The 142,629-nt window shown below is 35.7% G+C and overlaps 1 long non-coding RNA gene and 1 pseudogene across 1 annotated transcript; one reads left to right on the top strand and one right to left on the bottom strand.

The window, feature by feature from the left end:
• Positions 1 to 50,764: 50,764 nt before the first annotated feature.
• On the bottom strand, positions 50,765 to 135,027 carry LOC103563654 (sodium/hydrogen exchanger 2-like; annotated as a pseudogene).
• On the top strand, positions 124,068 to 127,538 carry LOC139081048 (uncharacterized). Its single transcript, XR_011535996.1, has 2 exons — positions 124,068 to 124,288; positions 127,383 to 127,538. It is a non-coding gene; the product is annotated as an uncharacterized lncRNA (long non-coding RNA).
• Positions 135,028 to 142,629: the final 7,602 nt, after the last annotated feature.

The raw sequence follows: 142,629 nt of genomic DNA, 5'->3' as shown, positions 1-142,629 counted from the left end.
TACAGGAAAAGATGCTCAACTTCACCAATCATCATGGAAATGCAAATAAAACCACCATAAGTTATCATCTCACACCTGTTAGAATGGCTATTATCAAAATGACAAGAGACTACAAGTGTTGGTGCAGATGTGGAGAAAAAGGAACCCTTGTGCACTGTTGGTAGGAATGTAAATTGGTATAGCCCTATGGAAAACAGTATGAAGATTCCTCACAAAATTAAAAATGTAACTACCATATGACCCAGATACCCTGCCTCTGTGTATATTACTAAAAGAAACAAAATCACTGTCTCAAAAAGATATCTACACTCCCATGTTCATTGCAGCATCATTCACAATAGCCAAAACACAGAAACAACCTAAGTGTCCATCAATGGATGAATGAAAAAAGACAATGGAATATTATTCAGCCATAAAAAAGAAAATCCTGCCAATTGTGACCTTGAAGGTATTATGCCAAGTAAAATTAGTCAGAGCAAGACAAATTCTGTATGATTACTCTTATATGTGGGATCTAAAAAACCCAAACACATACAAATAGAGAGTAGAAGGGTGGATGCCGGGGGCTGGGTGATGAGGGAAATGTTATGTTGTAAAATTGTACAAACTTCTAGTTATAAGATAAATAAGTTCTTGAGATCTAATGTACAGCATTGTGACTACAGTTAACAATACTGTACTATATACTTGAAAGTTGCTGAGAGTAAATCTTAAATGATCTTACCACAATAAATGGTAATTATGTGAAGTCATAGAGGTGATAAATAACCCTATTGTTGTAATCACTTTGCAATATATATGTGTACCAAATCCCCATGTTATACACCTTAAACATACAGAATGTTGTATGCCAATTATATCTCAATAAAATTGGGGGCAAAAAGAAATAAAGAAGGATATCTGTTAGTACCAATTCTCTAGAACTCTGTATTAGAGTTCATATCAAGTGAAATAAGGCAGGAAAAAGAAACTAAGAAAAAAGGATTAAAAATTAAAACATAAAATTTCATTATTCACAGATAAGTTTGTATACTTTAAAAATTCAAAATGTTCTGTGAACTATTAAAATTAATATGTCAATTTAGCCTGGTTGTTGGATACAAGGTCAATTTATAAAACCAGTTGTATTTTCATGAATATTATAATTAGTCAATTAACATCTTATCTGATTCTTTGGTAAATTTTGTCACACCTTCCTCATTATGGTATGTCTTGTACCTTTCCTGTAGTATTTGATCATAGATATCTTTTAAGTATATTTTTATTATTTATTCATTAATCAAGTGAGATCTATCAAGACTTGATGATTGTCCAAAAATAGAGCATATTGATTTTTTCTGGTTCCTTTCTGTCATATGGGTCATGGTTTAATTCTCTTTTTAAAGCTACAAGTGGAGGGCAGGTGTATGCACAAAACTCCCAGCTCATTTTCTAGTTTTTAGCTTTGCAAATCGCCTCTATTAAGGTCTTAATTTCTCCTACCCCAACAACCTGGTTTTCTGATACTATGAAATGATGGTGCATATCAAAAGCACAATTCCTTGAAATCACCACTAAAAAAAATATCTCAGGCTTTACCCTGGGCTAGAACACTTATCTTGTGAGTACTGTATTTTTAAAGGTACAATACGAATATCAATATACCACACACACACACACACACACTAGCACACTTTTGGTCCAGTTTTTGTTATTTTTTTTATGGCAGTAAAATTAGATTATAACATTATATAGCTTTCAGATGTACATCATAATATATTTCCAATTCTATGTAGATTACATCATGTTCACCACCCAAAAACTAATTATAGTCCATCACCACACATGTGAGCCTAATCACCCCTTTTGTCCTCCGCCCTCCCCCTTTCCCCTATGGTAAGGACAAATACAATCTCTGTTGCTATGTGTTTGCTTGTCGTTGTTTTTATCTTCTAATTATGAGTGAAATCATGTGGTATTTGACTTTCTCCCTCTGACTTATTTCACTTAGCATACTACCCTCAAGGTCCATCCATTTTGTCACAAGTGGCTGCATTTCATCATTTATTATGGCTGAGTAGTTTCCATTGTGTATATATACCACATCTTCTTTATCCATTCGTCCCTTGATGGGCACTGAAGTTGCTTCCAAGTCTTGGCTATTGTCAATAATGCTGCAATGAACATAGAGGTGCATGTATCTTTATGCATTTGTGTTTTCAAATTCTTTGGAAAAATATCCAGCAGTGGAATAGCTGGATCATATAGTAGATCTATTCTTAATTTTCTGAGGGTACTTCCTACTGCTTTCCAGAGTGGCTGCAGCAGTTTGCACTCCCACTAGCAGTGTACAAGAGTTCCCTTCTTTCCACATCCTGTCCAACATTTGTTGTTTCCTGTCTTGTTAATTATAGCCATTCTGACTGGGTGAAGTGATACCTCACTGTAGTTTTGATTTGCATTTCCCTGATAGCTAATGATGTTGAACATCTTTTCATATGCCTCTTGGCCCTCCATATATCTTCTTTGGAGAGATCTCTGTTCAGATCTTTTGCCCATTTTTTAATTGGGTTGTTGGTTTTTCTGTGGTTGACATGTGTGTGTTCTTTGTATATTTTGGTTATTAACCCCTTATCTGATATATGGTTTGCAAATATCTTCTCCCAATTGTTAGGTTGTCTTTTCATTTTGTTGAAGATTTCCTTTCCTGTGCAGAAGCTTTTTAGTTTGATGTAGTCCCATTTGTTCATTTTTTCTTTTTGTTTCCCTTGCCCGGTCAGACAGGGGACTTGAAAATATACTGCTCAGACTGATGTCAAAAAGCATACTGCCTATGATTTTTTCTAGAAGTTTCATGGTTTTGGGTCTTACATTCAAGTCTTGAATCCATTTTGAGTTGATTTTTGTGCATAGTGTAAGGCAATGGTCTACTTTCATTCTTTTGCATGTGGCTGTCCAGTTTTTCCAACACCATTTATTGAAGAGACTCTCCTTTCTCCATGGTATGCTCTTGGCTCACTTGTTGAATATTAGCTGTCCATAAATGTGTGTGTTTATTTACGGGCTCTCGATTCTGTTCCATTGATCTGTGTGTCTGTTTTTGTGCCAGTACCATACTGTTTTGGTTACTATGGCTTTGCAGTATAATTTGAAATCAGGGAGTGTGATACCTCCAGGTTTGTTCTTTTCTCTCAGGAATCCTTTTGGCTGGCTGAGAAACTCCACTGCTCCTGAAAGTGGCTTCTTTTTCTCTCCAGAAGGAATTTCTGCCTCTTCCACCTTAGTCAGGACTGTCTCTCGTTGTGGGGGTTCTTTTTATCCAGTTTTGGGTTTTCTATCCAGGGTAATTTTTCCAAAAATAGTTGTAACTTGGTTGTGTTCATGGGAGGAGCTGAGTTCAGAGTCTGCCTACACCATCATCTCCTTCTCTACTCTTTCTGGGATTTTTTGTCTTTTAATAGATGTAGAAATGTGATGGAGGAAGGTAAAGGTGAATAGTAGTCATGTCTCTTTAAACATCTGACTCAACATGCTCTGTGTTGAAATCACTGGAAAGACAGTAGGAGAGGTTCAGTTTTTCTTCCTTACTATTATTTCGGAAGCCTATATTTTATGATCCTAATCTTATATATGTCATGAGGTAACATATTGTTTCATCCTTATCTTATCCACATTCTGATATTATTTGTCAGTGTTAATTTTTGGTGATGTTGTGAACTTTTATTGTATCCTATTAGTAATTCATTGGGAAATTTTGAGAGGATGCATTAAAGAAGCTAGACAGCTGCCATTTTCAATCAAAAGTGACTTCTCCAGTGCTTAAAATAAGATTTTTAAAGCAATGAAGTGATACTACTTTCCCCATACAAGCGTCCATATCCTTCATTCCATCTTCAGGCTTAACCGAGTCAAATAAATTGACAACTAATGGTATTCTTACATAACCTTGATTCTTATCCCTGGTTAAAGCAAATTAAGTACCTTTGGTGCTAATTTGAGTCATCCTATCATCAAATTATTTCATCATGAAAAGAAAACTTTGGTCCACCTTGTCTCTTCCCTCTTCCCATAGAAATTTAATAAATCCAAAGGAAATTAAGCTCTATCTTTTTCCTCTGTAAGTGAGAAGTGTTAGATTCAGAGTTTAATGGCAATAGTATGATTAGTTTTTCTAAAACTTGAAGGACAATAAATGACTTAAATGTATTCTCTGGAAATCTTCCTTAACTACATTGCCCTCTATGACAGTCAAATAAATATGAATAACAGTCAGGTAGATTCCATCAGCATGGCATATTTTATAAACCTAAAAGTCAAAATGAACCCTATTTTTCTTTTGATGAGGTAACTGTACATCAAAAGAGAAAAGTCACTCATACATATAAGCCTGATAAAGCTCGTGTACTGACTGGCACTGGTGATTCTGGTATTTCATTGAAGGTTTTTAATTAAAGGAGCATGAAATGAATAAATAATACTATGCTAAATTGGGATCATGAAGCATTTTTATAATTTTAGTATTTTTTAACCATCATCAAAGTGTCATTTCTATATCATTTTTCACAGTTTTCCACTTCCCCTGATCATTCTGCTTTCTTTCCCCCAATTCCTGCATTCAAATACATTGTTGCTCAAACACCCTCCACATTTTCCTCCCACCATATCTTTGTTTGTATTGTTCTCCAGGGAGAGCTAAACACTTCTCAGTGCACTTAAAATTGCATTTACTATTTACCTTTTGTAATTATGTTTACATTTCTACCTCTCTTACTCAAATGTGAACTCATCAAATGATTTTAATTTTGACAAAGGGAAGAAAGTTGAGTCTTTGTTGAGAATTAAATGAATCTACACCAATTTGCTGATTAACAAGCAATGTGCAAGCTAGTCTATGTTAAGCAGGGGGAAATGCAATATTTTATTGACTTGAATCCTAAAGCCAATGGTTAGACAAATTCCTGGAGGCTGTTTTCTTAAATAAGCACACACACTGTTCAATTATAATGCAATCAGTTTCTCAACCAAATTGTCAATGATTTACTTCCTACTGTAACTAAGATAAGTACTTTTCTTTTTAGTTATTAGGCAAACATTCCATGCAGGTAATAATTCACTAAATACTCCCCCACACCACCCTGACCCAAAGCCCCTTCCAAACTATTGAATATTTTCATGGAGTAAAATGTACACTGGGGGAATCTAGTATAATTCACATGTGGAATATAGTACCGCAGCTGTTGAAAACTTCACTCAATTTCTCAGCTGTTCATTCTTCTCCAGAATTACATGAGGGCATGGTGTCCCCCTCCTGGAATTCACATGGCCTTACATCCCAGGAATTTTTGGTTTTGTAAATAAAATGACCCTTCCAATGAAGATCGCTAAAGAGACAAAACAGAAAAAGATATTCAAAATAATTTCTTCCCTGAAAAAGGACTGCTGGAAAAAATGTTTTTATTTAAATTCTCCAACGGTAACATTTTTTATTTTGAATTCTCCAACCATAACTTCTCCTATTGCTCAGGTTTTTCTTTCATTCAGTTTTTTATGTTTTTGTGTTCTCACTCCTCCTCCTTGCAAATTCTAATTGCTATATCTTCCAATTACTGCTAATACATCAACATTAAAGGGGCATCTAATGGAAGAAAAGTGTTAGGACTACTGAATTTGCAAATTTACATGAATTCAACTGGGTAAAAAGTTTCCCTTCATTTTACTGGGTCCCTTATCATAAGCAATGACTTTTGAATTCCTTGTAGTGGGAACTGTATCAGAATCTTGCCAGAAGTTTTTAGGTCTTTACAATTCACAACCGAAACTCCTCCTCTCCTAAGATTGGATTTGTCTTGGTAGAAGGATGCTTAAATATGCAAAAGAAAAAGAAAGAAGTCAAGCGAGAAAAAGAGCAAGAAGAGAAAGAGAAAGAAGAAAAGGGAGAAAAGTTGAAAAGAAACAAAGAGTGAAAGAAAAGAAGAGGAAAAAACCTCTTTAGGGTATTTGTTTGAACTGTTTATTAGAATAAAACTATTAAAATATATTTCCATGAAAACTTGCAGTGTACGATGACAGCATAAAACAACATTTTAAGCAGTTTTAAAAAACTAAACCTCTGCGAAGAATTCATTATCCACGCTAAAACTCAAGTATTTAACAGTTTTCCACTCAGCCATAGAGTTTCAATGGCACCAACAATGGGTTCTATAAAAATAAACAAGGAAATATAGTTGAAATTGCTATTTAGAATTGTTTTAGAGCCATAGAGCAAGTAGAAAATACTTCATGAAGTTGCTGGCTTGGCTGAAGTACTTTGCAAAAAAAAATTATTTCTTTGTTTTTCTATCAAACATAACTTTTGGAAGATTAATTTTAGGGCCAAATGAAGCATTGGGAAACTATGTCCAGAAAAATATCTGTTTTGCGGATTCAGGCAACACTAATATCTTTGAAATAGTCTGAATACAATATTCTGTGTATATGTGTGTGCAATAGGTAACAAATTTATAAAAAACAATGACATATTTTGATAAAAAAAGAGTAGGAAAATTTGATAGATCCATTAATATATTCAAAACCTAAAAATTTGGCAAAATAATACCAAAGTCCAATGTAAGGAAAGATTATAAGCCTTAGTTAATGGTCCACTTATTTTATATTATATTCAATAAAATTCTGGGAAAATGAAGTCGTCTAAGCCATTCCTTGGAGTTCATTTTATTGAGATTTAACTCAGTTTAAATTCTGGAAGAGTTCCTCAATGTTCTACAGTATAACGTATAAATTTTATATTATATGAATGTGTGCGTTTTGTTTTAGATTTTACAATGTATTTTCATTTATTGTCTGATGTTCTTTTCAAATTCTTGGGAGATAAACAGGTAAAAATCGTGGCTTAGTAAGATAAAATGACTTAGCCAATGTTAGAAAAGCAAAGCTTAAACTACGATCCAGCTCTCTTGACTTCTAGTTCAATGTTCTTTCTATTGTTCCTCTGCTTCCTCTAATGAATATGAGGAAATAGAGCACTGGTGACTCTCACCTAAGTAAATTTTTTATGCAATAATTTATATTTAAGTCAATATTACCCACTCACATGAGAACTATATGGCAAATGCCATGCACAAGGATTTAAATTGGCAGCTGCTTATTTGAGTATAGAAAACAATCATTAAGTAATACACCAAAGGAAACATTCACATACACACCATCCAATTCAAGTTTGCTTCTTTGCATCTCCATGAGCCAGAAGTTGGACTTGTTCCCCTCCTTTGAGCCCCTGTTTAAGTCACACGCCTCCCCCCGCCAAAATCAAATGAACTACTTTCTGCCACATTATATTCATTCCCTTAAAGTAAGTCATTATTTATGGCAAGATTTTTTTACCCCAGTCATTTCTCAGACCTCTGGCACTGCACCCATATCACTTTTATGTATTCATATTTTACATTGGATTAGAGTTATTTGCATATATACATTTCTCTCAATAGACTGTATGCTTTGGGGCCGGCCTGGTGGTGCAGCGATTAAGTTTGCACATTCCGCTTCTCAGCAGCCCGGGGTTCGCCTGTCCGGATCCCGGGTGCGGACATGGCACCCCTTGGCACGCCATGCTGTGGTAGGGGTCCCACATATGAAGTAGAGGAAGATGGGCACGGATGTTAGCTCAGAGCCAGGCTTCCTCAGAAAAAAGAGGAAGACTGGCAGTAGTTAGCTCAGGGCTAATCTTCCTCAAAAAAAAAAAAAAATAGACTGTATGCTAAATGATAGTTCATTAATCATTCAGATAAACCCCAGCAATCAGTACAGCCCTTGCATATAATATAATAAAATAATAAGTATTTCTTTTCTAAAAATCTCAGACTTATTAGCCTCAAAGATCATTTTAAAATATTTATTTTAAATATTTTATCATTAGATGAATATCCTTCTTCTTGGCCTTACAAGTCTTTTGAGAAAAGAAGACATTTACCTTCTACCATATATCTCCATAACATACAGAAGCCATCCATGGGAACTCAGAAAATACACTTGGCAACTATTGTGGGCCATGAGATGTACTGCACGGTAAGATCGAGTTTTTTATCTTGCAATTTTTTTCTGTGATTTTCTTATAAATGGAGTATAAATTTGCATGACTGAAGTGTTATTTTCACTTGGCTATTGATCAACCTCTTTCTACTCAATCAGTCAGATTTTCTTTTTCTTCAACACATTTCTTCACAAGTGGAAACATTTCAAAGTTAGCTATTAGTGTATGAGATGGGAAACAATTCATTCCAATGGGGGAAAAAAAGGATGTCTCAAAATCTTAAAAACACAGTAAGCCCCTGGATAGAAGTATCTACAGATACAGAAAATTTTAATTCTCAATTATCAGTATTATATAGCCAAGTACATAGAAAAACTCACCAATGGGGCCGGCACTCTGGCCGAGTGGCGAAGTTCCCATGCTCCGCTTTGCTGGCATGGAGTTCATATGTTCAGATCCTGAGCACGGACCTTCATAATCTTTGATTTTGGTCTGTTTCATCTTCATTTACCCATTCCACACTACTAGTCTTCAGAGAAGTAATAGAGCATTCTGACTTGGAACGACTGTATTTCACACCAGTATGAGCTGCGGAATCACCTGCTGGAAAGGAGAGAAAAGTGAAGAATAGTCAAGATTATCAGAATTATGCAAAGACTGTAATGAAAAGAAAATAATGGAGGAAAAGTTGTGAGTTATATACAGTTACCCAATAACCTAGTGTCATCTCATTTTCTCCATATACACATAAATCAGGTCAGGGAGATAAAAAATGGGGAAATAAGTCTAGGTAAAAATTCAAATTCTGAATTCAAAGAAAAGCCTATATCAACCCTGTACGTCAAGAAAGCCTATATGTTTATCCCCTCCATTCAGAGTTGCACCTCTCAAACTTCCACCTACTCCTCTTCCCTCCTTCTAGAATGGTACTGGTATAGCTAATGAAGTAATGTTTAGAATGAAATTTGAGTTCCAAGACAACAATCACATTTGAAATGAAATGAAATTCCAAATAATTTTCAAAGAAGCTTTTTAAATAGCCAGGCAATAACAATCCAGAAAAAGAAAACTGGTTATCTGGGCTTTTTAATGCCAGTGCTATTTGTAAAAACTGAAATACATTATTCTTCAGGAAGTGGTAATTGTTTTGCTTATATTCCCTGGCAACCAATGAAGACTGCATATTAGAAAACCATCATCCACCATACCATGGACAGTCATTGATTCTTTCTCTGACAACATAATGTGATGTAGATAATAAGCTATTACATAGAGGAGGTACTGACTGCCTGAATAAAATTATAACTTCTCCCGTTTAAATGAAATAAAAGGAACAAAGAATACTCCCTTGATCTGCCACCCATTGCATCTTCATTGATTTCTCCAGGGACTATATATTATTTACAGCCCAGAAACTCAATTGGAAATCTTGTCATTCTATACACAAAACTTCCAAAAATTGTCTTTCAAATGTTGGAAATGGAGGGCTCCTGAAAAGTATTAGAACATTTTGCTCCATATTTTTGGCACTAATGGATGTCCTTTCCAATCTTAGTCATCAGAAGAGAATCCCCTTCAGATAATATGCCAAGAGGCAGAAATAAAAAACAATCAGCTGACGAAGAAGTAGAATTTTCTGAGTCTCTTCATATAGGGGGTGAGGAGAACAAGTTTATGGGCCACGATTTCCTTTTTGTTCCCTCTTGTTTAACGGATGGTTTGAAGAGAAAAAGAATAGCAAATATCATAAGCCATTTATTTTCAATTCACCAGGATTTCTGAGATTTCTAATATTAGAGGAACAGATTTCAACTCTTTAAGTGACCAGATAGCAAGAAATAATTCTTTTTCTCAGTGAAGGTTATATAAAATTGATCAGACTAACATTTTTATATCTTGTTTTTCTTTTTTCCCATCATTATCCATTCCCAAAGAAAAATAATTCGGCAATTGAAGAAAAATAAAATGACAAAAAATTGCCGAATTTTGCAATTGAGAACTACTCATGAGTCAAAATTTGCCTTTATTTGCTAGATTTAACTCTTCTCAGAAGGAGTTTATCTGGAAAAAAATTTAAGACCCCTTATTTTGCCTCACAAAGAGCAGAAAGACCCCAATGTGAGCATATAGCTAAACTCACTTAAAATAGATTCAGAATGCACATTGAATTTCATTTTTAAATATTTATATGCTCTTCCTCTGAAAAAATCATACCATTTTATTTAATGATATCACATGAAGTTTACTGTATCCGCATTCCCAGCATAACAAAAGACTTAATGTATTCCATCATTTCAGCGTTTGGGAGGTACTTCTTTAATCAGCTCACCCATATGATAAAGTACTTAGATTACTTCAGTCAACTAATACATGCTAAATCTATCAAATCACTATACTTCAAAACTATCATAGGCCAAGTCAAATTTATATTACTGGAAGCATCCTGGGCCCCATTCTTTGAGGCACTTTTGCTTGTATAATTCTTTCTGAAAGAAATCAACAATAGGATTTGGACAACTGAAAAAAAATTCATATATTACAAAAATTCTCTAACCTTCTTACAGTTTTATGAACTTTAGCAGACTCTATTGTGCCTCCCTCTACATTTTGTGCAATAATTCATAATTACTTTTTAAAAATGTTGTGGTAAAATACATATAACATAAAATATACCATCTTTACCATTTTTAATTGTGCAGTTCAGTAGTGTTAAGTATATTCACATCACTGTGCAACTAATCTCCAAAACTTTTTTATCTTGCAAAACTGGCACTCTATACACCATAAACAAAAACTTCCAATTACCCCCTCTTCCCAGACCAACAACTACCATTCTAGTCTCTGTTTCTATGAATTTGACTACTCTAAGTATCTCTTAAAAGTAGAGTATACAGCATTTGTCTTTTGTGACTAGCTTATTTCACCTAGCATGTCCTCAAGTTGTCATTCCTGTAGTAACGTGTCATAATTTCCTTCTTTTATAAGCCTGATATTCCACGATGTGTATATACCATATTTTGTTTATCCATTCATCCATTGATGGAGACCGGGGATGCTTCTACCTTTTAGCTATTATGAATAATGCTACTATGAACATAATTGTGCAAATATCTCTTTGAGACCTTACTTTCAATTCTTTTTGATGTATACCCAGAATTGGAATTGCTGGATCATATAGTGATTTTATTTTCAATTTTTGATGAATAACTGTACTGTTTTCCATACTGGATGCACCATTTTACATCCCTACCAACAGTTCACAAGATTTCCAATTTATGTATATCCTTGCAAAACACTTATCATTTTCTTGTTTTTTTTCTTGGTGGTAACCATCCTAATGGATGTGAGGTGGTATCTCATTGTGGTTTTGATTTGCATTTACTGAATGATTAGTGCAATTGAGCATCTTTTCATGATTGTTAGTCATTTGTATATCTTCTTTGGAGAAATGTTTATTCAAGTCCTTTGCCCATTTATTTAATTGGGTTATGTTTTTGTTGTTGTTAAGTTGTAAGAGTTCTTTATATATTCTGGATATTAACCCCCTACCAGATATATGATATACAAATATTTTCTCCCATTTCATAGGTTGCTTTTACACTCTGTTGATTACATCCTTTAATGCACAAAATTTTTAATTTTGATTCAATCTGATTTATCTATTTTTACTTTTTTTGCCTGTGCCTTTGGTGTCATGTCCAAGAAGTCATTGCCAAATCCAATATCATGAAGCTTTTCCCCTGTGTTTTATTCCAAGAGTTTTACAGTTTTAGCTCTTACATTTAGGTTCTTAATTCATTTTGAGTTAATTTTTGTATATGGTGTAAAGTAAGGGTCCATCTTCTTTCTTTTGCATGTAGATATCCAGTTTTCACATCACCATTTGTTGAAGAGACTGTCCTTTCCCCCACTGAATGGTCTTGGCATCCTTGTCAAAAATCATTAAACCATATATATGTAAGGGTTTATTTATGGGCTTTCCATTTTATTCATAATTACTTTCTTATTACCCCACAGTTTGCTTGCTAAACAGCATCATGTTCCACATCTTGTCTTTCTGCATTCCTAACCCAAAATCTATCACTTGTGCTATAGAATGAATGCATGTGTTCCTCCATCATTCATATGTTGAAACACTAATCCCCAGTGGAATGGTATTTGGAGACAGGGGCTTCAGGAGGTAATTAGGTCATAAGGGTGGATCCTTCACAAAGGGATCAATGCCCTTATAAAAAGAGACATGAGAGAGCTAGCTTCCTCTCTCTCTCTGCTTTCTGCCATGTGAGGATATAGCAAGAAGATGGCAATCTGTAAACCAGGAAAAGGGCCTTCACCAAGGACTCGGCCATACTGACACCCTGATCTTGGATTTTCAGCTTCCAGAACTATGAGAAATAAAGGATTGCTGTTTATGACACCCAGTCTATGATATTCTGTTATGGTAGCCTGAACTGAGTAAGACAACTTGCCATAGGTCCCCTGATTCCTTGAGATTATTCTAAATTGTGCTGTAGCTGCCCTTTAATTTCAATGTTTCTCCTAAAATTTATATACATCATAAAAATTATTCCTCATGTATTATGATCAGAAAGCACATTTACATCAAATTTTACTATTTTTTTTCCTATGGACAGGCCAAATGTGGGTTTTGTATTAATTCACAGAATAAGAAAGTAGATCTCAGGCCATTAAAGTTACTTACCCAAGATCACATAGTAATTAAACAAACTAAGACTGGACCCATAATTTCTTATTTCTGGTTTTGTGTTCTCACTACTATATTGCCTTCTGGCCACATAGAATATTTTTTGTTGTTTGACTGATTGTTTAAACTTGAATTTTTACTCAAAAAAGTACCCTATGAATCCAATAATCCCTGAAAAATAATTGCCTATGAGATTCTCCATAACTCTCAGTTGATATTCATAAACCATTAATTTACTCTACCCATTACAGGTTAACTCAAACTTAGGCTTGATACAGGTGAACAGGAACTTCTTTAAACACAATAGAAGAATTCCAATATAGTGATAAGGAACAAATTGCACACACCATAACTAAATGCACAAAAATAAATATTTTCTTAGGATTTGCAAGCAAATATTTTTTTAATTAGAAAAAAATGAAGAAGGAAGGAAAGGAGAGAAGGAGAAAAAATGAGAAGGGATGAGGGAGGGAGGAAAAAGTAAAGAAAAAGAAAGAGAGAGATGGAGAGTGAGAAGAAGAGAGAGTGAAATGAACCCATATGGAGAATTTTGCACAATCCTCAAAAGAATGTGCAACATAAAATTGCAATAGATAGTTCTGTTTCCTGTGAAAATATTGTTCAAAATAATCATATATGATCTACTAAGAGCAAAGTGTGTATGCCTTATGCTTATCTTGACTAGTTATTTAAAAATGGCAACCCATTTGGAACTTCAGAATCTGAAATAATTAACATTCTCTCACTACCAAGACAGCTGCATGGTAAGTCATTTCTGTTAGGTCTTCTCTCTGTAACCAATGAAACCACCCAGTCATGGATACTCAAACCGGTAGTTAGAAAGAAGATATTAAAATTATTACTGCATCTCTAAGACGTAACAGAGGTTAAAAGCAGGGCTCACTACATATGCTGCAACCATCAGCATTGCAATTTTTTCTTCACACAAATGGTCTTTATTAAATCTAATTAAGAAGAGTAGAGATGTAGATGCAGGGTGTGCAGGGAGGAGGAAAATAATAGATTACGAGCATGAAGGTAATGTTGATGGAACTTCTAGTATGCTTCACTACAATATCTAGGTTAGATAATTAGAGTAGCACATTAAAGAATGCAGCTGTGATGATAGAGCAAAGTAGAAGATTAGTGTAACTGTGTAGTTAGTTGTAACGCTTACTAGTATGTGGCTCCCCTGGATAAAAGGGCTGAAATCAGTGCTCACCTGAGTTTTGGATAAATAAGTAGCTTAAGAAGATAAGAAATGTAGGAATCTAAAATCAGACTCTGCCCAGAGAGATGTCAATATAAAAACTAATAAATAAAAGTGTATTCATTGTTATAGATCTAAAACTGGTGAAAGAAAACACTTGAAAACAAAATATCAATATCTTTAAGCTAATTTTTGAAGTAACCAGGAAAGAGAAAGCTAATTGTAAAAGAATTAGTATTTTATACTCACTTGCGTAAGTATGCGATCCCCTTTCCCCCTTCTGATCACTTAGTTCAGACAGTTAGTTATTTCCTCTTTCCTCTCCGACATCCAGCTGGTGTTGGCTTTTCCCCAGCAGTGTCAGAGAAGAGGTTGCAAACATTAGGTCAGGAACAATTTCTGAGCCAAAGAAATGTTGGCTCAGAGATTGTTCCCAGACTAGTGGGAATCTGATGTATTAAAGATAGCCAAAATTCGGGCCAGCCCCGTGGCACAGCGGTTAAGTTCGCACATTCCGCTTTGGCGGCCCAGGGTTTGCCGGTTCAGATCCCGGGTGCAGACATGGCACTGCCTGGCATGTCATGCTGTGGTAGGCTTCCCACATATAAAGTAGAGGAAGATGGGCATGGATGTTAGCTCAGGGCCAGTCTTCCTCAGCAAAAAGAAGAGGATTGGCAGCAGTTAACTCAGGGTTAATCTCCCTCAAAAAAAGTAAATAAATAAAATAAAAAAGATAGCCAAAATTCTATTACTATAGTGAAATAAACATTTCATGCATGCATGTGTGTGTGTGTGTGCACGCATGGGTATATTATTATTGCGGACTGTATATGTAACATTATTGAGACCTGAACATAAAACTATGTTTAGGATCATGATCTGAAAGCTTGGAATTTAAAGCTTCATTTGCAAATAAAGGTTTTAAGTTTTCAGGATATTGCTTTATCTTACAGTTGTGGATTGTTTGATTACTAGAAAAGTTTGCTCAATATTTCATTATAAAAATATTTTTGATATAACAACAATCAGGGAAAAATAATGCCTATGCATAGAAATAAAAAAGGCTGATAGGAACTATATCAAATTATTAAAAGCAGTGATATTCAGTTGGTGAAATTTGGATGACTGCTTCTTCCTACTTTGTCTATATTTTCTAAAGTTTCTCTAGTATGCTTTATTTTTCTGATAAGAAAACACATTTTAAAGGTCAGTATGTAAAGGAAGTGTTTCTTTTGTGTCTATTATGACATAGGGAGCAAAGGGAGAAAGGAAAATAGTGAAGGACATGTTGGGTATGCATAGGAGCACAATGATGACATTTGTGGACAATAATAAAATGGAAGGTCAACATGCAAGATGCTGGAAAGAACTTTGGGCCTTATATGTGTATGTTGGTATAGAGAGGAGTCTCCTCTATTTGGGGTTCTTAAGCCATTATGACTTAACCTGAAAAATCTTACCCCTCTCAGCTCATCAAAGCAAGCCCTAACACTCATAGCTAGTAGTCTCAGTAGTCATGTGAGGCTCTCGCATTCCAGGTCTATGCCCAACTCACATGAAATATCACCTTGATCTTCGACTCTTAGCTATTTTTCAGATTCATTAATTCATTGAGTATCTAGTATGAGTTAGGCACTGTATAAATAAATGAAGATGATAAACTGGACAGACACAAACACAATCTCCACTTTCATATTGCTTTCAATTAGAAAAGCCAGATATAAAACAAACATTTCTACAATTATTGAATCACAAATCTGGTAAGTACTGCAAAAGAGAACTATAGGATAATTTAGCACATAATAGAGGGATCTAACTTAGTCCAGGGAGTAAGAAAAGGTTTCGTTACATATTCTAAGTAGTAGGTATTGGAAGAATGAAATAATTGATTGACCTAAAATAAGGGGAAGAAGTTGCAAGGACAGGGGAATGGTAGGTTCAAAGGGTTTGAGATATGGCAAAACAAAGTACAAAGCAAAGTACCTCTGAAAAACTGAGAACAGGCCAATGTTTGAGGTCCAGTGGCTGGACTTTAGCAAGAGAAAAGTTGATGTATGGTAAGGTAGGGGTCAGACCATGCTGATCTTGGTTAAAGATTTTTGGCTTTTATCCTCAACACAATGGGAAGCCATTAAAGAGTTTTAACAGTCAGGTATTTTTAAAAGTCCACGCTGGCTGTTGTATGGAGAACACATTACAATAGGCTATTGCCATAGTCCAGGTGACACACAATGGTGACTTAGTAGAAACAGAGACAGAGAGAAATCGAGTAATTCCAGAGATTTGTAGGCAAAGGGTGAGAGAGAGGGAAGGTTTAAATGTGTCTAAGTTTCTGGTTTGCTTAACCAGTTGAATATATATGTGATAGGGGACACGAGGAGAAGAATTAATTCAGAGGGAAAATTAAAGCATGAATTCCATCTTGGACAATTTTATTTGAGGTGCTTGTGAGGCATTTAAGTGAAGATATCAGACAAACAGTTGTATATAAGGTTACAAAATCACAGGCAGGATCTTGTCAGGGAATGTAAATTTGGGATTCATCGGCACACAGAGAGAAGTTTAAGCCATTTAAATTTCAATATCTGTCTCTGGTTCTCCTGTTTCTTGGACCTTAGCATTCATACTATTTAACTTTTCTCACTTTTTTGTGCGCTTCAGATAACTTCTCAAATCTGAAATCACACCCACAGGCTAACTCTTGGCCTCTAGGAGAAAGGTGAGGAGGAAGATTTGGACACTTTTCCTAGAATCTACCATATTCCCATCATCCACTTGGGTATGTAATCAATGAAATCACAATCACTTCTCACTGGAGATTTTGGGAAATGTATACTACTAAGGACAACATTCTAGGGTGCTACCTGACCCAACCTTGCTTTTCCCCTTATGAGAGATTAAGAAAATCTTAACAACATATTAGACTTTGTCCTGTTATTAGAGCTATATCTAGATATATGGAAACCTGGTTTGTTTGGAGGCTTTTACTAATATCTTACTTTCTGTATCAATTTCACAAGCCAATTTTAATAAGGCTGAATCTCTGAGATGCATACCACTTTGTCTGAATCATAAAAGAGGACAGAGGAAAGCCAGAGTTACAAACGTACTTCGTAAACTGAATATAGATTGATGTTATTTGTTATCTGCAATACTCCCACTGTCTTCCAATGGCTCATGAACAAGATCTTGTACAGCTTTCAAGACTGTAATACAATCATTTGCTTGCATAATTCCGCTTTTATTCACTGAAGTTGGAATCCCACAAACCCCTAGCCTTGGGAAGTTTCACAAATAACAGCCACATCACCTCTGCACCGATCCTGAGAAATATGCATTGCAGAGTCTTGCAGTGGAGTTCCTAGACCACATCCTAGCTGACCAAGACATTGATATGACACTAAATGAAGCATCCATGAACTTGGATTGAGAGACCCTTAATTAATAGGTCTTAATAGTTCCAAGAGTTCACAATGTAGTACCAATACCTCATCTCTCATTTCTCTACTGGCTCCAATAACTAACCTTTTCAAAAAAGGGAGTCCTATCCACACCATACCTATAGCATTCCAGGAGTTTAAAAATTATTCATTTTTATCTTAATTCTGGTCTATCAAGAGAAATCCAACTTTCAATGTAACAGAAGCCTCCATAAACTATGATTGGGCCAACTTGTCACAAATGACCCCTGCATGAGCAATTTCTACCCTCTGTGCTATTTGTTAAGAATGTGGCTACTGAGCGATGTGACCTATGGTTTGCAGGACATGTTACTATTGGGGTCATAGTCATCTTTGAAATATGAGGGCAAGACATGAAAAAGGGCAAAGACCCAGTGATGATACAGTCTAATTATTACAGCCTAGAGAAAATGAGACACATGCTGAACTTCAGTGCTAGGTAAAGGCAAGTTTCTTTGAATGCTTTGACTTTTCATTTCTCGTTTTACTTGTAACAATTTTTGCCAATGCTCTTTCTTGAAATACTCTCTTCACTTCTGTGATATTACTTCCACATGGCTTGCTTTCTATATTTCTAGTGTCTCATTCTCATTCCCTTGTGCTGGCTCCTCTTCTACTTGACTTCTAAATATTAGTTTCATTTAGGTCTCAGTCTTAAACCCTCTTTCACCTCTTTCTACACTCTCACTCTAGGTAATCTCATCCAAACATTTAAATTTCATCAATATGCCGATGATTCCCAATATATACATACAACTTTAATTTCTTCCTCAAACTCTGAACTTATGTAGTTAACTATCTGCTTGCTATCTCCACTTGAATGTCACATGGGCATCTCAATACATCTAAAACAATCTTTATTCCCACCCTTACCTTACAAAGACACATGAAACTTGCTCCCCTGCCCCAAATCAATAAATGAAACACTGCATTACAGCCAATGGAACCACAATACACTCATTACCTCTCCCCCAACCTTCCCATAACAGATTCATCATAAATCTTATTTGGTCTACCACCAAAATAAATATTTAGTCAATTCATTTCTCTCTATCCTTTTCACCACCAACCAAGCCAAAACCCTCTTTCCTGGATTGTGGCAATGACCTCTTTCTGTTGAGTTGTTTTTGTTGTTTGTAGGTATATGCAATTGTATTTTAATATAAACTTTATAATTGCATTTTTATTAGTCTAAACAGTACATAAGGATATTAAATGAAAAGCAACTATCTCCATCCCTTCATCTGCCTCTTCCCCATTCCAGCACCCAAAGGCAATCATTGTCAAGAATTTTTGCGCTTCCATTTAGAAAAAAATGTGTACTTCAGGAGTAACCACTCTCACTGGTGTCACTTTTGCTTCCCTACAGTCTTAAAAAATATTAAAATAATCTTTTAAAAGCTGATATATGACCATGTCACCACCCTGCTTAAAGCCCTCAATCACTTACCGTTGCCCTGGAAATAGAATTTAAACTTACAAATCCTACATGATCTTGCCTAAGACTGCTTCTCCTAACTCATTTCACACCACTCTCCACTTTACTGCCAGCTACATCAGCCTTTATTTAAGTTCTTCAAGAGAAGTTCTGAACCTACTCAGGGTGTTGAAAATGCTCTTCCCTCTGTTAGGCGTCTCTTACACAACTCTTGTGTAGCTATCTCCTTATCCTCCTTCAGGTCTCGGTTTATTGCTACCTATTCAGACAAGCCATCACTGACCACTAGATTTAAAATAAGTCATCTCATTCCATGCTATTATCTGTTCTTCATTCTTTTCCTCTCATTCATAGTAGTTACCCCAATTTGTAATATTATGCTTTTGTTTACTTGTTGATTTTTTGCCTCCTGCGCTAGTCATGTGATGACAACTTTTACAATCTCCTCTCTTAGCAACTTTCAAACGTACAATACAATATTATTAACTATAGTCACCATGCTGTACATTACATCCCCATGACTTATTTACTTTATAATAGGAAGTTTGCACATTTGAGCCTTTTCACCCATTTTGCCCATCTCCCACCCTCTACTTCTGGCAACCATCAATCTGTCCTTTGTATCTGTGAATTTTGGATTTTTTAAATTCCAAATATAAGTGAGATTATACAGTATTTGTTTTTCTCTGTCTGATTTAATTTACTTAGTATAACATCTTCAAGGTCCATCCATGTTGTTGCAAACGACAAGATTTCCTTCTTTTTTATGGCTGAACAATACTCCATTGTGTATATATATACCACATTTTCTTTATCCACTCATTCATTGGTGGACACATAGATTGTTTCCACATCTTAGTTATTGTAAATAATACTGCAATGAACATGGGGCCGCATATATCCTATCAAGTTAGTGTTTTCATTTCCTTTGGATAATAAATATCCAGAAGTGGAATTGCTGGATCATATAGTAATTCTATTTTAAAATTTTTAAGGAACCTCCATACTGTTTGCCCACAATGGGTCCACCAATTTACATTCCCACCAACAGTGCAAAAACGTTCCCTTTTCTCCACCTCTTTTCCCATTATTTCTTATCTTTTGATAATAGGCATTCTAACAGGTGTGAGGTGACATCTCATTGTGGTGTTGATCTGCATTTACCTCATGAATAGTGTTGTTGAGCGTCGTTCCATGTACCTGTTGGCCATCTATATGTCTTCTTTGGAAAAATGTCTATTTGGGCCCTTTGTCCATTTTTTAATTAGGTTGCTTGTTTTTTGCTATTGAGTTCTATGAGTTCTTTACGTATTTTAGATATTACCCTTTAGCAGGTCTATGATTTGAAAATATTTTCTTTCATTTGGTAGGTTGCTTTCTACTTTGTTGCCGGTTTCCTTTGCTGTGTAAAAGCTTTATAATTTGATGTAGCTCCACTTTTTAATTTTTACTTTTGTTGCCTTAGCTTTGGTGTCAAATTCAAAAAACCATTACCAAGACCAATCTCTAGGAGCTTACCACCTGTTTTCACCTAGGAGTTTCATAGTTTCAGGGCTTACATTCAAGTTTTTAATCCATTTTGAGTTAATTTTTGTGTATGGTGTAAGATAATGGTCCAGTTTCATTCTTTTGCATGTGGCTGTCCAGTTTTCCCAGCACCATTATTGAAGATATTATTACATACTCTTGGCTCCTTTGTTGTAAATTAATTGCCCATAAAAATGAGGGTTTATTTTTAGGTTCTTAATTCTGTTCTGTTGTCCTATATGTCTGTTTTTGTGCCAATACCATACAGTTTTGATTTCTATAGTTTCACAATACAGTTTGAAATCAGGAAGTGTGATGCCTCCTGCTATGTTCTTCTTTGTCAGGATTGCTTTGGCTATTTGGGGTCTTTTGTGGTTCCATATCAATATTAGGATTGTTTGTCCTAGTTCTGTGAAAAATGCCCTTGAACTTTTGATAGGAATTGCATTGAATCCATAGATCGCTTTGGGTAGTAAGGACAATTTACCAATATTAATTCTTCCAATCCATGAGCATGGCATATCTTTCTATTTATTTGTGTCTTCTTCAATTCCTTTCATTGTCTTATACTTTTCAGTGTACAGGTCATTCACCTCCTTGGTTAATTTTATTCCTAGGTAGTTTGTTCTTTTTGATGCTATTGGAAATGGAATTGCTTTCTTAGTTTATCTTTCTGATATGTTGTTATTAGTGTATAAAAACACAATATATTTTTTTGTATTGATTTTGTATTCTGCAACTTTCCTGAATTCATTTATTAATTCTAAAGGTGTTTTGCTGGAGTCTTCAGGGTTTTCTATATGTAATATCGTGTCATCTGCAAATGGTGACAATTTTACTTCTTCTTTTCTGATTTGGATTCCTTTTATTTATTTTTCTTGCCTAATGGCTCTGGCTAGTAATTCAAATATATATTGATTAACAGTGATGAGAGTGGGCATTCTTGTCTTGTTCCTGATCTTATAGGAAAAGTTTTCAGCTTTTCACCATTGAGTATGATGTTAGCTATGAGCTCACCATGTATGGCCTTTATTATGTTAAGGTATGCTCCCTTTATACCCACTTTGTTGAGAGCTTTTATCATAAATTGATGTTGAATTTTGTCAAATGCTTTTTCTGCATCTATTGAGATGATCTTAGGATTTTTATCCTTCATTTTGTTAATGCAGTGTATTACATCAATCGATTTGCAGATGCTGAACCATCCCTCCATCTTTAGAATAAATCCCATTTGGTCATGGTGTATGATCCTTTTAATGTATCCTTGAAGTGAGTTTCCTAATATTTTGTTGAGGATTTTTGCATCTATGTTCATCAGGGATATTGGCCTGTAATTTTCTTTTTTTGTGGTATTCTTGTCTGGTTTTGGTATCAGGGTAATGCTGGCTTCATAAAATGAGTTTGGAAATGTTCTGTCCTGTTCTATTTTGGGAAAATCTTGAAGGCTTGATATTCACTCTTTAAATGTATGGTAGACTTTACCAGTGAAGCCATCTGGTTCTGGAATTTTGTTTTTTGTTATGTCATTTTTATTACTGATTCAATCTGTTTACTAGTACTAGTTGATTTTTGTTTATGATGAAGAGTCCAATTTCATTATTTTGTATGTGGATATCCAGTTTTACCCGCACCATTGGTTGAAGCACCATCCTGTATTCTCAGCACCCTAATGAAAGATCAGTTGACCATAAATATATGGATTTATTTTTGGGCTGTCTATTGTATTCCATAAATCTATATATCTGTCTTTATACCAGGACTATACAGTTTTAATTAATGTGGGTTTATAATATATTTTGAAATCAGGAAGTGTGATGCATTAAGCTTTGTTCTTCTTGCTCAAAATTGCTCTCGTGATTCCATACAAATTATATATTTTAATGTTTTTCTGCATACAATTCAGTGGCATTAAGTTCTTTAACAACATTGTGCAACTGTCACCACTATCTGCTTCCAAAACTTTTTCATCATCCCAAACAGAAACTTTTAACCATTAAGCAATAACTCTCCCCTCACCCTCAACCCCTGGTAACTACTAAGCAACTTTCTGTCTATATGAATTTGCTTATTCTAGATATTTTCCCTTCATTTCCTCAGTAAGATGTTGCTCATTTGTTAAGAGTGCTGTTAGCAACTTGAGAGGACTGGCCACAGGTAAACCAAGGAGTAGAAAATTATCTATACTAGCCAGAATAGTAATGAAAAGCAGTTCAGTGACTCAGATATTATTCAATAGATATTTCTGAGCACTGTGAAAATCTAGAGTTAAAACATTCTATCTAAAGGTTGCAGTGACTTCTCAACTCCAGCCAATTGCTGCCATTAAGTAATTAGAAATCCAGTGCTGTCAGATATTCTCTTTTTAAAGAGAACTTGGGCATTTGGACTGTCAGGCAAAATCTCCCAAATTTAAAAAGTCTGTACACTAAATCTGGCCTTCACATCACTAGCTTATGGACTTTATTATAAACACAATTCTTATATTATGGCAGGAAAATCCCACCATATGTTAAATGACGTGCATTTTTAATGGACCAAAGATGGAAGCTTTGTGACTTTTTCCTCCAACTTTGAGGAACTCAGGTATAGAAGTGGAAAGTGAGCATTATCCAAGGATGAGGAATAGAAAGGGGGAATTAGCAGGTCAAGGAGTCAATGGATTATAGGGTGGTAAGTTAATTCTTTGTGCTTTTTAAAAATATCACCTTGCAATTGATAAACAATAAATATTTGTCTCATGAATTTGTTTGATGAAGTAACATAAAAAAGGAGAAAATACCAATTAGTATAATATTATTGGACCGTTAGATTTAATAGTGCCTTCATTAAAGTCATAAAAAGGATTTTAACTTCCCAAACATTTGGAAGAGGCAGCTTTTAAGCTTTCCTGAATTCTCCTAATAAAATTGTTGATAAATCACTGGGTTCTATTTTGTGAGCAAGTTTTAAGGCTTTTCTCTTTTAGCTATCAGGATAATCAAATGTAAAATAAAAAACACGACTACAAAGATCCCTCTTGTGAGACTGGCAATAAGTGAGTCCTAATTTTTGAAACATAGTCAATATTTACTTTAACCACTTTATATAGAATCACATTAATCTCTTGTAAAAGTATATTCCCTGAAAAACATTTATGCTCTTGCTTTGGGGCAAGGAGTATAGACCTAAAATGTGGAAAGTATGAGCCCTTTTTTTCTGTTCCAAGCAATGCATAATTTCTCATTCAATATTTGTTTGAATAGAATTGAAAATTGTATCAATTCTCACAGCCTTGGCTTTAAGTTATTTTATTGTTCTTGTTCTTTATGATTTGAATTCTGATGGTTCCATCTTGTGGTGAAAATTAGAATATGTTCTGCGTAGTTGTGTTTTTGTTTTGTTTTGTCTGTAAAAAGTCTGAATAAAATCTCCTATAAAAATCAAAATTTAGAAACTTACTTATTTCAGAAGTGTTTGAATATATCTTCTTTGCCCTCAAGAAGTTCATAGTCTAGTAGAAAAGAAAGTCTCATAGGAAGATATTTCAGTATAGTATGATTGTTACTAAAAGAGAGATTTGCACAAGGGTCAGTAGTGGCACAAGGAAGTGTCTGGTTCTTTTCACCTCTTGGGAAGGTCAGGTAGAAAATAGCCCTGTTTGGTTGATCCTTCAGGGCTTATGTCAGGACGTTAAACTATGGTTAAATGAGAAGAGAAGCCAAATGTCAATTCTTTTGGGGGCAGAATGACAAGCCCTTAAAACTGAGGTCAGAGGCAGGGGACAGAGACAAATACCAGGTATCAAAATTGAGATCTAAATAAGGATCAGATATCCAGAGATGATGCTAGAGAGGAGTAATAGGTAGAGACAGGCAAAAAAGGAAGTGGTGTGGAAATTTTCTAAAGATAATAAGGAGCTGGTGTAATAGGAGTGTGAAGGCAGAGCAGAGGCCTTAGACTTCTAATTAACATGACATTTTAAGTTAATTCTTTGAAAGACCATTTTAGACCAAACATATAATAATGTTAGGTAATATATAAATAGTGAAAATCAATGACACACTCAGGCCAAAAAAAAGAAAACATGCTATATGATTCCTAAATTTAAATAAAGATACAGCAATGGGTAAGCTAAAGTCACAATCTGCTCCTCTCTGAGCCTAAAATCAGCCATTGGATCTAGAAATGAGTCTCCCAAAGAGTCCTGGGAGTTTAAAGTGCTTCATGTCACAAATGGCTGGATTTCATAATTTCTTATGGCTGAGTAGTATTCCACCATGTATAAATACCACATCTTCTTTATCAATTCATCCCTAGATGGGCACCTAGGCTGCTTCCAACTCTTGGCTATTGTGTAAAATGCTGCAATGAACATAGGGGTGCAAGTATCTTTATGCCTTTGCGTTTTCATGGATAGACCTTGAGGGTATCATGCTGAGTGAAATAGGTCACAGGGAGAAAGTCAAATACTGTATGATCTCACTCATAAGTAGAAGATAAAAACAATGACAAACAAACACATAGCATTTGAGATTGGATTGGTGGTTACCATAGGGGAAGGGGGGAGGGGGGAGCAAAAGGGGTGATTAGGCTCACATGTGAGGGGATGGTCTATAATTAGTTTTAGGGTGGTGAACATGATGTAATCTACACATAATTCGAAAGATATTATGATGTACATCCTAACGAAAAACTTAGAAAAAGAAAATACAGAAAAAAATATTATTTTAAACAATAAAAAAAATAAAGTGCTTCATGTAAGTTTGACAACTAGGATTAGGCTTACTGATTAAAACCCAGATTTGGAATTGAATCCTCCCACTCATGAAAGAAGGTTGAAATAAGCTGCTAACAATCTCTGCTTAAGGCAGCTTATGTGAAGCAACACACTTTGAGAGGCTCAAGAACATAAGCCACAGAATCATGAACAGAAACTGAATAAAGCTCCTGTAGGCTGAGTGACTGACTCTGAAATTTGTCCAACATGACTGTGAGACAGCAATCCTGAACCATCAATATATCCTATATACTAGACACTATCAGTGCCCCACACTAATCTGACTTCCAAATGCAAAACCTGTATTTCCTTTCCTGCAGGTTTTCTCGAGCACTTAAAACCCCCATTTGTCACCCATGCAACAAACCAGAAGTGCCAAGGAATTAATGTCTCCCAGAGTAGCCCTAAACCAACGCTTGATGAAAAGTGATGGCTAAATACACTAGCCCACTCATTCCTTCAGGAGGATAAGTCTGAGGTAGCTATTTTACGCTAGACCCCATCACTCCCCAGAAGAATAAAGCTTCATTTATCCACAGTGGCAATTTCCATAATAACAAACCCTTTTGGGTATCTTCCCTTTCCATCTCAATTCTTCGTTACCTTTACAGTAATTCTTTGAATCAACTCTAAAGTAAATTAGTTAAACTGGAATCATCATTTCAGATTCTGATTCTGGGGTAACCCAAACTAAGACATACTAATTTTTTCTTTTTTAGGAAGATTGTTGCTGAGCTAACATCTGTCGCCAACCTTCCTCGTTTTGCTGAGGAAGATTGTTGCTGTGCTAATATCTGTGCCAATCTTCCTCTATTTTAAGTGGATGCCTCCACAGTGTGGCTTGATGAGTGGTGCTAGGTCTGTGCCTGGGATCCGAACATGTGAACCCCGGGCTGCTGAAGCAGAGCGCACAAACTTAACCACTACACCACGGGCCAGCTCAAAGACATACTAATTTTGGACTGAAGATATAAGGGGACTGGGTAGAGGTAAGAGCAAAACTGCTAGAAAGGCAGAGGTTAAGAGAAATTGAAGGAGAGAAAGCATCTCTATTTCAAAAAGCAAATGATAATAATAATACAACAGTCTTAAAAGACTTTAAAATAAGTGTCTTTAGGATACTCATAGAGATAAATAAATAAATAAAATTTATAATAATAACAAAAGAAAAACAGACAGAAAAAAATAAGATGGGATATGAATACTAATCTACTAGAAACTTATAAAGAAACATTTTAGTAGTTGAAATAAAAGTATTAATGGATAGTATAAACTTTTGACTAGACTTTGAAGAATGAGAAAATGAGAACTGAGGAATTCACCCACAATGCAGCACAGAGAAAAAAGTTATAAGATACATGAAAAGGTGGTTTGAAAAAGATAATAGACTGAAGGTTGCCAGTACACATTTAATAGTAATTCCAGAATAAGAAAATATTGGAATGATGAAAAAGTGATATTTGAAAGGGTAAGAGTTAAATTGTTTGAGAATTAAAGAAACCTGAATTATCAGAGTTAGATCAGACTCTATATACTAAGCAACGTAAAGATAAATCTACATGCAGATGCATCAGATACATGACAGCTGAGGAAACAATCTTAAAAGCTAATAGAATAGACAAAGTAGAACGTAACGCAAATTAGCAATAATAATGATAGTGCATAACAATTAAAGGAAAATCTATGAAGAAGTCAAATCAACCAATAATTTTTATACAACTAATAATAGAGCCTCAAAATATAAAAAGATAAAACTAATCGAATAAAAATTTGAAATTGACATCTCTATGACCACGGTGGAATATTTTTAAGTACCTCCACCAAAAATCAATAGGTCAAGAAGACCAAAAATTAACTAGGATGTAAAAGATTTGAATGTAAAAAATAACAAACCGGATTCAATGAAGGATCATCTTCTTGGAAAAGCCTCAGACTCCAGAACATTGAGAGAAAATTTTGACCAGATAAAGGTCGTGTACTTGACTTAAATTTGCCTGTTATATGGATCTTGCATTGCATTCTTGATCAAGAGTGGATTTTCATTAGTCCCTCACCTTTCTCCATCACTGGCTAGGAGTAGCCCAAAGAAAACATGCCTTCAGCATTCATGCAGATGGCATAAACATTTCATGTATCTTCTAAAAGATTGTATGTTCTCTACTTGTTAGATGCAGATATTTTCAGACACAGAAATACTAAGCAAATTCATCACCAGGCAACAAAAAACCCTAATAAAAATAAGTGGTACCTGTTCATCTAATTTATGTGGAAGCAGAAGTGACCCAAAGTAAGAATATATACATATTTCTAAGCAATGGCCAATAACCTACCCAGCTAGACTGAAAAGAAAAGGACTGGAAGATGGAAGACAAGTAAGTCTGAAGTAGAGGCATATGGATGGGTGGATGGGAGTAAGCACTAAGTGGAAAGATTTTGGGATCATATGTCAATGCATAGCAGAAAGCATCCACGTGGAAGATAGACCAAACAAACATAGACAAAATAACTTGGGCAGTTGGCATTAGTCAGACTTAGCTTTTCGGCCACCCCAAACCTAGCAGTATGGGCACATTTATAGAATGGTAAGGTAGCAGAGACAGAGACTATGTGTGGGCCCAACAGCATAGACTCCACTGTATTGAGATCCATTTTGCTACTGCTGCCTTTCAATATCCAACCTGCTGGAAACAAAATCAATGCTCAGTATCCAATAATATGCTATTATTCAAAGAGACCAATCTGCCACTTGGTAGTAAGTTGACTATATTGAACCCCTTCTGTCTTGGAAGTGTCAGTTATTCATCCTCACAAGGAGAGATGCCTATTCTTGGTATTGGTTTACCTTTTCCCACCCACAGGGCCTCAGCCAGCAACACTATTTGAGGGCTTAAAGAATATCTGATGTGAGGTATGGGAGTGGGTCCATGACCATGGGAGCCACTGGTCACATCACACATTACACAATCTAGAATCAGCCGGTACTGCAGAATATTAGAATGACCAACTTAAGGTACAGGTAAAGTGACAGTTTGAAGGCAATGCTCCACAAAGATAAGATTCTATACTTCAGGATGAAGTATAAGCATTACGCCAGAGACCTCTATTTGGTACAATGTCCCCAGTAGGAATGAAACATGGTTCTAGGAACAAAGGACTGGAAGCAAAAGTGGCCCCACTTGCCGTCACTCCAAGTCACCCACTAGAGGACTTTGTATTTATGTTCCCACAACTCTGGGATCTGCAGGATTAGATGTCCTTGTCCCTAATGAATTTTTCCTGGGATTATAGAAATGGTCCTGCTGAACTAGAAGATACAATTGCCACCTGGATTCTTTGGGCTCCTTGAATCCAAGCACCAGCAGATGAGAAGTCAACAGTGTGGCGAGGGTTATTGACCTTGATCAGCAGGAGGAGATTGGGCTCTTTTTACACAATGGTGGCAGACAATAAAATGTATGGAACTTAGGTGATACATTTGATCATCTTTTTATAGTTCCATGCCCGATTAGACACCTGCAGCAGTGACAGCCTGAGGAGAGAATTAAGGGCTCAGTCACCTTAAGAATAAAGTTTCAGGTCACATGACCAAGCAAGCTATCAAGACCTACTGAGATTATATCTGAGGTGGGAGATGAGTACCAGTTGTGACCTGACACCAAATACAGTGATAAAAGCAGTAGTTTGTCCTACTAATTTCCCTCTTCTAAGTTCCTCCACAGGAACTAAGGCCCACAGGAACCTTGGGGGAGATGCTTCATGAACATATGTGTAAAAACAGAAATGTGCAGCACATGAGGTATAATATGGTGGAGATGTGCTACTCAGATTGCTTTCAAAAGACCCTGAAGCAAAGATCATAGTTTCCACTGCTTACCCCATGAATTCTAAGACCACATTTACCCACAGCTGCTCCCAGTCAATGAAGAAGTACCGTGGGGGTACCTGTGTTGTCCCATTCCTTCCCTTGGGACCTTCATATAGCCCTGCTAAAACTTTATTGGAACTTCTCTGTGATCTGAAGATCTTCTTACCTAATCCTTTCTTCCCTCTCTTCTTTTACAGGTTCGTAAGACTTAAATCACAGTTGAAACTCTCTCTGCTTACTCATGCTCCCTCCCCATTATTCGTAGATGTTTCACAAATAAGTTTCTTGCATAGCTAATACTTTCTTGACATCTGCTCCTCAGAAGATGAGAACTGACATACAGGCCATGAAAATTACTCTTCTATCTATGGAGAATAAATTTCTATCAGATTAACCCTTCTGCTAAGAAATAGAAAGGACTAATACTGTTTAAAAATTTTATAGAAAGGAATCAAAGACCTATCAGGAATATGATCCTGGACATAAGGTAAACACTGATAGGTAAGCCTCCCATTCACACTACTTGACATCTCAAGACATTTTTCAACTCATAAGTGATGGCTAAGAGTTTGAGAAGCTGAAAAGAGATTTCAGATATCTCAAGGAACTGGTGAAGCAAAAACTACAGCTTGGAGCCAAGTAATGTGGAGAGTAATGCCCTAGGTTTGAATTGGGTGCTCCATATGAATAGACCCAAGGTTAGGAACAAAAAGTAGTACTAAACAAGCCTTTAAAAAGATTAAAAGCCAGACATCATTCAACACAATCACTGATTGGATTAAGATGGTAGGCTTCCACTAGGAGAAGCAAAAGCTAATCCACTCCAAAGAAGATATAATAATCAACAGCCTCAGATTATCTCCACAACTTTTTTTTAGGAAGATTAGCCCTGAGCTAACTACTGCCAGCCCTCCTCTTTTTTTTTTTTTTTAAAGATTTTTTAATTTTTTTCCTTTTTCTCCCCAAAGCCCCGGTACATAGTTGTATATTCTTCGTTGTGGGTTCTTCTAGTTGTGGTATGTGGGACGCTGCCTCAGCGTGGTCTGATGAGCAGTGCCATGTCCGCACCCAGGATTCGAACCAACGAAACACTGGGCCGCCTGCAGCGGAGCGCATGAACTTAACCACTCGGCCACGGGGCCAGCCCCCCAGCCCTCCTCTTTTTTGCTGAGGAAGCCTGGCCCTGAGCTAACATCCATGCCCATCTTCCTCTACTTTATATGTGGGATGCCTACCACAGCATGACGTGCCAAGCAGTGCCATGTCCGCACCCAGGATCCGAACCAGTGAACCCCGGGCCACTGAGATGCGGAATGTGCGAACTTAACCACTGTGCCACGGGGCCGGCCCCTCTCCACAACTTTTCAAATACAATATATAGGATTCAAAAACACAAATTGTAAGATATAACGGATTTTTTCAATGATCAAAAGGTAAGAGAAAAATATTTGGAAGGAACAGATCCACATGAGTTCCAGATAATGGAGTTATCAGAAAGAAACTTTAAAATAACTATGAATAATGTGTATATAACTACAGCAGAGAACTAGAATCAATAGAAAAGAATCAAATGCAAATTTTAGAACTGAGGAAGAATTAAGAATTAGGAATTTAGTGGATGTGTTTACCAGTAGTGAGTGAAAAAGATGACTAGTGAAATGGAAGGGAAGTCACAGAAAATATACAGACCAAAGCAAAGGAGGAAAAAAGATAAAAAATACAAACAAAGAGAAAGAGAGAATAGGAGATATATAGGATATCATGAAAAGATATATTTTTAATTGATGTCCTAAATGGAAAAGAGAGAGTGGGGCAGAAGCAATATTTTAAGAGATAATGCAAGAGATAACAGACTATAATTTCCCTAAAATGAGGAAAAATGTCATGCCACAGATTCAAGATCTATTAAGGATTTCAAACAGGGTGCATACAAGTAAAACCACATCTAGGTATGTTCATGGTAAAGTGCTGAAAATAAAATTCAAAGACAAAAATTTAAAAATTGTCAGAGAAAAAATACATTACCTTTGAAGGGAATCAAGGGAAGCCAGAAGATGATAACATAAAGTTTTCAAAACACTGAAAGGAAATAACTGACCAAAATTTCAGCAATCAATGAATTTATTCTTTTTAAATGAAAGCAAAATAAAGACATTTCAGGCAAAGAAAACCTGAGAGAACTCATCGCCAGCCAACACAAGAACCTAACCAATAGAAATAATAAATGAATTTCTTCAGGCAGAAGACAAATATGTCAGACGGAAACTAAAGAACAAAACAAAGAGGGAAATCATATGAGTAAACCTAAATGAATATTGACTTTACAAGTAATTATGATAATGTCTTTTGAGGCTTAAAATATTTGAAGAATTAAAGTACAGATAGGAATGGAACAAAAGGCTGGAGAAAATAAAGATAGTTTTCCAGGGTTCTTGGATTATATGTATATTAGAAACACATTAATTTACACAACATTTTACTCATTTGAGAATTTGCATTGTCATCTCTAGGATAAAAGAAATAAAACAGATATTCTACGTCAAGATGGCAATTGTTGACGAAAATAATCCATAATCAATCTATAAATGAAAATTTGGGTGAGTTTATTCTGAGCTGAAATCTGAGGACCATGGCCTGGGGCCTTTCTTCCCGAGGGAAGAAAGGGCACCAAAGAGGTGACATATACAGAGTGGTTATATACCCCCAAACAGGAAGTTTCACATATGATTGAAATGTCCCTCCCACAATAGTCACAAGATTGCCCTGTCGGCACAGCACTTGATGGACACAGCAGGTAGTGGGTCTGCTATCTCAGAGGGCATAGCAGGAGGCAAGTCTATTGTCTGGAGCTGGGTGGTCACAGGTGAGTGCAGTAATCAGTTCCTATCCTAAGGAAAGATGCTTAATCCTTAAGGGAATGCCAACGTTGGGAGGGGGAAGGAAGTTGCACCTTTATCTCAAGGGCCTTTGTTCTTGCCATAGGGAATATCTAAAGCAGATATACAATGCAGGCTCAACGGCCGTGGTCAGTCCCTTTTGGAAAGACAAGCTCAGGCCGAATTAGGTTTACACAAAATGGCTTCCTCATATACTCCAATATATCCTATTACTTGCCATTTTTATTTGTCACAATATAGGAAGATCCTGAGTTCACCTTCTCCCACAGACACATTGAATGTACAGCTACATATGGAAAAATTTTCTCTGGGGAAAAAGGCCCCAATATTAGCTGGACAACTCCTACACATTAGGTAAATAAGAAAAAACTCACATCAAAGCAAGCAGAAGAAGCACAGATGTGAAACACAACCTCACCACAAACCCCGCTCTTAGAGCAGTGATCCACAGTCAAGAAGGAGGTCAAAATCCCGAGCTTCTCCCTGAGGAGTAAAGTCTTTAAACCCCACATAGGGCACTCCAACTTTTAAGACTTGTACATGAGAGATGAGCCTCTAAAACATGTAACTTTGAATGCCAATGGGGATTGTATCCATGTGACCCACAAGGCAATAGCAAAATGAGAAACATTCTTAATGGACTCATGCAGACTCACCTGCCCCAGGGCCCAATACAGAGGCAGCTGACTGAGAAGGGCCCAGACTTTCTGTGAAAGGTTTATTTGCTTATCTTAAAGCATTGGCCTGAGGGGCAGGCATCTAAATTAATACACTTCTAGTGGCCTTCTCCAGGGATAGAGGTCCAGCTGGTGCCATCTTTGCACTCTTCCTCTGTCTCATCCCTGCTCCCTGATATCTCCCAGAAAGGAGCTTGTGCCTTTATCCAGCATCCTGATTTTTGCACCTGCCACCCAGGGAACACCTCTAGATCACCTCGTTCTGGTGGTCAGTGGGGCATATGCTCCCAGGTCCCAGGGGACTACAACAAAAGGAAAAGTGTTCTTAACCAGCTACTGCCCCCAGAACAAAGCAGAGAGGCAACAGTCTGAGGTGTTCAGTCTTTCTGTGAAAAAGGCCTATTAGCTTATCTTCATAGCTGCATCCTGAGAGGCTGGTGTCTAATTAAACACTCATCTAAGGACCAAATATAATCCTCTCCAGAGACTTAGGAGGGTGATGTTATCTTCAAGCTTTCCCTCTACTGCACAGTATCTCCTGGAGGAGAGCTCGTGTAAGTGTCTGGTGCATCCGTTTTTAAGTCTAGTACCCCAGGTTTGTGGCTGCTGCCCAAGGGGCACCCCTTGATTGCCTGGCTCTGATGGCCACTGGGGCTTGCATTTCTGGGTCCCATGGGACTGTAACAATTGGAGAGATGGTTCTTGACTGGTTACCACCACCAGGGCATTACACAGACAGCAGACTGAACCCACTTCCAGTCTTTCTGTGAAAGAGACTTATTTATTTGTCCTGGAGCTTTGGGCCAAGGAGCAGGCTTCTAATATGGCACACATCTAGGGTCCTACTTAGGTGCTCTCAGGGGATGGAGTGCAGTGGATGTCGTCTTTGCATTCTCCTTCTGCCTTGCTTCAGCTCACTGGAATGAAAATGTGTTCCTCCAGAAAGGAGTTTGTACCCTTGTCTAGAGCCCTGATTTTTGCGGCTGCCAGCCAGAGGACACTTCTACATCACCTGGCTCTGGTGGCCAATGGGGCTTACATTTGTAGGTCCCACAGGACTGTATGTATTTGCATACTTTAAAGGCTGCTGCCTGAGGATCTGGCTCCCAATCAGCCTGAATCTGGGTGATGACTGAGATCCTTACCTTTGGGATACTGACAGGTCTAGGCACATCCTCAACTATTGAGACCTATTAAAAATAAAATAGGCTACTTGGACAATCATAAAGGTTTGAAAGATAGCCAAGAGTTAGGGTAGGGTTGAGTGATAAGTCTCATCTCTTACATGAGGCCACTCCTTTAAGTCTGAGAGAGGTGGCTGTTTCATCTGTTGCATAGAAATCAACACAGAGTGTCAAGAAAAATGAAGAAACAAAGGAATATGTTCCAAACAAAAGAAAAAAATAAAACCTCAGAAAATGACCTTAACGAAACAGAGATAAATAATTGACCTGATAAAGAGTTCAAAGTAATGGTCATAAAGATGCTCACCAAGTTTAGGAGAAAAATGGATGAACAAAGTGAGATCTTCAACCGAAAGAGAGAAAATATAAGAAAGTACCAAGTTATAAGTCATAGAGCTGAAGAATACTATAAATTGAAAAATACACTAGAGGGGTTAAACAGCAGACTACATGAAGCAGAAGAAAGGATCAGTCAACTTGAAGACAAGGCAGTGGAACTCACCCAATTGGAGAAGCAAAAAGGAAAAAGAATGAAAAAAAATGAAGTTAGCTTAAGGGACTTATGGGGCCACATCAAGCAGACTAACACATTGTAGGAGGTCTAGAAGGAAAACAGAGAGAGAAAAGGGCAGAAAACTTATTTGAAGAAATAATGTTTAAAACTCATTCCTGATAAGAGTTATTAGCAAACTAGGAATAGAAGAAAGCTTTTCTTACTCTTATAAAGAGTGTCTAAAAAATTCCTCTAGCCAACATCATATTCACCAGTGTATTCAAAGCATTCTCCTTGAGAGTGGGAATAAGGCAAGGATACACCTGATCAAAATTTTTATTCAACACGATGCTGGAGGTTTTAAAATAAAATAAAGAATAGAAATAAACAATAAAAGGATTAGAAGACAAGAAACAAAACTGTTATTATGAAGAGACACCATGATTGTGTATATAGAAAAGCAAAAGGAATCTGCAGGTAAACAATTAGAATTATTAACTGAATTTAGCAAGTTCACTGGATAAAAGTAACAATTAGAAAATAATGTTTTATATGATCCAGCTATTCCACTGCTGGGTATTTATCCAAAGAACTTGAAAACACAAAGGTATAAAGATACTTGCACCCCTATGTTCATTGCGGCATTATACACAATAGCCAAGACTTGGAAGCAACCTAGGTGCCCATCAAGGGATGAATGGATAAAGAAGATGTGGTATTTATACACGATGGACTACTACTCAGCCATAAGAAATTACGAAATCCGGACATTTGTGACAACATGGATGGACCTTGAGGGTATTATGCTGAGTGAAATAAGTCAGAGGGAGAAAGTCAAATACCATATGATCTCAGTCATAAGTAGAAGATAAAAACGACAAAAAAAAAACCACATAGCATTGGAGATTGGACTGGTGGTTACCATTGGGGAAGGGGGAAGGGGGGAGGGCAAAACGGGTGATTAGGGTCACATGTGAGGGGATGCACTATAATTAGTGTTCGGGTGGTGAACATGCAGAATTCGAAATATGATGTACATCCAAAAAAAATAAAAATTAAAAAAAAAGAAAATAATGTTTTAGATTTTAAACACAGCACCTTTTGCAAAACATTGAATAACTAAGAACAAACAACAAAAGATATACAAGACTTATGCATAGAAAACTACAAAATGTTACTGAAAGAAATTAACGAGGACATAAATAAATGGAAACATACAGTATGTTCATGGAAAAAGACTCATATTATAAAAAATTCAATCAGATTACTAGTTTCAAGGGAATCTCAATTAAAATCCCAGAAGTTTTCTTTCCTGGAAATTGAGTAAGTGATTCTAAAAATTATTTGGAAATTCAAAGAGCCAGGAAAGACCAAGGCAACATTGAAAAATAAGAACAAAATTGGGAGACTCATACTACCAGAATACCAGACTTACTATAAGGCTCAACCAAATAAAATAGTTTGGCTGTAATACAAGTAAGGAAAAATAGTCCAATAGAATAGTGAGTTCAGAAAGACACCCATACACACATAGTTCACTGATTTACCATAAAGGTGCCCTACACTACACCACTGATGGTTCCCTATTTTCTTTCCCTTTTTGTTTTGATAATTATGACTAAAAGCTGATCATGTTTTTGGAATTTCATTTTTAAAAAGTCTTTGTACCTGGAATGAAAATGTGTTGCTCTTGAGAGGATTTACATTTTCTTCTCACAGTTGAGTGGGGGAAATTATCCATCTGGGATAACTTTAAATTAAATTCTCCACTTGAATTTATAATGCAGTGGGGGAAATGTCTCTTTACAATAAATGGTGCTGTAACAAATAGAAATTCCTATGGAAAATTGAATATTGTCACTAGGTAGAAAAAGTAGTTTGAAATGAATCATAGACCTAAATTTGAAAGGCAAATGATAGAGTTTTTAAAAGATACAAAAGAATGTCTTCATAGTCTTTGAGAGAGGAAAAAATATTCTTCAATTGGACACAAAAAGTACTAACTATAAAGGAAAAGATTGATAAATTAGACTTCATTAAAATTAAAACCCTTATTCATCAAATGACTCTATTAAGAGATCAAAAAGAAAGTCACAGAGCTAGAGGATATATTTTCAATACATATATATGACAAGGACTCCATATTCAGAATAAAGAATTCTTACAAGTAAATAAAAAAAGACAGACGGCTCAAAGAAAAATGAGCAAGAGATTTGAACAAATATTTCAGAAAAGAGGATATCAACATAGCCATTAAGCATACAAAAAAGTAATCAAGTTCATTAGTCATCAGGGAGATGTAAATTAAAACTACGATGAAATACTACAACAAACCCACCAGAAATACTAAAATTCAAATGATTGGTGATACTAGGTGTTGTCGAGAATACTGAGAGACAAGTAATCTTCACTCGTGTACAATTCATAAATTAGCTTAAGCCTTTGTTTAAATAACTCCACATTTACGATATTGTGTAGAGAATGTACAGAATTTTGTACATTTGTGTACCAAAAGATACATACAAGAATGTTTATAATGGCATTTTTCATAATAACCAAATATTGGGAGCCATTCAAATAGATTAATACATTGTGAAATCTTTATAAAAAGAAATACTTTACAGAAGTAAAAATTAAGAACTAAAGCTATTTCCAAAATGTGGATGAATCTTGCAAACATAATATTAAGCAAAAGAAAGCATATACAAAAGAGTACATCCAAAAAAGTATGATGCTAGAAATCAGGAAAGTGGTTTTCTTTGATGAAGAGGGAGATTAGTAATGGGGAAGCGCAAGAGGAAAACTGCTAGGGTGTCAAAAGCGTTTTATTTCTTGATGTGGATGGTTGTCATATGGGAGTATTTACTTTGTGAAAATTTATTAAACTAAACAATTATGGCTTTGGCACATTTTCTGTAAGCATGTTATACTTCAATAAAACAAATATTTTCAAACATATCATAAATTAAGTCAAGATAGTAGTTGTCTTGTTGCAAAATAGAATAGTGTTTCTGAGGTGCTTTGTAGTCTTCTATTTCCTAATTTAGGCACTTGTTACATAGGCATGTTCAGTTTGTGGAAATTTATTGTGTTTTAAACATTAAAAAGAGTTACAAATATGCTGTATCATACAGATAATATTCTCTAACTATAGTAAATATCAATTATGAAGCAAAAATTAATTTCCTTAGGATACTAAAAAACTTCGTTCCTAAGTAATTCAGATTGAAGATAATATCATAATGGAAATTATAAAATATTTATAACCAAAAATAATTGTCTTTGACAATTCATAAATATAACAATACCTCACATGTGTTTCTGGTACAAATTTACAATACCTTTCTGGTCAGAAAAATCCCAAGTGTAGAATTTAATTCAAAGTTGTCTCAGATTTGTAGCCCCCATCCACCAGTCAGAACAAAACGCAAATCTTTCAGGAATAACACATTTTCAGTCAAGCCCAGATGAAATTTCCAAAAATGAAATTCCAAGGAAAAGGTGCAGCTAATATTTTAAAATATCAAAACAAACAAATAAATGAGGCACCATAAGCTTTTTCAGCTGAGAGCCAGCTGAAAAAAATAATAAACTTAGAACAAAAATGATTTTAGATTTTGGATCAATTAGATCAGAATATAAAAAACTATGATTACTAACTTTAAATAGATGAAAGGAAAGCTTGAAGATATAAACAATGAATGACCAAGAGAAGTTGAAAAGGAACAAAATAAAATATGTAGACATAGAAAGTATAAACGGTGAAATTTAAAATTCAGTCAGTGGGTTAAACAGTAAGTTATGCACATCTACAGGATAATTAGTGAACTGTAAAATAGTTCCTAAGAAATTATCTCAAATATAATCCACAGATACAAAGAAGTGGAAAATATAAAAGAGAGGTGAAAAGACGTGAAGAATAGAGTGAGTCTAATTTATATCTAATCTGAATTCTAGGAGACTGAAGTAAGAATCAGGAAAGTGAAATATATAAAAAGATAATGGCTGAGAACTTTTCAAAATTGTTCAAGATAACAAGTCCTTAGATCAAAGTAGCCCAAGAAATCCCAATAAAAGTAAACAAATATTATAAGCAATTTTATGCCTAAAATTTTTAAAAACCTAGATGGTAGAAAAATAAAACCTTCTAAAAATGACTCAAGAGGAAATACCTAAATAATCCTATAACCATGAAAAGCTTGAATCAGGTATTTAAAGTCTGCCTGTAATAAAAATAGTACTTCCAGGTGGATTTACAGGTGCTATATTCATTAAATGGAATATTATACTGCAGTAAAAAATAAATGAACTAGAGTTATGTGCAACAATATAGATGAATTTTACAAACATCATGTTAAATAAATGAAGCAAGATGGAAAAATATGTATGATATCATTCCCTTTACATGAAGTTCAAAAGCAGGCAAAACTGGGGCCAGCCCCATGGTTGAGTGGTTAAGTTCCTGCACTCTGCTTTAGCATCCCAGGGTTCATGGGTTCAGATCCTGGGCGCAGACCTACACACCACTCATCAAGCCATGCTGTGGTGGCATCCCACATAGAAGAACTAGAATGACTTACAACTAGGACATACAACTGCTTACTGGGGTTTTGGGAAGGAAAAAAAAAAGAGGAAGATTGGCAACAGATGTTAGCTCAAGGCCAATCTTCCTCACCAAAAAAAAAAAAAAAGCAGGCAAAACTAAACAATGTATTGTTCAAGGAAATTGAGGCTATAGCTGTATAGAGAAGCAGGAGAGAAATATCAACACAAAATTAAGAGTGCTTATTCTATCTAGGAGGGAATGAAGCAGTTTTAATTAGATAGAAGCCTATGAGAGACTATTAGAAACTGTTAATATTCCATTTCTTAAATAGATAGTAGGTAAATATTGTTTCTTTTATTATGATTCTTTATCTTTTGTGTTTAAAAAGTATTTCACAATATTTTTAAAAGAACAAAAATATATTAAGTATACCTAATATTCTTAAATATATATTTAAGTATATTTTAAGTATATGTTAAGTACATTAAAGTATGTATAAGTATATTTTATATATAAGTATATATATATAAAGTATATGTAAGTATAATTTAAGTATATATTAAGTATATTAAAACCATACACTCATCATGGCCAACACCAGGCTTCACTCTTAGATTAAGAATGTAAAAGGGTCCTTTATTGTTTATCGGATCAAGTTGATAAATCTTTACCCTGGTATTCAATGCCCTCAGTAAATTTTTTCTACTTTCCTATCATCTTTCCCTCTCTCTTTCCCTTTCCTCCCTCTCTCTTTCCCTCCCTCTACTTATACGCTTCTCGCTCCTATTGTGTGAGAAAAGTCCTGTGGCCAAATCACATCAGACTTCTTGCTACCCCACACGCATGCCACATCTTTCTCGTCTCTATGTCTTTGTTCAGGCCATTTCTCTCATAATCCTGCTCTAACATGCCCAGCATTCTGCTTTTCTTTACCACAAATCCAAATCCTACCTTTACAAGAAAAACCAGCCCAAACATCACAGCATACTGTGAAGAAACATGGCAAGCTACCTCAACTTGTCTAATGAAACAGAAAAAAACAACTCTATGAAGAGATACAAACTGAATCAAGTACAAAGGTGTTTTACCAGCTTCTGTTTGGATATTTCTTTTAGGCTGGCTTAGTCTACAGACTGTAAATTCTGTCTCATTTTGGAAGTAAAATTATACGAATGGGTGGGGTGACAAGGATGGGGGTAAAAAATTGTTATTGCACTGTCACTAGTATTTAGCCTCTAGTGACTAGTTTGGGTTTTATCTCCTGAAAGTGATTAACGTACAAAAGGAGATTACTCCATGGGCACAACAGCTATCCGTTCGATCTATCCTGATCCTCTAATTTTACCTGTGAGCTTTGTTCACGTTTTTGATTTGGACCTCACAAATTGGTGTCACCCACAACTCCTATGTTCTAAATCAATTGGCTAGCACCTGACCAACCTCTTTGTTAGCAGTTTTATAAGTGGTTGTTTCACCAGAGTGTTGGGCACACCAGCATGAGACACCCATTTAAATTACCCACATACACAAGCTTAGGGTTGGGTCAAGACAGCAGCTGAGCTTACTGGATCAGGAGTTGGTTTAAAAAGATGCCTGATTCTTCCACATATTCCATGGCCAGACCCAAACACGGGCATCTGCTGCCATTAGTTTTATGCAGTCATATACCACCTTCACTCGTGCTCTTCCCCCTCCATTTGGAACTAAGTTATAATTGAGCTTGGTGTTTACTGTTTATACCTGCTCATGGCTGAGAATCTCAAAGTGACCACACCACCAACGGTGGTAGTTCTCTCTGTAGGACAGGCCACATTAGTTGCTCCATCTAGGCAACATTATCCCTACTGCTCTAAAACCACCTGATCTGTTAATAAAAGAAAATCTGGATAAATATCTCCTGTACTCTCATTGCACCCTAGGCTTCAACTTCATGGCAAAAGGAACAATTGACCTTTGTCTCCAGGGTGATAAGTCCATATCATGGTATATTCAGGGATATCAGGTAGTTTTATAAATCAAGTCTAGCTTCAGGATGCCCAGTGGCTCATGTTACTCACTCCAATGCTGGTATAGAATGTAACTTTGTAAATCACTCCATTCATTCACACATTCATGTTTTCATCATACAATTTTTCAGCACCTACACTAAATGTATTTGAATTCTGATTCTTGAGGCTAGTTATTTAATTTTCCTTATTCCTTAGTTTCTTCATCCATAAAATGGGCATAATAATAGCTACATCAAAGAGAATTGTGAGGATTACATGAGAAAATGTGAAATGTTTAAAATGGTTACTGAATAGATTGTAAAAATTCAATAAATGTTACTTATTATTATAGCACCATCATTGTTATTCATTACTATGTGCTAGGCACTATTGCCAGGTGCTGAAGATAGAGTGGTAAACAAGACAATCATAGTCCACTACTTTATCGAATTTAAAACCTAGTCCACATATACTACACATTGAAGCCAATCACAAACTGCCTAACTTTTCCCCTGATACTCACCTTCTACTAGCAGCCTGATCTTTACTTAGAAAACGCAAACCTTGAAATTTACCTCCATGTTTTTCCACTAGCATTGCCTGAGAGACATTCAGTCTCCCTCTCTACCTATCCTCCTCCTCTATGCCCATCCTAAATCAATATGGTAAATGTGGTAGCTAACAGATAGTGGTTTTAGATGAGGAGAGAGAAAATATAGCCCTATACCAAGAGTACTAATGAGTTATCTATTAGGTATCCAGATCCCAAGGCCCTGCTATATGGTAATATTTAATCCTAATGTTTGAAATTGAGGTCTTCCAGAGGTATATCAATAACAATTTGTGACAAGTGTCAATCAGACCTTCCATTTTGCCTGTTAAGGCATACCTACTAAGAAGCTGTTAAAAAAAATTCAGGCAATCCTATTTGCATTTCACCAGAGCTCTATTTCCAATACAAGGGAGGGAAGTTGCCAAATAAAAGCTAATTACAACAGAACAACCAGAAAAAAGAAGAAACAATTTTAACCAAAAATATACCTTCCTTTGAAACTGATCAGAGTCACTTCAAGAAAGACTCAATCACAGGCTGAGAGCAACATAAAAGTGATTTATCACAGACAAGGGGATCACGGTAAGAGTGTATATGTTTTTCTCAGCAGAAATCTTGCAAACCAGGAGAGAGTGGGATGAAAGGAAAAAGTAATGAAAGGAAAAAACTTCCAAATAAGAACACTATAACTGGCAAAACTGTTCTCCAAGTAAAGGGGAAGAGATAGATAAAGACCTTTCCAAAATAAACAAAAATTGAGAGAGTTTGTCACTATCAGACCTGCTCTACAAGAAGTGCTAAAGGGAATTCTTCAAGTTGAAATGAACAGACACTAAATAGCTAAATGAAAGCATATGAAAGTACAAATCTCACTGGTAAAGGTAAATGCATAGACAAGCACAGGATACCATAACACTGCCATGGTGGTGTGTAAATCACTTTCAATACTACTATAACATTAAAATGCAAAAGTATCAGGAATAACTACAACTACAAAAATTTGCTAATGGATACACCATATAAAAAGAAGTAAACTCTAACATCAATAATATAAAGTGCGGAGGGGAGAGTAAAACTTAGAGCTTTTTATGAGTCTGAAGTTGAGTTTCTATCAGCTTAAATTAGATAATTATAACTATAAGATATCTAATATAAGCTTTATGGTAATAACAAAGAAAAATCTATATTAGATACACAAAAAATAAAAAGAATCAAAGCATATCCCTATAAAAAATTGTCAAACCATAAAGACAGCAGAAGAAGAAGAGAGAAACAAGAGAACTACAAAGCAGATTGGAAGATAATCAACAAAATGGCAATAGTAAGTCCTTACCTATCAATAATTATTTTAAATGTAAATGGGTTAAAGTCACAAATCAAAAGACTGAATGCATTAAGAAAACAAGACCCAAACATGTTGTCTACAAGAGATTCACCTTAGATTTAAGGACACACATAGGCTGGAAGTGAAGGAGTGGAAAAATATATCCCATGCAAATAATAACAAAAGGAGATATGAGGTTGCTTTACATATATCAGACAACATAAACTTTAAGTCAAAAACTGTCACAGACACAAAGAAGCCCACTACATAATGACAAAAGGGTCAATTCAACAGGAAGATATAACAATTATAAATTTATAAGTACTCAACATCAAAACACCTATATATAGCAAATATTGACAAATCTGAAGAAATAGTAATACAACAACAGTAGAAACCTGCAGTTCACTACTTACAATAATGGATAGATCATCCAGACAGAAAATCAATAAGGAAACAGCAGACTTAAACAACACTGTAGACCAAATGGAACCTAATAGACATATGCAGATCATTTCACACAACAACAGCAAAATGCAAATTCTTTTCAAGCACACATGAAGCATTCTCTAGGATAGACATGGTAGGTCAAAAAACATGCCTTAACAAATTTAAGAACATGAAATTCATTTCAAGTGTCATTTCTGACAACAATGGAGTAAAACTAGAAAACTGTAACAAAAGAAAATTGGAAAAACTCAAAATGCATGGAAATTAAACAACACTCTATTAAACAACCATTGTGTAAAAAAAAGAAATCAAAAGAGAAAGTATAAAATATGTTAAGACAAATGAAAACCAAAACATGACATGCTTAAATTTACAGCAGATAGCAAAAGTAGTAATAAGAAAGCAGGTTATAGTGGAGAAGGCCTACATTAAAAAAGAAAGATCTCAAAAATAAATGACCTAACTAGACTTCAGAGAACTAGAAAAAGAACAACAACAAAGCCCACAATTAGCAGGAGGAAGAAAATGAAAAAAATAGAACAAAAATAAATGAGCTAGAGAATATAAAAAAAACCAGAAAACATCAACAAAGCTGAAATTTGGGTTTTTTTTTAAAAGACAGACAAAATTGACAATACTAGCTAGGTGAAGACAAAAAGAGAGAACACTCAAATAAAATCAGAAATGAAAGAGGAAACATTGCAACCAATGCCACAGAAATGAAAAAAGTTCATAAGAGACTATTATGAACAATTATATGTCAACAAACTGGACATCCAAGAAGAAATGGATAAATTCCTGAAATTATACAAACTATCAAGACTGAATCAAGAAGCAATAGAAATTCTGAACAAATCAAATCAAAAACAATTAAAGAGCCATATATGGAAAAGTCCACAGCTAACCTCATACTCAATGGTGAAACCTGAAAGCTTTTCCTCTAAGATCTGGAACAAGGCAAGGATGCATATTCTTACCATTTCTACTCAACAGAGTACTAAAATTCTGAACCAGAACTATTAGGCAAGAAAAAGAAATAAAAGCCATCCAAACTGGAAAGGAAGAAGTAAAATGATCTCTGTTTGCAGATAACATGAAGTTATATAGAAAATCCTAGCAAATCCACCAAACAACTGTTACAACTAAGAAGCAAATTGAGTAACATTTCAGGATAAAAATTGATCTACAAAAATTAGTTGTTTTTCTGCATACCAACAATGAACTATCCAAAAATGAAATAAAGAAAACAACTCCATTTACAATAGCACCAAAAAGAATAAAATTCCTAGTTATAAACCTAACCAAGTAGGTGAAAGACTTGTATGCCGAAGCCTATAAGTCACTGATGAAAGAAATTATAGCATACACAAATAAATGGAAATAAACCTGTGTTCATAAGTTGGAAGAATTAATATTTTTTAATGTCCATACTACTCCAAGTGATCTACAGATTCAAGTAATTCCTATCAAAATTCCAAAGACAATTTTTTACAGAAATGGAAAAAAATTTCTAAAATGCATATGGAACCACAGAAGATCCCGAAGACTCAAAGAAATTTTGAGCAAGAAAAACAAAGCTGGAGGCATCATACCTCTTGATTTCAAAACATATTATAATAGTGCAGTAAATAAAACAGTACAGTGCTGGCTTAAAAATAGACATATATCCAGCCATAAGAAATGATGAAATCCAGCCATTTGTGACAACATGGATGGACCTTGAGGGTATTATGCCAGTGAAACCAGTCAAAGGGAGAAAGTCAAATACCGTATGATCTCACTCATAAGTGGAAGATAAAAACAGCGACACACAAACACATAGAAACAGAGATCGGATTGGCGGTTACCAGAGGGGAATGGGGGTTAAGGCACGTGTGTGGAGATAGATTGTAATTAGGCTTTTGGTGGTGAACATGATGTAATCTACACAGAAATAAAAAAATATAACAATGTACACCTGAAATTTATATAGTGCTATAAACCAATGTTATCACAGTAAAAAATCAAATAAATAAATTGTTAAAAAAATTTAAAAATAAACATATACACCAACAGAGCAGAACAGAGAGGCCGAAAATGACTCCATGAATATATATTCAACTGATCTTCAACAAACATACCAAGAACACACAATGAGGAAAGAATAGTCTCTTCTACAAATGGTGTTAGGAAAACAGGTTATGAACTTGCAAAAGAATGAAAGTGGAACCTTATCTTCCAGTATATACACAAACCAACTCACAATAGATTAAAAACTTAAGCATAAATCCTGAAACAGTAAAACTCCTAAGAAAAAACATAAAGGAAAAGCATGTTGACATTGGTATTGGCAATGATTTCTTAGATATGACATTAAAAACACAGGTAGCCAAAGCAAAAATGGACAAGTGAGACTATATCAAACTAAAAAGCTTCTGTACAGCAAAAGAAACAACAAAATGAAAAGCAACATACAGAATGGAAAAAAAAATTTTCAAATCATTTATCTGATAAAAGGTTAATATACAAAATATATAAGGAACTCCTACAACTCAGTAGCAGAAAAAATAATAATAATAACCTGATTAAACAATGGGCAAAGGAACCGAATAAACATTTCTCCAAAGAGGACATACAATGGCCAACAAGTATATATAACGTTGCTCAACATTATTAATCATCAAGGAAAAAATAAATCAAAACCACAATATGATATCACCTCATACTTGTTAGGACGTCTATAATTAAAAAAATGCTAAGTGTTGGGCTGGACCAGTGGCACAGCGATTAAGTTTGCATGTTCTGCTTTGGCGGCCCAGGGGTTGCTGATTTGGATCCCAGGGGCAGACATGGCACCGCTTGGCAAGCCATGCTGTGGCAGCCATCCCACATATAAAGTAGAGGGAGATGGGCATGGATCTTAGCTCAGGGCCAATCTTCCTCAGCAAAAAGAGGAGGATTTGCAGCAGATGTTAGCTCAGGGCTAATCTTCCTCAAAAAAAGTTTTAAAAAATGCTAAGTGTTGGTGAGGATGTTTAGAAAAGGGAATTCTAGTACATTGTTGGAGGGAATGTACATTGGTGCAGCTACTGTGGAAAACAGTATGGAAGTTCCTCAAAAAATTAAAAACAAAACTATCATATAATCAAGCAATCCCATGTTGGGATACATATCCAAAAAGACGGCAATCAGGATCTTGAAGATAGATATCTGCATTCTCACGTTCATCGAAGCGTTATTCACAATAGCTAAATGCCCATTTACAGACAAATGGATAATGAAAATGTGGTATATGAGTAATATGGAATATTATTTAGGCTTCAAAAAGAAGGAAATCTTGCCATTTATGAAAACATCGATGAACCTGGAGGACACTATACTAAGTAAAGTAAACCAGACACAGAAAGACAAATACTACATGATTCTTCTCACATGAAGAATCTAAAATAGTCAAGCTCATAGAAGCAGAGAGTAGAACAGTGGTTGACAGAGTCTGGGGGAAAGGGAAATAGGTGTTATTAGTCAAAGAGCACAAAGTTTCAGTTATGTGAGATGAATAAGTCACAGAGATCTACTGTACAGCATAATGCCTATAGTTAACAATACTGTATTGTCTATTTAAAAATTTGTTAAGAGGGTAGATCTTATGTTAAGTATTCTTATCAAATAGTAATAATAATAATAAATAAAGAGGGTAAGAGGAAACTTTTGGATGTGATGGATATGTTTATGGCACAGATTAAGGTGACTGTTCCAAGGGTGTATACTTATCTCCAAACTTGTATACATTAAATATGTACAGCTTTTTGTATGTCAGTCACACCTCAATTTTGGTTTTAAAAGAAAGTGTTCTACATCTAGCAAACTATCCTTTAAAAATGAAGATAAAATTAAGACATTCCCTGATAAACAAAAGCTGAGGGAATTCACTGCTAGTAGACCTACAAGAAATGCTAAAGAAAGTCCACTAGGCTGAAATGAAAAGACATTAGACAGTAACTTGAAGCCATATAAAGAAATAATTGATTCCAACAATGATAATTGCATAGGTAAATACAAAATTCAGTATTATTATGCATTTTGTTTGCAACATATTTTTGTTCCCTATATGATTTAAAAGACAAATGCATAAAACAACAATTAAAACTCACTGTTAATGGACATACATGTATGAATATGTAATGTGTGACATAAAGGTTGCAGAGATGTAGGGGAGCAGAGATTTTGTATGCCATTGAAGCTAAGTTGGTATCAGTGCAAACTAGACATAAATTTAGGATGCCAATGGTAATTCTCATTTCGCCACTAAGAAAATATCTTAAAAATTTATAGAAAAAGAAGAGAATCAAACTGGTACACTACAGAAAACTGAAACACAAAAGAAGATAGATGGTAATGGAGGAAATGAAGTACAGAAAAGTTATAGGACATATAGAGAAACAAATAGTAAAATAGCAGGTGAGTCTTTCCTTATCATTAATTAATTTAAATGTAAATGGATTAAGCTCTCCAATTAAAAGACATATAGGCAGAATGGAAAAAAACATACGGCTTAACTATATGCTGTCTACAAGTGACTCCCTTTAGATGCAAAATCAAAAGTGGTTGAAAGTGAAAGTATAGACAAAGATCATTCCAAGCAAAAGGTAACTAAAAGAAAGCTGGGGTGACTATACTAATATCAGACAAAATAAGCTTTAAGTCAAATTGTTTCTATTGATTAAAAAAGTCAATTCATCTAAAGGATATCAAATTACAAATATTTATGCAATAAACAAGAAAGTCCCAAAATATATGAAACAAATATTGACGGAATTGAAAAGAGAGATAATAGTAGTCCTACAATAATGGTTGGAAACTTCAATATCCACTTTCAATAATGACTGGAACATGTGGACAGATTGGTAAGTAAATATAGGACTTGAACACTACAAACTAATTATACCTAACAGACATCTATAGAACACTCCACACAATTCTTCTCAAGTGCATGTGGAATGTGTCCCAGGATAGATTGTATCTTAGGCCCAAAAGAAGTCTAAATAAGTTTTAAAGATTAAAATCGCACAAAGTATCTTCTCTGACGATAATGGAATGAAGTTAACAATCAATAACAGCAAGAAAGCCAGAAAATTCACAAAAATATGGAAATTAAACAACACACTCTTAAAATAACAGGTGAGTCAAAAAAGATATCACAAGGGAAATTAGAAAATAATTTGAGGTGAATAAAAGCAAAACATAAAATACCAAAACTTATGGAATGTAATCAAATAAGTGTGGTACTGGCATGCGGATAGATGACTAGAAAAGTGGTATAGAATTTCATGCTCTGAAATAAACCCTTAGATCTATGGCCAACTAAATTTCGACAAGGGTGCCAAGATCATTCATTGGGGAAAGGACAGTCTCTTCAACAAGTTATGCTGCTAGAACTGTATAACCACATGAAAATGAATTTGGCCCCCTACCTCACACCATGTACAAAAATTAACTCAAAAAGGATCAACAACCTAAATATAAAAGCTAAATGAATAAAACTCAGAAAAAAACAGAGGGGAAAATTTTCATGAACTTGGGTTTGGCAATTGATTCTTAGATATGAAACTAGAACCATGAGCAATTTAAAAAATACATAAATTGGATTTCATCAAAATTAAAAATGTTTGTGCATCAAAGAACATTATCAACATAGTGAAAAGGCAGCCTATATAGCGGATAACATATTTGCAAATTACATACCTGATAAGAGACTAGTATGCAGAATACATGAACTTATAACTCAACAACAAAGAGACAATCTAATTAAAAGATAGGCAAAATACTTGAATAGATATTTCCCCAAAGAAGATGTACAAATGACCAGCAATCATGTGGAAAGATTTCTCAACCTCACTAGTCATTAGGGAAATACATTTAAAACCACAATGAGATACCACTTCACACCTACTAAAGTAGCTATATAAAAGTGCTACTACAGTGAACACACAAATGAGAAAATGAAACAGCATTATTGCTGATATGGAGAAAGTTTTAGTGGTCTGGATAGAAGATCAAACCAGCCACAACATTTCCTTAAGCCAAAGCCTTATCCAGAACTAGACTCTAACTCTCTTCAAGTCTATTAAGGCTGAGAGAGATGAGGAAGCTGAAGAAGAAAATTTTGAAGCTAGTAGAGGTTGATTCATGAGGTTTAAGGAAAGAAGCCATCTGTGTAACATAAAAGTACAAGGTGAAGTAGTAAGTGCTGATTTAGAAGCTACAGCAAGTTATCCAGGACATCTAGCTAAGATAATTAATGAAGGTAGCTACACTAAACAACAAATTTTCAAAGTAGACAAAGCAGGCTCATATTGGAAGAAAATGCAATCTAGGACTTTCATAGCTCTTCAGGGAGGACAAGTCAATGCCCAGCTTCAAAGCTTCAAAGGACAGGTTCTCTTGTTAGAGGCTAAGGCAACTGGTGATTTTAAGTTGAAGCTAATGTTCATTTACCATTCCAAAAATCCTAGGGCTTTCAAGAATCGTGTTAAATTTACTCTGCCTGTGCTCTATAAATGGAACAACAAAGCCTGGAGGACAGCATATCTGTTTAAGACATGGTTTTGCTGAATAGGTTAAGTGCACTGTTGAGACCTACTGCTCAGGAAAAAAAGGTTCTTTTCAAAATATTACTGCTATTGACAAGGCACCTGGTCACCCAAGAGCTCTGATGGAGATGTACAATGAGATTAATGCTGTTTTCATGCCTGCTAACATAACATACATTCTGCAGCCCATGGATCAAGGAGTAATTTTGACTTTTAAGTCTTCTTATTTAAGAAATACATTTTGTAAGGCTACAGCTGCCATAGACAGTGATTCCTCTGATGGACGTAGACAAAGTAAATTTAAAACCTTCTGGAAAGGATTCACCACTCTAGATGCCATTAAGAACATTCATGATTCATTGAAAGAGGTCAAAATATCAATATTAACAGGAGTTTGGAAGACACTGATTCCAACCCTCATGGATGATTTTGAGGGATTCAAGACTTTGGTGGAGGAAGTAACTGCAAATGTGGTGGAAATAACAAGAGAACTAGAATTAGAAGTGAAGCCTGAAGATGTGACTGAATTGCTACAATCTCATGATAAAACTTTAATGGATGAGGATTTGTTTCCTATAGATGAGCAAAGAAAGCGGATTCTTGAGATGGAATCTACTCCTAGTGAAGATGCTGTGAAGATTGTTGAAAACACAATAAAGGATTTAGAATATTACAAAACCTTAGTTGATAAAGCAGTAGGAGAGTTTAAAAGGATTGACTCCAATTTGAAAGAAGTCCTGCTGTGGGTAAAATGCTGTCAAACAGCATTGCACGCTACAGAAAAATCATTCATGAAAGGAAGAGTCAATTGATGCTGCAAACTTTACTGTTGTCTTGTTTTAAGAAACTGCCACAGCCACCCCAACCTTCAGCAACCATCACCCTTTCAGTCAGCAGCCATCAACATAGAGGCAAGACCCTCCACCAGCAAAAAGACTGCAACTCACTGAAGGCTCAGATGATAGACGATGGTTAGCAGTTTTTAGCAAGAAAATATTTTTTAATTAAAGCATGTAGATCTTTTAGACATAGTGCTATTGCACACAATAAAATACAGTATGGTGTAAATATAACTTTTACATGCACTGAGAAACTAAAAAATTTATGTGACTCTCTTTATTGCAATGTTCGCTTTATTGCAGTGGTCTGGAACTGAAACCTGCAATATCTCCTAGGTATGCCTGTATTGCTGGTGGAAATGTTAAGTGTTCCAACCACTTTGGGAAATAGTTTGGCAGTTTCCTAAAAATGTAAACATAAACCTACCACACAATTCCACTTCAAGATATTTATCAAAGATAAATTAAAGCTTATGTCCATACAAACACTTGTACACAGATGTTTATTGTAGCCGTATTTGTAACAGCCAATAAGTGAAAACAACCCAAATATCCATCAACATGTGAATAAATAAACAAATTGTGGTATATTGATACAATAGAGTCCTGTAATAGGAAGGAATGAACTATCAATACCGTCTATAATGTGGAAGAATCTCAAAATAATTATGTTTAGTGAAAGAAGCCAGGCAATAAAAACGTATATAAAATGTAATTCCATTTACATAACATTCTAGGATATGCAAATTAATATATAGAGACAGAAGGCAGATCATTTGGTTGCCTTTGAATAGAGTTTGCAGAGAGAAGCAGGAGGAAGGGTTTCAAAAGGGAACAAAGAAACTCTTGGGAGTGGTGAATGTGTTCCTTATCTTGATTGTGGTGCATGTACTTGAAAGTATCCATAGTCAAACCCTATTAAATTGTATACCTTAAATATGTGCAGTCTACTGTATGTCATACATACCTTAATAAATCTGTTTTGAAAAACAAGCTGAGCAAAATAATCTCAGCTATTTATCAAGTTCATGACATAACCAGCTGAAAAATAATTTCAAGTGACTTGAAAACAGTGTTTTCATTGTGCTTATCTAATGGATATGTCCTAAAGACTAAAAAATTGTAAAGAAATGTTATATTGCATTTAGTAGTCTTGTCAGTAACAATATCGATCCATAAGTTTAAAACATTACATACACACACAGGCATATATTTCAGTCTAAGAGAAAATAGATACAAATATAAAATCAGAGTTAGATAGAATTCCTATAATATTTTAAGTAGAAATATCTGTAAGATATCGGGACTTTTTTCCCTTTTAAAAACTATATATATAAAATTTCCTCGCTTTATCTACCAAAAAAGTCTAAAAGTAATGCCATACGTGTATCAACGATGCTCAGATTGTGATCTGTAAATGCCATTATCACTACAAAGAACTAGAAGCTTGGAGAAATAGCTGCTTCAAAGTCTGAATCAGGAATATATCAGATGATCCTTAGATATCTTATCATACCAGACAGCCAGGAAGCTATCTAAGATGACTGGAGTCATGTTAAAAACACACAAAGGCCAACTTTAAACAGTATCCACTGGCCAATGATGGGGCTATTTAAATATTAAGTGTCAATAAGATTAAAAACTGTAACACATCAAATATATATCAAACACAAAATACATCAAATACATACAAATCTATCTATTCATAAAGATACATAAACCTCACTAGTCACATTTGGAGGTTGCTAGCACACCAACTCCTTATGGTAAAATATATTAATAAATATATTACAATAAATAAACAATATAGTAGTAAAATGAAAAAATAAGGCATGTATCCTGCTTTTCCTATAAAGAAACTTCAAGGTTTACCAATAGTTGATGAATTAATTTCTCTTTATAGAAGAATTTCAGGTAATAAATACAGAAGGACTGATACATTAGAAATTTATCTTTTTTCAACTTCTAATGAAATTAAGAACCTTGGCAACAATCATCAAAGTTGATTGGGGAATTTTTCAATGAATGGATCAGGCTGACAAATCTTGAACCCACTGATCAATTTAAGGAAATTATATTCATTCTATTTTAATACTATATGAAGTAAAGAGCATCACCTATGAAGTACTTTTGCTAAAATAATTAAGAGTGAATCTAACTCAACCTCTAAATCTATTGACTTAATGGAGATCGGGAGATTAGAAGGAACATGTTAAAAAATATCACAAAGATACAGTCAACCAAATCCAGAGACTTAGAAGTTCTACAGGACAAATTACACACTTTCTTAAACAAATGAGTCGCTTGTCAAAGGGGCAGAGTGAACCTGTTAGAGATTAAAAGAGATCTATTAATCTAACACAAACACATGACCTTGATTGGATCTTGTTTCAAACAAACAAAACATAAACATATTTTTTTGAGACAATAAGGGAAAGTGAAATATACTGTTTTTTAAATAACATTCAGCAATTATTGTTAATTTGGGGATGTGATAATGATATCGTGGTTACATTTTATCTGTTAGCATATTGAAGTATTTGTGGGTGAAATGATAATATGTCCAAGATATGCCTTAAAATTACTCCAGAATAAAAAGTAAGTGGGAGTGAGGAATGGATGAGCTAAAATTGCAAATCCTGATAACTTTTTAACTTGGGTGATAGATATGTAAAGATTCATTATATTTTTTACACTTTTTTATGTTTGAAAAAATAATAATAAATTTTAATAAACAGATGCGTTCATCTGCCCAAGTAGACTAGAAAGCAACCTTGCCTACTACCTATGAAAGTCCTATGGAAGTATTTGAACTGTAAAAGAACAACTTGGTTGAGGGTTGCTTTGCAATAATGACTGAAATCAAACAACTTAGGCATAAGTTTTAGTTTTCCTGCTTACTAACTGTACCACCATGGGAAAGTTGCATAACCTCTCTAAACAATTTTCTCAGTGTTTTAATGGAAATAATAATGCTACTAACTTCATAGAGTATTATGAGGTATAACTAAAATAACCCATGTAAGTATTAGCATGGCATATTTTAGCAGTGCATGGCACATAAAAAAATTAACTGCCTTTATTAATCTATAGCCTCAAGCTCTATTTTGAAAGATGGTAAATCTGTTCAAATCACTATTTGTAGTATCACAGATTTCTGAAGTTGGATATGATCTACAGAAATCATCTGTACCTTCAGAGAGTTTGAAATCTAAGTCACCAGAAAGAAGTGTTTATTCATCTGCAACAGAGACCATAAAGATGCCATAGGCCCTATTTTCCCTCACTTAGATAATTGTTTCTCCATCTTCCCCCAGGACCCTGCCTTTTATTTTAGCCAGATATTTAAGTTTAAAAAACAAAACTATATACAATTCTTTAGAAAGAGTGACAATGCAGAATGTAGTCATATTCATTCACAACACTTTGAACGTTATAACTACTTCACACTCTAATGTAAGAAGTAGTACTTATAAATGATAAACCTAGGGAACAAGGATATTGTATTGTTATACCATTTTGAGAAAATAATTTGGATCACATGTAAATTGGCATTAAAATGTAATATTTATCTATTATTATTAGATATTTATTGCTGTAATTGCTTTCCAGCTTTTCTTTCAAGAGCTCAAAGTAATTTTCATATCTATTGAGCTCTATTCTCTAAGCCTCTCCATCACACAGTAACTCTGCCATCCAGCATGCTACCAAACAGAATGCTTTTGACATTTATGTTAACTGGCATTTCCATTACGTTTATTTATCCAGGGTTACAAAATGTACACAGGCAAAAATTGTCTTAAAAGCAATGACCTAAAAATATGCGAGTTTAAATCAAACCATTTCTAACATGAAAGTAAACTTTTAAATTTCAAAATGAGATTGTACCTGTTCATGTGCAAATTTTTTTTTTCGGTGAGGAAGAGAGAAAGACAGGATTTTAATGAGCTTAGGAATGCCCATATTTCTGAATTATCAAATAAATATTACATACTCTTCAATCTAGATGTATTTGGTCTATTTTATCATAATCTAAACTTTTAAGAATTTGGCAGTTTTCTAGCAAAAATAAATTAATAAATGAAATACCCAATTTTTGTAATTTTCTAAGTAGCTTAGAGTTTACTGTAAAAAAAAAGTATATTTAAGAAAATGTCATCATCTTTCAGGACGCTTGGGCATCATGTAATGCACTGCACTATCTATTAAATAGAAAATGTTAAAGTACTTTTCTATGACTAACAAGTCTGAATGTGACTGAAACACTGATGTCATTTCATTTACCCTGACAATATTTCTGTGACATATATGGGGAGCAAGATTCATTTGGAATGATAAAAAGAAAAGTAACTAGATTTATTTTATTTGTGTGACTAATAAAATAATATGTACTGAAAAAATCTTACCACTCTCCTGATTTTATAAAGATTTGTGGTCAATATTTCTTGAGTATTATCCATACAGTCTTGATCCAGAGGTGCTGAGGATGTGATTAACATGGTTGTTTCATGGTTGTGCCTGCAAAAAATATATACATATATATCTGGATTCCTTATAAGGATTCAACACGTAAATATATGAATTCCACAAACACATTCATGAAAGCTGAAGTATCAAAAAATAGATGCATTATAACGATGCTCTGAAAGGCTAATTGAGGGTGGGGTGGTGAGTGAGGAGTGTAGAAAGGCACATTGAAAAGCAGAACTCTCAGCTTTAAGGGTAGCAAATCCAGGCATTCAGGGAATTTTTACTCTTAAATCCATTTATCTCAGTATTTAAAAATATACTTGCATATCTAGACTAGTAGATATATAAGCAAAAATATTTCCAAGGAGAGTTGTGTTCATGAGTGCTAAAACATTTTCTTATCCATACCATTGTAGACTCTATATACAACCAAATAAGTGTATATACAGTGTTGATAGTACATGCTCAAAAATGGCTTTAATAAAGATATAGATAGAATTTCAATAGATTGAAATTTAACTTAAATTACTTACTCATTATGCAAGGAAAATGGCAAATCAAATTAACTTTGATGACTGAGACCAGGCATCAGAATTATGCTGTTTCATACAAGCATTTCAAATGGGCTTTGAGATTTTTCTTTTTTCTCCCTTTTTAACCATTTTTAAATGTACAATCCTGTGGTATTAAATATATTCACAGTTTTGTGCAACCATCACCACCATCTATCTCAAGAACTGCTTTGTCTTCCCCGACTGAAACTGTACCCATTAAACAATAACTCCTGATTTTCACCTTCCCCTAGACCTCAGAAACCACAATTCTACTTTCTGTCTCTATGAATTTGCTTATTTTAGGTACCTCATATAAACGGAATCATACAGTATTTGTCTTGTTGTAACTGGCCTATTTCACTTAGCACAATGTCCTAGTGGTTCATCCATGTTGTAGCACGTGTTAGAATTTCTTTCCTTTTTAAGGCTGATTACTACTTTGTTGTATGCGTATACTACATTTTGTTTATCTATTCATCTGCTAATGGCCAGTTAGGTCATTCCACACTTTGTCTACTGTAAACAATGATGCTTTGAACAAGGGTATTCAAATATCTCTTCCAGTCTCTATTTTCACTTCTTTGGATATATACCCAGAAGTGGAATTGCTGAATCACATGGTAATTCTATGTTTAACTTTTTGGAGGAATCATCGCATCATCTTCCACAGTGGCTGCACCATTTTACATCCTAAACAACAATTATAAAGGTATCAATTTCAGCACATCTTTGCCAATACTTGTTATTTTCTATTTTTTTTAATAGCCGCCCTAATGGATATGAAGTGACTTTGAGAATTTTCTTGAGTATGCTATCATCTAATGATAATTGAACTGACTTTTCCTGTATACACAAACTTACAACATTTTTATGATAATCTTGTAATTAAAAGTTTATTCTCCATTCAAATTCTGAAAGATATTATCATTAATAAATACATATAAAATCCTAAATATTTAGCATGCTTCTTATCTTAATATTGCCATATATATATATATATTATTAGACCAAGGGAAATTTAAATATTTCTATCATCATTTCAGAGAATAATGAGAGCCAATCTGTATAATTTAGATAAAAGAGGATTCACATTTAGGATCCTGAATTAATCAGAATTATTCTGTATATTTCTCAAATACATTAAATATATATTGAGCCCTCCATTGCGTTTTAATTACATAGACATGGCTTGTTAAATAAGAAAATACTCATGATGATATCCTTCCTAATTATATACAATGCCTAATTTATTACAGCTTAGCTAATATTTCTATCTTTGGTGCAAGAGGTTTTCTTCATAGTCTTTGTTTCCCTTGGCTTGATTGACTCTAGTGGGATAAATCTAAAGTGTGAGCACTAGAGACATTCTATTTAAAATTGAAAATGCGCATATCAATTGGTATCATATGACAGATTCATTCACCTATCAAAGATCTGAACTTTGTACAGTGAAGGAAACAAAAGATGTAAAAGACATGGCCCCTGTCCTCAAAGGACTTAGGACCAAATTGGAGAGGCAAGACAAAGAAGTGGATAGAGATCAAAGCATGTGCATTGACAGTAGAGTTCAAATTTGGCATGAGTATGTGTATAAATACTACAAGAAAATTCAAATTTAGGAAATAAATAGGAAAAAGTGGAGTTAGAGAAGGCTTATATGAAAATATGCACCGTGAGCTGGTCCTGAAGAAATGGGGGTATGTGTGAAAAAAATGTCGTTCTATGTAATGGGAGCATCATGAATAAAATGTATGGAAGAAAATAAGGAACTCTGTAAGAGATTTAGGAAAAAGCAAGTTGGGTAGATCTGGGTCAAGGATGGCGAAGAGGGGGTAGTTGACAAAGGGCTTTAAATACTAAGATTAAATGTTTAATTTGACATAACATCACAAAAAATGCATAGCCTAAATATATCTATGAGGAAATAATAAATCCGATTTTAGTGATATTCTACAAAACAAAACAAATTTTTAAAAATGCCAGTGCCATTAAAGACAACAAAAAGCTGAAAAACAGTTTTAGATTAAAGGCAATTAAAAAGATATGACAACTAAATGCAATGTATGATCTTAGATCAGGAGGAAAAAATGCTATAAAAATCATTGCTGGGACATTTGGCAAAATTTTGAATATGGAATTATATTAGATAACACTATTGTATCAATTTTAAACTTTCTGAATTTGATAAATAGTTGTGATTATGTACTAGAATGTCCTTTTCCTTAGGAAATATTAATACATGCTGAAGTATTTAGCAGTGAATAGTCAGGATGTTTGCAACTTAGTCTCAAATGACTCAGTAAATGATAATTATAACATGTGAATATGTAGACAGAGAGTGGTAAAGCAAAGGTGGAAAAGGTAATAATGAATCCAGGTAAAGGGCACATGTGTATTCATTGAACTATCTTTGAAATTCTGTATCCTTGACATTTTTAAAATATAAAGTTCAAAAAAGAATATAAAGCTTGATTTGGTCCTATATATTGGTTAAATAAATTATTTCTTATCAATATAATATATATTATGTGGTCATTAAAAGTCATTCATATGGTAGGAATAAGACAGCAAAAACATGAATTTCCCCTAAAATAACCTAAAAATGTCATTCATTTATAATAAAATCCCAACATATTTCTTTTTACAATTAGAGTAATCAAGTATTAAAATTTGAAGAAAAGACTGTAAGTTGAATTAGTCATGCTTGTATGTACACATCCTTAGATCATAATATTAATGACTTATGTGTTTTACATGAAGAAAGCCATTATATGTGTAGAAAATGTATACCAGAAAATCATGAACTGTGCCACATTGAAATTAGAAGCAAAATGAACACTAAGTGCTCTTCTTCTCTTTGATTAAAATTCCCAGATTTTTTCAATATTAATAAATCTAAGAGTATCTTAAATTACTTTTAATATTTTCTATATTTCCATATTTCTGTTATATTTTATAGCAGCCTGCTTGGGATAAACAACAATTCAAATTCTATTTCCATAACAAGATAAAACCAAGTGATATAGAGTTCACATTTACAAATTCATTCTAGTGTTAAGAATTAGTATGATAAAGAAACCCAAAACACTCATAATCATAATTTGGACTAAAAACATTCATAATTCAAAATTATTCAACCTGGATAGTCCCTCAGAGATCACATAAACAGCCCTTTTAATTTACTGATTAGGAAACCAAGGCCACAAAGACTTTCCTAAGATAATTTAGAGGGTCTGGCCTCATGGCCAAGTGGTTAAGGTAGCGCGCTCCACTTCAGCCACCCGGGGTTTCGCCAGTTTGGATCCTGGATGCAGACATGGCACCACTGATCAAGCCATGCTGAGGAGGCGTCCACATACCACAAAGAGAAGGACTTACAACTAGAATATACAACTATGTACTGGGGGGGCTTGGGGGAGAAGAAGAAGAAGAAGAAAAGAAGATTGGCAACAGATGTTAGCTCAAGTGACAATCTCAAAAAAAAAATTCCCTTAAAAAAAAACATAATGTGGGAAGCTGGGTAGTAATAGAACAAAGGCTAGGATCCAGATTTTCATTGCTCTTACCCCTTACTGAAAGAACTGATTTCTTGATTTTCAAATTATAGATGGGCACAAAATAACAAATATGTATTCAGAAGTCATAAAATGAATGTCTCCTTTTATTTGGAGAGAAATCCAAATATAAAAGACCTAACATGTAAAGGCCTAACATATAAGGGTTAGTTTCAGTCAACAACATCACCAAGATGATATATAGACATCTCACCCAAAGTGAGAATTTGTTCACTCACAGTTGGAGACATCTCTCTTCTTTTTGTCACATCTAATAAGTTAACAAGAGGACAGATATTCATCCCCTACAAAATGAGGAACAAAAATACCACATTCCTTTCATATGATGTTAGCACTTGAATATTTCTCTGGTGTGTGCATGTATGTGTGTCTGTCTCTGTGTGTGCATGCGCACTTGTCTAAATGTGACCATGATCGGAATTTAGAACATGGTCTTAAAATTCAGAAAGATCATTGGACTAGCACCAGAGAGAAGTGCTGGGATTTTCTCTCCCAAATATCAAGATACATACTGTATACAAAAACCTAGGTCATCTAATAAAACCTATAAAAAATATTTAGCATCATATTTTAAAAATAGAAAGCAGTAGTCTAATCACAGAGCCAACATGCTGCAAGAGACTTTCATTTCAATTTCTGCCAATTATCTCAGGCACATCATTTTGTCCTTATTCATTATCCATTAAGAATGAGATTACAGTCCTCTTGTCATGTTACTTTAATATTGTCTTGAGGCATAATAAAAGAAGTAAACATTCTATATTAATAATTATTCATTAAGTTGTGCCACAATATTCATTGAGCATGCGTTATGCGCCAGATTCTGTATTAGACACCAGAGTTACAATGGGGAGGTAAAGTCAAAAGGGCCTGTAGCCCTACAGAGCTTACAGTGTATGTAATATCTCAGGGAGAGAGCCGTTAGTCGAATAATTGAACTAATGAATGAACAGTTACAACCTGAGATAAGTGTTCTGAAGGAAATGAAGCTGGTTTATGACAAAATTTTATTTATTTATTTATTTATTGAGGTAACATTGGTTATAACATTATATAAATTTCAGATGTATATCATTGTATTTCAACTTCTGTATAGACTACATCATGTTCGCCACCAAAAGTCTAGTTTTTATCCATCATGGTACAAATAACTCCCTTTACCCTTTTTGCCCTCGCCCATTCCCTTCCCTTCTAGTAACCACCAATCCGTTCTCTGTATATATGTGTTTCTTTAATTTGTCTTCCACATACGAGTGAAATCATACGGTATTTGTCTTTCTCCATCTGACGCAAAGTAACGCATTTTAAACTGAAGGGTGAGGAAGTTTTTCTAAGGATGTGACACCTAAGCTAAGATCTGAAAGATGAGTAGACAGTAACTACATGAAGGGGAAAGAAGCATTCCAGGCTGAGGAAGAAATATCATTGATAAGGTCCCTAAGGTAGGAGAAGGCCTGGCACATTAGAGAAACTGAAAACCCTGTGTGGTTGGGCTGTAGATTGTAGTGAAATCATATTATTGTTAAGACTAGAGAGATAGGCTGGAGTTAGATAATGCAAAGCTTTTCAAGCTGGGTTAACTATTTTTTTACTTTTTTCCAAGATTAATGAAATGGCCTGACCAGATTCAGGCTTTACAAAGATCACTTTAGCTGTAGTGTGAAAGAAGTGTAGAAAATGAGCCTTAATGGATATGAGAAGAATGTTTTGGAGAGCATTTTAGCATTCCAAGTAAGAGTTGGTAAGAGCTTAGACAAAGATGTTGGCAGAGGAGATATAGAGAAACAGATGTGGTGAACAAGTAGACATGAAGGGAGAGCAGTGTGATGAGAGGGAGGTATAAAAAATGATGATAAGATTTCATGCTTGAGCAAAAGCGGTAGAGGATATTAATACTCAGCTAAAAGTAGAAATCAGATTAACAGGAAAAATTAAAAGTTAAATTTCAGACATAAAAAGCTTAAGATTCCTGTAAGATATCTAAGTGAGGATATCAAGAAAACAGTTGACTATATGTTCTAGAATTCAAAGGAGATATTTAGACTGGAGATCTAAATTTGTAAGTCATATGTGTAGAGTCAGTAAATGAAGCTGTATGTAGGTATGGATGAGATCATCAGGGAAAGAGTAAAGAATGAGAAGAGAAAGGGGCCCAGAGGAATCTTGGAGGAAGTCAGATATTTAGTGATGTAACAATGAGAGTAAGCCTACAAAAGAGACAGAGAAAGAGGAATCAGGAGGTAAGAGGAAAATCAGAAAGTGAGTTGTCACAAAACACAAGAAACAGAATATTTCAAGAAGGTGGGAGTTTAACTCAAGTGAAATCTTGCTGAAAGCTCAAGTGAAATGAGGATGGAAAATGCCCATTAGTAACCTTAACAAGAGAGGAGAGAACAACAAAGGCTATGAGGTCAAGGGAAAGTATACTTTAGTTTAATTGTATTGTGTTTTAAACAGGAGTAACTCAAGCCTGTTTAAAGTTGATGGGAAAGATCAAGGATCTAGCTGAGAAGAAGAGTGTGAATATATGTGAGAGAAAACAAATGATTGATAATGCAAGACAAGAAAAGAATAGATTAAAAAAGAACAAAATCGTCCCATTTGCAACAACATGGATGGACCTTGAGGGAAATGTCAAGTGAAATAAGCCTGATAGAGAAGAACAATCTCTGTATGACTCCATTTATATGAGAAATTTTAAAATGTAGACAAAGAGAACAGATTAGTGGCTACCAGGGAAAAGGTGGGGTGGGGGTGGGCACAAAGGGTAAAGGGGTGCACCTACAACATGACTGACAAACAATAATGTACAACTGAAATTTCACAAGATTGTAACTTATCATTAACTCAATAAAAATTTTTTTAAATAAGAAAAGAATAGGTTGCAGAGCATAACTTGAGATAGGAGCTCCTAGCTCTGTTGTAAGAAGAAGAAAGGATAGGAGCAGATGCGGGTATGTTGGAAATTTGAAGGAGTTCCCGTGGATGGCTACTGTAAGCCAAGTTGCTCTTTGGAGATTTCCCTTTTTTTGGGTTATAGGAATTTTAGGAGTGAATGGAATCTGAGATGATAAGGTAGTTCTCAGTCATTCTTAAAATATGGGGAGGGGGAATTTTTGGTTGTCACAATGACTGTCACTTACTACTGGCATTTAGTGGGCAGGGATCAGGGATGCCAAAGAATAAAGAATTGTTCTAACAAAAAGCTAATAGTGATCACATTAAGAAACCCCTCATTTTAGAGATAAGAAACCTGAAAACAAGTTAAAAGATTCTTAATGTCAATAAAGTAAGTTTTAAAGATGAATAACTCTTTAGCTCAGATTGCATAATTCTAAATCGCTCTTCTATTATATTGCAACATCAATTCACGAATGAGAAATCACATTTGAAGTTCCAAAAATTTTCCTAAAGTAGAGTAAAGTAGTTAAACTAGTTAGAAGTCAAAATGATTAAAATAAAACATCTTCATATATGCACAAGTCTTAAATTTTTGAGTGTCCTCTGGGATGAGAGAGGTTAGCAGTTTAAATCGTGTTCTTAGATTTTTGTGCTGAGAGGTAGCCCCGCTATGTTTTTTGATGTGGTTATCTCATTGCCTGATCTTCTGGAAAAATGAACATATTGCCAGTGCTACTAGTAATAATATGAGAGAAAATCAAATGTGTCAGAAGTCTCATATTTAACCTTTAAAATAAATTATGCTGATTAGGTAATAAGCTTAAAGAAGTCAAAAATCAGTGTGTACTTTGCTTACTGTTGTATTCCAAGCATTCTGAATGCTACCTGGCATATAGTAGTCATTCAATAAACATTTGTTGGCTACATCAACAACATTAATGTAAGTAATATGAGTGAGAAAGTGAAATAATAAATGTGAAAGCACTTTGCACAGTGTTATGCAAATGCGTGGTCTAGTTAAAACTGAAAATTGGACTATGGAGAGCACTGATTGGCCACTATGTCTGATAAAGATTGAGTATTAATCTTACAATCTGTCTTTTAGATCACAGTCACATAGGATCGTTTGAATTACAGTTATGTTTATAAGAGCAGAGGATAGGAAAAAACCTGTATAAACAGCTCTTATCTAGCAGATTATTGCTATTTCTACCAGATCTGGTCCACAAGCTCGGATTTTTCCCTTGGGTAGACACTCTGAATTTAAAGCCATGAGAAGGATAGGGATAACGAATTCCACATATTCACTATTAGAGAAATTTGCCTAGTTATGTCATTTTGAGAGTCTGAATTTATATTTATTCTTAAATCCTTAATTAAACAGATTGACTACATAGTCTAAATTCACTTAACACCTGATTCTACCTGCCTGGACCTGACATAACAGTGCCCTAAATTGGAAATATAGTAATTGGAATATTAGTTTTGTAGACTTCGAATGCATGCATATTTAAAAATACCATTAAATGATCTAACAGCAAGGGTGAGTGATGTTTGTTTGTTCATCTTCTATAGACAGAGAGAAGAGAAAGCAAGAGTGAAACTAAAATGGTAAAGTAAGGAGGAGAGAAAATGGAGAGTTAGAAATTGTCCAAAATATTAAGTTTTCCTTTGGTTTTTTAAACCAAACTATGGTTGAATGAAAAGTAAAAGAGGAGTGGAGATTTGTCCTAGAGTTTACATGTGGGAACAAGGGCTTTAAGAAAGAAAGCTATCAACCAAAGTCAAAAACCTGAGGTGGAATATGGAAAAAAATGGCTGTAAACAAACAATAAAACCTACTGCTTTCAAGTGAGCTTTCACACTACTTTGTCATTTTCAAAAGACTTCGAAAATGCATTCCCATAAAGTTGCCATTTTCACCTTATTTCATAAATGTGGAAAGAAGCAGATAATAATTTCCATTAACGTTAAAGTTGAAACTTAAAAGAAATTCAGAGGTGTCCTAGCTCTTCATCAGCTCTTTGGCACTTTTAAATGACAGAAATGCCTTATTGTGGCCCTGATTTCTTTAACACACCAAAAGAGCATGTTTCCACAGAGATTCTTTACCAATTTGGAACTATGCAGTTTTTTGTAAATGCATCTGAATTACCAAAAGTCAGGGGATCATCCTACTTACAGGGTTTCCATATGTAATTTTGTGTAATTCTTGCTTTTTAGGCGACATTTGAGTTGTGAGCTCCCACTAAATTTATTCTGACATTTGAAAAATTATGATACAATGCTTTCATGGGATAGAACTACATCCTTTTAACAGTGCTTATCACGAGCAAAAAGCTTCCCAGTGTGAGCGGGTCTGCCTAATGACCTGGTCTTTTTTAAAAGGGTGACTCCATATTTGCATTTTTAAACCCATCCACACTACTCTCCACCCTCACTTATCTTAATTCATTCCACTCAGTCTACTAGGGATAGATCAAAATTAATGCTTCTGAAAGAAAGATGTCAAACCAACCAGACTCGGTGACATCTCCCCATTTAGCTCAGTTTATGTATTTTGTACTATTATACTCTGTCAATTTGAAGAAGTAAAATACCGTCAAGAGACAAAATTTTATGCCATGTGGCTGAATCTCTGTAGTAACTAGCATATCTGGTTAAATGAAGCATTGAATAAATCAAGGCCGCGGTTTAAAAAAAAAAAACATGGCCTTGATTTCAAAGATTTATATATGTTCATAATTCATATCCATACTCCAAATTAACTTTTATTTACTATTTATTCATTTATTTCTTTTTTTCACAGATGTTTATTGCACATTTCATTGGAGCAAATATTATACTAGACTCTGATTACATAGTGGTGAATAAACCACACATATTTCCTGCATTTATGGGACTAATAACATAGTAGAGGAGACAAACATCACACAAGTGGAAAAGAAAATAACTAAATGATTAATAGATGGATCCATAGAAAGTTAAATAGAAAGACAGGTAAATAATAGGTAGATAGATATAGTAATACATTCTATGAAAGTGTTAAAAACAAGACAATAAACCCCAAATGGGAATGCTTATGCTACACCCCACATCAGCAGAGACTTAATTACAGTTTCAGCTCTCCCAAAAACGGAATCTTAAACTGGTCAATCAAGAAGAGCCTAATCAGGGCCCGCCCCCGTGGCCTAGTGGTTAAGTTCAGCACATTCCACATCGGCAGCCCAGCCTGGTTCCCAGGACAGACCTACACCACTCTGTTAGTGGCCATGCTGTGCTGGCCCACATACTAAAAACTAGAGGAATATTGGGACAGATGTTAGCTCAGGGTGAATCGTCCGCAGAAAAAAGAAAAAAAAAAGAATCACCTGATCAGCACTAGTTAGGTAATCTGTCAGATAGACCCGTGCCATCCTCTTGCAATAACTGTGCAGTAGGAAACCTTGCAATAACCAGTGTGCTTTTTTGCCTAGTCACTTCTTTGTTCTTGCTCCCCTCTGCCTGTAAAAGTCTTTCATTTTGTATAGCTCCTTGGAGCCCCTTTCTATCTGCTAGATTGGATACTGCCTGGTTCATGAATCATTGAATAAAGCCAATAATATCTCTAAAATTTATTCAATTGAATTTTGTGTTGTAAAATAAAACCAATCAGCTATCTGAAATTGACTCAGTCGAACTTTGTTTTTTTAACAAAGGAAAAAATCCACGGTGAAATGATACAGAACAACAAAGGAGTGGGAATCCATGTAAATAGAGCGTTCTCAGAAGGCTTCTCTGAGGAGGTTGTATATCTGCTGAGAATTAAAAGATAAGAGGAAGCCAGACATGCAAGCAACTTAGAAGATGGTGTTTTAGGGAGAGGAAATAACATGTTTGAAAGCCCCAAGATAAGAAAAAGTTTGTCACATTTGAAGAAGTTAAACAGGCTGTTAAAACACAGTGGACAAGAAAGAGAATGGCCCCAAAACATGAGGTTTCAAAAGTACAAGTGAACCATATTTGTTGCAGCTTATAACCATGCTAAGTTTCTGGGATTTTACTAAAAGTTCAGAAACAAGCAATAGAAGTATTTTTGGAAGGTAAGTAGCAAAGTTTGTCCTTTTAAAAAATTGGTTTTGGTCCTGTGGGAATAATAGATTGAAGGAGGAAAGGAAAATAGGGAAAATTTTAAGGCAGTTCAGGAAACAGATGATAGTACCTTAGACTAAGAGGATGGCAATAGGAATAGAGAATAGCATAGAGATTCCACAAGGAGACACATACAAGAAAATTCATGGCAACAACATTTGTAAAAGCAAAAAAGAAAAGAGAAAAAAAATCAATTGAAATGACAGTGCATAAATAAATCGGTGTATAACCATAAAATACAATATTGCAGAGCAGTGAAAATAAGGGGTTACTACTCACAACTATATGAATAAATATTACTAATATAATGTTATCAGGCAACATTCCAAAAGGCTGCATGCAAAATATAAACATACACACACACACATCCACTTTTATAAAGTTAAAAAAAATTTAAACAAATCAATATATTATTTATGTGCATGTGTCTATGTGGGTAATATGTGATTTCAAAAACTACTTTTTAAAAGGCAAGAGAATGGTAAAAAATACATTCAGGATATCAGTTACCTGAGAGAGGGAGAGGCAAGGAAACAGGATGGGCGTGCATTGCATAGGTTATTGTTAACTTTCCCTTTCTCAGGTTGAGTGCTGGATTCACAGTTATTAAAAGTATAAAATCAATCAATCAATCAATAACATGTATGGGCCAATGATTCTAGTGTGTTGTGAATCAAAACATATTAATACAATTCATTCTATCTGGTAACGTCTTTCTAAAAATCAAATACATGGTTTGAAGATATATTTTGGAGTTAGAAACACAAGGTTTGATGTGAGGGATTTAAAAAGTAAATAATCAAAGATGTATCCTGTATTTCTTGCTTTAGTAACTGGGTAGATGTCAGTGCCATTGACTCAGATGGAAGGAGAAGAACAGATGAGGATAAGATTTGTCCTTTGTGGACATATTGGCTGTGAAGTTCCTGTGAGACATACAAGTGGAATTATGAAGTAATAGTTGAATATACACAGCTAGACTTCAGAGTAGATATCTGGACTAGAGGTAAACATTTGGAAGTCATCAGATTTGTATTGCCTTTGAAGCCATGAGAATAAATATAATCACCTAATGAAAAAAATGTAGTGAGAACAGAATATTCAGGACCTAATTCTGGAGAACTCTCACATTTAGAGGCTTAATAAAGGAGGATCAGCTTGCAAAGAAGACTATGAAATGTCCAGAAAGGCAGAAGTACTAGGAGGGTATGATGTCAAGAAAAGCAAAAAAGAAAGTATTGCTAGAAAGAGAGAGCAGTCTACTGTATGAAACTCTGCTGACAAGTTTCATAATATTAGGACAAAAGAATTCAACCTAACTTGGCAATATGGAGGCCCGCAGAGCCTTTGGCAAGAACAATTTTGATGGGACAGTGAGGACAGAATCCAAATTGTAGTTAAGTGGAATTGACAGGTGGAGACAGTATGTGAAAAGTCTCTTAAGTGCCCTTGGTCATAATAATAGTAACAATATACCTTACAAACATAAAGTGCTTTTAAACTTATATTTCTATTTGATCTTTATAACAAAACAACCCTGAAAGATTGGTCCTGTACCCTAGTTCTACAAAAAAGGATACCGAGTAATCAGTAACATGTTCGAGATTAGAAATCTCATTAGGAATAAAGTTGTGATTAGCACCCAGGTATTGTGATTTTAACTCCAATCCTTTTTTCCCCTCAAGAAGACAGGGGAAAATGGCCAAGTGACTACAGAGCATTTCCACTATATCACAGAAAAAAATTTATAAGACATGTTCTACTGATGGTGGACCAGGCACTAATCTTCCTGAAGCACATCACAGCAACTTTACTAATCGCCGATAAGTAGAATGTAATATTGTAATTTTATACTTTTCTTCCCAATGGGTTTTAATTCATATACAAAAAGAACATTGCTGCAAATATTCTAACCACTAGATGGTGCTGGAATGACATGAGAAGTTCTCTACTGTACACTCTCTCTTCAATTGCAATTGTCCAACAACTCCCCAAACACCTAACTTCACCCAAACTCTCCAGTCAGAGTCTTAAATAGATTACAGCATTATTTGAAACAATGGGAAATGTAAATGTCAAATGATGAAGTCTCTAGGAGTAATATGCATTTGAATACTTGGGAGAAATGTAAAATTAAAGGACAATATGAGTGTTATTGATAAATTATCAGAGATATTAAGAATTCTAAAAGATATAGGAATTGGAAGTTAATTCTTTAAAATTACTTTGCATTTTGAAGTAAAATTTTGCTACCTGACACATATATTAAACTGAAGGTCAGCTTAGATGAAAACATAATTTGATTTTGGGCTGATTTAATACAATTAATGAATTTTTAAATGAGAAGACAATAAAGTAGACTCAGTCATTTACAAAACAAAGAAAATATATTTAAAACTTAAGAAATCATCTCACCCATTTAAAAGAAATAATTATTTTGTTTAAAGGGAAGTCTGCCAAATTCATATATTCTTGCTTATATTATCCCACCGCGCACACACACACACACACACACAAATATCCAAAATCATTATCCTAGTTTAAAAAATTTGGCCAAAATTTGAACAACTATCTCATTTAGTTACTGAATAGGTTTTTAGACATTTTTTCCAAGATTCTTTTGGCCAGCTTTATAGAACTGAAGTGTAGTGAATTAGCAATTAGAGAGAAACAGTGATATGTACAGGCCAAAGAAATAATTCAAGAGAAAAATTAGAATGAAATTCTTAAAGCATTTTCTTTCCTCTTCTGCTCTGAACCTCAACCTTATCTTTCCAAGTCACTAAAATGCAGTATTTGTTGTAAAGCTATTGGTGTCAACCACTTAAATAAATGACGCATTCTCCTATTCCTGTATTGATTTAAAAATAAACCCCATCTCAGCTTTTGTATATGTCCTGTTTGAGTTATGGTAGAAATTATTTCACATGCTATAATTGTCTCTCCTAAATATAAACTACCTCAGTTCAAGATCCTGAAAAAGAATATTGGCCCATTTATTTGCATCTAAGTAGAAGATTTCAAATTGTACTACTTTAATAGATTTTTACCTGCACAATAACAGTAACAAGAATAACAACTATGATTGCTGCAATAAAGAGCTTCTTTCTGGAAAACTCTGGCAGCAGAAAAACAAGGGAGAAACAGATTGCTCCCCTCAATCCTCCATAGGCTATAATAACTTGGTCTTTTCTCATGACTATTCATATGACATTTGTTCACAAGGAAAGTCAGCACAAGAACTCCCACATTTTCCAGTAAGAAGAGTAGTTTAGTAATTAATCAACAGAAAGAAAAAGTTACAAATGCGTTATAATAAATTAGTGTTAAACTACATTGGAATTCTAAGGATTTGTGATGAATAATTTAAAAGCCTAAACTAAACTATTAAAATGTGTACTTCCTAAAATTACTTTGAGAGACTTGTCTTTAAGCAGTTGATTTTGTTTTGGTTTTTCCTTTTGATTCTTCTCAGTTTTTTAGAATGAAAGCAGTACAGCTCCTTTCCTTAGGCCCATGTGTATTATCTGGGATATTCTGCAAATGCAGTCTCTACAATCAGTATATAACACTTCTCTTCAGTCTTATACATACTACAGAGCTGACCCAAGCTAACGAACTAAAACCTAAGTAATGTGACCTGTGCTGGTTTTAATCTTTAATGAGCCAGGCCTCTAGATAGTTTAAGGCTTTGAAGAAAAGTGGTTTTTCTCCTGCCACCTAAAGTCTAGAGTTATGAAACTCATGTCTCAGCCAAAGTTTTTTATTACTCACACTTGTCTATAGTCTCAAAAACTAATCTTAACCATGAGAGAAGTAAGTGCTCGGTCATGTAACAGTACTATTTGAAGGACACTGGTTAAATCTTTGTCCCACAGATCTCACTCCTAGTGATTACATTCTGAATCTTACTATGAATGAGTTTATCAGATAATTTACTTCAAGACCAGAAACAGAATACAGTTTTCCTTAACAGATGGGCTGAAAGCAGGAATCCTTACACAAAATTAGAGCTGAAATAAGTTGGCCAAGAGACAATTTAGCCAAAATTGATTCGTTTGGAAAAACATCCCAGATTGTCTTCATTGGACTATATGGCAATTTGGAGAGCCGTGGGAGTAATCTTGCAGCCTCTATAAATGATTAAGAATTTTGGTCAATTTTTCTATTTTTAAAAACATTTTAATTCAATTTAAATATTTTACACAGTTCCAGAAAATGAAAACATAGTTAAATTATTAGAGCAGGCATAATTAACTTAAAATAAATAAAAGCTAAATCCACTGAAAATGTCAGCTCTATCAATTTTCTTTTGAAAAACTCTTTAGGTAACTTTAGCTCTTTTAATTCTCTTTTATACCCGTAATCCCACCCATCCAGAGAAAATTATTATTAACGCTTCAGAATAAAACTAAAGCCACATATCACTATGTTTATGTCATTATTTTTCTAATAGTTTAACTACTACTCTACTGTTGAATATTTAAGCTGTTCCAACAATACCTAACATATATAATAACATTTCTAATCATCCTTACGCTATATGAAAATTACCAGAACTCAAAGCTAGTGATAGTATATTTCTTTGGAGCCAAATCATCATTTTGGCTAAATGGAAAAGTCATCCAGTATACTTTCAGTCAAACTGCATTTAGTCAATTTATGTGTATTACTTCAGTAATGTTGACATGTTGCCAGGATGCTGACTTTTCAGGTTTATCACTGATCGTATGTGGTCCCCAAACCAACAAGAATTAGAATACTCTGACACATCAACTACTGAAAACTTCTAATTTAACAGATTGAAAAAAATATCATTTTATATGGCTAAAGCCAAACGGAAAAAAATACCATGGTCTCCTATGACCAGCTCATGTTTCCTCTGCATAACTAGGCACAGTATTAAGCTAAATTGTGATGCCAGGATTATGGAGTTAAAGATATCTCATTGTCTATATTATGGTAAAGATTTCTTCCTCTTCTCTCCTCATACTAGAGTTAAAGATTATCTACACGTTATAGTTCAGAAATAAAATAGTATTGGAAACAAGATTCGTTTCATCTCCTGAGTTTTCACACAAAACTATATATACAAACCTATAGGGGCCGCCCCATGGCCAAGTGGTTAAGTCCGTGTGCTCCGTTTCAGCACCCAGGGTTTCTCTGGTTCAGATCCTGGGTGCGGACATGGCACCGTTCATCAGGCCATGCTGAGGCAGCATCCCCAATGCCACAACTAGAAGGATCCACAACTATGTACAGGCGGGCTTTGGGAGAAAAAGAAGAAGAAGAAAAAAAGAAGATTCCCAACAGATGTTAACTCAGGTGCCAATCTTTAAAAGAAAATAAATAAATCTATAGAAATCCTGGCCTTTGTATCTAATGCTTGCTTTTGTTGGGTCTTAATGTTTTATAGAAAAACCTCTTCAATTATCCCTGCTTTTATTTTCTGTCAGCTATTTTTCATAGTGCATGGGCTCAAAGTAAACTTTTGGTCCAATTTTATTTAAAAAAGATGTTTAGATGAAAAACATTTTACAACCCTAGAGAGATTTTCCTGTGGGCTTAGAATAAACTAGAAATTGCCTTCTATGAACTTGAATGACATTTAGCTGGTGGTTTCAGTGTTAATGTACAACTTAAATACATTTTAATGGATAATAAAGCATACCCTGGCCAGCTTTATTATTCATCCTTAAAGCCCTAAGCAATTTCCCCAATGTGCCCCTCAGTATTGCTAGAGTAAGTTTCATAGTCTTCAAAGAAAAATCTACAATGAGTCTGTTTATCTGTGGAGGAGGAGGAAGGTAGAGATATAAATGTCCAGAAAATATGATAAACCTATAAACTGAATTTCTAAGCAGACTATAAAATGTAAGATTAAAGAGACAGCTCAGTTTAACTAGCAACAAAGCTGTGATGTTTTCAGGATGAAAAGTATGCTGCACATGTATATTTCACTTCATCACCAATGGACTACGTTTTTAAATGTAAGTGTTGAACTGAGAAGAAAGGTTAGCTGCAGCCAATGGTAAAGTCATTTTGCAAGTGTGGTTTGGCTCACCAGATGTCACCCAGCCTTCACCAGTGTTTGAGGAAAAGACACAAATGGTATATCCTTTCCTACTGGAGTCAACATTCCCCAAGACACAGCCAATACTTTAATGGAATTGGTCCAGACATTAGCAAGATATATACACGTGTGGTTTAGGATGGGAAGTTGGAACAATAATGCTGAAGGCAGTGGTGATTTTTACTCCTTCTTTGTAAATTGGGGTGAGGCAGGGAGATGTAAACATTCAGAAGTAGAAGAATGAGAGAAATCTCTCAGGTTTCATCCTAGCAATAGCAATAATATTGAGTATTAATTCTTAGTAGTAGTACTAAGAGCATCCATATGTTTGTTTTACTATACCATATTGTAATAGCACTAGTATTTATAGTAGCAGCAGCAGTAATAGTATCATTAGCAGTAAAAGCTAACATTTACTGAAAGTTTATGATGTGCCAGATCTATGCCAAGCTTTTTGTCTACATTATGTCATGCACTTCTCACAGAGGCTAGCAGAAGTTGATAGTATTACCACCTGCATTTTACAACTAGGAATCTAAGGCCTAGCATGATCATATAACTTTCTCAAAGCCATAAGGCTAAGGAGTGGAGCTAGGATTTGAATTCAGGTAGTCTGATTCCAGAGCCTGTTTCTTAACCTTGATATTATGCACCTCCAATATAACTGGAGATATAAAACAGTCAGCTTATGAGAAATAAAGCAAATATAGCATTTAAAATATTGGAATTTTAAATTGCTTGCTCCTAATGCAATCTCAAGTTCAGTTGACATATTTTACGTAAACAAAAATATTCATCATACCTAATGCTCTCCAAATAAGACAGAAAAGTGGCAATGAAACAAATGTAAGGCCAACACCACTCATGGTTCGTTCCAATCGTAGAAACACCAAGAAGATGAAGACAAGAGTGTCACTAACACTACTCCACATCTTCGTGAAGTAATTGATAGTGGTATGGGATTTCTGAGAAATGTTAGCTTCCACATAGTATTTCATGCTCATAGCATAGGCAATAATTCTAAGGAAGGAAAAACTGTGTAAGAGTAATACTTGCATTTGACTTTAAGGAAAAGTGATCACATGAATGTTCTTGAAGACCAAATCAGGATTTCTGTTACTCAAGGTGCCTTACTCTGCTCCAGAATATGAAAAACACGCCACTTCCCCAGAATTTATACAATAACATTTCTAAGACAATCAAATGCTTAGCTTTCAAAATAAACACCATTTTCTAGGTCCTGTTGTGTGCTGAGAACCACCTGCCTTCTTTATCGTCTTTAACATTGTCTAATCTGTCCTCCTTAAACAAGTTTGCACTGACAGATTGCAATCATTAGTTTGCAGCAAATCACTAAGAGGCAGAAATACATCCTTGTAGCCTCTAAAGCACAATAGTGTTATTAATAAAGCATTTTTTGATGCTTGGGTAGGTTTTTACTGTTTTATTCTATTCGCTATGCTTTCAAAATTATGTTTTTATAGTCTTGTTTAATAATTCTTTCCAAGCCTTCCTCAAGGGTATTTCATTGCACCTTTCAACCCATCAAAATGGTTTCTGACCTGCAAGACTTTCTTCCTATTCTTAACTCTTTCAAGGGTCAGATATTTAGATATTTTCCTCACAACTGGGAGGAGGGAGCAGGGTAGGGGAGAGAACATTGTATATGAGATGAGCAACAATATGTTGGCAACTCACACTAAATTATTTTAAAAATATTCTCTACTAGAGATGTGGGGGAGGGTGATTGCCATCCACATAGCTGCACTCATTTCAGAGAAGACAGAAGTTCTTCCACCTCTAGTGTAACCTTTTCAGAATGAAAAACTCCCAAAAAATGACTTACATTAAAAGCCATACGAGTGAGAATTCTGAACTAGAAATCTGGGGTTCAGACTGAGGATATGGGTCAACTTTGTTAAATCCTCAGTTTTTCTCAGGACCAAACAGCCCAGACTAAACAAACAATTCTAAATCTTGTACGATGGCGCTCAGGGCATAAAAACCATAGGTTGCTAATCCTTAGTTTAGACTAATCTACCCCGGAATTCTACTCTGAAAATGGCCAGAGGATTACCACATGTAAAACCCAAAGGAGGTAAAGCAGTAATCTGAAAGGAACTAGATTAAAATTTCAGCTTTGGTTAGTATGGAAAACAGTATGGAGATTTCTTAAAAGATAAAAATAGAAATACCATACAATCCAGCTATCCCACTGCTGAATATTTATCCAGAGAACTTGAAATCAATGATCCCAAAAGATTTATGCACCCCGATGTTCATGGCAGCATTATTTACAATAGCTAAGATGTGGAAGCAACCCAAGTGCCCTTCTACGGATGAATAGATAAAGAAGATGTGGCATATATATGTATATATATACAACGGAATACTACTGAGCAATAAAAAAGACAAAATCATCCCATTTGAAACAACATGGACGGATTTTGAGGGTATGATGTTAAGTGAAATAAACCATACAAAGACAAATACTGCATGATTTCACTCAGATGTGGAAGATAATAAATACATGGATAAAGAGAACAGATCAGTGGTTACCAGAGGCGGAGGGGGTTGGAGGGTGGGCAAAAGGGGTAAAGTGGCACATATGCATGGTGATGGACAAAAACTAGACTACCAGGGGTGAGCACAATGAAGTCTATTCAGAAATTAATAAAGAATAATGTACACCCAAAATTACACAATGTTATAAACCATTGTGATGTCAATAAAATTACTGGAAAAAAATATTTGAGGTCTAGTTAACCCGGACTCACAAAAAGAGCCTTGAAAAAAGGCTCTTTTTGATTCACCTTAAGCTCATTTAATATCAGTAATAATTAATTGACAGTTTTCCTTAAAGTTACTTCAGACCCTCTGGGATTGCTCCAGTCAAACTAAATCCACGGAATTCAGTTAGAGGCACATTGATTTAAGACAGTTAATGACTTAAAAATGCCATTTGAAAAGCTTAATCCTTGTACTTTTTTTGACCTACAGATGAAGTTAAAATATGCATATACATATATATACTTAAGTGTAGCTAACATTTCTTAAGTGCTTATTTTGTGATGAGAATATTGTCTAAGTGTTTTATTTCAATTAATTCTCAGATTGGCTTTATGAGGTAGGCACTGTTACTTTCTCTGTGTTACAGGTGAATGAGGCCTAGAGAAGTTAAATAACTTTCTCAGGATCACTTGGCGAGGAAGTAGCAGAGCTGGGATTGAATCTAATCAATCTGTCTCCAGAGTGCATGCTCTTAACCACCTTGATATATATCTCACATATGTATAAGATATTTCATTTGAGCGAATGATAGTTAATGCTGTTCAAGTGTGACACGTTCAATCAACATGATGTTTTGCTTTTCCATTTCTTGGAAGTGTCAGCAAAAATGTCTGAATTTAGTTAGGAAAGCTTTATTGCTCGTATAATTTGCAAACTGGGGAGATGCAGTTTTTAAAACAAATCAAAAGTACACTCCAAAGATGGTGGGGGAGGGTAGAGCTTATAAAAGCAAAGACCATAGACCACAGGGATTGATTTGAAAGCCCTCTGATTCATTGGTTCCCCTACAGATACTGGTCTTCTAAATCAGCTCTATCAGGTGTTTGGCCATCCATCAAGACGAAATGCTCAGTTGAAACTGATACAAGTTGTTGCTTTTTTCTCCGTCCTGGCATGGACGCTTGACTCTGTTTTATTTTAGATCCTGGTTAGCCACACAGAGTGCACCTTGTCTTTCTCTTTTAGGGATCCTCTATCTTTTATTTTAATTCCACGTTTACCTCTTTTGATCAAAACCTGCCACAGCCAGCATTGATGATTAATTTGGCGTTTGTCCCATTTCGATGCCAAGGTAGCCTCTGCCTGTCTCAGGTCCATCTAACCCCACAGCGGGACTCAAGAGCTTAATGAGACTCAATTATACAATCGAATAACTTGGGCCATGCAGGGAAGGGGTCCAGCCAGGTACCTGTTATAGATCAGTGAAGGTCTCAGAGTGGAAGTTCATGGAGGTTTCAGTGATGATCACATGGAGAGTCTGACAATGTTGAGTCATCAAGATTTGGGCAGGATTTTCCAGGAGCATTTGTGGAAGCAAGCCAGAATTATTTTAAGGAACAACCAGATGCTTAGTCTTAAAACCAAAAATAATGATAGGACCCAGAGACCCAATCTTAAAAGTGAACCCAGACCTGAGGGTAACCAACTAAAAAGATCTGGAAAGCATGAACAAGGGGAATAGGAATGGGGTTATACAGGCAGTATCTTATTTATCGTTAGGCAGAACCATATTTGAGACATAATAATAAATTGTTTCAAAGTATTCCAGTCTGTGCCCTGGAGAGGAGAAATCCACCAAGGTAACCCACATAAACTGGAAAGGAGGAGTTGCCCACATATCTAACAGTTAGATTGATTTTCATGTGTAGCAAATGAATTAGCCCACTGTAAAAAGATATTGTTATCAGGGGTCCATTCCAATGTGGATTGGAAAACCAAACACAGTGTCAGAAAAATCTTAAGTGACATTTGGACAATATGACAATGGTAATATTAAACAGTCATGGAAGTGGATATACAGGCTTGGTCCAGGGTCCTGGGACAGCTGTCTACAACAGATGTCAGCTACTTCTCTTCCTGGAAGTTGTTATTATGAGTCAGCTTTATTTTAGTGTCTGATAGCAGAGTGGATTTCCTGATATCTGAAGGAGTTGATAAGGCCCTTTTCAATGGAGCTCAAGGGCTGCCTTCCTCTGATGTTTCCAGATATCCAGTCATCAGGCTCTAGTCTGTGATCAATAGGATCCTTTAAACTGGAATCTGGGAAAGCTTCTTTAACCTGTTGATGATATGCTCAAGCATAGGACATTAGAGACTTACAGTAACTGATCATACTAGCATAAGAAAACAAGGGATCAGCAGAAGGTTGTACACCAACAGAAACTGATTTTCCAGTGATCATCCCATGTGGGGTGAGTTCATGTTTCCCAAAGAGGGCATTGGGAACAGTGAACAAGACCAAAGGCAATACTATAGGCCAGGGAATTCCAGTCTATGGGTATATAACAAAGCCTCAAAGACAATTAATAGGACAAAAGTCCAACATTTACACAAGTGTAGCATAATTTTCCTCTCCACAATTACTCTCATTTTTTTACCGAAGATTACCACAGTAAAACTAATTTGTTTATATTAAAAACTTAGCCTGATTATTTATATAAGTGAAAATAAGAATATTCACTGAGATACGGGTGACATCAGTATCATGGCAGAGTGAGTAGTTCCCTTTGTCTCTCCTCTGTAAGTTACAGCTAAATGAACATTCATTACCCAACAGAGGATTCCCTAAACAACATAATGGAATGCCTGAGAGATCCATGCAGCTATACATCTGAAGGTTTACGGAGTGGATCCCCAGGAAGCAGTAGAACTAGGTGAACAGACCCCTTCCCCTCCCCAGAGGCAGTGATCCTGGTCACAGATCCTCAAAGAGGAGCTGGCATAACTGTGAGCGGAGTCAGGGACAGCCCACCTGCATGCCAACACTTTTGGAGTGGTAGCCTGGCCCATGGGACCACCCACCTACCAAGGTGGACACACCTACATGAATGCACCCCACTGGGTGGCAGTGGCTAAGCCTGCAGAAAGGTTCCCCACCCACCAAGCACAGCAGCTCATCTGGACACACCCACAAGAGCATTGCCTACCAACATGAAACCACCCCTCCCACCTAGCACAGCAGATCAGTCGAAGCCTCCATCAGAGTGCAGTGGCCCCACCTTTGTGAACAGGACCCACCTGCCAAGCACAGTGGCCTGGCTGTGACCACCTGCATGGACAGAGACCCCACTTGAGTGAGTACAATGCACCAAGTAGCTGAGGCCACTCATGAGAACACAGAGTGGCCTTACTGCCTCAACTACCAGCAGAGGGGGCGGGATCAGAAAATAGCTCCCGCTCCTCCAGTGGTGGCAGGTGGAATCTGTGACTTGATACTACCACAAATGCACCAGCAGAGGATCAATTCATCAAACACCATGAAGAACTACAGTAAAACTGCAGTAGAGAAGGAAAATGACAAAAACTAATACTGAAGTCACAGAAGATTACAATGTAAGTGACAGAGAATTCAAAATAGTTGTCATAAAAAAACTCAATGAGTTACAAGAAAACATAGAAAGACAGTTCAATGAGTTTCAGGAAAAAAACTAATGAAAAGAAGGAAAATTTCACCAAAGAGATTGAAACACTTAAAAAAGCAATACAGAAGTTCTAGATGTGAAGAATGCAATTAATGAGATAAAAACATACTGCAGAAACCACAAAAAATGGAGCAGACCTTATGGAGGACAGAAGTAATTAATTAAAAGATAGAAATATAGAAATGCTTCAGGTGGAAGAGGAGAGAGATCTACGATTTTAAAAATGAAGAAATTCTTGGAGAAATATCCAACTCAATTAGGAAAAGTACCGTGAATATTATAAGTATTCCAGAGGGAGAAGATGAGGAGAAAGGAGCAGAGAGCTTGCTCAAAGATATAATAGCTGAGAACTTCCCAAACCTGGGGAAATACCTGAACTTACAAGTATGTGAAGCCAATAGAACTTCTAATTACATCAATGCAAAAGGCCATCACCAAAGCATATAATATTTAAATTTTCAAAATTCAATGACAAAGAAAAAATATTAAGGGCAGCAAGGCAGAAGAAAATAGCCTACAAAGGAACCCTTAACAGGTTCTCAGTGGATTTCTCAGCAGAAATCTTACAGGCTAGGAAAGAATGGAATAATACACTCAAAATACTGAAACACTAAAATTTTTCAGCCAAGAATACTCCATCCAGTGAAACTATCCTTCAGATATGATGGAGAAATAAATATTTCCCAGATAAAAGCATTTCCCACATAAAATCTAAGGGAATTCATTTCCACTAGATCTACCTTAGAACAAATGATGAGGGGAGGCTTCCTACAGGAAACAAAAAGGCAAAGGTTTACCAAGCTTTGAGAGGAGATCAATAGAGAAAAAAATTTAAAAATTGCAGATCTCTATCAGTATAGGTTAGCAAACAATAATAACATAAAAGTTACAGAGAAGGAAATAATGAAAAATAACTATAAACACTTCAATTGAATTACAAATTCACAGCACAAAAAAAGAATAACTTGTAACAAAAATAAAGCAGAGGGGAAGGGGAAAGAGATGGTACCTGCTTAGGCTAATGGAGATAAGAGGCAAATAGAAAATGGACTATCTCCTAGGACCAGACAGCTCCCTTGGTGAAGTCTTCCAAACATTCAAAGAAGACTTAATACCTATAAGCAAACTCTTCCAAAACATTGAAGAGAGGGGAAGCTTCCTAATACATTCTATGAAGCCAAAATTACCCTGATACCAAAACCAAACAAGGGCAATTCAAAATAAATAAAATTACATGCCAATATCTGATGAACATTGATGCAAGAATCCTCAAAAAAATACTAGCAAATAGAATACAATAATACATTAACATGATCATGCACCATGATCAAGTGGAATTTATTCCAGGAAGGCAAGGATGGTTCAACATCTGCAAATCAATCAATGTGGTACACCACATTAACAAAAAAGAATAAAAATCACATGATCATCTCAACAGATGCAAGGAAAGCATTTGACAAGATACAGCATCTATTTATGATAAAAACTCTGAAAAAATGGGTATAGAAGGAAAATAACTCAACATAATTAAGTCCATATATGACAAACCCACAGCTAATATCATTCTCAATGGGGAAAAACTGAAATATGTCCCTCTAAGAACAGGAACAAGACAAGGAAGCCCACATTCACAACTCTGATTTAACATAGTGTTAGAAGTTCTAGCCAGAACAATCACACAAGAAGAAGAAATAAAAGGGATCTAGGTTGGAAAAGAAGAAGTGAAACTGTCACTATTTGCAGAAGACATGAGTTTATATATAGAAAATATTAAAGAATCCACCAAAAAACTTTTAGAAATAATAAATGAATACAAAAAAGTTACAGGATACAAAATCAACATATAAAAATCAGTTCCATTTAGATACAATATCAAACAAGAAGCATAAAGAGAAATTAAGAATACAATCCAATTTACAATTACAACAAAAAGAATAAAATACTTTGGAACAAATTTAATCAAAAAGATGAAAGACCTGTACACTGGAAACCATAAAACATTGTTGGAAGAAATTGAAGAAGACACAAAGAAACGGAAAAATATTCCTTGCTCTTGGACTGGAATAATTAACATAGATAAAATATCTATATTTCCTAAAGCAAATTACACATTCAATGCAATCTTTATCAAAATTCCAAAGACATTTTTCACAGAAATAGAGCAAAGAACCCTAAAATTTGTATGGAACAACAAAAGACCCCAAATAGCCAAAGGAATCCTAAGAAAAAAGAACAAAACTGTAGGTATCAACTCCCTGATTTCTAAATATATGACAAAACTATAGTAATCAAAACAGCATGTTACTGGAACAAAAACAGACACATGGATAAATGGAACAGAACCAAGAGCCCAGAAATAAACCCACACATCCATGGACCCCTAATTTTCAACACGAGAGCCAATAACATACAATGGAGAAAGTAAAGTCTATTCAATAAATGATGTTGGGAAAACTGAACAGTCACATGCAAAAGAATGAGGTAGATCATTATCTTACACTATACACAAAAATTAATTCAAGATGGCTTAAAGACTTGAATGTAAGACCTGAAACCATGAAAATTCTAGAAGAAAATATCGGTAGAATGCTCTTCAACATTGCTCTTAGGAGCATATTTTCAAGTAGCATGTTTGACCAGGCAAGGGAAACAACAGAAAAAATAAACAAATGGGGCTACATCAAGTTATAATGCTCACAGCAAAGGAAATTATCAATAAAAACAAAAAACAACCTAACAAACCATATATCTGATAGGGATTAATATCCAAAATACATAAAGTCATACATCTCAACAACAAAAATGCTAACAATCCAATTAATAAATGGACAAAAGTTCTGAACAGACATTTCTCCAAAGAAGATATGCAGATGGCCAATAGGCACATCAAAAGGTGTTCAACATCATTAACTATCAGGGAAACGCAAATCAAAACTACAATGAGATATCACTCATGCCCATCAGAATGGCTACAATTAACAAGACAGGAAATATCAAGTGCTGGGGAAGATGTGGAGAAAAGGAAGTCTCATACACTGTTGGTGGGAGTGCAAACAGGTGCAGCTACTATGAGAAACAGTATGGAGATTCTTCAAAAAATTAAGAATCGATCTACCATACAATCCAGCTGTTCCACTGCTGGGTATTTATCCAAAGACCATGAAAACACAAATGCATACAGATACACGCACCCCTATTTTCATTGCAGTATTATTCACAATAGCCAAGGCTTGGAAGCAACCTAGGTGACCATAAAAGGACAAATGGATAAAGAAGATGTGGTATATATACACAATGGAATATTACTCAGCCATAAAAAGGATGAAATATTGCCATTTGTGACAACATGGATGGACCTTGAGGGTATTATGCTAAGCAAAATATTTCATAGGAAGAAAGTCAAATATGTATGGTCCCACTCATAAATAGAAGATAAAGACAACGATAATCAAACACATAGAGACAGAGTTTGGATTGGTGCTGATCAGAGGGGAAGAGGGAACGGAGGAGGGCAAAAGTAGTGATAAGTCACATGTGTAAGGTGATGTATTATAATTACTCTTTGGGAGGTGAACATGGTGTAGTCTACACATAAATTGAAATATAATGATGTACATCTGAAGTTTATATAATGATATCAACCAATGTTACTTCAATGAAAAAGAAATTGACTATCTCATCTATGGGAACTTTTATACAAACCTCATGGTAACCACTGAACAAAAAATAAGACCAGACCCACGAATAAGAAATAAAGAGAAAACCATTACAGAAAATTGCCAAAATGAATTGGCAATCAGAAATACATGAGAAAAGAAAAAATGGCTATAAAGGATAAACAGAAAACAAGAGAGAAAATGAGCACATTAAGCCCTCATTTATCAATAATCACTCTAAATATAAATGGATTGAATTCTCAAATCAAAGAAAACAGAGTGACTGGATGGATTCAAAAGAAAGAACCAACAATCTGCTGCCCCAAAGAACCACATCCCAACTCTAAAGCCAAACAAACGCTCAGCATGAAGGGATGGAAGATGATACTCCAAATGGCAGCCAAAAGAAAGTAGGTGTAGCCATACATATATCAGACAAAGCAAACTTCAAGATTAAAAAGATAATGAGAGACAAAGAGGGGCAGTATATAATGATAAAAGGGGCATTCCACCAAGAGGATATAACATATTTGAATATATACGCACCTAAGAAAGGATCACCAAAGTATACAAAGCGACTATTAACGGACCTAGTTGGAGATAGTCAACAACAGAATAACACTAGAAGCACTCAACACCCCATTAACATCAACTGATCATACAGACAGACAGTCAAAAAGGAAACAGTGAACATAAATGAAACATTAGACCAGATGGACTTAATAGATATATAGAGAACATTCCATACAAAAGCAGTGGAGCACCCATTCTTCTCAAGTGCAAATGGAGCATTCTCAAAGACAGAATAGATGTTGGGAAACAATGAAACCCTCAATGAATTTAAAATTATTGAAATCTTATCAAGCATCTTTTTGACCACAATGCTACAAAACTAGAAATCAACTACACAAAAAATGCTGGGAAAGTCACAAATATGTGAAGACAAAACAACATGCTACTAAACAACCATTGGATCAATAAGAAATTAAAAGAGAAATAAAAAAATACATGGTGACAAATGAAAATGAAAACAAAACATTCCAACTCTTATGGGAGCAGCAAAGCAGTAATAAGAGGGAAAATTATACCAATACAGACCTACCTCAATGAGAAAGGAAAATTTCAAATAAGTAATCTTAAACTACACCTAACAGAACTAGAAAAAGAACAAACAAAGCCCAAAGTCAGAAGGAGAGAAATAATAAAAATTACAGCAGAAATAAATGAAATCAAGAATAAAAAAAAAATAGAAAGGATCAAGGAAACTAAGAGCTGGTTCTTTGAGAAAACAAACAAAATTGACAAATCCTTGCCTAGACTCACTAAGAAAAAGAGAGAGAAGGCTCAAATAAATAAAAATTAAAAATAAAAGAGGAGAAATTTCAATGGATACCATGAAGGATTATAAGGAAATACTATGAAAAACTATACATCAACAAATTGGATAACCTAGAAGAAATAGATAAATTCTTAGAATGATACAACCTCCCAAAACTGAATCAAGATGAAATAGATAATCTGAATAGACCAATCACAAGTAAAGAGGTTGAAACAGTATTCAAAAGCATCCCCCAAAAACAAAAGTCCTGGACCAGATGGCTTCTCTGGAGAATTCTACCAAACCATCAAAGATTTAACACCTACATTTCTTAAACTATTCCAAAAAATTGAAGAAGATGAGACACTCCCAAAATCATTGTACAAGGCCAACATTAACCTGATACTAAACCCACACCAGGACAACACAGAAAAAGGAAAATTAAAGGCCAATATCACTGATGAACACAGATGCAGAAATGCTTAACAAAATATTAGCAAATCGAATACAGAAGTACATTAAAAGAATCATACACTATGATCAAGTGGGATTTATACTAGGGATGCAGGAAAGGTTCAACATCTACAAATCAATCAACATGATACACCACATTAACAAAATGAAGAATAAAAATCACATGATCTTTTCAGTAGATGCAGAGAAAGGATTTGACAAGATCCAACATCGATTTATGATAAAAAAAAAAGGGTATAGAAGGAAAGGACCTCAATAATAAAGGCTATATATGACAAAACCACAGCAAACATCATACTTAAAGGGGAAAAATTGAAAGCCATCCCACTGAGAATAGTAACAAGACAAGGGTGCCCACTCTCACCACTCATATTCAACATAGTGCTGGAGGCTGTTGCCAGAGCAATTAGGCAAGAAAAAGAAATGAAAGTGATTCAAAACAGAAAGGAAGAAGTGAAACTCTCACTGTTTGTGGATGACATGATTCTGCATATAGAAAACTCTAAAGAATCCACCATAAAACTATTAGAAGTAATCAATAACTACAGAAGAGTTAAAGGGTACAAAATCAACATACAAAAATCAGTTTCATTTCTATAAACTAATAAACTAGCAGAAAGAGAAGTCAAGAATATAACCCCATTTACAATCGCAACAAAAAGGATAAAATGTCTAGGAATAAATTTAACCAAGGAGGTGACAGACATATTCACTAAAAAGCATAATAATATTGAAAGAAATACAAGACATGAAGAAACAGAAAGGTATTCCATGCTCATGGATTGGAAGAATAAACATAGTCAAAATGTCCATACTACCTATCGCAATCTACATATTCAATGCAATCTCAATCAGAATCGTAATAGCATTCTTCAGAGAAATCGAACAAAGGACCTAAAATTTATATAGGACAACAAAAGACCCCAAATAGCCAAAGTAATCCTGAGAAAAAAGAACAGCATTGGGTCCATGACAATCCCTGACTTCAAAATATACTACAAAGCTATAGTAAGCAAAACAGCATGGTACTGGCACAAGAACAGACACACAGATCAACGGAACAGAATTGAGAGCCTAGAAATAAAACCACACATCCATGGATAGCTAACCTTTGACAAAGGAGCCAAGAACATACAATGGAGAAAGGAAAGTCTCTTCAATAAATGGTCTTGGGAAAACTGAACAGCCACATGCAAAAGAATGAAAGCAGACCATTAACTTACACCATATACAAAAATTAACTCTAAATGGTTTAAAGACTTGAATGTAAGACCTGAAACTATGAAACTCCTAGAAGAAAGTACAGGCAGTACACCCTTTGACATCAGTGTTAGCAATATATTTTCGAATATCATATCTACTCAGGCAAGGGAAACAAAAGAAGAAACAAATAAATGGGGCTACATCAGACTAAAAAGTTATGCAAGGCAAAGGAAACCATGAACAAAACAAAAATACAAAGCACCAACTGGGAGAAGATATTTGCAAATCATATATCCAACAAGGGATTGAAGTACAAAATATATAAAGATTCATACAACTCAACAACAACAAAAAAGCCAAAAACTATCATCAAAAAGTTGGCAGATGATATGAACAGATATTTTTCCAAAGAAGATAGACAGATGGCCTACAGACACATGATAAAATGAACGCATCACTAATTATTAGGGAAACGCAAATCAAAACTACAATGAGATATCACCTTACACCCATCAGAATGGCTATAATTAACGAGACAAAAAATAAAAGTTGAAAAGGATGTGGTGTAAGGTAACCCTCATACACTACTGGTGGGAATGCAAACTGGGTGCAGCCATAGGGAAAACAGTATGGATATTTCTCAAAAAATTAAAAATAGAAATACCATATAATCCAGCTATCCCACTACTGGTTATTTATCCAAAGAAGTTGAAATCAACAACTCGAAGAGACTTATGCACCCCTATGTTAATTGCAGCATTATTCACAATAGCCAAGATGTGGAAGCAACCCAAGTACCCATCAATTGATGAAGGAATAAAGAAGATGTGGTATATACACACAACGGAAAGCTTTTGAGCCATAAAAAAAGACTAAATCTTCCCATTTTCAACAACATGGGTAGATCTCGAGGGTATTATGTTAAGCCAATAAGCCAAAGAAACAAAGACAAGCACAGTATGATTTTGCTTATATTTGGAAGAAAACAAACTCATGGATGAGGAGAACAGATTAGTGGTTACAAAGGGAGAATGGGGTGGGAGGGAAGGCAAAAGGGGTAAATGGCACATATATATAGTGACTGATAAAAACTAGACTATTGGGGGTGAGCAAGATGCAGTCTATATAGAAAGTGACATATAATAAAGTTCCACTGAAATTACACAATGTTTTAAACCAGTAGGACCTCAATAAAACAATTTTTAAAAAAAGAATACTCAGAGTTTCTGAATTCTGGAGGGATCAGGTAGGGAGAAAAAGTAGATGTTTCACGCTTATTTGGAAAGATATATACTACCAAATTGTTGATAGCTTAAAAGAAAAGATTATTTAAATCTGGAAAAACAAAACTTTAGAGCATCATCCTTGGTTCATGTAGTCCTATGTAACTAATATTTATTCCTAATCTTTTGTTAGTTTCTTTTTTTTTGAAACTCATCTGTGTCTCTGTTAGAATTCTGTAATTTCTTACCCAGTTCAATTTTCTTATCTGAAAGTTTATCAGAAACCAGTATTCTTGAGTAAGTGTCAAAGTCCTTTCCCAGAATCTCTGAAGATAAAATATATTTGCAAAAGCATCAAAATAACTATCTATAGGTGACAAAAGACAACATAATAATGCAATTGAGATGGAAACTTGGTTATTTTGGTGACATATAACATTTTAAAATAATAACTAGAATTATGTGATAACATTATACCAGTACATATTAAAAATTTCATATAATTTTTGAAACGTTTACATTAATAACATATATGCATGAAAGGATATCTATAAAGGAGGCTTAGCATTGCTTATTTGACAAAGTTTCCCCATATAGTTTACCAAATAAATCTAATTATTTTAAGATTTTCCTTTATATAAGAAAAGAGAATATTATTTGAAAAGTCCTAGGGGGCTGTTAGAAATTCTCCAAGTTGCTTTCAGGTCAAAAGAAAGACTTTATTTTGAATTTGAATTTGGGGAAGTTTGTCAAAAATATCAAAAGGTTTTAGAACACTTGATCAAATAGGATCATAGGTCACTGTGAAACAACGCCTAGCTGTCCATTTAACCATGGTGACAATTAAAGATTTTCAAGGAAATACAAAAATTTAAATAGTTCTAAGAAGAACCTTAGCCCTTGTGCTTAAAGACCTGATAAAAACAATACAGGAAATTTATTTTGATAAAACATAAAGTCCCTCCCTCTTTTACTCAAAGGTAAAAAAAATCTTTTCATAATCTCTTTATCAATAGCAGACTAAAAGTTCAAGAAAATTATCCTTTTAAGTGAGAGAAAACCTAATTCTAATTTTGCGCCAGCTTACTTTCGATACTAAAATTTATTTAATTAAATTTATTTTAATCCGCCAATTTGACCATGCATAAAACTGTTTTCCCATGGCTCATCTTCCACAAAGCTTCTATAACTTTCTTTATTACATTCAGAACTTGTCCCATGCTTTCCTTCCTTCTTAGTATCTTAGGACAAATTTACTTTCTTAATAAAACAAACAAAAATATCTCCATTTCTTATACCTTTTTTACGGAAAACATACATCTTACTTTCCTTGTATAGAGAGATATTTCCCTCATTTTAGGAGCTTTAGTGATATATAATAATTAGAATTATCAACCTCTAGAAATCTTAATCTTTAGTGAAAGCTAGGAAGTAACAAATTATGAGCTGTCTTTATATTAGCATTCTGTGACTTGTCAGACTTAAAAAATACTTTCTAAAAACATGTGCTTTCTCATAGAAAATTCTCAGCATGGCAGAAAACATGTTTATTAAACTCAAATATTTTAAATTTTTCTGTGATAAGAAGCCAAAATTAGATAAACTTGTGTTTAGTAAGTAATATTTTATCTTATTTGGAAATGTTCTAGATAATCAATAGACTTCTATCATTAAATTTAATTTAGCAAAACTCTATGGTTTCATGTTACCAAAAACTTTTGAAGTTATATTTAAGTACATTGGACTAAAATTTTCACCTAAAACCCCCTTAATCTTAATTATATCTATTTAGTTTACTTGTTCCCAATAATTATAGTTAGATTACCTACAAAAATTAGACATAAGACAAGGTCAGCCATCAATTTTTCCTGCCAAAATTTTGCAAAAGAGATAACATGAATTTGTTTGGCTTTGGTAAGCCTGGGTAGAACAAAAGTTTTATATTTAATGCTTATAACTCTAAAGATAACAAACAAATTGGATTTTATATAGAATATTTTACTATGTCACATGATCCTGATATTCATTTGCATTAATTTGTATTATATTTTGAAATAATTTATATGAGCACTTACTTTAAACCAATTAAATAGGATTCTTTAAGAAATTATACCATCTGGGGCTAAAAAAATATCATATCTGTAGCATACTTATATAGACGCACATACATAGAGACCACATAGCTAGTGCTTTTTTGGGAGTTCTTTTGTTTATTCTTTATTATTTTTTTGAGATCATAATAGATTATAACATTGTGAATGTCGGCTGTACATTGTTATTTTTCAGTCACCATATGCATGTGCCCCTTTAACACTTATGCCCACCGCAATTCTTTTCCCCTCTGGTAGCCACTAATCTGTTCTCTTTGTCCATGTGTTTATCTTCTACATATAAGTGAAATCATGTGATGTTTGTCTTTATCTGGCTTATTTCACCTAACATAATGCCCACAAGATCCATCCATGTTGTTGCAAATGGCATGATTTGTTTTTTGTGTGTGTGTGTCTCAGTAGTATTCCATTGTGTATACATACCACATCTTCTTTATCCATTCATCAGCTGATGGGCACTTGTGTTGCTTCCCTGTCTTGCCTACTGTGAATAAGGCTATAATGAACAAGGGGTGCATAAGTCTCTTTGAATTGTTGATTTCAACTTCTTTGGATAAATGCCCAGTATTGGGATAGCTGGATTATATGGTATTTCTATTTTTAATTTTTTGAGAAATCTCCATAGTGTTTTCCATAGTGGCTGCACCCAGTTTGCATTCCCACCAGCAGTGTATGAGGGTTCCCTTTACTCTACATCTTCTCCAACGTTTCTTAATTTTTGTCTTGGTAATTTTTGTGTTTCCCTAACGATTAATAATGTTGAACACCTTTGCATGTGCCTGTTAGCCATCTGTATATCTTCTTTGGAAAAAATGTCGGTTCATATCCTCTTCCCATTTTTTGATGTGATTTTTTGTTTTTTTGTTGTTGAGTTGTATGAGTTCTTTATATATTTTACAGATTAACGTCTGGTTGGATATACGATCTGCAAACATTTTCTTCTAGTTGGTGGGTTGTGTTTTCATTTTGTTTCTGGTTTCCTTTGCCTTTCAGAAGGTCTTTAGTCGGATATAGACCCATTTGTTTACTTTTTCTTTTGTTTCCCTTGCCTGAGTAGACATGGTATTTGAAAAGATGCTTCTAAGACTGAAGTCAAAGATTGTATTGCCTATATTTTCTTCTAGGAATTTTATGGTTTCACGTATTACCTTCAAGTCTTTAATACACGCTGCATTAATTTTTTGTGTATGGCATAAGATAATGGCCTACTTTCATTGTTTTGCATACAGCTGTTCATTTTTCCAAAACACCATTTATTGAACAGAATTTCCTTTCTCCACTGAATGTTCTTTGCTCCTTTGTCAAAGATTAGCTCTCTGTAAATGTATGGTTTTATTTCTGGCCCTTCAATTCTGTTTCATCGATCTGTGTTTCTATTTTTGTACCAGTACCATGCTGTTTTGGTTACTATACCTTGTAGTATATTTTGAAGTCAGGGATTGCAATGCCTCCAGCTTTGTTTTTTTTTCTCAGGATTGCTTTAGCTATTCAGGATCTTTGTCACTCCACATGAATCTTAGGATTCTTTGTTCTATTTCTATGAAGAATATCTTTGGGAACCCGGTTGGTGTTGCATCAAACCTGTAAATTGCTTTAGGTAATATGAACATTTTAGTGATGTTTATTCCTCCAATCCATGTGCATGGAATATCTTTTCATTTCTTTATGTCATCATCAATTTCTTTCAACAATGTCATATGTTTCATTTTACAGGTCTTCTACATCCTTTGTTAAATTTATTCCTAGATATTTTATTCTTTTTCTTGTGATTCTTGTGATTCTAAACGGTATTGTATTCTTGAGTTCTCTTTCTGATAGTTTGTTGTTAGAGTATAGAAATCCAACTGATTTTCTACCCTGCAACTTTGCTGTAGTTGTTATTTCTAACAGTTTTCTGATGGATTATTTAAGTTTTTCTACACATAGAATCATGTTGTCTGCAAAATGCAAGAGCTTCACTTCTCCCTTTCCAATTTGGGTAACTTTTATTTCTTTTTCTTGCTTAATTCCTCTGGCTAACATTTCCAGTACTACGTTGAATAAAAGTGGTGAGAGTGGGCTCACTTGCCTTGTTCCTGTTCTCATAGGGATGGCTTTTAGTTTTTCACCATTGAGTATGATGTTGGCTGTGGGTTTGTTATAGATGTCACTTATTATTTTGATGAACTTTCATTCTATATGCATTTTGTTGAGAATTTTTTACCATAAATAGATGTTTGATCTTGTTGAATGCTTCTTTGCATCTATTGAGATAATTATGTGACCTTTATTCCTCATTTTGTTAATGTGGTGTATCACATTGATTGATTTGCCAAAACTGAACCATTCCTGAGTCCCTGGTATGTCTCACTTGATCACAGTGTATGATCCTTTTAATGTATTACTGTATACAGTTTGCCAAAATTTTGTTGATTTTTGCATCTATGCTCATCAGCAATATTGGCCTGTAAGTTTCCTTCTTTGTGCTGTTGTTGGCTGGCTTTGGGATCAGGGTGATATTGGCCTCCTAGAATGTTTTAAAAGTATTCCAACTTCTTCAACTTTTTGGAATAGTTTGAGAAGGATAGGTATTAAATCCTCTTTGACTGTTTTGTAGTATTCTCCAGTGAAGCTATCTGGTCCTGGGCTTTCATTTTTTAGGAGGTTTTAGGTTTATGTTTCAATCTCTTTACTTGTGATTGGTCTATTCAGATTGTCTATTTCTTCTTGATTCAGTCTTGGGAGGTTGCATGAATCTAAGTATTTATCCATTTCTTCTAGACTGTCCAATTTGTTGACATTATAGTTTTTCATAGTATTCTCTTACAATCCTTTGTATTTCTGTGGTATCTGTTATAATTTCTCCTCTTTCATTTATAATTTTACTCATTTGAGCCTTCTCTCTTTTTTCTTAGTGAGTTTGGCTAAGGGTTTGTTAATTTTGTTTATCTCCTCAAAGAACCAACTCTTAGTTTCATTGATCCTTTCTATGTCTTTTTAGTTCCTATTTCATTTATTTCTGCTCCATTTTTTATTATTTCTCTCCTTCTGCTGACTTTGGGCTTTGTTTGTTCTTCTTTTTCTAGTTCTGTTAGGTGTAGTTTAAGATTATTTATTTGAGATTTTTCTTGTTTGTTAAGATGGGCCCGTATGGCAGTGAATTTCCTTCTTAAGACCACATTTGCTGCATTTCATATGAGTTAGCATGATGTATTTTCATTTTCATTTGTCTCCAGATATTTTTTTATTTCTTCTTTAATTTCTTTTTGATCCATTGGTTGTTCAGTAGCACTTCGTTTAGTCTGCACATATTTGTCATTTTCCAAGCTTTTTTCCTGCATAGATTTCTAGTTTCATATATATTATGGTTGGAAAATAAGTTTGATATGATTTCAATCTTCTTTAAATTTTTGAGGCTTGCCTTGTTTTCCAACATATGGTCTATCTTTGAAAATGTTCCATGTGTGCTTGAGAAGAATGTGTATCCTGATGTTTTTGAATGGAGTGTTCTAAATATATATGTTAAGTCCATCTGGTCTAGTTTTTTGTTTAATTACACTATTTCCTTGTTGACTTTCTGTATCAATGATCTATCCATTCATGTAAGTGGGGTGTTGAGGTCTCCTACGATTATTCTACTGCTTTTAGTTGCTCATTTATGTCTGTTAATAGTTGCTTTATGTACTTTAGTGCTCCTGCGTTAGGTGCATATATATTTATAAGTGTATATCCTTTTAGTGGAGTGTCCCATTTATCATTGTATACTGCACCTATTTGTCTCTCTTTGCTTTTTTTACCTTGAAGTCTACTTTGTCTGATATAAGTATGGCAAAAGCTGTTTTCCTTTGTTTGCCATTAGCCCTTCACTCTGAGACTCTGTTTGTCTTTAGAGTGAGATACGTTTCCCAGAGACAGTATATTGTTGTGTCTTGCTTTTTAATCCATCCAGCCACTCTATGTTTTTATTGGAGAATTCAATTCATTTACATTTAGAGTGATCAGTGATGCATGAGGACTTAATACTGCCATTTTACCTCTTGTTTTCTGGTTGTTCTTTATTTCTCTTGTTTCTTGTCCCGTGTGTTTCTTACTGCCAATTCAGTTTGGTGATTTCCTATGATGGTATTCTCAGTTACTCTTTATTTATCATTTGCATTTCTGTTCTTTTTTTTGTTTAGCGATTTCCGTGAAGTTTGTATAAAAGATCTCATAGATGAGATAGTCCATTTTCTGAACTTCCTATCTCCTGAGTCTAAGCAGGGTCTATCCCTACCTCTTCCCTGTCTGAGTTATTGTTGTCATAACTTTTTCCATTTTGTATTGTGAGTTTGTGATAATAATGAAGTGATTTTAGTTCTTTTTGATGATTTCATTCCTGTTATCTTTAATGTTATAATTGTAAACCCTTTGTAAACCCTTTCTATTTTTTTTTTTTTCAGGCATGAGGGCCTTCTTGATCATTTCTTGTAGAGAGATCTTGTGGAGATGAACTCCCTCAGCTTTTGTTTGTCTGGGAAAGTTTTTATTTCTCTATCATATCTGAAGGATAGTTTCGCTGGATAGAGTATTCTTGGCTGAAAGTTTTTGTCTTTCAGTGTTTTGAATATATCATTCCACTCTCTCCTAGCCTGTTAGGTTTTTGCTGAGAAATCTGCTGAAGGCCTGGTAGGGGTTCCTTTGTAGGTTATTTTCTTCTGCTTTGCTGCACTTAATATTTTTTCTTTGTCATTGTCTTTTGTCAATTTTACTTATATATGCCTTGGAGAAGGTCTTTTTACATTGTTGTAATTAGTTGTTCTCTTAGCTGCATGTACATCTAATTCCAGCTTCTTCACCAGGTGTGGGAAGTTCTCAGCTATTATTTCTTTGAACAAGCTCTCTGCTCCTTTCTCCCCTCTTCTCCCTCTAGAACACCTATAACCCTTATGCTGCATTTCCTAATTGAGTTGGATATTTCTTAGAAATTTGTTCATGTTTTTCAGTCTTAGTTTTCTTTTCTCCTCCACTTGAAGCATTTCTATATTTCTATCCTCCAAATTACTAATTCTGTCCTCCATAATATGAGCTCTGTTATTGAAGGATTCCAGATATTTTTTATCTCATCCATTGTCTTCTTCACCTCCAATATTTCCATTTGGGTTTTTTAAAATAGTTTTAATCTTTTGTGAAGAATTCCCTCTGCTAACTAATTTTATTCATGAGTTCATTTAACTTTCTGAGTTTTCTTGTAACTTATTGAGGTTATTTATGATAATTATTTTGAATTCTCTGTCATTTTGATTGTAAATGTCTGAGACTTCAGGGTTGGTATCTGGACAATAGTTTTCCTTCTGTTCTTGGGTGTATTTCTTCATGCTGTTTGGTGGGGTGAACCTTTGCTGGCACATAGTCATAGTATCAGGTCACACATTCCACCTGCCACCACTTGGGGGGTGGTAGCTCTGTTTCCGGAGCTGACCACAGGCCATGGCAGTTGTGCCCATCTGTTGGGAGTTGTGCCAATAGGGACTTCTGTGTCTGGCCACTGCTACTTCACACAGGCTGGAGCATGCACTCTGGTGGGGATCCCTTGTGCTGGCTGACTGACCAAGATGGTGCACCAGGCAGGATGGGGAGGAGGGAGCACTTTCTTTCCCACCAATTTTCCCACTCTGCACTCACTAGCAGCCCACCTGAGCTGTTTGGCTTGGTGAGAGTGCCCCCATGGTGACTTAGCTGCCTTGGTGAGCATTCATTTGGGCTGGGAAGCTACTCAGAGCAAAAGCGTTCCTGTAGAGGTTTTCCTTTTTCATCTATCTCTTCTTAGAGTTGCACACCAGCTACTGTGTGAGGTCCCATGCCCTAGGTTACTGTTACTAGGGAGGGGGAGGAAATCCACTTACCTCCTTCTACTGTTTCCCAGGAGATCCAGTACCCCCACCCTCAGATGTAGGGCTGCGTGGATTTCTCAGGCATATGTTGAGTTGTATGGATGTCTTCTGTTGGTTAGTGAATGTCCTTTTCATTTTATCTTAAGGGGAGAGCCTAAGGGAACAGGCAACTCTGCCATGATGCTGACATCACTCTCCACAAGTGTTTTAAAATTACTGCCGTGAGTCAAGTAAGTATAAAGCTCACTAGTTACAAAACAATAGTCAAATACAAATTTTGTTTCTGGTATATGGATTATAGTATAGTTTACTAAAAAATCTCTTAGAGTCTCATTTACACTCAAAGGAGCCCATACAGGGGCCCTCCTTTGAAGGTAGATATGGGAGTTTCTGTAAAGCCATTAAGTTAACATTCTTTTGTATAGTGTTTTCTTTGAGATATCTCTTATATCTTAATTTTTCATTAATTTTTGAAAGGAAGCTTTCAATAAGGCTATTTTTGCATTTGGAAGCCTTTGCTTTTAACTGTGCATCTTTTTTATTGAGGTAACAGTGGTTTATAACATTATATAAATTTCAAGTGTACATTGTTATATTTCAATTTCTATGTAGGCTACATCATGTTCACCATCCAAGGACAAATTACCATCCATCACCATATACATTTATCATATTACCCCTTTCACTCTCCCCACTTTCCTCTGATAACCACCAGTCTAATCTATGTATCTATGTGTTTGTTTGTTGTTGATTTTTTCTATCTTCTACTTATGAGTGAAATCATATGATATTTGACATTCTCCACCTCAATTGTTTCACTTACTGTACTACCTTCAAGGTCCATCCATGTTGTTGGAAACAGCAAGGTTTCATCTTTTTTTATAGCTGAGTAGCATTCCATTGTGTATATATACCACATCTTCTATATTCATTCATCCATTGATAGGTACTTAGATTGGTTCCAAGTCTTAGCTATTGTGAATAGTGCTACAATGAACATATGGGTGCATCTGTCTTTACACATTTGTGCTTTTGTGTCCCTTGGATAAATACCCAGGGGTGGTATAGCTAGATCATACAGTAGTTCTATTCTTAATTTTTCGAGGAATCTCCATACTGTTTTCCACAGTGGCTGCACTAGTTTGCATTCCTACCAGCAGGGTATGAGGGTTCCACTTCTCCACATCCTTTCCAATACTTCTTATTTCTTGTCTTGCTAGTTATAGCCATTCTGATAGGTATAAGTTGATATCTCATTGTAGTTTTGATTTGCATTTCTGTAATAATTAGTGATGTTGAACATCTTTTCATGTAATTATTGGCCATCTGTATATGTTCTTTAGGGAAATGTCTGTTCAGATCTTTTGCCCATTTTCAATTTGGTTGTTTCTTTGTTGTTGAGATGTATGAGTTCTTTACATATTTTGGATATTAACCCCTTATCTGATATATGGTTTGCAAATATCTTGTCCCAATTGTTAAGTTGCCTTTTTGTTTTGTTGATAGTTTCATTTACTATGCAGAAGCTTTTTAATTTGATGTAGTTCCATTTGTTTCTTTTTTATTTTGTTTCCTTTGCTTGGTGAGAGATGGTATTCAAAAAGATATAGCTAAGACTGGTGTTGAAGAACATACTGTCTATATTTTCTTCTAGAATTTTTATGATTTCTCCTCTTACAATCAAGTCTTTACTCCATTTTGAGTTAATTTTTGTGTATGGTGTAAGATAATATAATGGTCTACTTTCATTCTTTTGTATGTGGCTGTTCAGTTTTCCCAACACAATTTATTGAAAACACTTTTCTTTCTCCATCATATGTTTTTGGTTCCTTTATCAAAGATTACCTGTCCATAGATGTGTGTTTTTATTTCTGGGCTCTTCATTCTCTTCCATTGATCTGTGTCTGTTTTTCCGACAGTACTATGCTATTTTGATTACCAGAGCTTTGTAGTTTACTTTGAAACTAGAAATTGTTATATCGCTAACTTTGCTAAGTTTGTCCTTTTTTCTCAGGGTTGTTTTGGCTATTCAGGGTTTTTTGGTGCTCCATGTAAATTTTAGGATTCTCTGTTCTATTTCTGCAAAAAATGTCATCGAGACTTTGATAGAGATTACATTGAATCTGTAGATTGCTTTAGGAAGCATGGACATCTTAAATATGTTTATTCTTCCAATCCGTGAGTATGAAATATCTTTCCATTTCTTTATATTTTCTTCAGTTTCTTTCAATAATGTCTTATATTTTTCGGTGTATAAGTCTTTCACCTCCTCGGTTATATTTATTCCTAGGTATTTTATTCATTTTTTGAAATAGTACATGGAATTGTATTATTGATTTCTCTTCATGCTAGTTCATTTTTAGTGTATAGAAATGCAACTGATCTTTGAAGGTTGATTTTTTACCTTGCAACTTTATTGTATTCGTTTATTGTTTCGAATAGTTTCCTTGTGGATTCCTTATGGTTTTCTGTATATAAAATCATGTCATCTGCAAATAGTGACAGTTTTACTTCTTCTTTTCCAATTTGGATCCTTTTTATCTCTTTTTATTGCTTGATTGCTCTGGCTAGAACTTCCAACAGTATGTTAAATAAAAGTGGTGAAAGTGAGTATCCTTGTCTGATTTCTGTTCTTAATTCAATATCTTTCACTTTTTTAACATTGAATATGATATTAGCTGTGGGTTTGTCATATATGACCTTTATTATGTTGAGGTAGTTTCCTTTCATACCCATTTTGTTCAGATTTTTTACCATAATTGAATGTTGTATTTTGTTGAATGCTTTCTCTATAACTTTTGTTATGATCATGTGATTTTTATTCTTCATTTTCCTAATGTCATGTGTCACATCGATTGACTTGTGGATGATGAAGCATCTCTGCATCCCTGGAATAAATCACACTTGATCATGGTGTATGATCTTTTTAATATATTCTATCTAATTTGCTAATATTTTGTGGATAACTTTTGCATCTGTGTTCATCAGTGATGTTAGCCTGTAATTTTCTTTTTTTGTGTTGCCCTTGTCTGGTTTCAGTGTCAGGGTAATGTTGGCTTTGTAGAATGAGTTAGGAAGGTTCCCCTCCTCTTCAGTTTTTTGGAAGAGCTTTGGAAGGATACATAGTAAGTCTTCTTTGAATGTTTGGAAGAATTCACTTGGGAAGCCCTCTGGTCCTGGAGGTTTTTGATTACTGTTTCAATATCCTTACTGGTGATTAGTCTATTCAAACTCTCTCTTTCTTCTTAATTCAGTTCTAGAAGGTTGTATGATTCTAAGAATTTATCCATTTCTTCTAGATTACCCAATTTGCTGGCATATAGTTTTTTCTAGTATTCTCTTATAATCCTTTGTATTTCTGAGGTGCTCATTGTAATTTCTCCTCTTTCATTTCTGATTTTATTGATTTGAACCTTCTCTTTTTTTTTCTTGGTGAGTCTAGCTAACAGTTTGTCTATTTTGTTTATCTTTTCAAAGAACGATCTCTTATTTTCATTGATTCTTTCTTTTTTTCTGTAGTCTCTATTTCATTTATTTCCACTCTGATTTTTATTATTTCCTTTATTCTACTGATTTTGGGCTTTGTTTATTCTTTATTCTAGTTCTTTTAGGTGCACTGTCAGATCGTTTATTTGTGACTTTTCTTGGTTTTTGAGCTAGTCCTGTTTTACTATAAAATTCCCCCTTAGCACTGCTTTTCCTGTACCCCATAAATTTTCACATGTCCGATTTTCATTTTCATTTGTCCTAAAGTATTATTTTATTCCTCCTTTGATTTCTTCATTGACCTAATAGTTGTTCTGTAGCATTGTCTCCAATCTCCACTTATTTGTGGTTTTTCCGGTTTTCTTCTTGTAGTTGATTTCTAGTTTCATACCATTGTGGTCACAAAATATGCTTGGTATTATTTCAATCTTCTTAAATTTATTGAGACTTGCTTTGTGGCCTAATATGTGACCTATCCTGGAGAGTGTTCCATGTGCACTTGAAAAGAATGTATATTCTGATGGTTTGTGAATGGAATGTTCTGTATATATCTTCTAAGTCCATCTGATCTAATGTGTCATTTAAGGCCAATGTTTTCTTATTGATCATCTGTTTGGATGATTTATTCATTGATGTAAGTGGAATGTTAAAGTCCCCTACTATTATTATGTTACTTTCAGTTTCTCTTTTTGTTTGTTAATAATTGCTTTATATATTTTGATGCTCTTATCTTGGGTACACAGATATTTACAAGTGTCATATCCTCTTGTTGGATTGTTCCACTTAACACTATGTAGTTCCCTTCTTTGTCTCTTGCTGAAGGAGATCATAGCAGCATTCTTGCTAGGCTTTAAGCCTAAGAAAAAATAAATTCCAAATGGGTGACTGGGGGGATATGTGATCTGCTGATTCTCATAATCATTATACCATATTGCTTGTGCTTTGGAGTCTCAGGCCAGAGGGAAATATATTATCGGGCATGAAGGCAAGGGACTTAGGAATGCTGGGCCCTTGCAGGAACAGAACACTGCCTGTATACCTTGCTGAGTGTCCTTAAGATACTCCCCAAGGGAATGACCTGGGATGGGCTGGTGTGCTTCAGGGGATGAAGAATAGAACCTTTGGACTCTGGTCTGCGTGTCCTTGCAGGCATGAGTTTCTGCTATTGTAATTGCTTGTGATTCTTTACCCACAAATAAATATGTGGTGATCTGAGGGACCTCACCTCAGTCCTTGAGGCTCATGGTCCCCTGACCCATTGAATAATAAAGGTTGTGTTCTCTATATTAATTTCATCCACCCCTTCAGCTGGCTGCCTAGCTGGTCTCAGCATCAGTCTCTTGGTACAGTTTTTGTTTTAATGTTTATTTCATCTGATAAAAGTATTGATATCCCAGCTTTTTTTCCACTGCCACTTGCATGGAGTACTTTTTCCATCCTTTCACTTTCAGTTTGTGAGAGTCTGTAGGTCTAAACTGTGTCTCTTCTATGCAACATATATATGGGTCTTGTTTCTTTACCCATTCAGCCACTCTATGTACTTTGATTGGAGCAGTTAGTCCATTGACATTTAAAGTAGCTACTGATAAGTATGTACTTATTGCCATTTTGTTATTTTTCTGGGTGTTTTAGTAGTTCTTCTCTTGGTCTCTTCCCTTGTGATATGATGGCTTTCTTTAATACTGTGTTTGGGTTCCTTTCTCTTAATATTTTGCATATTTATTATAGGTCTCTGGTTTATGATTACCATGAATTTAATACATAACAACCTATGTAAATAGCCATCTATATTAAATTGATTGTCTCAATTTTGACCTTTTACTAAAAGCCCTTGACTTTTAGTCTACTCCCTCCACATTTTATGTTTTTGATATCATATTTAACCTCTTTTTTGGTGTGTGTAGCCCTTAACCTCTTATCATTGAGATAGACATTTTTAGTACTTTTTTCTTTGGACTTTCATACAAGCCTTATATGTGGTTGATCTGCTCCCTTACTGTGTATTTGTCTTTACCAGTGATTTTTTTTTCCTTTGACAATTTCCTTCTTCCTATCTGTAGTCATTTCTTTTACATTTAAATAAGCTCCTTGAACATTTCTTGTAAGGTTGGTTTAGTCGTGGTAATCTCCTATAGTTTTCACTTGTCTGGAAAACTCTTTATCTCTCCTTCCATTCTGAATGATCACCTTGCCAGGTAAAGTATTCTTGGCTATAGGTTTTAGCAGTTTAGCACTTTGAACATACCATGCCACTCACTTCTGGCCTGTAAGGTTTCTGCTGAGAAGTTAGCTGATAGTCTTATTTGATTTCCTTTATATGTAATTTGTTGCCTTTGTCTTGAAGCTATTAGAATTTTCTCTCTTTCTTTAATTCTTGACATTGTAATTATAATCTACCTTGGTGCAGGTCTCTTTGGGTTCATTTTTTTTGGCTATCTCTGTGCTTCCTCTGCTTGGATGCCTGTTTCCTTCCTTAGGCTAAGAAAATTTTCATATATTATTTCTTCAAATAGGTCCTCTGTCCCTTCATCTCTCTCCTCTCCTTCTGGAACATCTATAATATAGATGTAAATATGCTTGATGCTCTCCTAGTGGTCCCTCAGACTATACTTGTTCTTCTTGATTCTTTTTTCTTTTTCTGTTCAGCTTGGGTGATTTCCTCTACTCTTTCATCCAGCTCACTGATCCAGTCTTCTGTGTCATCTACTCTGCTATTGATTTCCTCTAGTGAATTTTTCATTTCCATTATTGTATTCTTCAGTTATGATTTGTTCTTTTTCATATTTTCCAATTCTTTGTTGAAGTTCTCTCTCTGTTCATATATTCTTCTCCCAAGATCAGTGAGAGTCCTTATGACTATTAGTTTGTACTCTTTATCAAGTAGATTGTTTATCTCCATTTCATTTAGTTCTTTTTCTGAGGATATGTCCTGTTCCCTTATTTGGAACATATTCCATTATTTCCTCATTTTGCCTACTTCTCTGTGCTTGTATCGATGTATCAGGTAGATAAGCTACATCTGATCTTGGAGATGTGGCCTTATGTAAGAGATACCTTATGGGGCCTAGCAGTGTGTTTCCCTCTTGTCATCAGTTCTAAATGCTCCAGGCATGTCCCCCATGTGGGCTACATGTGCCGTTCTGTTGTGGTGGGGTTGCTCTTGCTGCATGTGCATGGGTAGTCTCGGCAGGTTCCCAGGGCAACTGGTTGGAAAGCTCAGCTTCATGGGGCTGCTATAGTCACCTTAGCTACTTTTTGGGGTAGGACGAGCCCCAGCACTGCTGGCTGCAAGGTCTAATAGCACAAACCTGCTGCAGTTTTTCTGTTAAGTAAGGCAGGCCCCCAGTGTGGCTAGTTGCTAGGCTCAGAGGATCACAATTGCTGTAGGCCTTCAGTCTGTGAGGTGGTTTTCAGCTCTCTCAGGAGCAGAGATGGGTGGGGCCAGCCTCAGACATGGCAGCACACAGTCATTTCAGGTGTTGGAAGGTGGGGCAGTTCCCCTGTGTGTCTGTTTGAGAAGGCCAGTGGTACAAGTCTACCACAGACAAGCCCCACCACCCATGGGCTCACGCACCCTACCGATGCAGTCCTGCACTGTGTGCATTCCCTGCCACGTTGAAGCAGACCTACTTGTCCCACTGCAGAGGTTCCATCACACCCCACCCACAAGGGCCCACAAGTTCCCTAAGGGCTTTCTGGTGGGCAAGGCTAGTCCCTAGGGTGGGCTACCTGCCCCAGTTGAGCTGGATTAAATCCATTCTCTAGTGGGCAAGGCAAACTCCTGCACTAACAGGCCAGAAGAAGAAATCCAATGGCATCTGCCACTATCTGTCAGCACACCTGTACTAGGTCACAATAATTGCTGCCATCGGTGTCTTAGTCCCTGGAAGGTGGACCCAGCCACCTCCTGATTGTCTGAAATGCACCCAGAGCCTATCACATGGGTCTTTGTTACTAAGGGACTATGCACCTTTCTGGTTATTTTGTGTTGGTTTCTGGAATGGGTGAATCTATGGATGGGTCCTTTAAGAGCAGGCTTTTCTTTCTGTTATGTTTGATAGCTTTTCTGGAGGTATTCCCCATTGGTTTTAATAGCCAACAAAGCCAGACATTATGACACTTATCTCAGGTGTGATGAATTCAAAGGCTGCTTATCACATCATAGCTCTCCCACTCAGATCCCCTGCTCCTCCAGGAAAAGCTTTGCACTGTCAGATTGCTCCTGGCCATGAGGTACTACACTACAATGTGGCTTTTTTCCCCTGCAGAAAGGTATTTCTGCCACTCCCACTTCTGTCAGTGTTGTCCCTTCTTGTGAGCATTCTTTTTATCCACTTTCCAGTTCTCTCTCAGAGGTAATTTTTCCACAGGTAGTTGTAAATCTGTTGTGTCCCTGGGAGATGAGTCAGCGTCCTCCTAGTCTCCCATTTTCCCAGCTACCTGTATGCATGCGTTTTTATCTAAGTGCACTTCTTAAGCGATCTTATCTAATTGGAACATTATTTTAATAGTCAGTGTAATTTTAAATTATCCCTGGTGATCTTAGTCCAGAGAACAAGATATTTACATGGCCCAGGGCCATAATTCCTAAAAATAAACCTAGCAGGGGTATCATAGGGTGGCTGATCAGCCAAGTCTGTCCTTGATCATGGATTACCCATTTTGAGCTCAAGCAAACTTTATCTTTCCAAATGGGAACTTCCCACTGAAAACCTTTATCTTGTCATGACAAGAAATAGGAACAGGTGGTTTGCGTCCAGACAACAAGCTCAAACTCCCTGCTCTCCCTTCCCTGAACCTTTACTGAGAGATTCCTCAGGCAAAAAGCTTGCTGAGACCTCTACTTGAAAACATTGGAGGTCTTGGATCTGAAGGGACTTACCTGAACATCTCTCAACACCATCAAGGAGCAACTGAGATGAAGGGATTCTTGAAGGTGCAGATGTGTTAGTCCCAGATGGTGTGGGGAAATGTCTGGGGGGTCGCTTCAGATCCCACTTGTGATGCCAAAGAATGTCAACAAAAATATCTGGAATGCAAGAATTTAGTTAGGAAAAATTTGTTGCTGATAGAGTTTGCAAACTGGGGAGAAGCAGCCTTCAGAACAAAAGTACACTCCAAAGAGGGCGTGGGACAGGGATTATAAAGCCAAAAACCATAGACAACAGGGATTGTTTTGAAGGCCCTATGACTCCTTGGTTCCCCTATAGATACTGGTGTTCTAAAATCAGCTATATAAGGCTTTTGGCCAACCATCAGGAACGAATGCTCAGTTTCAGGTACAAAATATATCTTTTCCACAAACAGAGTACATGACTGCACCTAGGTTGTGGCATGGCCACTTGATTGTTTTGTTTTAGCTCTCAGTTAGCCACACAAAGTCCATTTTGTCTTGCTCTTTTAGGGGTCTTATATCTTTTGTTTTAATTCCACAGAAGCTATCTTTTCTTACTGACTTGCTTTTTTATGTTTTCTTTCATTGTTTGTGTATTGAAATTTTCTGACATTCAGCATCAGCCCAATAAAAACCTCCTCCTTTTTTTTAAGAACCACTGGTAACTGTTGCACTCTGGAAGAAAGAAGAGAAGAATATAAGATGCTTCTCTGACGTTTCCTTCCTTTTTTCCACACAGTGGTTTACAAGGAGACTTTTTCAGTTGATTATTTCAATTTTTCAAGATATGATTTCCAGGTATTTGTTACACTTATAATCAAGCATTGTTACCAATGCATGTCATTTTCACTGTGAAATTGAATTTTTCTGTCTATTCAGTCTAGTTCTAAAGAGTTACCTTTATTTCTATTGTTATACAATGTTACTTATTTGTTCTCTAAATAGTTTGAGATTTCTTCCAGAAACTGGAAGAGCTCCATGACGATGTTCAGTGTTTGAGGAGAAAATTTTTAAAATATTTTTAATTGCTCTATTTTCATTTTAGCCTAGGCTAATTTAAGTAGATTAGCTTGGTTAACTAGTAAACAACAGTCTTTCAAAAATGTGATAGTCTACTGTATACTCTCAATCGGTTATGGATTTTTGCTTTCAGTTGCAGTTTTATGTGCAAATTTTGATGGTGAAAGCTGAGTTCCTGTTATAAGTGTGGAGGTCTCATGAATAATCAGTTTTATTTGGTTAGTGAAAATTTATTTATTTTTTATTATTTAAACCAGTTCCTGCATATTAAAAATATCTAAAAGTTATGTAGGCATCAAAAGCATTAAGTGAATTGTCAAGTGCTAATTAATGTCAAGAGAATTCGTTTCCCTATTATTTTCACTATGTTTAATAATTTATTTTAATAAATAGCATTTGGTGACTTGATAATTATCATAAATTTCTTGTTTTCCCACCTGTTACATACAGGTTTCATTCTCATTTCCTATTCTGCAAAAAAATAAATAAATAAATAAGTAAAGGAGTTCAGTAACCACAAATGTCCTTTCTCTTGATCCAATTTATGATTGTTTGAGAGAAATGGAATAATGAAATCCTCAGGAAGTAAGATTTACATTGAGTACCTGCTGAAATTCCTGAAATACTACATGCTATCTGGTGTCTTTCAGCACAGGATAGTTCTTTGTATCTTTGAATATCTTAAAAGAGGTAACTAATTAAAACATTACCTAGAATATTGCTGCCATAAATGTACTATTATCACACATGCACATCTGTTCTAAGGCAATTCACAAGTGCTGCTGTTTAATATTTACTAAACAGTATTGTCCATTGTGTGATTTGCCCATATACACGGCTCCTATTCTCAATCACTTTATGATCGTAGGTAACAGGAGATCACTCTGAGAGTACATATATCAAGCAGGAAAAACAATTTGCATTTATACTGATTATTTTCAAAGATTAAATGCAATTTTTCTTTCTATTATATTTTCTAAGTATAGACACACATACAATCACGTCTTATATAGAAAGACAATTACTAGACAAAAGATGAATGAAGTAGGTGTGGTTTTAATGTACCTTCTCATTTATCTCATTTCTAAGTCTTCTGTAGAAATGACACCAAAAGAGTATTAAGAGAGGTGGGGATGCTAGATCAATTATCCAAAACCAGAAATATAATTTGGTAATTTCTTTTAACCAGGGAAAGAACAGCTAATGAAAGTGGCAAGGTCAGGTAAAGGAAAAGTTATTCAAGTAAAATTTAGGGATAAAGCAGGTTTAAAACGTATTTTGGGAGATTCCCTCAAGATGACAGCATAAGCAAACTCTGAATTCATCTCCTTCCATGAACACAACCAGGGTGCAACTATTTTTGGAAAAATTACCCTAGATAGAAAGCTGAAAACTGGATAAAAAGAACCCCCACAAGAAGGGACTGTGCTGGTGAAGGTGGAAGAGGCAGAAATTCCTGCTGGAGAGGAAAAAATCCACCTTTGGGAGGAGAGGAGTTTCTCAGCTGGCCAGGCGGGAGCCACCCTAAGGTATGCAGCCCTCCCTGGAGGAGTGAGGTTCAGAGTGGGAGCTGATACTGCTATAAGCATACTGCAGACTCAGCCCAACTGAGACAAGGGTCTTACAATCTGATTTCACTGGCTATTAACTGCAATGAGGATACCCCAGAAAAGCTATTAGCTAAAAGCCAAAAAGACCAGGTCTTAAAGGGTCCACACACAAACTCACTCATTGCAGCAACCTAAAATCACCAGAGAGAAGACTGAGAGTCCTTTGGTGAAACAAGACTCACCTGGTGGGCTCTTGAGGCATGTTGCTGAGAGTAGGGACCTCTCTGGAGACTGACACATTGGTGGGGGCCATTGTTATGACCTAGTCCAGACGTGCTGACACAGACCCTGGTGGGAGCAATTGAGGTACTTTCCTTGGCCTGTTAGTCCAGGGGTCTGCCACATCCACTAGAGCGCAGACTTAATCTAGTTCAGCCAAGGCAGGCAGCACCCCTGGGCACTGGCCCCACCAAAAGCAAGCCCTCAGGCTACTTTTCAGCCTGCATTGACTGGGTGCCTTGATCCTCTACAGGCAGGCCAGTGTGTCTGCCTCTGTGGGGCAGGGCCTGTGTGAAGACCAGGTGAACTGTGGGTGACATTAGTGGAGAGGTGGAGACCTCTTCACTGGGGCACCAGGCTATGCTCCAGGGGGTTGAGAAGTGTGTACAGACCAGGACTGTGTTGACAGTGTGTGGTCCCGTGGTGGGTGAGGCTTACCAGTGGCAGAAGACCTATGCTTCACTAATAGCCATAAAAAGGATCAGCCCCACCTTCCAAAGCCTGAAACAATTGAGTGCTCCTGTGCCTAGGTTCAGCCCCATTCAGTTGCACTCCTAAGAGAACTGACAACAGAGCCTTGTAGGCCTGAGGCCTATAGCACCTGTAAGCCCCTGAGCCTAGCAACCAGTCACACTGGCTACCAACCCAATTAAGAGGAAAACTGTAATAGGAGTGTGCTGATAGACTTTGTAGCCAACACTGCTGAGGCTCCCCAAACCGGATTTACAAACAGCTGGCAAGGGAAGGAAAGACTAGACTCCCTGGGTACCTGCAGTAAGAGCAACCCTGACACAGCAGAAAAACACAATTAGCCCACAAAGGGGACACTCCTGCATGATTTGGGCTGGTGATGGGAGGGAAGCACACTGCTGGGCCTCATAAGGCATCTCTTAAATAAGGCCACGTCTCCAAGATCAGAAGACATAGCTGACTTACCTAATATACAAAGAAAATAGCACAGAAAAAGAGGCATAATGAGGATACAAAGGAATAATTTCCAAGCAAGGGAACAGGACAAAACCCTTGAAAAAGGACTAAATGAAACACAAATAAGTGACCTACTCAACAAAGAGTTCAAACAAAATATCATAAGGATGCTCACAGATATTAGGAGAAGACTGGAGGAACACAGTGAGCTCATCAGCAAAGAACTGGAAAATATAAAAAAGAACCAATCAGAAATGAAGAATACAATACTGGAAATGAAAAATTCACTAGAGGGAGTCAGTATCAGAGTAGAGGATGCAGAAGAATGGATCGGCGAGCTAGATGGAAGACTAGAGGAAATCACCCAAGCTATACAGAAAAAAGAAAAAAAAGATTGCACAGAATGAGAACAGTCTAAGGGAACTCTGGGACAATATCAAGCATGCCAAGATTCAGATTAAAAGTGTCCCAGAAGGAGAAGAGAGAGACAAAGGGGCAGAAAATTTATTTGAAGAAATAATAGATGAAAACTTTCATAACCTGAGAAAGGAAACAGATATCCAAGTAGAGGAAGCACAGAGAGCTCCAAACAAGATAAGCCCAAAGAGGCCCACACCAAGACACATTATAATTAAAATGTCTAAAATTAAAGATAAAGAGACTATCATAAAAGTGGCAAAAGAAAGGCCACAAGTGACACACAAAGAAAATGCCATCAGGCTATCCGCAGACTTCTCAGCTGAGACCCTACATGTGAGAAGAGAATGGCATGACATATTTAAAGTGCTAAAAGGAAAAAATATACACCCAGAATACTCTATCCATCAAGGTTTTCATTCAGAATGGAAGGAGAGATAAAGAGCTTCCTAGAAAAGCAAAAATTAAAGGAGTTTTTCACCAAGAAACCGGTTCTACGAGAAATGCTGAAGGGATTTATTTAAGTGGGCAAGCAATGACCACAAATAGACAAAAAAAATCAAATAAACAAAAACAAAAACCTAGGCTTTAAAATCACTTGTAAAGGTAAAAATATAGTAAACGTAGCAGATCAACTACCTGTGAAGAAAATATGAATGTTAAAATACAAATGTAGTAAATCACCTGTTTCAATAATAAGAGGGTAATGGATAGACACACACTAAACAAGAGACTACATATGATTTTAAAAAGATAAAATGTGGGAGGAAGGGAGTGAAAAAGTAGAGCTTTTAGAGAAAGGGGTCTAGCTAAAGAATCTATCAACTCAATATAGACTGTTGTATACATCAAATAATAAGCAGGATCTTCATGATAATCACAAACCAGAAACTTACAATAAGTAAGCCAAAAAGTTAGACAAAAGAAATCAAACATATTACTAAAGAAAGCTATCAAACCACAATGGAAGAGAGAAAGAGAAATACAAAGGAATAGAGAAGAACTACTAAAACACCCAGAAAAAAAGTAACAAAATGGCAATAAATGCATACTTATCAATAGCTACTTTAAACGTCAATGGACTAAATGCTACAATCAAATGACATAGGCTGGCCAGTTGGATAAAAAAACAAGACTTATGCATTTGCTGCATACAAGAGACGCACTTCAGACCTAAAGAAACTCAGAAACTGAAAGTGAAAGGATGGAAAAAGATATTCCATGCATATGGAAAAGAAAAGAAAGCAGGAGTAGCAACACTTATATCAGACAAAATAGACTTTAAAACAAAAACTGTAACAAGAGACAAAGATGGGCACTACATAATGATAAAGGGAACAATCCCACAAGAAAATATAATGCTTGTAAATATCTATGCACCCAACATAGGAGCACCTAAATATATAAAGCAATTATTAACAGACACAAAAGGAGAAATAGACAGTAACACAATAATAGTAGGGGACTTTAACACTCCACTTACACCAATGGATAGATCATCCAAACAGAAGATCAATAAGGAAACACTGGCCTTGAAAGAGACATTAGACCAGATGGACTTAGTAGATATATATCGAACATTCCATCCCAAAACATCAGAATACACATTCTTTTCAAATGCACATGGAACATTCTCCAGGATTGATCACATATTAGGCCACAAAACAAGTCTCAATAAATTTAGGAAGATCGAAATAATACCATGCTTGTTTTCTGACCACACAGTATGAAACTAAAAATCAACTACAGCAAGAAAACCAGAAAAGCCACAAAAATGTGGAGATTAAACAAAATGCTACTGAACAACAATCGGGCCAATGAAGAAATCAAAGGAGAAATCAAAAAATTCCTGGAGACAAATGAAAATGAAAATATGACATGCCAAAATCTGTGGGATACAGCAAAAGCAGTTCTAAGAGGGAAGTTTATAGCAATTCAGGCCTACCTCAGAAAACAAGAAGAATCCCAAATAAAAAATCTAACAGCAGGGCTGGCCCCATGGCCAAGTGGTTAAGTTCGCGCGCTCCGCTGCAGGCGGCCCAGTGTTTCGTTGGTTCGAATCCTGGGCGCGGACATGGCACTGCTCATCAAACCACGCTGAGGCAGCGTGCCACATACCACAACTAGAAGAACCCACAACGAAGAATATACAACTATGTACCGGGGGCTTTGGGGAGAAAAAGGAAAAAATAAAATCTTTAAAACAAAAAAAAATCTAACAGCACATCTAAAGGTACTGGAAAAAGAAGAATAAACAAAGCCCAAAATCAGCAGAAGGAAGGAAGTAATAAGAATCAGAGCAGAAATAAAAGAAACAGAGACTAAAAACACAGTAGAAAAAATTAATGAAACCAATAGCTGGTTCTTTGAAAAGATAAACAAAATTGACAAACCCTTAGCTTGACTCACCAAGAAAAAAAGAGAAAGGGCTCAAATAAATAAAATCAGAAATGAAAGAGGAGAGATTACAATGGACACCTCAGAAAGACAAAAGATAATAAAAGAATACTATGAAAACTATATGCCAACGAATTGGATAATCTGGAAGAAATAGATAAATTCTTAGAAACATACAACCTTCCAAAACTGGACCAAGAAGAAGTAGAGAATTTGAGTAGACCAATCACCAGTAAGGAGATCAAAACAGCAATCAAAAACTTCCCAAAAAATAAAAGTCCAGGACCAGATGGCTTCCCTGGTGAATTCTACCAAACATTCAAAGAAGACTTAAGACCTATCCTTCTCAAACTCTTCCAAAAAATTGAAGAGGAGGGGAGCCTTCCTAACTCATTCTACAAAGCCAACATCATCCTGATATCAAAAACAGACAAGGACAACACAAAAAAAATAAAATTTAAAGCCAATATCACTAATGAACATCAATGCAAAAATCCTCAACAAAATACTAGCAAATCGAATACAATAATACATTGAAAAGATCATACATCATGATCAAGTAGGTTTCATTCCAGGGATGCAGGGATGGTTCAACACAAATCTATCAACGTGATACACCACATTAATAAAATGAAGAATAAACATCACATGATCATCTCAATAGTTGCAGAGAAAGCATTTCACAAGATACAGCATCCATTTATGATAAAAACTCTAAATAAAATTAGTATAGAAGAAAAATATCCCAACATAATAAAAGCCATATATGACAATCCCATAACAAATATCATTCTCAATGGAGAAAAACTGAAAGCTATCCCTCTAAGAACAGGAACCAGACAAGGATGCCCACTGTCACCACTCTTATTTAACATAGTATTGGAAGTCCTAGCCAGAGCAATCAGGCAAGAAAAAGAAATAAAAGGGATCCACATTGGAAAATAAGAAGTGAAACTGTCACTCTTTGCAGACGACATGATTTTATATCTAGAAAACCTGAAAGAATCCATTAAAAAACTTTTAGAAACAATAAATGAATACAGTCAAGTTGCGGGATAGAAAATCAACATACTTCCTAAAGCAATCTATGGATTCAATGCAATCTCTCTCAAAGTTCCAACAACATTTTCACAGAAATAGAACAGAGAATCCTAAAATTTATATGGAACAACAAAAGACCCCTAATAGCCAAAAGATTCCTGAGAAAAAAGAACAAACCTGGAGGTATCACACTTCCAGATTTCAAAATATACTACAAAGCCATAGTAACCAAAACAGCATAGTACTGGCACAAAAACAGACACACAGATCAATGGAACAAAATCAAGAGATCAGAAATAAACCTACACATTTATGGACAGGTAATATTCAACAAGGGAGCCAAGAGCGTATATTGGAGAAAGGAGAGTCTCTTCAATAAATGGTGTTGGAAAAACTGGACAGCCACATGCAAAAGAATGAAAGTAGACCATTGCCTTACACCATGCACAAAAATCAACTCAAAATGGATTAAAAACTTGAATGTAAGACCTGAAACCATGAAACTTCTAGAAGAAAACATAGGCAGTACGCCCTTTGACATCGGTCTTAGCAGCATATTTTCAAGTCCCATGTCTGACTGGGCAAGTGAAACAAAGCAAAAAATGAACAAATGGGACTACATCAAACTAAAAAGCTTCTGCACAGCAAAGGAAATCTTCAACAAAACAAAAAGACAACCTAACAATTGGGAGACGATATTTGCAAACCATATATCAGATAAGGGGTTAGTATTCAAAATATATAAAGAACTCATACAGCTCAACAACAACAAAAAAACAATAATCCAATTAGAAAATGGGCAAAAGATCTGAATAGAGATGTCTCCAAAGAAGATATATGGAGGGCCAACAGGCATATGAAAAGATGCTCAACATCATTAGCTATCAGGGAAATGCCAATCAAAACTACAATGTGGTATCACCTCACTTCGGTCAGAATGGCTATAATTAACAAGACAGGAAACAACACGTGTTGGAGAGGATGTGGAGAGAAGGGAACCCTTGTTCACTGCTGGTGAGAGTGAAAACTGGTGCAGCCACTATGGAAAACAGTGTGGAGTATCCTCAGAAAATTAAGACTAGATCTACAATATGATCCAGCTATCCCACCGCTGGGTATTTACACAAAGAACTTGAAAATGCAAATGCATAAAGATACCTGCACCCCTATGTTCATTGCAGCATTATACACAATAGTCAAGACTTGGAAGCAACCTAGGTGCCCACCAAGGGATGAATGGATTAAGAAGATGTGTTATATATACACAGTGGGCTACTACTTGGCCATAAAAAATTATGCAATCCGGCCATTTGTGACAACATGGATGGTCCTTGAGGGTATTATGCTGAGTGAAATAAGTCTGAGGGAGAAAGTCAAATACTATATGATCTCACTCATAAGTAGAAGACAAAAACAATGACAAACAAACACATATCAATGGAGATTGGATTGGTGGCTACCACAGGGGAAGGGGGAGGGGGGAGGGCAAAAGGAGTGATTATGCTCACATGTGAAGGGATGGACTATAATTAGTTTTTGGGTGGTGCACATAATGTAATCTACACAGAATTTGAAATATATTATGATGTACCTTTGAAAGCTATATAATGTTATAATCCAATGTTACTGCAATTAAAAAAAATTAAAAATTTTAAAAAATGTATTTTGACATTAACTATAAAATATAACATGTTCCAATAAAATGCTTAAAATTGCTAATATTAAATGCCTATTCTATTCTAGTCACATTTCATACATTATTCCTCACTAAGCCTCGTAACATCAAAGTAATACACAAAGTATAAATAAGTTAACTAACTGGTGCAAAATTAAATAATTAGCAAGTTGCAGAGCACAGATTTGAACCCAACTCTGACTAACCCTAAAACTTATTACCTTATATTACCCAATCCCACTTTATGTTAAAATAGACAAAAATTACCCTGCATATATATACTTATTTTTCATATTGTGAAAAGTGCTTAATATCTCTCTCATACAAAAGAATGTTTATATATGCATGTCGAGATTGCACTTCATGTGGAAGAAAAGTCAAAGATCTAAAACACTACAAAATCTGTGGTGGAATACTAGACTTAAAATTTTTCGTGCATATTTTACTTTCTACACTTTGTATACCTTAAAATGTCCCTTTATGTAACAAACTTTATATAGTACAATAGTAAATTTCTACGAAATTAAGTTATAAGTATTCACCTTTCTGGGTAATGGCTAGGACTAGAATCTACAATTTAGAACACCTATAAAAAATGATCCATGTCAAATTTTCACCAGTAGTAATTATACATGATTCCTGTAGTTCTCCATGCAAAAAAAAAAAAAAAAAAAATGCAGCCTGCTTGCATACATTAAATTTATCTTCTTGTAGTTTGGCACTCCCTATGTGCTAATTTGGCAATGTTGACCTTAAACAAATAGTTATTTATCCAGCAAAGAATGGGCTTATTCAGGATCAGTAAAGACTTAGAATTCAGGGTCTGCAACCATAGCAAACCACACGCAAGCAAAGGGAGGAGAAACTCTTTTATAGAGAGGAGGAGGAAGTTGGCAGGGCTTTGTAAACAAAGAGTTCAAGGTGTAGTGGATTTTCATTGGCTGAGTTGGGATAGTCTCTCATGGGCTGAATTTCTTGCTGGTGAAGAAGAGAAAGTCTTTCTTCTTCCTGTTGGGCTCTGCTATCAATGTAGGCCATGAAAGCTCCTCCATTTGGCCTTCCGATTCCAATTTAATGAGGTTTCCATTTATTAATTTTTACATTTCCCCTTTTGATTGAGACCTTCCTCTGAAAGTATCACAAATAAAGGGTCAGGTTTTTCTTGTTTCATTGGCCTTTTGTCCCTCAATGCCAAGAAGGACCTTTCCTGAGTGTCATGTCCCATGTTGAAGGGAAAGTGCACATATTGGGAAACTATTGTGGCCACATTTGAGTAACAAAGAGGGGTAGGAGGGAGAACTCTCAGGCACTTTTTATCTAAAGCCCATATATTATCAAGATCCTAGGCATTGGAGATCATCTGAAGCACTGTGTCATCATCAAAGATCTGGCAGATAAACTTCCAACACATCTGGCCCAGATATCTTTGGAAAACTGTCTTATCAGACATTGTCTGCTTTAATCCTGGGAAATCTTTACTTTTAGGTCACCAGATGATGTGCAGGTCCACTCAGGGTTTGGTGCTTTCTTTACATGTGTCATGTGAATCCAAGAGCCTATTCCCTGGAGTTTTGTGGCACAACAGTTAGTTAACAATACCTGATAGGGGCCTTTCTAGGGAGGTTGAAGAGAGTCCCTCTGGAGATGTCTCTTCCAATACACAAAATCTCCAGATTGTGAGATGTGCTGGTTAAAGTCTTTGCCTCCCTGGAGTGCACTGTAAAAACATTGGTCTACCAAAACATGACTAATTTTAAAGAAGCAATTAGCCCTTTGCAATATTGTAGTATATCTCCTGTTGTCAGCTGTGAGTCAAAAGAGGCAGGAGCCAAGTGCATTGGGCATCCTGTAACCATCTCAAAGAGTGAGAGAATATGAGTTCCACGGGGGTGAATCTGAGGTTTGGAAGGATAAACAGCAATGCTTATGGCCAAGGTCTTTGGAGAGTCTCTACAAATTTCGCCAATTGAGTCTTAATAATGCCATTAGTGTATTTGACCAAACCAGAGGATTGTGGGTGGTGTGCACAGTGAAAGTGTATAAGCAGCAAAACAGCACAGATTTGTCAAGGTACCTGACCAGTAAAATGGGTTCCTTGATCATTATGAAGCTTGAGAGGAGTTTCCCAGGTAGGGACAATCCTTTCCAAAAGGACTTAAGCCACAGAAGAGGCAGTAGCATGTCTGCAAGGAAAGTCTTCAGTCTGATGAGAAAATATACAGACCATGACTAAACCATATTTATGTCCATGAGGCAGAGGAAGTTGTATGAAATACATGTGACAAACATCAAATGGTCCATTAGGCAATTTAAAATATCTGGGGGCAGTAGAAACAGGTTTCCCTGGATTGTATTTTAGACAAGTGGGACAAGAGAGGTAGGCACTTTTAGCAGCCTTGTTAATATGCTCCCACTAATATTGATTCATAATTGCCATCATTTTGTCAGTAGACCAATGATTAATGCACTTACAGTGGTTAGGAGTAGGAATTTTAGAGTCTGGTAAAACTGGGCTGTTATTTTGTCTGAGCCAGAGCTTTCTCTTTTTATCAAACCAAAAATTGTTTAATTTCCACTCTTGTTTTTCCTTTTCTGAGGCCTATTGTTTGGCTTCTCTAGCCAGTTTTTCTAAGTTATTTGGGGAAATATTCCTTTGGACTATGACAGAAGTTTGGCTGTTATTGACTCCTTTAAGGGCTGCATTTCTTGCAGAAATATCAGCAAGGTGATTGCCTTTAGCTTCCAGAAAGTCAAGTTTAGAATGCCCAAGGATGTTAATAATAGCCAAAGTGGCAGGTAAGATTACACCATCCAATAATTCCTGAACATAGGGACCACTTTTAGTTTTATTTCCAGTGGAAGTAAGGAAGCCACGTTGCTTCCACAACATTCCAAGATCACGAACAACTCCAAAAATGTATCTATTATCAGTATAAATGTTGGCATTTTTGCCCTTGGATAAAGTACAAGCCCATGTAAGAGCATATAATTCAGCTTCTTGGGCCAAAGCAGCCATAATTCAAGGTACTATCTCAACAATATCAAAAGGAGTTGCAATAGCATACCCAGCACAATATTTGCCATCATTACCTTTTAAGAAGAACCATCAGTAAGCCATGGCAAGTGGGCATTACCCAAAGGAGTTTCCTACAGATCATCCTGAGGAGTTAGGAAGTGATCCATCAACATTAAGAAGTCATGAGGGACATTGTCAATAACAGAGGGGAAGAGAATAGCAGAGTCAAGGTTATTATAATGTATAAAGAACTATGTTAGGAGCAGTTAAGAAAAGGATTTCATAGGAAGTGAGGCAGCTGACTGAAATATGTTGAGTGTGATGAGAATTCAGGAGGGCTTCTACTGCATGAGGTACAAAAATGGTTAAAGGTGGTCCCACAGTGATATTCTCAGTGGTCTTAACCAAAAGGGCAGTGACAGTAATGGCTCTAAAGCAACAGGGGTATCTCCATGCCACAGAGTCTAGTTTCTGGCTATAATACCCTATGGGTCAATGGTGGTCCTCGTGTTTTTGGGTGAGTACCACAAGGGCATTTCCTTCCTCTTCATATGCAAAGAGGAAAAAGGAAATCTGATAATTAGGATGTACAAGGTCGGATGGGGTATATCAAACTCTCCTCTAAAGCCTTAAAGGCTATGTCATCCAGTTCTTTTCATAAAATTGGTTTGGGGTTGTTGTTCTTTACTAAAACATGCAGAGGTTTGGTCATAAGACAGAAATTTGGAATCCAATTTTGGCAAAAACCAACTAGCCTGAGAAAATCTTGCCATTAGTTCTTAGTTTTGGGTTCAAAGGAAGAGGGAGTGTGGAGAGGTTTAGGGAAAAGGGGAAATTCAATGAGAGAGTTGGTATGGAGGAACTAATGGTATAGAGGAGGTGTAGATGGTATGGAAGGAAAGGAAGAAGATGGCACCAGAGGGAGGGTCTGAGCACGAGGAGGCTGGTAAGAGGAATATGATGGTACTGGAGGCAGAGCCTGTGACAAAGAAGCTGGAGAAGAGGAGCATGGGGCTTCAAAAGCCATTTTATCTTTCTTTATTCGTTTGTTTGCATCAGTTAACCTTAAAATTTTATTTTACAAAGAGGCAGTTTTAGACCCCTGATAACGCTTGGAATCCTCAAAATACCAATAGAAATAGGTGTTCTATTCAATTTTCGAGGTTACAAAGCTACGGAAGTCCAATTCCGTTTTAAGAAAAGATTTTGGTAGTTCAAAAGTTCCCCATAATGGCCATTGATAGTCTAAATTACTTTTGGTTAAATCAGTCCATTTAGTTAGAAATGTACATGAGGAGAGATTGTGGTTTTTAAACATAAAATAAGCTAGGGTTTCTATGGGGGGACACAAAGTATTTAGATAGCTGGGATCCAATTTCTTAGAGATTTTACTCTAGAGTAAAGAAATAATTCTCAAACAGCCTAAACAGCTCAAAGGGCTTGAACAGCTCAATCCACCTGCTGACTTAATACCAGTTAGTTCCAATAGAATAGTCCTATTTCCTTAAGGAGGACCAAAGGTTGAATCAACACAGTTCCAAGGAACAATCTGGTTCCAAAGGGAATCAAACTGGAGACTGATCAATGCAGTTCCAAAGAACAATCTGCTCCCAAGGGAGTCAGGCCAAAGGCTGGGCTGGCACAGTTCCAATGAAACAGCTCAAAAGTCAGACTAAAGGCTAGCACAGTTTCAGTAGGAACAGTCTGGTATCTAAAGGAATCAGACCGAAGGCTACCACAGTTCCAAGGAACAACCTGATTCAAAGAGTCAGGCCAAAGTGCCACCTGAGTACTCACAGACAAACAAGAGCTAAACTAGAAAAGGACAAAGTCTTAAAGTATATCTTGAATAAAGCCTCAAGAGCCTCAAATGCAAAGAGGGTGGAAGCCCAGATCCAAGAGAAAAAAACTCTCAAACTGCAGAGTCAGCAAGAAAAGCAGCAAGCTCAACGGGCTCTTTTGTGGGTACTACACCTTTTTGCACACCAGCCTCAGAGTCATCAGAGAGTCTTCTCTGGATCCCCATATGGGCCACCAAAATGTTGACCTTAAACAAATAGATAGCCAGTTATTTCTTCAGCAAAAATGGCTTTATTCAGGATCAGTAAAGAATTGCAATTGGGTTCTGGAACCATGGCAAGCCACATGTAAGTCTCCAGCAGCAAAGGAGAGGAGAAACTCTTTTATAGAGAGGAAGAGGAAGTTGGGAGGGCTATCGTAAACTAAGAGTTCAAGGTACAGTGGCTTTTCATTGGCTGAGTTGTGACAGTCTCTCATCAGCTGAGCTTCTTGCCCCAAAAGAGGAAGCCTTTCTTATTCCTGTTGGGCTCTGCTATAGAAGTAGGGTGCGAGAGCTCCCCCTTTTGTTCTCTCAACTCCAATTTAAGGAGGTTTCTATTTATTAACTTCCCAGCAATAATTCTCACCTACTTTATAAGTTTTCTTGTCCTATTTCTCTTATTCCTTTCTCCTCTGCTATCAGATGCTGCCTAACACTTGCCATATATAACAGCGTATTTTTATTCATCACATACTGACTTTTGGTTGCCCTTTTTCTTTTCATTCCTTTTTCTTTTCATTGTGCAATTCCAAAGTTTTATTTCAGTGAAACTGGGTGGGGGTGGGGAAGGGTATATGAATGCTATTTTTTTAAAGTAAAGCCACTTAGGAACCAAATTTTAACAATAGAAAGTCTTTTAAAATATATCATAACAAGGATTTTAAAGAAAGTGAGAACAGTTTTCTTTTTGGATCATTTATTAGACTATCAATTTAGACCATTTATTCACTTTCATCATTACTATACAAAGTGTTGAAGTATCAGCAAGCTCTAATAATTAAAAAGGGGTTGTATCTCTGTAAATAGATTTCGTATGTAGCACCTAGCACTGTAAGTTGGGCTACTAAGTATTTAATAAATTTACTAAATAACAATGTTTTCACCAGTACTCAAAAAATTTTACCAGTATAACTTTTCACTAGGAGGCACACAAAAGTAAAATAGTACTCATAATAAACAAATGAATTAGTAAAACATATCTTCAATAATTATTTGTTGAGCATCTATGATATGCTAGTTAGTGAGTAAAACAGAAAAATACAGAAGACATCGTCACTGTCTTACGGGAGCTCACAACCCTCAAAGGTGAGGGTAGATAAAACATGCTCACATATGCATAGAATAAAAATAATTAAGAGCCTTATGTTCACTTTCTGGAAAAATTAATGAGTAGCTAGTTACAAATTGTCTTCACCACCTAAAGTAGTTGATATGAATCAGAAGCTGTGCAATATCTAATGACATTGAAAATCAAAAGAAGTTATTATGGAAGGCAAAAGGAGGAAGCAGGCAGAAAATGCTACAGCCTCTAGGTCTCCAATGTGGATAGAGCCATGAAACCAGTCTCCTCTTCTCCCTTTTCTCCCTACCCAACCTTTAGTTCTCAGACATTCCCTTCTCCACAAGACACTCTGGCCCTGGTCCAGGCATGACAGAAGATAAGTGCTCTTAGTTGTTACCATACACTGGAGCATTTCTTATCTTCCATTGTTGTTACCTACTATTTCATGTGTATGTTTTGGCTCAATAAATTGATTACAAAATCTCTGAAAGCAAGGGCTTTGCTTTAAAGTTCTCTTTTATCTCCCTTAACAATGAGAACAGCACTTAACATATAGTAGGAGCTCATAAATATGTTTATTGTTTGAATTAAAGTGTATCTCAGGAACATTGGAAAAAGATTGATTAGAATCCATTCTAACCCCAGAGACCCCACCCAGTGTGATTGTCTAGAGTCCAGCCCCAATGTATGTCTTTGTGAAGAATATTTGAGACAATAATTAAATCAGCTATACCTAAGGCCCACCCCCATATGCTAACAACCAATCAAAACCAAGTATTCCTTGTATCCATAGGCTTCTATAATAAAAAAGTTAGGGAAAATGTCTTCATGATGGTTTTATAATAACGTTAAAATTTATAAAAGACATGGAAATTAAATCTTCCTTTGCCAGAAAGAAATGCAAAAACTGTGTTTTATCACAAAACAAAATAATTCACATGGCCTGTGCAAAGAATGTTTCTCTTTCGTCTCATTGCAGTATATAAAAAATAAAGGATATGATGACCTTATTCAATGATTTGGCTACAATTGCTACAGCAGTTAGTCTTGGCCTTTTAAGTGTAATTTCACACTGGTATTTTATAGGATTTGGTATGTAGGTAACAGTTACAAAATTACCAGCCTTCATCCATTATTTATTGTTTCACATCTTAGACCTGTCACTCCAAGAGTACAAAAATGACAACTGAGCCCTTTAATAGAATAGTATGGCTTTTAGTCTTAAAAGGGTGATTTCGAAATAGGTTTAAGCAAGAAAGCATGGACGAATGTGAATATACTTAACACTACTGAACTGTAGATTTAAGAATGATTAAGGTAGTAAATTTATATCTCTTTTTATCGCAATTAAAACTTTTTTAAAAAATGGCTGAACTTTGTGTATAATCGTTTTCTTCAGGGACTCTTTAAAAGTAGAAAAGATTCTGATCTGTTAGATGACTTATTTATGCTCTTGTGTGAAAAATTCAACCGTGTAATCATCCACACATCTCTTCATTGCTCTGGAAATCGGTTTCCTCATCTGAAAAATGAGAGAGTTGGATTAAATTATCTCTAAGTTTCATTTTAACTGTAAGTCTGGTTCTAAATTCATACTTCTGTTTTTAGTTTTGAAGAAGAGTAAATAGGAAGTGCATTTCACCTTGAAAAGGGAACAAGACAAGCGCCATGTCATTATTTGTTCATAACTAAATCAGATAGTGCTTTGAATGTCCGATCACTGTTCTGACACATTAAAGCAATAAATGCAGTAATTAATGCTTTGTCTGCAAATCATTTCATAAGTTTAAGAGTGAGGAAATAAGAATTTTTGCACTTTTACACTAGTGAAGTTTTAATCTATGGATGGATTTAGTCCTTGGATCAATGTAAAATATATATTTTTTTGTACTATTCAAAACTAATTTTGAAAAGGTTGATATTACATCATAACCTGAGAGGGGGAAAAAGAGCTCATCAGAAAAGTTTTAAGCTCAATGCTTACCCCACAAGAAGTCAGTTGTCACATTGGGTTGTAATTCTTAGATAATTCATAAGTAATTCAATCAACTAAAATTAAAAAAACAATGTACTAGTTAAGTATAAGATTTGCCTAATAGAACAAGTTGTAAAACGTCCAATGTTTTTCAGTGCATGGAGGAGAGAAAGCTGCCATGGCTGAGAGAGGAATGGCCTCTGTAAGTCTTTGCGTAGAGAAGTCACTCTACACTTGTGAAAGATCGCTGTTATATGGTACTCTACCTGAATACAGGTCTGGCTTCATTGCCCCAAAAGGAACGGAACCAGGCTGCTCTAGGAATAAAGCCAAGCCTTTCCCTTCTCCTTTACAGCGAATTTCTCATCCTGCTTTTTAAATGCTATAAAAATATATAGGAAAAATAACCTGGAAGAATAACCACCAAAATATTGCTATCTTTGAATATTTGGTTATAAATATTTTTTAAAAATTTTGTCAATTTTCTGAATATTTCACAATGCGCATGCATAATTTATAAGAAAAAATAAATAAAACTACTTTCCAAAGTTAAATAGTGTGACTCACACACAGTTGGCAGTACTATACATTACCAGTTTCATGGATGCTTGGCATAAAGAGAAAATCTGGGAGATGGAAATAAGTAAGACTTCTGCTCATTACATTTAATAGAGTATAAGGCTCACATGTTCTCAAGAATAAGGAGAAAATAGAAAATAACAATATAATATACCATTTATTGAGCTCTCCTAATTGGCCAGGTACTGTGTTAAGCCCTTTACATCTCATTTAATACAACATGGTCATGTAGGGAGTAAGTAGTAGAGCTGAGATTTAAACCCAGATCTGTTTAATTTCAAGTTCAATATTCTCAATCACTATCCTACACTACTTTCCTCCATCAAAAAAACTGACCTCATCATACCAAAAATAATTTAATTATAATAAATAATGAGCTATATTCTCAAATACAAAAACATGAATATGTTTGCTCTGCAATGACTATGTCATTTATTGAAATATATTCTGCAACCCTCTCACTCCAACATCTCCAGACTTTATCCACCAAGTAATAGTTGTTGTTTCTGGGACTTGATCTCAAGAATAAAAAATAAAGAAAGAAAAGAAAACACAAACTAATAAAATACAAACACAACTAGTGATGAATGTTCATTCATTTGTAACACAAAACATATATGGTTCTCAGCTCTTCTTCACATTTCTAAGGAATTAGATATGAGCAGTCTACGAATTATACATTTATGAATGAGATGCATCTCAAATTCTATTATTTAGAATTTGAAGGTATCAATGTTATGAGTAGTGGTTTCATTCCCACACTAACACACAAAAGCTATTTAACTCGGAACATAGCTAACAAATAGTAGCAGGCTGAGCTATAAATCCTCAGTCCTGCAGTGCTGGAAGTAGGAGTTTTTCCTTTGATTTTATCGGATGAAAGACTAGCCTGGAACAAAATTTTAAAATCAGATGTTTCCAGATCAGCAATGAACTATATCTCTTCCAGCAGTATCATTTCGTCTCTTTATATCAAACAAATTAAAGGTCAATTTAAAAATGCCCTTTGATTACACTAAAGATAGGTTAGTCTAATAGATTTGCTTTTAAAGAATCTGTGATCCCTGTATAGCAATCTAGATGGCCAAAGCAATCCAAAATGTTGTGTTCTTTTAAATCAAAGTTTTTCTTCTCTATGACATTTCCGCAACGGATCTCTAGAAAACTAAAGAGCCAATCACCTAAGTCAAGACAAATTAGAGTTATAAAATTGCAAATTCCTTTTGAGTGCCACTTTTTATGGAAAATATTTTTCTAGAAAATAACTACTCATAATCTAGTGAGTTCCTCTGGAAAATTATAACCAAAAAATATTTTATACAAGATCAAGTGTTCCTACTCAAATTATCCCCCTCCATCCATTCTCTAGTTGCTCAAATCATACTTTTATTCTTCAAAGACCTGTATCATTTCTTGGTGAAGCCCGCATGACTCATAGTAATTTATTTGCAACTCTAGTTTGACTGTTATCATCTGCCCTGTGTCATAATTACTCATATAGATGTTTCTCCCTCACAAATAATAGCTAATATTCATTGAGCCCTTCCTGTATATCACACACTATGCTTATTACTTCACATACATCAGCTCGTTTAATTCTCACAGCAATTGCATCAGTTAGGCACTATTTACTTTGCCCATTTTACAGATCAGAAAGCTGAGGCTCAGAAAGATTAAGTAACTTGCCTAAAGTTATGCACCTGGAAATCATCAGAGCAGGGACTCACACACACATTAGTCTGACTGCAGAATACAATGTTTTAAAAACCACACTATAATCCCCCATCCACCACTCACCCCACTGGACTCATAGAGGTCTAAGCCTTATTCATCTTTGTGTGACTAGCTCCTGATACGGTGCCTCACACATTTTTTTAAAAGCTTAATAAAGGTGTCAAATGGCTATTTCTGAGGCTCACTTTGGCTTAGGTGAGTGCTTCTCAAACAATCTATGGTTAGAGATCAGTTTCTGTCAAGTACAATAAAAACAAATTACTAGAAAAATGAAATTAAAAAAAGACAAATGAAGTAAAAGAATAAGACGTATAAAATACAAGCCCTCCTTTATTATTATATTTAAATGATTGTAAAAGACTATGAAAGTTTTCAATTTGTGGACTCAATTGTTACTTTTTGAATGGATGTACAAAGGAGTGCATGAATGACTAGGGGGATTTTAGATCAGACACCATCAGGCCACTTTTCTAAAAGAAAACACTTGTATTTATCATGTTCGTATGACTCACACACAACCTTCCCTGTGGAGAACTGAATCCAGGAAGTGAGTAAATGACATTCTTAAGTGTCTTATGCTTAAAGGAGAAGGTAACATAAATTTCCTAAAGATCCATAATGAGTCAATGGCAGACATGACCTTTTATTCTAGAATTTAATTACTAAGAAACTCTTTTACTCATATTGCAATCAATATTTGAACCTTTAATTAAAATTCAGGTTCCAATCTTAAAGGCTCCAAGAAATCTTATTGAATTCATCAAGAAACAAACATGAATCAAATTAAGATAGCACATACAAATCAAGGCTAATTCTATTAAGAGAGAAAGGACTTAGAAATAAGCTATGATTTTTATTTTTTTTAAATCTGATTTGGGTGTTAGATTTTCTCCCATGCCTGACCACAAGAGTTTATGCATTGCTGTGACTTCTGCACAAAGGGACTATAATAGCCTAACAAAATGTGTTTTGACATTGTGAAATGCTTCATAGTGATCTAGGCTTATGATATTCAAAGTTTGGTCCTGAATTTGTGCTAGTCCATGAACTCATGGTTAGTACAGAAATTGGAAACTTAGGGTCTACCCAGTGGTGCAGCAGTTAAGTTCGCACGTTAGGCTTCAGCAGACCGGGGTTCGTCGGTTCGGATCCCAGGTGCGGACATGGCACTGCTTGGCATGCCATGCTGTGGCAGGCATCCCATATATAAAGTAGAGGAAGATGGACATGGATGTTAGCTCAGGGCCAGTCTTCCTCAGCAAAAAGAGGAGGAGTGGCAGCAGTTAGCTCAGGGCTAATCTTCCTGAAAAAAAAATTTCAAAAGAAATAGAAAGAAAATGACATTTTAAAGAAACTGTGATTCTATTAGGTATCTTTAAGGAATGTTCTCAGACTAATAGTGTCTACCATGAAAATAAAATATGAGCTATAGCTATCATATTTGATTTTATTTATCTACATATTTTGAGCTAGGACTTCATTTTAAATTTAAGTTTAGTATTTGAAGTGTCCAACTAGGCTAGAAAGTAAATAGAAGGCACTTGTCTGGAATCTACAGATAATGAAGATCACAGTTGCCAACCAAAGCCATGTGTGTGTCAGTGGGATTGTCGGGGCATTATCCGGCATGCCCCTTTAAAAGCCATGTGTCCTTGAGGCTGCTGTCTAGGCTATACGCCAGCATTCACAATGATAACAGTCCTGGGCTTGGCCAATCCAGCTGCTTTCTCGTGGGAGAGTTAGCACCAGGACCCTCGCGGTCTGAGGGAACATGGAGGCCCTCCGGGGGTCCTCTGATCCTTGGAATGCAGGTCATCCAGGGATGATCCCCCTTGGCAAGCAGGCAGCCTTTGTTCCTCTGCCTAGTTAAGCAAGCTTCTCTCAGGGGGCGGTAGCGGGTGCACGTTGCTGTCCAGCTGGCCGAGAGTGGACCTTCCCTGTAAGTAACTCCCAATAAACCCATATGTCTCGTTCGCTGTCTGCGGGTTTTTTCTTTGCTCTCTCAGCAACCTATCCTGCACTGCCCACCCAGATGGGCATGTGGCGGAACAGGGATAGAAGACAAACTCCTTCTAAAAGTGAAAGAGCTCTATGCTCCACAGGCACACAGTGTTCTACCATTTGAGTTAGCAAAGAGGAACTTCTACTACATCCCAACAGTTTTGAAAACTAGCAAAGTTATAATACAGTATAGAAATTTCATTATAAATGGCATTTTTGTGCTGATTGATGTCACTTTCTTTGTAAAGCATTATTATATTGTAAAACAGATGAATTGTGGAATTTAACAATTGGTACAACTCAAACTCATTATAGAACTGGAGGCTTAAGCTAGAATGTTCTTAAATTCTAATGACTTGTCTTTGTAGTTCACTTAAAATGCACAAAAAGAACTTTATATTTCTAATATCACAAAAATACTATTTGTCACTATATAAAAACATTTTTTTGAATCCTCATGTTCTATAAGTATCTGTTTTTTAAAAAATTTAGAGTTTTTTTATAGTGGGGGGAAATGCTATATAAAAAGAATACTCTTTGAGTATTTTAATTATAATTAGAAATTCATTTTTCATTAAAATGTAAAATAATTTTGTTCAAGCACCTGAACAGGAATCACAAACAAGCTAATTGCACAAATAATTTTCTACAGAGAACATAATCCTTTAAGGATATTTATAATATGAGGATGGAAGATGAGACATGAATTACCTGCTGCTTTCTGCATGGTAACTTCGATATAATATTATCTGCAGAGCCAGTGAATGGTGCACTTTATTAATTGTACATAGAAATGATACCAGACAAGAATAGTTGTTCCTCTATCTCTTCTGCCAAGAAGTGTTGTCAATCTGACATTTAATAACAATGCCCACTCTTTTCTGAGAGTCTGTAAAACAATATTAGGCAGTCATAGCTGTCTGACCTAACCACTATTAATTAACAAACATTGTTCTCCTACCTATGCTGGTAGGCAACAATAGCAAACTGTTTTCTGAATGAAATACAGACCAATTTAAAACTCAGAGAAGCAAATTCATATTTGTCAAGCTTTAAAAACAAAGTAACAAAATGTAATGGTGATAAAAACCATATTTTCATGTTTCTAAATAGAAATCTAGCCTTTGGGTGGTGAACGAAAGGGATAAAGAGGAACATAAGTATGGTGAAGGATAAAAATTGGACTACTGGGGGTGAGCACGATGAAGTGTATTCAGAAATTGGTAAACAATAACTTACACCTGAAATTACACAATGTTATAAAACCACTATAATCCCAATAAAATTACTTGGAAAAAAAAGAAATCTAGCCTTGTATATTGATCTCAAAAAATCACTAATGACTGTTAATTTATAATACAAATATATACATATAATTTAATTGTTAATTATAATAAAATTTAACATTTTATACATGAATTTAATATTATAGCAATTCGTGCCACTGATGGTTGGATATTATTTGTACCAAAAATGTCTAAAGTAGGAGGCAAGTATAATAAAACCTATCTTTAAAATATCAGTAAATGTGGACTTATTGACTTCAGAAACAATGAATTATTGAAAAGGAACAAAAACAAGTTCTATAATGGATGCACTATACCACTGTTACAAGCACCCATGATTAAGACTGGATGCCTGTTGCTTTTAGGCTGAAAATAGTGTTCAGTCTCACAATTCTCCTAATAGTGTTTTAATTACTTTTCACACAGTAAAGTTGCTTCCCCATTTTCCCCTCAAAAAAAAAAATCAATGATCATATTGACCATTTTCAGAATGAGTAATCCTCCAGGTAGAACCTGATTCATACACAGCTCATTTCTGAAAAAGTGATCAATGCTTGACTGAGGGCAGGCATTTTGTGCTACATTTTTCAAATTATTGGACAATGGAACAAAATGGAAGAGAGAGAACTTTTTTCCAAAGTAAAATTGTGGCTACAATTATACTTTTGCTACAGTGATTCAATCAATGAATAACTACAGAATGACTAAAATTTACTTTTCATATTTAAATAGCATTCAGTTAATATATTTTCATTTTATTAATCACATTTTAGTGAAATAGGTATTATCTACATTTAACAGATAGAGAAACTGAAGCTCAGAAGGTTTTGAAGGTTTTCTATTTCCATCAAAAAAAGGCAAAATTTTAATTATTCAAAGGTATTTAATATCTAAAACCTATGAATTGACTGTTAGTTGAATTATCATTTTATCCATTTCAGTTACGAGTTCAAATATCTTCAATATCTTACTGGGCTTGGTCATTTAGGAGACACAAATATCAGTGGTCCATTTCTTAATCCAGTGCTTTCAGCCTAATTAATTTTCCAATTAATACAATGTCTTAGAAAAGGATTCTCTCAAATATTTTATTTTTTTCTCAAATATTTTAAATCATGCTTGAGCTCTTCTTTTTAAACTACATTCAAAATAATTGCACTCTGGGTAAGACAGAGTTTTACACATAAACACAAAGTCTATACAGGTGTATATTTTTTAAATGATATTTATACAAAAAACTTTTAAGTAACAAAAATTCACCTAAAGTCTTAGCCTAAGATGATATGAATGAAATTAAATCATTCAATGGTTGTGTTACCCTAAGAGAAGGGTGTTACCTGAAGAGAAGATCTCTTCTCACTACCTTTGCTGGTCAAAAGAAACAAGATTATCAGATATAGCCCCAAAAGATACTTGTAATCCTTACTCAAAATAAAAGATCTTAGGGTGAGCCCCAGCGGCCTAGCAGTTAAGTTCAGTACGCTCCACTTTGGTGTCCTGGGTTCAGTTCCCGGGTGTGTACTTAACACCACTCTGTTAATGCCCATGCTGTGCTGGCAGCCTACGCACTAAAAAGTAGAGGAAGATTCGCATGGATGTTAGCTCAGGGTGAATCTTCCTTAGCAAAAAAATTAGTAAATAAGTAAATAAAAGATCTTAGGCTTACAAAAAAATAAGCATTACGAGATTTTCAGAGGAAGCAAATAGTTTTGACAATATTATTTTCCCTATGTTTCATTCTTTCAGGATTCAACACAGACGTGGCAACAACCTCCACATTGCCAAGTTCCTTCAAAGTCCAGGGTACTCAAAAGAAGAAAGCCATTTAAAAGATACTATATTAAAAGCTTTGAAAAATGTCCTGGATTAGAAGAATTTTTAAATTTAAATTGCCTTATCCAATCCATTTGTTGGCTTTTTTTAACATGTCTTCCATAATAGATAACAAAGACAATACAAATCAAAGACAATTTAAAGCAGAAACCACATCTCTTGACAAATGAAGATACAATCACCTAGACCATAGATAGAATCCTTGCTTTCAACTTAGAACATTTTATTTAAAACAGACTAATTCCAACCACTGTACTTCACATTTATTATTTACAGTATATCCTTTTAGAACTTAAAATGGCATTAGTTTTGTGGAAATTAACTTGAAAATAAATCTTTTCCTTCTTCTTTTTAAGCTTCTAGAAAATCTGCAACATTTGAAAAATTCATGCCATTATTGCTTTTAAAAACCCCGAATGGGATAGTCTCCCTAAACCCTACCTCAAAAGCATTTAGATGTTAATACTGTTTAGCTTACTATGTGGGCATTTAGCCTTATGAGCTTATTATTAGACATGAGGTACTATCATCACTGGTTAAATGCCAGTTATGGATAAGAGAAAAACATATTATATGCCGTATGGTTTACAAAGGAAGTCATAAAATTATTTAATTGTTATGGCAGAAAGTTTATCTATATGATAAGTGCTAATGACAAGCTTATTTACACAGTGTGACATCTAATTACTTACCAGAGGAAAGCTATTCAGGCCAGATACACTAATCTTTTAGGAGAATGATTCTCCCCTGCAAAGATAGAGAACTGCCCTAGGTAGCCCCATGCCAAATTCTCAGCATTTTTGTCATGCAATGAAGAGTCATACTGACCCCCACCTCCAACATAGGCAAGGTAGTTGGAACATAACCATTTAATCTCTACAGGGAGCCTATAAGCTTGGCCACAATAACACTTGCAGTGCTATGACTAAGTGACTCTATTGGCAATAATAGGAAATCCTAGTAGAGCATAAAGTGAGGCTCCTCCTCCCATATCTAGGAGATGCAATTTCCTAGATTTCTAGTGGAAAATCAGACTCGATTCCTAAAAGAAATTCTCTAAATCAAAAACTTGTCCAAATACTTATGCCACAATCCCTGAGAGATGGAACATTTCAGCTGTCAGGTAGGAGAGATAACTATATAAGAAGACAGAGAAAGGTTCAGTGACCCAGAAGGTCTTAGTAAAGCAACGGTAAAGGCAGCAACCATGTGAAACAGTAGCCAAATGAAAACACCTCCTATTCCAAAAAAAAAAAAAACCTTTCCTATCCCCGCCAAAATATCGACTGGTTTGATAGATGGCATTTCACAGAAAGATTTGAACAGCTTATAGAACACCTGCATAAAAAAAGATTAGAGTAAATATCAATCAGAAAAGTCTCAAATTATGCCCTATGTATCCTTCTAATTTGAAGTTTCTCAACTTTTGTCTTTTAACTCCCCATTTCCTTCTCAATACGAATTCCTAGAACGCTTCCCCATATCAACAGATATTTCTACAAATCAATGTGAAATTATGCATGATTTGGTCTAAAAATTCTGATAGGCTGTGAAGATATCCTTAATGGTTAAGGTATTCTTATCTGCCATGACTGGGAAGACTGTGACCTCCAGAAGTTTTATCCCACTTTTCACTTAAAAAACTGATAGAAGATTAATATATCTAAAACATATTAATGATCAGTAAACAATACTCTCTCAATTCATAAACTTACTTCTAGGACTAAATTGCTCAAGTATGACCTAAACCAGAATTCAGTTCTTATTTAAATTTCAGGGGTGAGAATAAGAGAACCTAATTCATTACCTAGAAAGCTCATGACTAGGATATTTACAACAGTAATAGCGTCATTAAGGAGGATTCTCCAAACAACAAAATATGTAGCTTTTCATTCACATGTATTTTTTCAAATATAGAGAGTACAGCCACAGGATCTACTGCAGCGATCAAACTACCAAACCAGAGGTTATAGAGCAATGACACATCTTGAAGGTTGAAGTACTTTACCTAGCATATGTCATAAAGGGAAAGGCCTATCCCAAATGCATTCCACATGGTTTCAACCACAGCATGCAATAGAAGGGTCCCTATGTTTTCAAAAAATGGCTCACTGGGTATAAAATATCCTGCAACAAGGGCTATTGGTGGAAGTAAATACAAGAAAATTATATCACTGTCCATTACTGGTGGGGAGTTGTCATTTAAACTGTAAATTAGTCCTCCTGTGATGAGACTTACAAATATCAAGAGGTAACTTTCAGGTACAACTGGGGGCATCTTACTATAGAGGTGAAATTCCGAAAAGAGAAAAAAGAGAGAGTATCATAACATCTTCATTCTCAATCATCTTTACATATCAGCCATTTTGTCAAGCATCATAATTTCAGGAAAATAACTTCTCAGTCATTTCATATTTTCCATTTTAATAATGACTTATTAAAGATGCAGAGGCATGAATGGAAGCATTTTTCTTTATAATAGTAAAATATTTACTAATAGAGCAAAAGTATTCACAGTTAACAACAACAAGATTATCCATGTTCCCACTGAATCATTTTCAAATGTGGGTACATATTTTAAAATGGAAACAATGCATTTATCAGCTGGTGATATTCTTCTGATCTTCTCGTGATCATAGTGATAGATATCAAAGCTTTAAAATGCATAGAATTGAGAACCATAATTTAAATGTCTGCTTTGAATAATAAGAGCTGAAAAGGGCTTTAGCAATCATAACTAACTCTTCATTGATAAGGAATCATCTTTAATTATTTATAAGGAAATCGAGGCCAAAGAAGCAGGGTGACTTTTCATGGTTATAGAGTAAGTATGTGACAGAGCTGAAATGACAATCCAGCCATGTCTCCTGACTCCCAGTCCAATGTTCTTATAATTACCCCAAACTGTCACTTGGTCTGACAGACAGACCTGGGCTTACATTAATTCATACCACTGGATTATCAAAATACAATCCCAACCATAAAGTTTGTTTTTTCTCATAGAATGATATTAGTTTTTCATCCCTTCAGGGAAATACAGCCGCCTCTAGCAGCCTACACGGCAGCAGTTCTGTGTTTTATCCTGTGTTCTTTCACCTTTGCCCTACATTATATATGCGACATCATCATGCTCTAGCTTACATGAAGCCTATAGATAATGACTAATTATCACCAACCCTCTCTGCTATAGAAAGGACCTTAATGTTTATCTGAGATAATCCATCTTCTTCCTCTCTACCTCAGCCCTCACCAATACACTGCTGAAATCCCTTTCAGATATACTCGTTAATTAATTTGCCTACAAATTTCTCAAGGATTGAGGCTAGTTTTTACGTTTATCCCCTAGCACATTTCTGGCATGTAGAAATAGCTTAACAGATACTTATCGAATCAATAATAAATACATTTTTAGATAAGAAAGCCAGTTAGCTCCTAAGTTAGACTTTATTTCTCAATAGTTTCAAAAGTGCTTTCACATATATTCTATTTGATTGTCTCATCACAATTCTCATCATTTAATTCTCTCATCATCACCAAAACAGCAATGTTATTCTCATTTTAGAAATGATAAAAATGAGGCACAAAGAAGTACTTCACTCATCCAACACATACTTATTGATTGCTTATGTGCAAGGCACTGGCTCCTAAATTTGCACAGATATTAAATACCTCAAAGTAATCTTCTCTTTCCACTATACCGTGCTGCTTCCCTCTTTTCCTTCTGCAGAGCCATTTCTTTCCTCTAGGCATTGAAATAATTAGAAAGCTCCTCATGGGAAGGATGGAGTCTTGTTCAGCTCTGTAGCCCATGGGCCCAGTATAATGTTCCACACGTAAAATGCACTCAAAAAATGTTTGCTGAATGGATGAATGAATGCCAATAGGAAATTTTTTTTTAATATACATTCTCTTACTAAGGTTGTGGCAAAAAAATATCTGTCAGTGATGGCTCAATAAAGTCCTACTTAAACATATGGGGATGGATGACCTATTGGGAAGGCCCTTTGCTCTATGCTCCTGACATTAATATTTAATTAGACTATTTATTGCAATCAACATATCGAGTACTACAAGAACAATTTAAAAGAACGTTAACTCTCCATAAGTGCTAATTATTGTCACCCAAGACAGCATGTATTTCTAATCAAGGAGGCATAAGACCAGCATTCTAGTTCTGGTTTATGAAGTTCACAAAGCATCTTCTCTCCCTGGGCCTCAGACTTCCTATCTATAAAATGAGGGGGTTGGATGAGAGTGATCTCTAAGGATTCTTCCAGCTCTGACAATCTATCATGCTATGAACATAGGGATTTTGTGTGTGTCATCGTTAAATATTACATTTTACGAATGGTAAAGCTTTGGTATCAATAAAGTCACTTAACTAAAACTTTGGAATGATAAACGTGATTTCTTTTAGAATAAATTTATTTTAAAATAACAAAATTCTACAGATTCTTCCATGTTTTCCTGGCATTATTTTTGGTTCTGAAGTAACGATTACTCACTCATAAACATTTCAAACATTTAAAGGATTCATAATTTTAACACCACCAAGGCAAAAGCCAGGCAAATTATTAAAGAACATAAAAGAAATAACTGAGAATAAATCTACTTAGAAGAGGCATAACACTAGTAATTCAGAGTGTTCATAAAGGCAAAACAGTTAAAATATAACAGCTCTTCTTGTTGGATTTATTCTTACTTTATTTTTCCCCTTAAATTCTGAGTGGTGGCAAAAAGGCATATCTTTTAAAAAACAAGAAATGGACTTGTCCCACTTTCTCACTGCCTTGCAACTATAACAATCTTCCTGTGAGGAGAAAAGGTTGCCTAAAGGCTCAAATCAGTTAGTATCCAAAATCAATCTAGATACTAGATCTAGAGAATCTCTGTTTTTCCTTTTAATGTTATGCCTTGTCTTCTCTTGAACGATTGGTAACCTTTGCAGTCTAAGTTCTTGTGCTGAACCTCTTCCTGCCTCCTTCTGCTGGAAGACCACCAACATTTGAACATAATCACTGCAACAGCATTTGAGCTGTGAAAAACAAAAGGGTCCTTTTAGCAGACAAACAGGAAGCAAATATTCCAGCTTCCCCTTCTCTGGTCTTTTAAGAAAAGGGTGTCTTTCTTAACATCTGGAAAAGCCCTGAAAGTCCCTAGTGTTAGGCAACTCCCTGAGAGAGCCTTGGGAAATTCCTCACTTACTGATCTTTGCTGGAGGGGCTACCATCCAGAGTGTAATCTTGAAAGGGACCTGCACATGCTGGTAATCCAGGGAGAAAATGAATGTGTGAGCAGACACCACTGAGACATTATCCTGTGTGCCTTCAGGTTCCTAGATGCCATTGTCTGCCCTCAGGTCCCAGTAGCACCGCATGCTATTCCCAGAGGCTCCCAGAAGCTGGGAGCAGAACTGCCCTAAGCAGCAGAGGAAACAGTAGCCCCGCCTGCGGGCCATCACTCGTTTTGCCTGCTGTGCTTGCTAAAGTATTTAATCTCCTCCCCAGCTGCAGCCACTCACAAATACAGTTTGCTATCCCTGACCCTTAGACCTGCTGGCTACCACTTAATAGATCAGCGGAAACTCCAGCAGCTTCCTGGAGTCCCTGAAGAGAAAAGCTGGGCCATTATGCCCTGGAATGAGATTAGAGCGCAAAGCTAGCACAGGGAGGAAACTGGACAGAAAAGAATTTTACCCCCAGTCCTAGCTTTCAAGGGAGGAAAACCACTGGGAACTGGATTCTGGCCACTTCGCAATCTATTTTCTTACTACAAAATCTCTCCAATTCCAAGTGGATGTAGAAAACTATTCAAGAACTCCTAAATCTCCAGAAACTGTCAAGGCCTCTTCATACAATAATACTAATTAAGATGTCAATTTCAAGCTGCCTTTGCTGGGAAAACCCCAGATGCAGAGATCCTTGTTTTCACAGAGTTGAGGGAAAGGATTGACAAACTTAAATCAACTGCTCTTGAAAACTCCAAGAAAGAATCATTTTTGTTATTCCAAAGAAGTGGCCTAGTAGTTAAAAGCAGAATACCAGTACTATTTGCACCATAATTTATATCTTCCATATGATATCTTTCCATAGATCTTCTAAAAAATGGCAAGGACTTTCTACTCCCACTTCCACTCCGTGCAAATTACGCCTATTTTATTTGTTAGTCAAATTACTCAGATTTTACCATGACCAACATGTACTGATTGCTAATAAACACAGTGAGATTTCACCAGAAAGGCTGACCTCTGCAATAGTTACATATTCTTTTGTATTATCGTGCCCTTTTCATTTTTATTTTCCTCAAATTAGGCATAAATTTAAACCTGGTTTCTTCTTTTCTGTTGTTTTCCTTTGTCAAAATCTCTAGAACATCTCAGTACATAGATTACCAAATTGAATATCAACAAAAATTTAATGCTTTCATATTTATTTTGTCTGTGGCAATCAGGGAAAAATATGTAATTAAAAGTAGGATGTATTGTGTTATTAGTTTCAGAGAAAGAATAGAGCCAAATATCTAAAAAAGGAAAAGGCTTTATGTAATCTCCATGTGATATCTTTTCCTGAACTTTCAATGATAAACATTCACATAATACTGACCATATGATTAACAGGTTATATATATATATGTGTGTGTGTGTGTGTGCATATATATATATATATATGGATAATGTACATATGAATCCCACGGCATGTTGACAAAAAGTGAATTTTCTCTGACTACTATTGCATTTTTAAATGATATCTTTGTATTTGTCCTATATAATTACAGAATCCTGTGTTAGTACTGTCTCTTCCTTATAAATATTTTGTATTTTCAGCTTCTAAAATTAAACAGACCAGAATAGACCACCATTTTTTCGGGGTAAAGACGTTAACTTTAACAATGCTTGCAATAGGCACTCGAAAAAAAAATGTGGTTGATGGTGTTGCATGTCTTTTAAAGTGATGTACACTTTGAGTGTTATGGCAAACATAAATATTTGTGATACCAAGGAAAATTATTCTTTTGTGTTTTCTGCATATTCTGAATACTGCAAAATTACACATTAAAAGTGGGAAAATGTTTTCCTGGTAATTTTTTATTTTTAATAATAATCATCCTTACCTTTCTGATAGAAGACAGAAACAAACAAAATACACACTTGTGAATCTACACACTCACACGGAAGGGGGAAGGAAGGAAGACAAAAATAAGCCAAGTATTTCACAAAACAGGATGCCTGGTGTTAACAACCTGGTTGACTATTCACAGAGAACACAGGTAATTAAAATATGGGAGCCCTAGGCTATTAGATAAATCAATGACTCATTTTTTTCTTAGCTGCCTAAACACCATCTAACCTAAGAGCTAATGATAAATCAATGACCCACTTTCCAACAAAAAGATATAATTTGAAGACACAGACTCACCAATGTATATGCTTTTGATATGTCAACAAGAAGTCTTCTTGAAAATAAATATAATTTTTAAAGTGGGGCATAACTTAAAAACGTACAACTTAAAATTTAATTACCCTGTAACCTTCTTTATTTGCAATTTCATTTACCATCATCCTGTACTCAACATTAAGCTATTCACTTTACTTTTAGATCCGAGACTGCTAATTTGGCACTAATCACTATTCTCAGTAATTATTTTCCAAGTTTCCATTAGACCAAATTCTGAATTAATCACATTAGGTGATTATTCAATATTGTTGTACCTCATTATCTAGGTCTAGCCTTTTATGTAAGAGGCATATAATGTGATTTTAAGATCCATGGAAGGTCACCCCATGAAAAGAAAAATATTTCTCCATTCTTTTTCTTTTTTATTGATGTGTAATTTATATATATATTTTTTGCTTCTTTTTTTGGGTGAAGAAGATTGGCCCTGAGCTAACATCTGTTGCTAATCTGTTTTTTTCTTTTCTCCCCAAAGCCCCACTATATAGTTGTATATCCTAGTTGGAGGTCATTCTAATTCTTCTACATGGGACGCCACCACAGCATGGCTTGATGAGCGATGTGTATGTCTGCGTCCACAATCCAAAGCAGTGAACCCTGGGCCACCGAAGTAGAGTGAGTGCATTTAACCACTCAGAAATAGGACCTGTCCTTATAATTTATATTTTTAAAAGTTCGCAGTTCTTAAGTGTTCAATTTGATGAGTTTTGGCAATTTATATACACTTTTGTAACTACCACCCAAAAGAAGATATAGAACTTTTGTCTCATGCTCCTTTTTAGCCTATTCCCACCCTAATACACAGACAACCACTGTTCTAATTTTTTTCAATATGGGTTAGTTTTTGCCTCTTCTTGAACTTCATAAAAATTGAATCATACAGTATATACTCTTTTGTATCTGCTTTCTTTTGATCAACATAGTATCTACAGGAATTATCCATGTTGATATATGTATCTGTAATTAAATCCTTTTTATTGCCAAGTGGTGTTCCAGCATACAAGTATACCACAATTTCTTTATCCATTCTTATGTTGATGAACATTTGGGTTGTTATTAATTTTGGATATTGTGAAAAACACTGATATGAATATTCTTGAAAAGGTTTATGCCGATGTATATTTTCATTTCTTTTGGGTAATTATCTGAGTGTAATTACTAGGTATTTCCCCCTTTTTAAAAAAAATACAGGACAACGTATTTAACTCTATAGCCTGTTAAAACATATAATGTAAATCAGTAAAAAAAAGAATTATGAACTTAAATTCATAGTATAGGATAAGTGACTGAAGTCAGAGGGACTTGGTAAATATAGAAGAGCAATGTACTTTGAATCAGGAGACATGGAGTCTGGTCTCACAGTTAGAAGCTAGTTCTATGACCTTGGACAGTTTACTTAACCTCTGTGAACTTCTATTTCCGCCTCTTCAAAAATAAGGTTTAGTGTTTAATTCAAAATCATTTGAGTGTCTGCTGTGTACTGCATATGTAGCCATTATGCTATGCAGATATAGAACTACATGCTGTAGACATAAGAAATAACACTGATTCCCCGCAATCAAGAAGCAAGTGCTTTGGTGGGAGAAACAGTCACACAAACAAATAAAGTCTTTAGAATATAATAAGTGAGGTTCATCAACAATAGGTAAATAACCAACAGTTATCTATTGAGTATCTACCTTGTGTTTCCTGCTAGGCACTGGGCATATAATGCTAAATGCTTGCAGTATAAGTCAGGCCTTTGTGGTACAGACTAGTAGGAGATACAAATAAAAAACTTCAATTCTAACATAGTGTCATTACTGATTGGGGCACTGCATGACACATGGGAGCACAGAATCAAGATACTTAGCCCAGACTAAGAGGAGAAAGAAGACAAAGAAAATTTCCTAGAAAAAAAAATGTAAGCTGAGACTCAAAGGAATCAAAGTTGGAGATAGTCTGACAAAAAGGGATGAGTTCACTGGCAAAGCAAAATAGAAGCATGAAAGACCAGAGAAAGATCATAGCAAATTCTAGGAATAAAAAATTTAAGTGTGACTGCATCTTAAATGAGTGGCATGTACAGAGAAACGGAGACCCATTGGGAGCTGATGGAAACTGAAATAGAGGACATGGCAATGGAAATATAAAGTTGATGGATTAGAAAGATTAGCAACGACAAGAAGCTGCCACCACCCCTAGGACAAAGGGACAAAGAAAGGAAATGGAGACACACCTCAGTGGCCAGAATCACTTGGCAGAGACTGGAACATTAGCAGGCATGTTCATTGGGAGCTAGAGTCATGAACAGCTGCTGCCAGAGATACCACCGAGGAAGATAAGAGGGAGAGAAATACTCTGGCTTCTCCCTTCTTCTTTTTCTCCAAATTCCCATCATTACCTACAATTCAATGAGTCCACCAGGAAGCCAACTGACACAGGACCCTGAGAAACACAACCTAGAGGAGTCAGTCTCTCTGCAACCAGAGTAAAATAAGTAAATATTGAGGAATGAATATGACAGCAAACAGGTCCAAGCCTGGCACACAGTCTTAACGTTGTATTACTATCCCAGCTGCAAGTGAGAGAAAGAAAATGGAAAAGAGAGAAGGGAAGAGAAGACATACTAAAAAGAGAGAACACACAAGGAAGAAATAAGAGCTTTCAGTCTCTTCACTTCTCAGAACAAGAGAGTCCTAAGTATACTCACACATATACTGAAATCTTTCTTTCTGCACCCAATAAGTCAAGAATATGACATATCCCATTGCAATGTGAGGCTCACCACAGCAGTGATTTGCGAACAAGGGAGTGGAGGCAAACATATCAGGTATTCCAGAGGGCGTGTGTAGTTTGATGTACTTCCCCAACTTTGATGCATGTTTCTACACAAACTTTCTCTCTCCTGATCCTCTCTCTCTCTCTCTCTCTCTCTCTCTCTCAGAATCACTACTCCAGAGTTTAGAGTATGGGGCTAAGAGCTCACTTTTTTTGTTGATAACATTCCCCTTATTAAAGAGATCAGTATCAGAAAATTCCAGCCTGGACTGTTGCAGAGTCTTTCTGTTATACCAAGAGATATTCATGCCAGAAGAAATTACGCTCTCCTAAGAAAATTAGGATTGGACATCACTGTCAAAAACAGAAAAGGAGAGGAAAGTGATAAGTAGTTAGCTAGAGGGGCGTATCTCAGACATGGGAATGGACAGGCACTGGAATATCCCTAAAGGGGATGGGCTTTCCCAAGAATTTACAAAGGGGAATATCCATGGGAGAAAAAGCTTGAATTTGGGCACATAACACATCATGAAAGATGTAGGTGCCAAATTATAATGGAGCAGTCCAGTGAAATATATTTTCTTCCCCTCACCTCCCCTCCAAACCCCAATCGTGATGCATGAGCTAGAAGCAGCCAAATAAGCAGGGGAGGAAGGCATAAAGAAGATGGTAAAGAAATTGGAAAAAAGCCATCCATACATATCCTCCTCTTTCCTACCACTTCTCACTGCAGGTTTCCAATCATGAGTCAGACCCAACTATAGGAAGAGAAAGGGAGAGATTAAAAATATAATAATAGACTAGATTGATCTTTTTAATACCTAAAACTAGATTGTTTGTTAATGCCTGAAAGTAATCAAAAAGCAATGGGATCTGCCCAAGATATTATCCATAAGCAGAAAACAGATATTCTACAGAGCTCAGTTAAAAAGCAGTAATGGGAATACAATGGAGAGAAAAAAGAACTAAGGAAACTCAGTCAACCTAACAAAGATTGTTAACCTAACAAAGAACAAGAAAGGTAGGGAAAAACCCCTAGAAACTGGCAAATCAGAAAACACAAATAAGATAGGAATAGATCTAAATATAATCATAAAGATAGGCAATGTAAATGGGATAAACTCATTCTTAAATGACAGATGCTCTCAGACTGGATTTGCTAAATCCAGCTATATATTGTTAATAAAAGGTAAACTTCAAATAAAAGTTGCAAAGAAAAAAAACATACAAGGCAAATTGCTTTAAAAACGAAAAGAAATATAGCAATATTAAATCAGGTAAAAGAGACTTCAAGGGAAAAAAAAAAACTATTGAGCATAGAGTCAGAACTGACATTGATATGAGGGGACCTAAAATTCTGTCATTATTCTCTGGATAGGATGGGGACTTAAGGCCAGGATGATACATGGAGTTCCGGTGTAAGTCCATCTGACAGTAGATCCAAAGCTTTCATGAACGTACTTTGTGGTTATTTCCTGCGTCCCTGGGTAATAATTGGCTTGGAATATTCAACATCTGGCAGAAACCTTACATTGGATCCCCTTCCAATTTAAAAAAAAAAAAAAGCAATACAGCGATTGGCAGTCCTCTTTGAATGTTGGAAGCCATAATATATCACGCTTGGAAATACTGTCATTACCCAATTATCAACAGATTCAAAAGACACAGTTTTGAGTAAGGCTCTGAGCAGTAAGAGAGGGTGTTTTAATTGCTTCCCATTCACCCCATTGCTGAGAGACACTCTAGAGTTATGGCAATGGCCAAACACACAACAATCAACACAGATAAGATCTTGAGCAGATACGATCAATAGTAGTTTATTAGTCACATATATTCATAGCCCAGAGGAGGAGGACACCACATACCACATAGGACCACATGAGGATTGCAATCTGGGACAGAGTGAACAAGAAAGGGCTGTGGGAGGAAGGCTTTATAGTTTCAAGAGGGGAAAATGCCCCCTGGTTTCTGTGAGAGGATGAAATCAGCTTGTGTGAATAATTCCATAGGCTGGCAGGAAACCGAAACCCACTACTCCGGAATAAGCGAGAACTGTGCCTGGCACCCTTGATAAGGAGAGTGGTCTGACTAGGAGACCTTATCCACAGAGGCAGAATATAGAGGGGAACTTTGCAGTTAGGCTGTGCGAGGCCCTTCTTGTTTCAGATGTCAAGGCAGCATATAATATCAGGTCTTAATTTTAGGCCTTATATCACAGAGGACTTTTTAAAAGATCCAGTGGGAAGCTTCCCTCTTGCTCAGGACATATGACCTAGCAGATTTGATGGTGTTAGAGGTATCTGTAGCGGATAGGAATGCCATGTGCATTTTCTGGCCCAAATTACATAGGTATAGCATAAATTCTAGGGGTTATGGGACATGGCCATGCCTTCTGTAGCAGAGGGTTGCTTGATGTTTGAAAAGCAGACTTGGATGTGCTACTAGACCCTAGTGGAGACTAAGCATATGACTAGGGGACATTAAGTGACATGTCAAGTGACTGCCACTAGAGCTGACTATCATGAGCTGGTTATTGTTACATCCACCAAGTCAATAACAATCTATTATGCAATAGTTGTTAGTGCTGTCGAGTCGATTCTGACTTCTAGTGACCCTGTGTACAGCAGACTAGAACCCTGCCCAGTCTTTTTGCATCACCCTCTCATCTTCTGGGACTGTATCAGACAATGATCCATTACTATTCATAGAGTTTTTCATGGCCTACTTTTTGGAAGCAGGCAGCCAGATCCTTCTTAGTCTTAGTCCGGAAGATGTGCTGAAACCTGTCCACCATGGCTGACCTTACTGGCATTTGATATACAAGTGGCATAGCTTTCAGCATCTCAGCAACATGCAGCTGCCACAGTATGAGAACTGACAGACAACAGACGGGTGGTGTGGTTCCCTGACCAGGAAATGAACTCAGGCTGTGGTGGTAAGAACACAAAATCTTATCTACTAGACTACCAGGGCTGGCTATCACACAACAGACTGATCCCAAAGTCCCAAGTAAGTTGCACCAACAGAAGGCCCAGACCTCATGCCACTTACCTCTGTTGCACTGATCCTCTCTCTCTCGTGTGGGGTTCCATATGACCAGCTGTAAAAAAAGAAAAAAAAAACAACTCCAGGGCCTGCTTCACAGTTGAGTATGCTCAATGTGTTGTTGTGAACCAAAAATAGCCTGCTGCTGCATCTACCAGCCACATATACGGGTGTCCCTAAAAGACAGAAATAAATGGAAATCCTTCCAGTTGGCAAAGTTTTAAGTAGTACACGTGGTTATTAACTTGATGTGTATAATAAATTTATTATAAAAATGGCTGCAATTCTTTACCCTGTTCTTTCTGACTTTTCAATTCCTCCCACTAAGGGGTAGAGTCTATTTCTCTACCCTTTGAAAATGGACTGGCCTTGTGGTTTGTTTGGCCCATTGGATGCAGTATAAGTGCCAATTCTGGGCCTAGTGCTCAAAAGGATTTCTATGCTTCCCCTCTCTCTCAGAACTCTGATATCACCAGGTGAACAAGTCCAGGATAATTTGCTGAATAATGAGATACATGTGGCCCCAACTTCCCTAGCCATTAGGCAACAAATTACCAGACATGTGAGAAAAGGTCTCCTAGACCAGCCATCTCCCAGCTGACCCACTAGTTGACTGCAGATGCATGAGCAAGCCCAGCTGAGATAAAACAAGCCTTTTCCAGAAAAACAGAATCACCTAGTTGACCAAAATATCATGAGCAAAAATATAGGTTTATTCTTTTAAGCAACTGAGTTTTAGGATAATTTATTATGTAGAAATAGCTGATACAATGCAAAAGGAGAAATGGACACAGGTATGGATATCCATGAACTTCTGGGCAGTGATAAATGGCTTGGCCAGCTGTTCAAAGGCCTAGAAATAGCAAGATTAAGATATTAGAGACAAGGAAGTCTAGGGTAGAGGCATGTGAATGACCTATAAAAATAGGCAAAACATGAAGAAGTTTGTGACACGCATTAATGTTGAGAACAGCTTCAACATCCAGGTGAACAGGATAATTTATTCTATAGATATCAGCCAGCCTCTCTCCTAGGCTGCCCCAGTGCTTTTGTAAATGGACCCTGAATGAAGTGGCTATGATGGCAGGGATGAGAGTTAGACAAGGCCTTCCTTTCACCAAGGCTGATATAGCTACTTTTACTGCTGAATGCCCAATCTGCCACCAGCAGAGACTGATACTGAGCTCTTGATATAACACCATCTGTCAAAGAGACCAGTCACTTTTTTGCAGGTTAATTACATGAGCCCTCTTCCACTTGAGATCTACTAATTCTACTGTATATCACATCATCTGGACTCAGTCAGCCTAATTAAATGGCCTAGTAGATGCTTAATGAAGGTTCCATTTGGGAACTAAACCATAAAGGGTTGAGTCACAACCCTCCAGTAGAAAGTATATTCATTGAGCCAATAGCTGATATACGGTTCTGTATCCTCAGTAGCCAGAATAAATTGGTCCAGGAAGTAATAGGATTAGTTCTCCTCTCCAACACTTGTGAACTATGACTTTCCATCCCTAAATTAATTCTCAGGCTCTGCCAGATTCAAAGCCTTGGTTTTGAGGGAGAAGAATTCTTCTAACAAATGAGTGTAGGGTGCCATTGAACATGAAGCCCCAATCTCCACCTGATCATTTGGGACTCCTCATAAAAGTGGACCAGCATGCAAAGAAAGGAGTTAATAGTAATGGGGAAACTGACCCTATTACTATAAGGAGCTCAGGTTACTCTTATATGAGCATGGTGGGGAGAAATTTCTAGAACCCAGGGAATTCACTAGGGTATTTTTTCATGCTCCCATGCCTCAAGATAATGATTAATAGAAAATTGCTGTTACCACAGCCTGGCAAGGGAAAGTCAACAAAGGACTCAGATCCCTTAAGGCTGAAATTTTGGGTCCTCCC

Source organism: Equus przewalskii, chromosome X, assembly GCF_037783145.1.
Source record: "Equus przewalskii isolate Varuska chromosome X, EquPr2, whole genome shotgun sequence".
Classification (NCBI taxonomy): domain Eukaryota; kingdom Metazoa; phylum Chordata; class Mammalia; order Perissodactyla; family Equidae; genus Equus; species Equus przewalskii.
Note: the sequence above shows the minus strand (reverse complement) of the source record. Positions and strands in the feature narration are given on the sequence as shown.